Raw genomic sequence first — 144179 nt, 5'->3', positions numbered from 1 at the left:
TATTATGTTGCAATTCCCAGTCCCACTGGTTCAGCCTGAGGGTGACTATATTACATTTCATCACAGTTTCATTTTGTCTCACAGATGAGAAATAGGAATGTTATTGCAGTAATGTAGCATGCATGCGTTAAATCTGATAAAATCAAACACATCGCAAATCAGAGCACTTTAGCATAGTGCCAGGAAAAAAAAAAAAAACACCATCTGTTATCAAATGAACACTGCCTTATTAAAACAGAAAAATCAAACAGGCTGGATTGCAGGGACCTCTGGCATAATAAATTGCCAGGCAAATAGAATGTGATTATTATATTAAAGAGACCTTTACTGGGCTTCAGTTCGTCCTTACCAAGCATAAGCAACTGGTTAATCTCAACACGTGGCCATTGAAAACCAGACTCTTTCTTTTCCAGCTTCAGCCACAAACAAGACATGCATCTTTACAGGCTTCATATTTCATATTTTAAGCTCTGTTGGTCACTGCAAAATTTGTCTTTTCTGTTGCTGTCCTGCCAAAATGGTACATAATAATACAGCAGAGAACATCTGCTGTCCAAACAATGACATCCTTTCTTCAAAAACATAAATACTGTATATAGTAGTAGTTGCCCCTGATATTGTTATAGTACAGTCATCTGATATGTCTTGAATTTGTTTCAGATCTGTTTTTTTCAGATGGTTTGGATCGTATTGAAATTATCAGAGTGGTCCAAAAACCCCCTTGCAGGTGGTGACTTATATCATTCACTACCCTGTATAGCGGTCAATATAAACTAGTGGTCCGTCAATGCAGATGGTCTGTTGCACGGTTTGACTGTAAATATGATCTGAAACTGTTTAAAGGAAACAATAGATTTAGAAAATCTCTGTAAATATACGTTTATAAATATACATAAAATCTAGATATGAGTTTTATAGATCAGTCAGGGCTGGAGATGTATGGTAAGGATCAGCAGCAGTCATGGATCCACTTCCTGTCTGCAAGCCTGCCCTGATAATCTGTCACCATGATGATCAACTGACCTTCTCGCCTCTGGGAGCTCATTGTAAATCCCCCCAAATTGAGAGAGCTAAGGTTACTCCACACTGATCGTAACATGAATGGATTGTGTTAGTCACAGACCGCTTCCAGTTGCTTGAACTGGCTATAATTCGGTTGCCTGACCTCTATATGGCCCTGCACTTATAGTGTTGAATGGGAAAGGTGTAGAATGGCAGTAAGATAATGATCTATGGGAAGAAGCACTTTGGAAGAGACTGCAGAGGTTCAGATGTTGCAGAACACATCCTTATTTCTGTTCACAAACCTGAACGCATAACTCACTTGCTAATGCAGTACCTCTAGCTGCCACCTTGATAAACTTGAATAACGTGTTCATTTAAGGGATATTACTGGCTTTAGTAGATAGCAACGTGGTGACCTAAGTATATTGATTAGCAGTCACCCAACCAAGCACTTACGCCTGCTATTTGATGTAGCCATTATACATACGGTACAAAGGTTGATATAAACATACCCTTATACAGTGCATTTACCATGTTACGTTTGGCAATGGTACTGTCTCAGTGACCAAAACAAATCACACCATCTGCTACAGTAAAGATTGCAAAAGCGCGCAAACATGAATAAAGCCTTTATAGTATGCATACAAACCCAAGGTAGTGGGCTATCTAGGACAAAGTAAATGTCAACACACAGTATTTATCTAGTGTAGAAAAGCTGGCTCTTTTCAAGCTGCATACTGTAATTCTGGAGAAATTATAGCTGTCCTTGAAGCCCAGTAAAACCAGCCCTGCTTCTCTCGGAGAATGAGGTCCTGCCTCCGATCGGCTGCATCAGGCTAGCGACCAATTTACACACCTGCTTTACCAGCGAGAACACGAGCAGAGGTCACGGTGACCAAGGAGAAAACATCAGAGTGCCATAAAACAAAGCAGAGCGAGTGCCGAGCCTGCCCTGGGAAGCAGGCAGTATGTATTAACTCAGCAAGACCTCATGCAAAGAGCACAACTTTATTTTTGCATCACTGCATTGTGTATTTGCCCTTTTTCCAGTTCTAAACCCCCCTCAAGATAAACATACAAAAAAAAATAAAAAAATCAGGTCTGCAATCCAATAATAAATTACAATATTATCCCTGGTAAAATTTTAGCTTGACGACGTCTATAAACTTGGAAGATGTGCATTATCCTAGCAATACGTTTCAAAGGAGTAAAAACAATATTGAGAGAAAAAGGCAAAAAACATTAAAACATAACATGAATGGTAATTATGTTGTCATTTTAAAATGTCTTCTTCAGACAGTCATTAAGTACGTTTTCTGTTTTAAGCAATCTGTTCATAATTACAAACATTTGCATGTAGCAATTACAAACGCAGTTGCTTGTAACTATTTAATTTGTCTGTTCTAATCTTGTCTATAATTAGTGCAAGCACAAGCCGTGCTTGAGAGTAGTGAAGCTCCCAGGCAAAGAAGACAGGCTGGAGCTCTCCATTATAACCAAACACCACAACACAGCTGCATAGAGACATTGCAGTCCTTATACCTCAAAACCAGGGCTACCAGGCTTCCAGAGAAGCGGGGATTGTCTTCAGTCTGCATTGCTTTGCCCCAGTTAGACGCTTTTAAAATCAGCCCGGTTTTACTATTTTGTTTTGGCATTTTTTAAAAGTACAAAACTGTAGCTGTGTGCTCAGCACAGTCATTTATTATCCAAAAATAAAATAAAGAAACTTATGGATTGCTTGCTTCCTAATTCTGATTGTGTGTTTAATAATTAATGTTCTGTTTATCTTATGGCATGTGATTCTGATTGTATTACTGTTACGCATGTTAACTGTTTCAGAGTTCCTACAGCTTCAGTGAATTGAAGAAAAAAGAAATGCCCCACTTTTTCACCCTGGAAATCTGGGAACCCCACTCTAAACCCCCTGGAGGCATGGCCCTCTTCAAGCCCTTTCTCTGTGTTTGTGGTAATGGATTTGCTAATGTAAATTGGAGTGTCAACTAAAGAAGAAAACACAAGTAGTAGTAAGATTAACACAAAGTTAAATACTAGCAGGGTTAATGTCAGTAAAATCGCTGACTGTTTCAGAGGTTTGAATCACTTCATAAGCACTCCTGGTTGAAGTGTGCTTCTCTCAATAAATCCCTGTCCAAAGACATTTGCTTAGTGATTGAGTAAATAATATCCACACAAGCAGCTCATTTTCCTAGTCGCAGGGCACATAATATCTACCACTGGTGGAATCTACCATGCTCTCTCCCTCCTCCTCAGCCAAGAACATCAGAATAACCCTGGATCCTGGTCTCCTACTCTCATAATATAATAATAATAATAATAATAATAATAATAATAATAATAATAATAATAATAATAATATTATATCTGCCACTGTGGACAGATGTGTTTAATCCATACATACCCAAGGCTTTTGCTATTCAGAGCAGTTGCAGAAAGCAAAATGTAGGCCACCACTGGATCCATCGTCAGCGTCCATTTCAAGTGCTCAATTTGAAATCAGCTTCTGGAAATCTGAATGACCTGAGGGCGCCGGTGCCACTTCTCTGGAGGAATTGCAGGTTTTATTTGTTTAATTTTTCTAGGTGTCAAAATGTGGGCCAAAATGGCCTCTTATTCTGTCTTAGCACAGCAGTAAAGAAACCCTGGAACAGTGTGCTGAATGAATGTGTTTAACCTAGAATAAAAATCACAAGAACCAGAAGAACATTCATTTCAAACAGTTATTTGCTGTGGGGTGTGCACAAAGCCGAATCCCTTTGAATTTTACCCTGAGATCAGGTTAAACTGTTGGACCATATGCACAATTATTATTATTATTATTATTATTATTATTATTATTATTATTATTATTATTATTATTATTATTATTATTATCCAATTATCCGTAAAAAATGTACATAAAAATATGCATATATTTTGGTTTATTTCTTATTTGTCAGCAGTTGTTTAATATATACTAAGGGTAACAAATAAAATCCAATTAACACTGTGCTAGTCAGGGTTGATTTCCCTAGGTGTGATCAAAAAATGATGCAGCATTGTGATTGATCTGATTCCATCATGTTGTGTGCAATATCTAAGCGAAGCTGCTGTTGTAATTTGTGAAACACGTAGAAAATGAATACATCGTTCACTAGGCTCAAGCCTTGCTTGGTTTCTCAGAGCAGATAGTGTGCAGGATTTCTCCAGTGCATGCCATTTCTCACAGTTTACTCTGAAATATTTGCAAGGTTTAAACATTACATCTGACCTCCTTCAATCTAGCCAGTCACAGGGCTAACCCGTCACTCCAGGGTGGGGCTCATGAAGCGCAGGGTTTCGATCAGCTGACGCACTCACAGCTGGCTTGCGCTTTGCTCATGGTGGTGTTGTGCTAGTGTTCTTTATGCATATTTGTTTGGAAATTGAACAATGAGACTATCAGGGTTCTAATATTGTGTTGCAGGAAATGGTGATGAGAAATAGTGATGAGCCAGAGCAACATTCAATTACAGAGCAACATTCAATCAGCTTTCCTGCAAGAACCCAATACTCCTCATGCTGACACTAACAGGTGCTAGATATAGAAGGTCATAGGTTACAATTGCATTGGAAACAAGGTCAAAGCTCATGTATGCATAAACAGCAACAATTTATGTGCAGAGTTTCAGAGTTTGATCTGAAATGTATTACTCAGAATTACTGTACTAAAGACGTTTACATTGTTACTAAAAGTCTTACAACATCAACTTTAGACTCGAGAGCTGTATTTTATATATAGGAAACGCTAAAAAAGAAAATCACAGTTTAACAGGACAAATTAAACCCTATAATGGTCCTTCATGACACAAAGGAAATCTTACAGGGTTATTTTTGGCTAGAGTATATTGTGAACAAGACTCCCCAAGCATTACCTAGCAGAACCCCCCCCCCACGCACACACACACACACACACATACACTAAACCCCACCGAACCTGCCCCCTCTCATGTGTGTCTGGTTTAATGGCCATCAGGATTTACTGAGCACCCCAGCACTTACATGCTCACACACAGTATACATTACAATAATACTATGCTGAGGGTTCAATCTCACAGAACCCCACCCCCCCATACTTCGAGTCTTGAATGATTGCTATTAATTCCCTTCAGAGGACACTTGATGGAAGGCTAACAGCATGTTGTATCGTTGGTACACTCGTGACTCAAACTGCATGGACTCAATTACAAATGAAAGATACTTGGTAGCCTGGTTACAAATTGTCTCCGCTGTTTGGATAAGCTTGATGAGTTTAAACTAGGAGCAGCAGCACTGGCATATGTACCCACAGTAATATCCCTTAATATTGCTAAAGAGATCAGCTTTGTTAATGCAATTACAATCCTCTGTAATAATTATAATTGGCGTGGCTGGTGTTGAGGCAGGCACTCACATTCGTGTTGATGCTGTGGTATCACACTGAAAGCCGGGAGGGTACCAGCTTCATTGTTTTTACACATACTGGTACATTAAGCTGTTACAGGAAAGCATAAATCTGCCAGGCACAGGGGTCAATCATTACTGTATTGTGATGAGGGCACTCTCTGTTTAAATAGGCTTCTCAAACCTATCAAATACAGAGCGAGCAGAGGAGAGAAGATAAAAATTATTGATGTCATGAAACAACGAAATGCCCTCAGTAATACATTTTATATTTAAAACCAACAAGCATGTATAGAACATTATTATTATTATTATTATTATTATTATTATTATTATTATTATATTATTATTATTATTATTATTATTATTATCATAAAGCTAAATGCATGTAATAAATAATGTCAAATGTGAAGCATAGCTGTAGTAACATACATGTACCAGTGTATACAATGCATTTGCACGTTTGCTGTTCATTTAGCTTTATTTGGTTGCGGTACAGGTCATGGAAATTTCCATGCTGAATATTTCCTGTTTGTTTCACCTCAAACCAGCAAATGCAATGAAAAGCGGGACACACTGTATCATTACGAAAACAGCAACACAGGAATACAGAGCAGCAGTGAATAGCCAAGAATGGAAACAAAGGCAGTTACATAATAAAAGAAAGCTCTTGTATTAAACCTTAGCAATAGACTCTTCATCCCGTTACCTATTTCAAGAACATGAACCTTCCAGGCTTAGCTTAGCTTCATAAAGCCCCCAAACCCTTGAGTTGGAAGTTATGCATCTATCTGAGTGACTAGCACGGGATTCAACCAGCAATGTCACTCATTCTATTTAATCAATACTGGAGATACAATCCTTGCAGATAACAAAGCAAACGCACAATCAGTTAAAAGGTGGCAGCATATTAAGAGCAAATAGTCATGTTCGCATTTACCATTGTTTAGCTGCAAATAAACATGCCCAGATTGCTAGTTTTAAGGCTTAATGAATAAATCATTCTATGACCCCCCCCCCCCCCCCCCTCCCCCTACACACACACACACACACACACACACACACACACACACACACACACACACACACACACACACACATCTGCTGCTTCCAAAACCATTCTCACAAAGAACATGCACAGAACACCGCTGGAGCGGCGCTGCCAACAGAAATAAAACTCTTCAGATAAGATAAACATCATGTTACTTCATTACCCTTTTAAAACACATGCAAATTAAATCCATTATTCCCCTTTTCACAGATATGAACTTCATTTGGCTTGTTTTCAATGCCTCCTCTTGTCATTACTGACCATCAGCGGCTGAACTGTGTGCCTGTGTTGCACATTTCCCGTCGCTGAATGAAACATTAATACCGCTTGCCACTAATAAATAACGTGTATCACAACTGGGATCTCATAATAATTGCCCAGCTCAGTCTGCTCATCAGACTCCATTAGCTGACAGCAGCATGAATGTGATTAGCATAACAGCTGCCCATGACAACCGCATCTAAATCATTGTAATGCCAGCCAGCTATTTGATCTCCCCACCATGTTAAATTAAAAACCAGCTCTAATCCATTTTATTATTTATTATTATTATTATTATTATTATTATTATTATTATTATTATTATTAGTAGTAGTAGTAGTAGTAGTAGTAGTAGTGGTATGTATTCTTTTAAATAGACATTGTACAAAGTTATTAATTCTCTGAGTTTGTAGTATTTGAAACGAGCAGTGATTGCAAATGCAAGTGTCTTTCACAAACTGTTTTCTATTTAGAACAGAAAAAGGAACAAGTTCATAAGATGTGCTGTTTCCTTGTCTAGACAGTTTAAATGACAGCTGCAGGTGCATCAACATGCCACAGTCCTTTTTTTTTTTTTTTTTACTCATCTTAAAGAGTAATTAGCTTCAAATTAGATGTCTATTTTTTTTTTTTTATCATCCTCTTACTGTTCTTTTAATGTTTGCATAATTTGGTTTTGTGCTGTTGCATGAATTGTTTGAATTGTTTTAATTATATGGCCTGTGTTTGAGTCCCCATGTACTGCACATATAATACAGGTGTCAGAGAGGTCAGAACTAGCTCTATGAGTAATTCATCTCTAAGTACCATTTTGTCAGTCACATTTTACATATTAAACTTCATGCACATGTAATGCTTATATGGGAGCACTTTATAATAACATACCTGTGAACTCTCCCATATTCACCGGGAGACTCCTGTATTTTGGACCTTTCTCCCAGACATCCCCCAGGACAGATTGTCTCCGGTATTTTGGACCCTTCTCCTGGACATCTCCCAGGACAGATTGCCTTCCGTATTTTGCTCAAAAACTCTACTGTTAAACCCCCTTATGTCAGCAAACCTTTAATGTCTGCAAAAGTCACGGCTGGTGTGTGGTTACTGCAATCCTGTGGTAGGCATGCATTCAGTGCGTGAAGCAAGTTCACATAGTTAGCCACGCATCTGCATTCTCTCTTTCACCCCCCACTACAAAAAAAGGTTTGCACACACACACACCCCCACTCCCGTTTTTGTTTGTTCAAAAGTTGACAGGTATGCAATAAACTCAAATAATAAACACTTTAGTACCCCATTTATTAGCTGAGAATATTCATGCACGTTATAAATGTCATTATTAATTCTTTATAAGGTCTAATAACTTCATAATGTGCTTGAATAATCTTAGCTCCCTACGCTGATTTGTCCTTAACAACCTCATTTACAAATGGCTTTATAGGTATTCATACTTTGTGGCAAAGTGGTTAACAGTGTGCAGGTGCAGGTGATCAATAATCAGACAAACAACGATAATCCAGGTGCAATGAAGGTTTAATTGTATAATCCAATGCCTGATGGCTAACAGCAGTAAACAATAACAATGGTAATGAAGCAATTCAGAAGCGTGTATTGCTTATTTATAATCTGCGGGTTTTCCCTGAAATAATAACAGTCCCGTTTCAGTTCACCTAACGTAACACATACACAAACCCAAACACCAGTCCACAGTGCATGCTCTAGTGCTTGTGGTCAATACAGTTCTTTAGTGACAACAAAGTGCAGTGATGTTGATCTGGGTTTAGTGCTGGCCTTTGGCGACAGCTCTGGATCATGTTAGTCGTCCAGATAATAATACAACAGTATATTAATAACACCAAACAAAACACTCAAGTATCACATCATAGGTTCTCCTTTTGGTTGTTCAATTTAACCATTCAAAAAGGAACAGATCACCTCACTACATCCCCTTTATCCCCTTGGTTAATGAGCTCACCTTCTCCATGATTTAGTGTACAGTAGCTCAGTCCCTTTTCAATATGGCCGACTTTCACCTAACCCTGGGAGTGAAATGTCAGGCCATCTAGTCCAGGGTACTCTGTTCCCTTTACTCAGCACCTTCACAGGTCTGAAAGGAGATTTAACATCAAGAATCATTTGATCTCTGTCACAAGCATCTTTTAATCATTAATAAATGGTTAACAAAGTGTTTATTAGTGGAGCTTATAAAGCATTAACATTGGCACTAATAAGGTACTTTATAAATATTTATAACCTGTTTGTTCATAGTTTAAATGCTATGTATTCCTCATCTCTAAATGATTAACAAAGTGTTTATTATTTGACTTTATTTTAACGTGCTACAGTTTCTGTATCAAGCTCCTCTGTTTTGTTGTTCAGTATAACGAACATTTTTCATTTGCTGTTACTCACACTACTGTCAGCCAGCGAGCCCTCGGGTACGGGCGTTCACCATACTGAGAGTTCAGTATTCCAGGGTCCCAAATATTTTTCATGTTTTTGTGAATCTCGTGTGAATAGCGTTTCCCAGTCACATTCTGATTTTAACAACCCTAGTCAATATCATTATATGTGAGTGGAAGCATTATGTTCCAGAGATATCCTGACCCTTTCCTGATCATTTATCATTTTGTCTGTAAGCAATGATAGAGGGGAATAAATCCATAGTGATGTGGAAGATGTGCAAATACTTTCATTATGAAACCATCAAAGAGAACATGTAGACAACATTACCTAAGAGGTATGAATTGTTCATATAATAATATAAATTGACAAATACATTACTTCTGTCTTGTATATAATCGACAACAATGTTCTGTATTCTTTGAAGGGGTGTTTTTAATGATCTCCCAGTATTATGTATAGACTCCTCAACCCATGCAGTGTGGGTTTTTAAAAAATTGTGATATAACATACTGCTGTGGGGTCAGTATGATACATAGAGCACTGTAATACCCACTTCTCTCTTCCTTTATAATGCGAGATCATCACATGTAGAAAATGCCACTATGAACTAAATGAATGGCTGTCACATTGTTTCACAGCTGTTATTTGTGCATTGTGGGCAGCTTACAAAATACTGTAGCAAAAAAAAAAAAAAATCCTGAATACATCACACTCTCCAAAAGTTAGATTGAGCAAGTGTAGACCGCAGGTGCACGGCTCCAGTCCTCAAGGGTGATTTCACACCAAAGTTCACTGGTTAGATTCTTAAGCAATTCATTTTTGATCAAGATTTAACAGATTCAACTCCAGGGAGCGGCCGGCGATGTGCACCTTTCTTAGAACGGTGTTTAGCATCTGGCTGCAGGTTGAATTGTAGCCCTGAATGAACAAACACATGTGCTCTCAGCTGGGACCCCAGAAATAAAATAACAATAGCAGGGTTATGCTTTCTACTTTTATTCTCAATTCCTCTACTCTGTGCTCCAGTTTGGGGTTATCATTTTGTCATGGTAACTATAGCGTTTCATAGGCTTGACTTGTCGTCCCCCCCCTTCACATGATGGGAGACGGTTAGTTCTAACTGAAAAATCCTCCTAGGCGTGTCCCGACACATTTACTTGGGAATAAGGGGTTTGGCATTTGTAAAGCACACAACCATGTCAACAAATGGCCAGGTGTGATATTATTTTCATATGCATGCAAATCACCTGTGACATAAAAAAAAAATATTACTATTGTGCTTGCTTTGTATAAACCTGCTAAACACCTGGTATGTTATTGTACTTGGACTCCAACTGATTATCCTGCCACTGCCCTCACTAAATGATCTGCTCCCAGTGCAAGCGTTCTGTACATTGGTGCAGTGGTGTGAGCCATTTGTTGGAATCCCAAACCTAAACACAGTGTATTGGATCACCTCCTAGAGGCTGATGAAATCATAACACTGACATCAGCATATGACATGGACTTTCCTCTCAACAGCAGAGCTTGCTTTTTAGTTAAATGGTAAGATGTTAGTCTTTTTTTTTTATATATATATAAAAAAATGTTGTCGTTGCCAATTATTTTTTTATTTTCTCCCAATCTCCAGCCGAAGCGCGTGCCGTCAGCTTACTGCTTCTTTACATTCTGCGGATTCACCATGCAGCTGCCCAGGAGCTACAGCATAGGAGGACAACGCATCTCCCGGGCAGCTAACAGGCAAGCCCACAGGCACCCGGCCGGACTACAGGGGTCACTGGTGTGCGGTGAGCCGAGGACACCCTGGCCACTTTGTTGCCATTGCTGTAGTCATGGTCTGCTAATGGTTTTTGGTGGGTCTTTGGGTTAAAATGCTGCTGTTATAATGGTATGATATGTCTCCACCATTTCTGAAAGGATAGCACAATGCATGTGCTTTGGCTTTAACAAAGTTATATAACGAAATACAGTTTTTTTCAGTGCCTGCAGAAGATGGCAGGAAATCCACTTCATTGAGAGTAAATCAAGAGCAGGTTCTATAATCAATCTTTGGTCGCAAATCATAATATTGAGCTGGATTCCATTAACAAGATTAATTCGTCCAGTTTTACATTTCCAATTTTTACATGAACAACATTGATTCCCAATTTAATTATCTGATATAATTTCCTCCCCCTTTTCTACTTTAATTTGAATCCGAAAGTCGTATCAATTTAGCAGAGCTGCAAAGAGCTTGCACAGCAGCCTGTGAATAAATCTTTTACTATTATCCAATGCGCTTTCTTCTGCATTATATTCCAGCTAAGTATTTTAAACAGATCACAATTAATTGGAACGCTAAACTATTCTGTTCAATTAACCTAAGGGGAATATGATAGACTCATTAAGATTTCTTCCAATTTAAACCTTACATACACTTGTTTAGTTGTTTATTGATGTATTTATTTAATGAGTGGATGTTTTCGTTGTTTGTTTCCCTTCTGAGTACAGGGTGTACAAGTTCTGTCAGCTCGAATACAAATAGACAATACGGGATGCTTCAGTACAATTAGAGTCATAAAAATACTCCACATTTTCACTCCACTAGTACTTATGAAAATAATCAGGTGATTGTACCACTCTTTAAATGCTGCTGGTACCTGATGAACAGGACATGTAAATCTGTGATATTTCATTTCTTCCCCTTGTATGTGTTCTGTAGCATTCTTTATTGCTGTTATTACTTATATCATTATTGACCAGGCTCACTTACCAATGCAGCAAAAACTGTCCTTTTCAGACACTGGAGAGACTCCTTAAAAATGCATTTCTGAGGTCATGTGGACTAAAAGCTAACCCACTAGAGTTATGAAGCTGGAATTGACTGACCTCTCTGAAAATGTGATTGTGTGTAAAGATATTTTGTGTGCTAAGAGATGCCACAATTGCAGAGGGGACCAAAAAAGCGGCATCATCTTTGTGGTAATTTCTAGAACTGCTTAGGAGTCTTCAGATGCAGCAGTCCCATCTGTTGAAAAGGGATATTCGTTTTTGTAGACCTGTTTTTTTGTTACACTCTCCCCCACTTTAACCTCGTAGATCAGCTGCAGCCAATCTATGAGATCCGGGTCATGGCACCAGTGTAACAGGGCATAGGCTGGGCACGAACCAGCGACCCCGCACACCACAAATGAGCGTCTCAACCGCAAAAGAGCCGGGCTTGTCTGCATTCGTGGTAATAGAGCTTTAAACCTCATCGCATCTCACTGACAGGGTACAGAATCTGTAATGATAATGCCTCACACATCACTGCCGGTTACACATACTCATAAAGAAAGCCACAGCACCCACACATTTTATGGACTCTAATGCCAAAGTTACTGCATTGTACAAATACTTGTACATCTTTTCTATTTTTTTTAACTAGTTTACATTTTTCAGAGTAATTTAAGTAAGAAATATTCAATGCTATTTCAGATCCCACTTTGAATAACCGTTTTCCCTTAAAAAGCTTTTAATTACGTAAACTGCACTTCGTTAAGGATCTGCATCAAGTCTTTTTTTTTAAGTGTTCTGTGACTGTGGATTAAAATACCTTTTTTATAAACAGCTCTACTGCAAAATGGACAGTGGCCCCTAATGACACTTTTCCAGAACTAAATTACCAGAATATCATTTATAATTTATGAGGTTCTATTATCTCCACACTGCATCGAGTGTGCGATACATTTTACAGTAGCCTTTTACATTTATGTTTAATGAGAACTGTAAGAAATATTGATGTGCCTACTTGCACAGGCAGCAGCAGAAAAGAGGCCATTGTTACTGTATAAAAACCTAACGTTACAGCAGCGAGTCAAACCTGTAATGAACAAAACACTGAAACAAAGGTCATTATTTAAATGTGGTCTTAACTCACAATGCATTCAGCCCGGGAAGAAGGAATTGGCATGCATTAACATACAGATTATCGTTTGAAAGTGAACATATATTTTCTCTTCATAAATAATCGTATGCTTTAAAGCATACTGTATATATGTTTAATAAAACATCTCTCTCTCTCTCTCTCTCTCTCTCTCTCTCTCTCTCTCTCTCTCTCTCTCTCTCTCTCTCTCTCTATCTATATATATATATATATATATATATATATGAATACATACATGTATTAACATATATAAATGTATGAGTATGTAACTGCATATGCATACATGTTCATTATTATACGGATTCACGTTTTATTTGTATACTGAATTTTGAGTAGCACATATAATAAGTAATGCATTCATGACACACACACGGTATACTATATGTCCATATTTGACCCCAGGACACAATCAGATTATGAAAGACAGAGACCTGTGATGAGCATTGGACTCTACTGGGATCGTCCCTGTATTAGTTTGTTCGTTTAGGCAGCACAGTCAGTGTACTGTATGGTATGATAGCAAATGCTTCTTTTAAAGGGAGATTTCAAACCACGCTGAATACTGCAGGTATATACAGGGGGTTCATCTATCACCTGGATTCTGTATCACAGTGCATCTCTGGATCATTTAGACAATAGATGAACGTGGAGCGCTGAGTCAGATAAATGGGGGTTCTGAAATAAAGCGAGAGGAGCTATTACGTTCCCCCTATACGTTATATCTGGACGGTATAAAATTGTTATCGAACCTGACAAGCCAAGCCTGAGCGATTGTGATCTGCTTTAAAGAAACGAGCTGGGGAGGCTGTTCTGAATTTGCAGCCGCTCCATTTAAGAAAAAATGAAATGCATTGTGCAGTAATTAAAATAAAATGAAATGCATTGTGCAGTAATTAAAAAGAATGAAATGCATTGTGCAGTAATTAAAAAAAATGAAATGCATTGTGCAGTAATTAAAAAAAAAATGAAATGCATTGTGCAGTAATTAAAAAAAATGAAATGCATTGTGCAGTAATTAAAAAAAATCAAATGCATGGTGCAGTAATTAAAAAAAAAACTAAAAAAAAAATGTGCCCATTGATAAAAGACGTGTCAAGTTTTATCCCCATCCCCAGAAAAAAAAAAGTTGCTGTTACTGACACAAGCATATCCACTCAAGTCTTAAAGAAAGAGTCAATACAACATGGAAGTCATCCTTCATATCATGGCAGATGTCACTCTGGTTACAATACATAGTTGGCATGGTTTTGTCAGTTTTTTCAATGGACATTGTCAATGGACTCTATTGATTTATCATATTCTATTCCCCAGCCCATTCACTGAGCCTTCTGGTATAAAAATGACAAATGTCTCAAGGCAAGATTGTCCCAACCAAAGCAGCTAAAACAAGTGACTGATGCAGGCTGTGATTGAAAGAGTATAGACAAGCAACAACACGTGTGTCAGTGATACATTTAAATCCTGATCTAAACCTGGTCACAGCACTGCACTATGGTGTCACATTACGCAAGCTGCAGGATCTCAAATAACCAAATAGTATTTAGCATCTGAACATTAGGGAGCGACCAATGCATGTCAATGCCAATGTAGATTTCATTAAAACAAGCTTGTGTGTGCAATGCAGTGTAACCTCACATTACACTGGATTAACTGTCAAAGGTGCTGTTGAAACAGCAAACGTCTGTCATACCAACATATACAACAAGGAAACATCAGCACTGATCCTCTGATGGATGAGTCTTACAGAAGCTTGGAGTTCAGGCATGCTTCAGGTCCATCGTCACAAAACTACAGCCAACCGTTGTGGACATTCCTGAAATCGGGATGCGGCTGCTGCTGCTGGGGGAGATGAGTGTTGTTTTGGGAACTTCCTCCACTGGTTCATAATGAGCATGTTGTTTTGAAAAAGGGGACAACCATCAGAGGATTGCATTGAGGAGGTGTCAGCTCTCTCTCACTCTCTCTCTCTCTCTCTCTCTCTCTCTCTCTCTCTCTCTCTCTCTCTCTCTCTCTCTCTCTCTCTCTCTCTTTTATGCACATTTTTTATGCAACTTTGCAGAGTACTGAAATTGCAAATCCCCCCCCCCCACACACACACACAAACACAAAGATTTGACTAACTTCCCTTTTTTCTGTTGTTGTTTTTTGTACAACATAGCTAGTTCCTAAAACCCTGCAGGTTTAAACATTACAATCAATCAATATTGAGCGAATAAATATTACTGCATTTACAATTACAACACAGAGCCCAGATTCAGATACATTCATTCTTCAATTCCACACATAGATCATTCTGGCACTGCTACATTATTTCAAGTAAAAACTATATACAAATATTTGACTCACCAATTTAGCAAAAAAAAAAAAAAAAAAAAAAACTAGGACTACACTTTCATCATGTTTTCTGTTATTCAATAAGGAATCTGCATTATATTGAAAGAGACTTTAATGCATATTAATTACTCTAGAGGCTCCAGTTCTGCTCATGAGAAAGCTGCAATTAAAATATTTTAATTATCCATGAACTAAGAGTTTGTCTCCTTAAAGACAGCTTGATGCGTATATATTTCCTACTACAGATCTTCTTTACAATCCACTCCATATATATATATATATATATATATATATATATATATATATATATATATATATATATATATATATATCATTTAACCAAAGTGACCATAACAAATTGGTTTACTGGTATTTTTAAGAATATAATAAAAATCGAAATCCGACACAGCTTTACCTGTATTCTGGATCATAATACTATTTATTAAGGCAGGAGTGTGGTTTGTGCAATAATAATAATAATAATAATATCTCTATATCTCTATATCTCTATAGATGTATATTTATTTGGTCCTAGTTATATCTAGTGGTAAACTAAATGTTTAGTTCACAACACATTTGAAAGTAAGCATATCTTTAATTGACACCAGAAGGACCAGCCTGATGTAACTGGGATTGTTTTGCAAGTTTTCCTTTTTCTGCTTGTTTGAAGTAAACAGTAACACTAAAATAAATGTATTAAAAAAAAGTACGGCAGCCCACATTCCCTGAGGATTAATGGGAATTCCATTTAACAACATGTATGCCGGGTGCATCAATCACTACGGATATGACAACTTTGTGAGATAGGAGAAGTGCAAACACACCTGCTGCAGAGCACGTGCTTCTCATGCTGTTACACCTGCCCACTACCACACTCGCAACTGCACTGAAATGGGATTTAGCACTTCTATTATTCACACAGCTTTCTGCTGTCAATATCTGAGAATTAAAAAAAAAAAAACATTTAGAAATACCAGCAGCACAGTCTAAGACTGTCTCCCATTGCAGGGATACTGTAACCAGAACCTTACACAGTGATAGCAATTTTATTTGAAATAAAAGATTGTTTCCTAGTGAACTATTTAGATTAGGATAAGTCAAGCTGGTCCATATACAAAAAATATAACATAGTTGTTGATTTGCAGGTGAGTCTTTTTGATAGTATCAGCTGAATATATGCATTCATAAATAAATTGTAAAGGTTTCGGGCAAAAAGGCAGAAAAATCAGGCATGTGTTGAAATAGCGATGACATTGAGTACTTTTATTTAACAAAAATGAAACAAAACAAATTATTTTTATCAAATAATAACATCTTTTAACTTCTGGCTGCTTTTCGCAACAACCCACTGGAGCTCCTTTTTAAAACAGGACTGTTTCAGTTAAACCAAATTGAATAATTCATTAATTGAACCATCAAACAGGGCTCAACAGAAACCCTTTCCTGGGTTCAGATAATAAACACTTATTACATTTATAAAGTTATAAAGTTAACTCATTTAAATATGGAGATAAGGATAATACTGTGATTAATGTAGTTGGTAGAATAATTATGTGCATTTATACTGTAGAACATGTGAGTGAATGAGGACAAGTACCAGTTATTTACACAAGAACCACAGAAATAAATACCAGTCACCCCATCACATATGTATGCGAACTACTCTAGCTATGTTAAAATCTAATAGTACATTTTACTAAAACATATTCAGCTGCTCCTATCAAAAGGTCATTAAAAAGCCTTTTGTTGTAGACTAGTGATTAGAAATTCATGCTAAAATCCCCCCCTTATTCATTTGCGCATCCTTTTCACAGCCCTCATGCGTTTATTTCCCACCGTTGAAAAGCAGAAGGTACATTATGTTTCAGTAATGATTGTTCCTCAGTGCTTTAACTCAGTCAATAGCTGGGGCCTCTTATTTATAAGCCTTCTCCTGAAACAATGCCTTACTGTGTGTGAACCTCTGAAAGTCATTTGAGGTGGCAATTGAAAGGTATTCAGCACTCAAAGAAGTTTCAAAGACCTTGAGATGCCGGAATAGCATTGACCTCTGAGTTGCCTAAAGGTCATATAGGTGTATTTAAAAGAAAGAAAAAATATCGAGCAGCTGAAACGAGTCACCAATCCTGCAAATGTTTTGTGTTGACCAGAGCATCTAAGGGAAACCAAGCAAACCAATTGAATTGTACACTCTCTATCTGGAACCTGCAATGCAACCACAGCCCTACAGTTCATTCATGCCTGTTAATGTTTGCTTTATCATTGTATAAATCAAGGCATCATATCACCATGAAAGTATATTGTTTGTGTGTGTGTGTGTGTGTGTGTGTGTGTGTGTGTGTGTGTGTGTGTGTGTGTGTGTGTGTGTGTGTGTGTGTATACTGAATTAGTGCAATACAGGCTGAACATATACCATACTGAATTAATGCAATACAGGTTGAACGGGGTAAGCACTGTTTGCTTGGCATGTGAGCCATGCACATTCCTTGTTAAATGCTTTTAAATACAGGAAAGCTTTATAAATCAAAACACTATGGTCTGTGATAGATAGATAGATAGATAGATAGATAGATAGATAGATAGATAGATAGATAGATAGATAGATAGATAGATCTAGTTAATATGTACTATTCTACACATTCAATTAACTAACAGCCTCCAGTTAACTTAAATAAACATTTGGTCAAACCTAATAGAACTATCTAGCGATTATACATATGAAAGCAACAGCCTGGATTCCACATGGCATATGGTATTTATAACAACTAATCCCATATGGGCTCGTACAGGTAACTTTACAGAAATACTGAGCAAAAAAAAAAACAAATACGCGAATTATGGGTCTGTTGTGACAGCCAACAAATATATTTGCAGTTTAAAAAGAATGAAAAAAAGCTGGAACATGATTGTTCTGCTGTTTAAAAATCCACAGCGCCTGCTAGAAAGAGCTAAATGAATTTGCAATCTGTTTATGTGCTAAAATAGTTGGGGCAGCATGTTCCTCCAATAATTCAGCGATACTCAACAGCAGACATGAATTAAAAACAGCCCTGGACTCTGAGATCTGCCTCCAGCTTCTTTCAGCCAGAGCTCCCCAATCCAAAGCAATTACAAACAGCCTTTACGAGTAAGATTTCTATCACACAGATATGGCTAATAGACAAAGACATGTTTTTATTATTCTGGCCCGCATCCCTTAGTCTTCCCTAATTAAAATCTCTGTGTGCCCCAGCAATGAACTGGAAAGCAAATGCGTGTATAAATGCTTGTGATAAATACCCACACTAATTTCAATTAGATCCACACAAAATCCATAATACCGAATACTGTTAACTCCTTTAACTAGCGTCTCATTATAAAATGCACTAGCATTGGAAAATGTGTAAAGTAGTAGAGCGTATGTGAATATTTCTGAACTTCACCTCCCTCTTTAAGGTGTATAGTTTTTTAAATTATCATATCTAGTAGAAAGGCTACACCTTGCCTTATTTTCATGCAGCATTGTAATGGTTTTTTCTATTCCACCAGCATGATATTGCTTCAGGCTCAAAACTCAATTTCTTGGTCTTGAATAGACAGCAATTGCACAGACCTAACTGAATTGAAAAGATACAGTGGCCTTTCCTCTTGAATAAATTGAGGGCTCAGATTTAATGCAGCAACACTCATGAAACACATTCTGATTTCATTTCCAGTGCACAGCATTAACAATGTGAAGGTTGTAAAGATAAAGCAAGCTAAGCAGCTCATTAATGTACAAAACATATGAATAAATGTATCTATCGACATGTGTGTAATACTTCTATGTTAATACCTGAGGATCCTACATAGCACATGTAGCTGTTACTGGGTCCTTTACTGAAATCGACCCCCAGGTAATTCTGGATTTGTTTATCAGCTTTAAATACAAAACATTGCAGCAGAAAAAGAGCTGAACAGCAGAAAAACTATGAGCCACCATTTTGTTAGCGGTCAGAGAAGATGCTTGAATGGAAACTGCTGAAGATCACTCTGTCCAGTACAAAAACAGTACATTTCACATGTGCTTGAATAGAAACTGCTGAAGATCACTCTGTCCAATACAAAAAGAGGACATTTCACATGTGCGTGAATGGAAACTGCTGAAGATCACTCTGTCCAGTACAAAAACAGTACATTTCACATGTGCTTGAATAGAAACTGCTGAAGATCACTCTGTCCACTCTGTCCAGTACAAAAAGAGGACATTTCACATGAATAGAAACTGCTGAAGATCACTCTGTCCAGTACAAAAAGAGGACATTTCACATGTGCTTGAATAGAAACTGCTGAAGATCACTCTGTCCAGTACAAAAAGAGGACATTTCACATGTGCTTGAATAGAAACTGCTGAAGATCACTCTGTCCAGTACAAAAAGAGGACATTTCACATGTGCTTGAATAGAAACTGCTGAAGATCACTCTGTCCAGTACAAAAAGAGGACATTTCACATGTGCGTGAATGGAAACTGCTGAAGATCACTCTGTCCAGTACAAAAAGAGGACATTTCACATGTGCGTGAATGGAAACTGCTGAAGATCACTCTGTCCAGTACAAAAAGAGGACATTTCACATGTGCGTGAATGGAAACGTAATGAAAACTGTTGAAGATCACTCCGTCCAGTACAAAAAGAGTACTTTTACTGTTTTTCAGTTAAGCATTTAAATATTTAAGAATATTTGTTGTATAATAACTCTAGAGAAAATGATCAATTTAGAATGTGACAGCTTTGTTTTTTCTGCTTTAATAAATATTCTTGTTTAAGTGTGAAATATCTTGAAATATATGTTTTTAGAAGGTGAACATGCTGTGAAATAAGCAATTTTTTACCCTGAAAAACAATCTCCCCTAATTATCATAATTACCTTGACAAAAAAAATATACTAGAAAAAAAAAATTGTTCATTTGGTGAACTTTATTTGGTGAGGTTTATCTTTTGAGATTTGGTGGCGTTGCTTTGGTGACAGAGAGATGTGTTTTAGCTACTCAACAATATAGATCTCAAAATGCAACATTAACAGATTAGCCTGAGAAATCTGAATGACTTCAAGTGGCCTGTACCTGCTGACTTGGGAACAATATATTCCGAACTCTAAAAGAGTAGAGAAATGATAACATATGAGCTTCATTCCATACCTTTGCAACTCTGGATGTGTTGAGTTGACTATTGAATATGTACTGCGGCTTCCCTGGTACTGTTATGAAGCAAACATCTTGTACAATACTGCACCGTGCGACAGAGGAACAGGAGCTTTGTATTGCTATGCATCATGTGCAATCCTCTCATCATTCTGGCAGGCAGTGTACGGGTGCAATCAAGGATTCTGTGGTTGAATGTGAGCCCCAGTGACAGATAAACAAGGATTTCTAGTGGCTGCACTTTTCCATGGAGATGCTATGAATCATTCTGTATCTTGTGTTTTCATCCCACAGAAACACAGTCATGTTATTTATTAGTGTGTTTGTTTGTTTAATAACAAACCTTTTGATTAAATACCAATGTTCTTATCCGTCTTTGCTACATTTATTATTCCAAATAAACTATACAAATAGTACACGTCCTCTATTTAAAGTCATCATTTAGTTTTTTGTATAAGCTGAGATTCATCATATCCTGCAAGTGAATGTGTCCATTAATACATTACTATAATGTACATTTTCACCACACACAACTTCCAGGAATCAGTGCAGAGCCTCAGGAAATCGTTGTCACTGGGATTAGAAAAGTCTACAGTAAATTAGCCCACTGTAACATTCCTGTCTGTGCTGGCTCAGCATGGAACCAACATTTACATCTGGCCATTCAAAATCCAGTTTGCAAGCTTTAAAGCAAACATGCGCAATAGAACTGGGTTTTTACTTGTGTTTCTTTAGCTAGACACACTTGTCCAATAGACACACAGTCCGTTTCCTCCACCTAAGCAGTGCTGCCACAGATTTAAGACTGTATCTGATTCATAAGATTAGTAAAATACAGAATTGTCTGTTTTCCAGTCCTGGACAGGGAATACATATAGCTTTCTTATACCCAAAAGATTAGTTGTACTTCAAAGGCACTTTAGATAAACTTTTTAAAGTGATGTGTGATTAAATTAAATGACATATACCAGTAATGCAGACTGCCTTTAAGGCAAACTACTGACTGTTGTCCTCTTTATTTTCATATAAAGAGGTCATTGGTGCCATACATGCTTTATAAGATCCTAGTTCCATATCATGACAAGCAGCCAGCACATGCAATCACATTTCCACCCCTGTCTCATCACGGTTTTTATTCATAACAAATGCACTATTACTGAAGTCGAGTTTTCAATAAGTAGATATCTAGAGATGTTCATGTTTTCTGACCCTTTTTTAAAGCAGTTCCACATGCAAGCTAATGTATGAGCGAACAGGCCCCATGCATTACTCATGTGGTAAAGTTGTAAAGTTTTGTGAATAGTGCCCACTATCCTACTACCACACTATCCCATGCATTTTCAGTGAGTTGTACCTGGCAAAAACACACACACTGCTATTTCATTGATAGACTTCCTCTGTTTGCTCAACACTGGATAGAAAACGTATTTTTTGAGATTTCTTTTCTTGTTTGGTATAAGTGTGCCCTGCATCAGGATCTCCCATTTTGAAGTTTCTGGCTTCTATGAGAATACAGAGGATCAAAGAAAATAAGAAGATAGACAGACAACAACATTCAATACAAAGAAGAGCCTGTTATACAGCAACAGCAAAACAAGGGCTCCTTACACAACCCCATAACCAGGGTCTCTCTTCACTGAGAGTCAACTCATGAGTTATTGAAAGAGTTTGTTTTTATGAATTCAATGTGATAGTCAGAGCACTTCTCTAGACTGTTAACAGCAGCAATGCCAAACTGATGTATAAAAGCAAAGTAAACAGAAAAGTCCACAATTATTAAAGTCATGTCCACAATTACTGCAGTACTGTCCAAAAACACTAGTTTCCGACAGTATAGAACACGTAGCACTGCAGTATACTACAGGCAATTAGGTTTTGGACAGCACTGTAGTGTATTTCTTTAAAATATGGGATTGCTGCATTGAAGGTTCCAGGAAAGTGTGTAACTACTAGATCTTAAACTTATAAAACAGTGAGGCTATGAAGGAATTAGTCAAAGATGAGAGTAAACCTTTTTTTTTCTATTATTCTGATTGTTCTCCATGGGCTCTGCATTGTGCATTGCTGCCCAATGTGAATATCTAGACATGCAGCTGTGCGGTGTGGAATCTGTTCTGCTGGGATTACATTACCAAATGTTTTCTTTTCAGTAAACTATGTAAGCTTCCTTGGGGAGGTAACTACAGGCTTGTTCTACGATCAGCATTAACAATCCCACCTACAAGGATTTTTTTTTTTTGAGTAATATCTATTGTGCCTTATGCCTTACGTCGTCTTATTAATGATGATTGGAGACACTTCATGTAAAGTGTTATCCCACTTTCACCTTGCAAGATTGAAATTGGGTTTGAAACTTGCATATTAAAGCTATCAATATTTGTCTTTTTTTTGTGCTGTTATTTTAATATTTTTTTATTAAAATAACCTTCTGCTTATTGCGCTTATGGGTTGAAGCATCTTATTACCGCAACAAACAACGCTCTTCAGTGCAAAGGTTACTAATTATAACTAAACACAAATGCCGCTTCAATTTCATATGAGAGTACACTCTTTCATAATTCCTAAATATTTAGGCAATCCTTTTTTTTAAAGGAACTATGTTGTATTTCTCAGCCGATAATAGCCTGGTCAGTGGTCTCACCGTTTTAAATATGGATTTTATTGAACAGCATTGATATGAAATAAGCCATAGCAATACAAGTTGTACATTGTAATGAAATACGTATTTGATATCCATTCAATCTGGAAAATTAAGGGGTTGATAATAAATAGCTTTTATTACAGACTGAATCTTGGCATTAGGATCTTATTAAACTATTGCAATCATTTCAACTAAACATGTTTTTGCAAAAGCAAAACCGATAATAATTGTCTGATTCTTGGGTTGTTGACTGCTGTTTCTTATAAAGACTGTGGGCTGCTCTGTTTCGATTTGAACCCTACCTACTTACCATGTGTCCTGGTGCAACTAGTGTGATAACAATGAACTGTACATATTTACACTGAGAAAACATTATTGTGTTAGTGGCTTCCAAACATGTTCATAAGAGCACTGTGCATGTAAACACACAGCACTCCTGTAAACCTCACAGTAAGAAATAGCATGCCTCTATTGCTTTCCTTCTCTATAGTGAGAAGGAAATGTAATTGTATAAAGAGAAATGGGGCTCTTCTGTAAATTCTGTGCGTGCTGCTCGTGGGCCTTATGACAGCGCTGTTGGTATGTGAAGCTATCTGCCAGTTCATTATCAGCAGTAAGCCAACTACATTCTATCTGAAGATCATCCATTCCAAACACTGTACCTTTTTGCAATGTAAACCAATTTTGTTTTTCTATTGCAGATAGTATTAAACAATGCCCTAAGAGTACAAGTTTGTCTAGAAAGGAATGATTTATTACAAAGCAAGGAGTCTTTGCGTCAGTGTGTAGTGCTCTGCAGTGTAAAATAAACTCATTTATATTCCATATTGCCGGGCTCCCGTACTTAATATTCCTGTCAACCTTTTGTCCCGGCATTCTGTTGAATTCGGCAACCACTTTTGAGAAGTGTACACATAATATCAAACACATTGAATCAGGTCATTTAAATGCAAAAAAGAAGGCATATCCAGATTCAAAAAATGCAAGGCTTCTTTGAGCATCTTTTGAAAATGATAAATTTGAACTCAAAGCACAAGAAAGCATGCTGCATTAAGAAGAAGAAGAAGAAGAAGAAGAAGAAGAAGAAGAAGAAGAAGAAGAGTGAGAAATCAACCACATTACCAAGTTTGGAAACCCACCACATTGCCATGTTCATATTCTGCCTAATATGTGGCTGTGCAGTACATGTTGGGTTGGTTTGGCATGAAGGTCTGGATCTAAACCTCTCAAAGGAGGTACAATGCCAGCTATATAGATTTGCTATGGTATAGACCAACTGAATAAACACCATTGAGCCCACAGATAAAGATTGTGTGTTATAAAGAATGTTATGAACAAAATGACTATTAATAACAAAGTAATAATATGTTTTATAACACTGTAGCAAATAATAATTATAATAATAATAATAACATTCGTTGACATTCATTGTTATTATCCCTAATCCCAATCTATAACTGTTAATAGTAAATTAATAACATGTTTTATAAATTCCTGTGTAGGGTTCCATTGTAATTGGAAAAAGTGTGCCTACCAATATTCCTGCATTCACAACAGAAGATAGCAGAGCCTTATAAAACACATGTACCTACACCGCAAGTCAAGCATGATAAGAACCCTTATAAATGCTTTGCAGAATGGCAAGAAGGTGGAATGAGGTTTGCTGCTGGGGTTTGAGAATTTGAGTCTGTTACTAGTTTGATTCCATTAAGGGTAAATTATGACCAGGATAGAATAAATGATCCTACACATTCAATAATGAATGCATACTGATATAAATGATTGAAGCGTACAGAAAGTTTATGAACTGATTTTTGATTGCGTAGGGATTGTGTTGATGTGATGCAAAAAAAATCCCCAAAAATCTGACTGGTCAAGCCATTTAACAGCCAGACATACAATTCTTTTTGCCATGCTGTAAAATCATTGGTTGTGATTAATCTTCTTCTTAATTGGACTAGTGAGATCAGGCTAATTCCTCTTCAGAAACGGCTCGTTTGAAATCCTGTACCAGATGATTTCCTGCTTCCAAATAAACTGCTAATTAAAGCTGGAGCTGAGTAGCTTGAGAATTGGTTTATTTAAATTTAGAAAACAGGATGCAGTTAGGAAAGTAATTAAGAAGTGTCAACAGATTATCCAGTCGCGTTGCTTATCAGTCAATTGTTTTTTAAACAGTGATCTCTATTTAAATGATGCAGTTACGAACCCAAGTCATGAAGAACACAAGCTGTAAATAGGCAGTGGCAGCAGCAGCCACAGGCTACATTGAAACCCAGTTTCAGACAGCCCTTTTTATTCTGGTCTCAGAGGAGTTAAAGGTTGTATTCCTATAGCAGATGGGCATCGGTTAGAACATAAACACATTAAAGTGGTAGGTGCTCAGTCTCTGAATTGTCTGTACTGCACCCTCCTTGGAATATGTAGACACTGCCTGTGGGCTCAGCTGTCTGTAAGTCTGTGTGTTTTAATATTAATATTAATAGGAGGCTACAATCTACAGAGCATGATCCATCTCACTGTGATTGGTAATGAGCGGCCCTGCTTACAATTATAGTTAGAACCTGACAATGAAATGAACCCCAGCGTGTTTATTAAACAAGACCATAGAAATTCCAATTCGGAATCAAATCAAAAGGCAATTGAGAATCAGACTGGCGTAGCAATGAATGAAGGACTTTGGAATCTCATACATACAAATGAAACGCTCATGTAATGCGCAATCATTACTATTATCTTTTTGTGAAACTACTTTTTTTTATAATGTATGTTTTACACCCACAAGGAATATGTTCAATTAGGTTCTCTCATGAGCCAGAATCATTGTTCTTTGATTTAAGGGTTTACCATATGCAAAACCAATTTGAGGATGTTTGTATGCATTAAGCAGGGATTGCATTAAAGAAAAACAGTCCCCAACCCTTACCTAACCACCCACCCACCCACCCACCACACGCACGCACACACGCACACATGCACACACGCACACACGCACACACGCACACACACACACACACACACACACACACACACACACGCACACACACACACACACACACACACACACACACACACACACACACACACACACACACACACACGCACACACACACACACACACACACCCACACACACACACACACACACACACACACACACACACACACACACACACACGCACACACGCACACACACACACACACACACACACACACACACACACACACACACACACACACACACACACACACACACACACACACACACACACACACACACACACACACACACAACACACACACACACACACACACACACACACACACACACACCAGACTGCATGGTTATCATCAAAATGGATCTGTTTAGTGACACAAACAGCATAATAAACACGACTTTGGCTATTTTGCTTGACACAATGGGAAAGTTCTGTTGACACAAACACTTCTGAATGCATGGGAAGCAGTATAGCAGTGCTAGATGCCTCTAATTCGCATTGCTTGTTTCCAAGTCAGTGTTCTCTTTCTTCATGAATAGAGAACCATCCCATTAACATTCAATCACAGCAAACACTGCATTTAAAACAGTGACCTTTCTCATTAGTGAACAGAATTGTTTTGCCTTAAAAAGACATCTTCACCCCCCCTTCCATGAATGAAATATTTCTTTTTTGAACCCTCCCAGGTTTTATTTGTTGCAATGCATGTGAAAGGAGCATGCTTGTGTACAAATACAAATGGACCCCTGAGGATGCAGTCGTGTTGAACTCCAGTGTTGTGTTTCCAAACCCACTTTCTTGAAGGCTGTAGACAGTCCAGGGTTGTATTTTAACTATGGGGGAGAGAAATTGGGGAGGTACGCACTGGTTGGGGAGATTGCAATGAAATCCTGAAGTCACTGCTTTCATGAAACATCTAAGAGAAGCCTAATAAAGCAGGGACTACAACTGAGGAAAAGATCTGCCCTCCTTGGAGACGTTTTTTAATGGAAGAACATCAGAGAGCCTGATCAATACCTGCTCTGATCATCCCTTTGATTAGTCATCCATGCTTCCTTCAAAGGAGAGGGATTTGGCCTGGGTGCCTAAATGCGGATGTATTGACTAGTCCCCCAACACCATACTCAGAAGAACAAGGCTCGTACTGTACTGCCTAATTTTGTGTGTGAATCCCTTGAAAGAAGCATGTTAGGTTAATTTTAAAAAGACAGCACCAGTGGGACAAGGGCTTCACTGTGAGAAAATGCTCTTTTCCCTTCTTAGATGAGAAGTTCTTAATTCCGCATTAATGCTGTGCGTTCCATTGCCGGAGGACGAGCGCCCTGCTGTGTTTTAGCAGAAATAATGTAACATGAAAACAAGAGATGTTCTCTCCATGCAGCTCCTTGTTACAGATCACTAAGGAGTGTGTCAATGCTGGTTGGAAGCGGTCTAGTTCATGTGTTGAGGATGTATTGTTATATAGAGCTTTTGGAACTTGTGAATTACTGACACTTGTTATGCTCCTTGGACGGGGTATGACTAAACCTCAGACTCTGCCAGTCCCAACAGTCTGAGTTTACAGCTTCTGAAACTGACAGTGTTAAAAATCACATGTATCACAATGAATGTCTTGTGTGTTTAAATTGTCTCCTGGAAGCTATCAAAGAACCGCCAACTAGGTTTCCTTTGAAAAAGCATAGCAAATTGTAATAAAGCAAAGTGAAAGCACAGTAAAGCCCAGAAAGTTATGGTAAAGCAAAGGTTATGGCAAAACCATGGTGTGGTAAAGGATTGAGACTGATAATTTCACATTACATATGGAAATGTTGAAATACTGACTGGTTTCTTTCACGTTGTCATTGTGTTTTCATTCCACTGAACCCGAGAACGTCCCTGTCCTGAATGAGATGTAATGGGGAGCAGAAGTGCTTAGATTTGCTGTGCATTTTCTCTGGGAATGATCAATTACAGCAGGAAACAACAATTCCCACAATAGCCCTTTCATCGCTCTTCCCAGCTCAAGAAGAGTTTACTCCACCTGGAGCATTCAGATTTATCTTGCTGATTGTTGCTCAGATTCTGAAAGAAAAGGAATTTAAATTGATGGCAGAGTAAACAGTAACGCCTGCTTTAATCTGTTTGAGATCTTCTCTGAACTTGGTGTTAGTAGAGTCGTAGTATACCTACAGTGTGATGTTAATAATGTATATGGAACAGTCAGGCTGCAGCTCCTAGTTCGGGACTATTTGCACCCGGTTACCATTAGTACAGGCAGGCAGTTTGTCCGGGTCAAGTGGACCCATTCCCTGCGTTACCAGATGATCCTGCTCATTTAAAGATTCTTAAAAATGACGGTAACACTTTGCAAAAATATTTACACATTAAGTACATGGTAACTACGCCTAATAACATTGTAATTAATTGTACGTACACATGTATTTACTAAGTAACTACTATGTAAATGTAAAGTGTTACCAAAATGCCTTTGTGAAGCGTTCCTGAAACACTGCTCATCGGAAACCTCAGAACTACTGTATGAAATGAAGTTGTTCACTAATGAGGTGTCATTACAATCTTAGTGCTATAAGTTGTCACTCTTTGTTAACAGTCGGATTGTCAAAATGTTTAATAACACAAAAATAGATCCTTAAACCAAACTGTGACCTAAAAGATCTAACTAAAACTATATATTTTTTTATTTTTATTTTGCAAAGAAGTTGTAACACCATGCAGCCATGCAATGACTCCAGCATGAGTATCAGGGATAAATACATATATTTTTCTCTCTAATAATTTGCCCATCCCATTTTGAGTTTCTTCAGTATTGCTGTGTTCCTGGAATCAGAGCCAGCCTGGGTAGAAATGCTGCTGTTTTGAAGAAGGCCCTAGAATACTCAAATTTGAGAACAGGCTGCTGTTTCTACTCTTTGAAGAGTGAATTTCAGGAAACAGAAAACTAATGGGTGGTACAATCTCCCTGGAGTGAAACCCTGCCTTGGTATCACATGAAACTGCTCACCCAACGAGAGTGGATCTGCCATGCAGGTCCAGACACACCCGAAACAGAGGGGTCCTCTCTCTCTCTCTCTCTCTCTCTCTCTCTCTCTCTCTCTCTCTCTCTCTCTCTCTCATATAGAAGCAATGGGGTGTTCTAGTACATAAGCAATGGGGTGTTCTCGTACAGAAGCAATAGGGTTCTAGTACATTTGCACACTGCTGTATATATAAGGCCCCTTTAAAGGCAGCCTATATAACGTGAAACGATAATGCCCTTCAATGCCATTCCACTATCAATAATGCATAGTGGTATTATTGTTAATTCTATTAATCTTTCATGACACATATGTGATTCATCATAAAGCAAAGCTGATTTTAATATGCAAAGCTTTCTTTGCAGGGTGGGGGGGGGGGGGGGGGTGGTGGTGGGGGGGGGGGGGGGGGGGGGGGGGGGGTATTCCACAAAACCACAGGACTGAATGTCATTTATTTACAAGGGAAATCTTGTGCACCACTATTGTGAAAAATCACAACATTTGCATTTCTTCAGGTTGATCTCTAACTATATATTAAAATGATTAAACAACTGTGTGGTCAGAAACAAAGGAATTATATTATATTATTATTATTATTATTATTATTATTATGCTGATGCTGTAATCAATAAATAGTGGTTTTGTGCAAGTGAATGAATTAATGTGGTGGTGTTTATTACATTCTGTCAGGAAAATCAATATTCAATGACAGCTGTTTACTTCATGCTTGAAGAATATGCTGCCGACCTGTATTCTCAGTCCTGTGTACTGCTTAATGTCTCTTAAAGCAAAACTCCCCTGGCCCCTGATTACCAGCGCTACTGACACTGCTTTTGACACTGCTATTGACACTGCTATTGGCTATTACCGCTATTGACACTGCTATTGGCACCGCTATTGACACTGCTATTGACACTGCTATTGGCACTGCTATTGACACTGCTATTGACACTGCTATTGACACTGCTATTGACACTGCTATTGGCACTGCTATTGACACTGCTATTGACACTGCTATTGACACTGCTATTGACACTGCTATTGACACTGCTATTGACACTGCTATTGACACTGCTATTGGTACACTGCTATTGACACTGCTATTGACACTGCTATTGACACTGCTATTGGCACTGCTATTGACACTGCTATTGGCTATTACTGCTATTGACACTGCTATTGACACTGCTATTGACACTGCTATTGACACTGCTATTGACACTGCTATTGGCACCGCTATTGACACTGCTATTGACACTGCTATTGACACTGCTATTGGTACTGCTATTGACACTGCTATTGCTATTGACACTGCTATTGACACTGCTATTGACACTGCTATTGACACTGCTATTGGCACTGCTATTGACACTGCTATTGGCTATTGACACTGCTATTGACACTGCTTTTGACACTGCTATTGGCACCGCTATTGACACTGCTACTGCTATTGACACTGCTTTTGACACTGCTATTGGCACCGCTATTGACACTGCTTCTCATATTTTTTTTTAACTGAGATATCTTTGGCTGTGGAAACAATCCTTTAAGGTTTTAAACTGTTCTTCAATTCATTGGTTTGCCTATCTACCTCTGTTCAGAAACCCAACAGGCACATTCTTCTAAAGCGCTTCCATTCCTTGCTCTTTTGGATATCCTCCTGCAGAAAGTGGACTGGTTAACCAGCGGGTTCTTGCTAAGAGCTGAATTGCTATTTATATACAAAATGACAGCATTTGTACAGAATTATAGGGAATGCTTCAGCTGTGGCCAAGCATACATTGAGCCCCGGTCCAATACAGTGCTTCTGCCACCTGCTGACTGCAATCAGCAAAGACAGTTCAGTTCAAAACATTAAATTATTTATTACAATTACAGTATGATTCCAATCCTTATTGTCAGAGTCCTGCAGCAACGTACCACACAAGGCTATTTAACATTATAGCAGGATGTAGGCTTGTGCTTTATTTTTGTTTGTTTGTTTGTTTGTTTGGGTATGGCTATGTTACAGTAATCCACAAGGATTTAGATATGATCCCTATTGAGATTGACTGTGGGATTTGTGATTTTCTGGCAATCTCGGTAATCCAAATACAGCGTTATGTATACACGGATATATATATATATATATATATATATATATATATATATATATATATATATATATTTAGACTAAAATGAAATCTGAATCTAGTCCCCTTGGGCTCCACAATTGGTTGTATGTCCTGAGCACATGAATATTTAAAGACAATGAATATTCACAGCCATGCTTGACCTTAACCTCAACCTGCCTGCCTCCCAAACACTTGTGCCAGGTTTAATAACACAGACCATGTTTATTAAAATGCAAGAGTCTGGGAAATGTGTTTTGAGAAGAAACATGAGGCAGCGACAATATATAGCCGACAGACATGTAGAGCTGAAAGAAGAATGTTTCTATTAAACAGCAACACTGAAAGCAAGTATATGCTGTTGTTCGTAAATCTACAGATCTGAAACCCTCACTGTGAGATCATTAGGCTCCAGCCTTCTGAAATGTTTAAAAATGTGTCGATAGCCAGCAATAAGATGAAGCAGAGAAAAGTGACGACACCATTAAATTCCTGCTGTTGCTGTGTTCACAGTGCCTGCATGTTGATTTGAAATTGACATGCCCCCCCACCCCCATCTTCATGTATTATTGGAAGATTTTGATTAGACTTGAACTGACATTTAAAAAGAAACACTGTGAAAAAAAGAAACACTGTGAAAATGGCATTAGAGGAGAGAGAAAGCCGGAGACACCATTTTCTTACCGACTTTGCCCACGACATGTCTTTGAAGTTTTTACATTTGACCATCTGTATCAGATTTATTCTGTGCGGTTTGACTTTCAGAAACACACTGCATTAGATTTATTACAGCAAAATACCAACCACAATGCCCTTATATTTGAATGCATGTGAGAATTTGTATAAGATGCCACAGAGTCACTTCTTTAAAAGACATTGATATGCTGGCCCACCATGTGAACTCTTAACAAGGAGCTCGTTTGAGCTGTTTCTTAATTAATCCTCAACACAAACTCATTTACCAAACATATGAGGGCTGGTAACTCTCTGGATATTCTGGTTAGAGATTATAGAAACATAAAAATAGATTTTCAATTGACCTGCAAACTATGGTAACATTTTACATGAAGTGTCTCTAATTACTGTGTATTTGCATTGCAATATGCATTGTTACAATGTACTTAACGCATAATATATGTAAGCACACAATTGTATTAGAAAATAACAAACCGTCTCACACATTTCAGAATAATGCCCCCTCCCTTAATTAAAGCTAATCTAGAGCGTGCAGGCTCGGGCAGCTCTGTGGTGAACTTCGTAAGGTTCACTGGCATTTATTTATTGATCTTTCTCAGGAATATTATCTCTATGCCAATCAAGTCACTCTTTATTGTACAGATATGGACTATCCCAGTTCCATAGCAATGCCATCTGGTTTATCATAGTCAACCAGCACCATGAGATTGTACCATGTACGATCAAAAGGTACAGCAGATAGCCATAAGCCTACTACCAGTCATAGGCAATATTATCATCATACTAGAACATGCTAAGGGGAAAACACAATCTATAATTACTATAGAAAATACGATTTTGTCTCTTGCTCCTAATGCAAACCTAAACCAGAGCAGCAATTGCAAAACTGCTGTAAATGCTTTTGCTGATAGATGCATTTATTCCAGATTTTCTTATTTGTGGGTCTCTTTCAGGACATGCTCTTCAAAGAACAAGATCAGCCCTGAATCTCCGCTCCCTGCCCCCATTATTCATTTCACAAACAAGGCTTTAAAGAAAGCGTACACTGTAGCCAAATATAAATATACTGTACAAAGAGACTGCCAGGAATGATCATTCTGGCAAGAAAATCAGTATTCTACTTCAGCCTCCCTAGCTCAGTTTGGCTCAGGGGCAATGCAATAATATGTAGTTGCTGTTGTTATTTTGTATTTATTTTTTGTATTTGCTAGGCTGGCACAAGGCGAGCCCTCCTGCTTGTTGTGCATCGTGTTGCTGCAGCAACATCTCAATTCATCCTGTCAGACAGCTACACAAATAGATGAGGTACAACAACATGCCATTTTCTGTTCTTCAATTACTTTCTAGTGCAATGTCACATGGGGTAGAAGCCAACAAACCATAACTTTACTTGACATTTCCTCTCTCCAGTGACCAGTGATAGATACTCCCTGACAAAGTCTGCATTATCTCCAGGAACAGAGTGGACACTGAAATTGCATTTTTAAAATGTATTTATTTATTTTTGGTTTTGTACTTAAATTGAAATGAACTCTCATCTTGTTAGTAATAAATTCATAACATCAAAACAAAATGTTAGCAATTGCTGGGAGCCTTTGGACATCTCCCAACAACCATATGTTGTATTATTTGTGTTTTAGGTCTTTTTCTTTTGGAATGTTTATCAAACCCAATCAAACACTGTCTGCAGATACAAATATTACTCCACTATAGTAACCATATAGTTACATGACAATGAGTACCCTATTGGAAGAATGATGTTTTTTTTACTACTGAAATTATTTTGTGATGTTCGTGAAACTTTAATCAAACATCATTACGGAAGCCAACAGCTGTCCAGAACAGCTCAATAAATATCCACGTGCACAGAGACACACGTACACGCACAAGCACACACATGCACGCACTTGAAGAGTTATCGCAGTTAACTGTAGTTCCTTGTTAATAATCGTCACAGACTTTAAACTTTGTAGATTTATTAGAAATGATTAAACAAAAGAGCAGTACACTTTGCAGTTCTATTGCAAATACATTATTTGTATTGGTGTTGTCTGAATGGTGGCATATATATTTCAATGCCTCTTGCATTCCCCTATGATAAGCACCAGAGGGAAATCAGGCAAGCCTATTTGCTGGAAAAGTAAACAATTGATGGTTCACCTTTTGTGGAGCGAATGGACAGGCATCCATTTTCCACTGCGGCGCTTACAGTTTCCATCAATAAAACTTCTATAACTCTGCAATTAAAAAGAAGATTATCGCGCAGTCTATTGAGCACAGGTGCTATGAACCTGTAAAGTGTTCTTGTTCAGTTTGGGACTCTGGCGTGCATTATTTACTCAAGACCCTCGAGTGCTGTTTAAAAGATAACAAATGAATTGCGAGGAAACAAACAGCATCTTCTGGTCTCACTGATTGTTGTGCACTTTCATAAGCATGCTGTAGCACATTGATTGCTGTTCTAATTACTTGTACAGAGCCCTGAATTTAGAACATGCTGTACTGTAGATATTATCCGCAATGACTTGTTTAAATTACAGTGCAGATCATTGTACACCATCGTGGCCACAAACTCTTTTCTCACCATCATTCAGCCAAGGGTGGACGAGAACTGTTTATTCTGCTTGAAAAGCGAGACAGTGTTTCATTGCTTTTTATTTTGTCCCCGGTTACAGCCTTTGTTTGCGGTTTGAACTTTACCCAAACTACTTTTATTTTTGGGGTGAAGTACACCAAAGGGAACAAAAATATGACTCAGTTGGCTTCCTACTGGGCCAGACAAAAATAGCCATTCTAAAGAGTAGGAAGAACAAAATGAATGAGGTATTGACTAATGTGGCAGAGCCTGTTTTTAAAATGGTGACAGCAAGAGTTAAAGTAGATTTTACTTTTTATAAATCAGCTCAGCATCAGCTAGAGCTATTTCAGACAATGTGGGCAACTGGGGAGGTGGAAGAAGATCATCATTTAGTCATGTGTTTGTAATTATTGTAATTGAGGGTGAGGTGCTCATTTATTGGTTTGCATTATGTTTGAGGTATTGATATGTGTGGGACATTTGGAGTATTAGAGTGGAGTGTAAAATGACTGTGTGGACAATTGTTTTCTGCATTCTGTAATGTTTTAAACTTAACTTGCTTGAGATTTATTTATTTTGTAGGTATAGTATTGTAAATGCAATTGTTTTTTGATACAATAAAGTTCTATCTATCTATCTATCTATCTATCTATCTATCTATCTATCTATCTATCTATCTATCTATCTATCTATCTGTCTAATCCGAATCTAGCACAAATCTAGTGCACTATAAATATTAGATTGGAATATGACATTCCAATCTAATATATATTGGAATATACATATATATTGGAATGGACATATAATATATAATTCAAAGCAGCCCTAAAGTTAACAGAGGCATGTTCCACATCACAGCAATATTATTTACTGTTTCTGTTTTCTCTCTCACTTGTTCCTTGACTCCTTCGCCATTTGCTGCTCCCTTTGTGTAATGGGATAGGCAGCTCCTGTGTTTCAAATAAACCTCCCCTGACTGATAAGTAATGAAACGCAGTCACCCCTGTCTACGCCGTCATCAAAATTGCTCAAAGCTAACGTGGAAATGAGGCCGCACCCCGGATGTGTAGACCACTAGCACTAACACAGACAGAAAGGACAGGGCAGAGCATGTCACCCAGATCTCATCACAGGGCAAATGCAGTTCGCTTTTGTTTGTTCCATGTTTTTTTCATCAAAATCAAATGCAATCGTGTTTTGCCTTTGTGTAGGTTTGCCCCTTAATCGGCCCATAGGGTACTACACACCGGGAGTTTGTGGGTACCAGTTTCCATGGAAACCATTCTAAAGAAAGATGTTTTCAATTTGATTTCCATCATCTCAATCATATTCCCAATCATATTCTTATCATTCATTCGTTCTTTACATTGCTGTGTCATTCAATCAGCACAGAGGGTAGTACTTTTGCTATCTTTAAAAAAGTTAGAACTTTGTAACCACAGCTATATATATATATATATATATGGAATGTCCAGACAGTAATATATATATATATATATATATATATATATATATATATATATATTTGTCTTATATATATAAATATATATATATATATACTTTCGGACCAACCCCGAACATATATATATATATATATATATATATATATATATATATATATATATATCTGTGATGAGTACAAAGGTTCGTCCCAGAAGATAGTATTTTAAAGACTCCACTGCCCATTTCAATATATATATATGTGTGTGTGTGTGTGTGTGTGTGTGTGTGTGTGTGTGAAACTTAAATATTTAGTTTCTTCTTTTCCAATTGCGCACTTTGCCATGTTCGCTGTGTGTACTTTCTCAAGGGAGCATGTGTTTGACTCAAAACATTGGAGGTATATACTGCCAGTTAATTCAACGCTTGTCTTCTTTCTGTTCCTTAAGGATATTATCTTCAAGTATTGCTCATCCTTGTTAGACAGCTTTTTTGGTCTTCCAGTCCTGGGTTTGTCAATTACAGATGATGTGTCTCTCTACTTGCCGATTATGCTTCAGACACCACATCTTGGAAATCAAGTGATGCAAGTGATTTCACTCAATGTTTTTCCTTCTTTGTGCAAGTCAAGGTTGTTGTAATAGTAGAAAACACTAGTGGAGGCTTTGAGTAAATTATTGATGCACATAATGCATCAGAGTAGAAAAATGCACTCACTACATTTTATAGATATATATATAATATATATATATATATATATATATATATATATATATATATATATATATATATAGCTCTCTGAATGCAGTCTTATAAATGCTCTACATCAGTGAAACAAGGAGCAGAGATAACGTGCTCCAAGAATCTCTGAGGGACTCTGTTCCCTGCCGTTTTCTTAACACCTCCCAGAAGGACACAGGCTGAGAAACGCTTATTCAATTATTGTTTAATGACAGTTGTTAATTGTTTTATTAGTAATTATCCCCTGCACCTGGCTATCATTGTAAATTAGAACCAGGTGCAGGGTATTTAAAGAGAGCAGCCGATCTGTTCTGGGCTGCAGGTATGTGTAGGAGCCTGCCTGTGCTGGAGTGTGTACAGTCGTAATTGTAGAAGAAAGGTAGTGTGAAACATTTTTGAGTTGTCCTGTGAGAAATTGTTTTTTTTTGTTTTTCAACCATTAAACAAGCTTACCTGTCCAGTGATTAGAGAAGGGTCCAGCCTGTGTTAGTTAGTGCTTGAAAAAGAGCTAGGTTTTGTTTTCGTTTTGTTTTTTGTTATTGTTTATTAAAAATAGCACACAAGCGCTTTGAAAAATCAAGTTTTGTGTGTGGCTAGGTCATTAAAGTGCTGAAAAAGAACCTAAAGGACTAAAAGCCTTCACAATATACATATATAACTCCCCCCGTAACCCTGCCTATGATGAAAGTCATGGATACTTTACAGTAAAAACTATTCATGGCCATAATGCTTTCTCTTTATATATCGTGCCTTGGCATCTAGCTTATTGATTGCAGGCTGATCTGTCATCTGATGTGTTTAATGATACAGCACAAGGATAAAAACACACTGATGCGCAAATCTAAACCATTTTGAATGCCACTAGCCTGTAATATTACAACTGATGGCTTATTAAAACAGACAAAACTGTTTCCCACAACTGCAGCGAAATAAATCTATTCAAATACATCTCTCTGCTAGCACTGATAAACCCCACTGTGTATTTAATCTCTGCAGTGTAAAGATGTGGATGGAAGGAGACAGCGCAAGTTCCCTGCTGCAGACAGGCTGTTCACAGAGTTTAACAAAATGTGCTAATGCTTTAATATATATTCACTTTCATATCAAACATTTGGTATTTTACGGAATCCACTTTGTTATGTTTCCAATACAAAATATGACATTATAAGGTCACCTTTACACCGTCTGCAAATGACTGACATTTAAAATACAATTCCCTTCCTTCCCCGTCCCTTTGAATTGTTCACTGCTCAGGATAAACAAATTCACGGGAGCGTGGAATATAGCACCTGGAATGACAAGCTGTTCCTTTGCAGTGATGTCGCCAGAACCAGTAGCTGTAATTACTGTTCTGTCTGTTCATTTCACACACTGGGGTCCATTTTAATAAATACATGTCTCTGAAGTGTCTCTAATGACTGTGTATTACATAGTAAATACATGTGTACTTAATAATAAGTATAATGTTCTTATGCATATTTACAATGTATGTCACGTGTACATCTTTTTGCAAAGATAAAGGTTAGGTTAGTGGGGTTGGGTTATGTTTAGGGTTAGGGTTAGGATTATATCATGCAAATATATTTACACATTAAGTAATAACATTGTAATTATGTGTGAGTACACTTGTATTTACCAAGTAGCTAGATAACCCTTTCCATCCCCTCCCGGCACTCTGTGTGAAGAAGGGTCTCGTACCTTCTGTCCTGAGTCTGTCTCCACTTCATTTCAAACCGGTCCTGGTTTCTGTGCTTCACTAAATATGCATTCAGTATTTTACTTTAATGAGAGTTTTTTTTCTTAGACTTAATGGTTTTTAATCAACCACGTAGTTATTGTATCTGGTGTCAATACAGTGTTTTTTCTTTAAGAGTAACAGTCATAAAAATAAAAAAAGTAGATTTGGCTTTACTTGGGATTCTTGCCATAGTCTGTCTTCAATGAGGCTTGACCGGTGCAGCCTGCCTTTCTGTACTTACTGTAAGTGTTTTCTTTCTCTAGGAAATCTATTACTCACATGGTGTCAGTTTGTGAGTGGTGTGGAAGAGCGCCCAGCATTGCAAAGGAAAGAGGTGGGTCCCAAAATACTAGGGAATACCAGGATTGGAAACTCAGCTGGGTTAACAATCCCAGTCTCCTAATTTAATCTACAAGAAAGGAAAAGAAAACAATGATCACAAACAAAGACAAGTAAAAACAAACAACTCTGAAATTGTACTTGGGTCATAGTTGGGTCAACCAACTACGCTCACTGCTGTACAGAATCCAAATGAATGTCTATGTGAGACAGCTGACTACTGATTAATGCAAACTAAACCTCTCACAACTTCCCACTGCATTTCAGTAGGACAGTAACACATATTAATGTATTAAATAATCTCCAGTCCATGCAGTGTTTTTCACAGAAAATGTGTCTTTAAAATTGAGGCCCCTGAGCTCTTCCCAGAGTTTGAAGGTGGTTACAAAATAATAAATACTCCCCTGTCCTCTGTTTTATTAAATATAATAATAATAATAATAATAATATCTTTAAATAGTGCAGCACTAAGCACTTTACAGAGGTAGGCTGTGAACTGTTTATTATATGCAGGGTCACTTACACGAGGACATTGATTTAATATCTCATCTGCAGGATGGAGCACAAGGAGGTTCAATGACTTGCTCAGGGTCACACTGTGAGTCAGTCAGCGGCAGAGATGTGATTTGAACCAGTGACCTTCTGGTTACAAACCCTGGACTTTAACCACAGGACCACACTGACTCCCGATATGACCTCTCAAAAGTATTTTTTTTTTTCCATTTGTGTGCTGTATCATCCCCCAATGACAGGTAACCATAGTACACTGTAATCGTGTGGCTGGTTAGGTTAACCATGGTTAGGGTTACCACATGAAGGTTTTTTGTAGAGACTCTGAAGTATTTAATGAGTTGTGCTTAGTGCTGAGTGAGTTATAAAGCGAGCAATGTTCCAGAGAGCAGCGGAAAGCTCATCCGATCTGTTGCTGAGATGCTGATCCCTGTCACCATTGTGAAGCCAACACTTCCAATCCCATTAAAACTTCAATGAACTCATCTTTCTCAATGCAACTGCAGATGATTTGGATGGCATGTGTGCATATTAATGTGCTGGCAATGGGGCAGATAAGGCCTTTTTTTTCCTCAGCAGGTGTACAAATCAATTGAGTTACAATTGAATAAAAGAAGCTTTTTCATCATACATCCCAAATTAAAAAGCGATTTGCATTTTTTTTCAACAAAGTGCTTTTCGTTTATCTCCCTTTGCGTGGAAATGATTGATTTTGAAGCGGTTTCCGTTTGTATAATGGGGATATTTTCATCCCATCTGATGAGTCTCCACAATAGGGCTTTGTCAGTAATTCATTTTCTATAGAATACTGTTTTTCAGTAAATAAGGAACGGCACATGCCCGCTTCGGCACTGCAGCAGTCTAATAAAAAAAATAATTCTGGGATTGCCATGTCGTTGTATACTTTACCCTATTGTAAGTCACATATACCTGTCACATATTTTTGTAAAAGCTGGTAAATTATTTATTACATAATGGATGACTAGGACAAAAGAAAATATAATTAAAATTGTACTCCGTTGTGTTGCGCTGCCAACTAATCCACAATATAACAACATCCATTTGAAATGTTTCGGTGCAAATAATAGCTACATTTTCATGTCAACTTTCCACCCTTTCTTTGGACGGGTCCAAATAACCAATCACTTGCTAATTAGATGAGTCGACCGGTGATGGGATTTCCTTGTGGTATTATGAACTGTTTTAGGCCATGTAGAAGGACACCTGGTTAAACCTATCAGAGTGTTTATGTCTTATGAAAACCTTTAAGATATTTATGAATGGTAGCCTATGCTTAACCATTAATGAAATAAGATTAGAATATGAATCAATAAGACTATACAGTGCAGGTTGTTGAGAGGAGATTCATAAGTGTCTGTTATACTATCAGACTGCAGCTGCTAGGGTTTTATGTTCTCTTACTATGATATTTATTGCTATGATTAACGCAATTGTATGGTGTTCATTTTGTTTTTTGGGGTTTTTTTTGATGATGATGATGATGATGATGATGATGCATACTTTCTGTAAAGCACTTTGAGGTACCATGATATGAAAGGCACTCTACAAATACAATAAATAAACAATGAAAAAATAAATAATATAGCATTATAACAGTAACAGCAATGCTTTTTTAAAATGGTTTTACAAGTGCTTTTAACAATAGAGGCTACATTTATAAATACATTACAAAACAGATCTATTAAATATATTACTGTCGGCTTACTACAGGGACTCTGAAAAAATGCCATCACATTTGTTATCATCCTATTCTTCTGAATAATGATCACTGAAGGCATGGGTGTAAGCTGTGGGTTTAGATTTCTACATGTATAAAGGTTGACGCTATGTATCTTAGAATATGTTTGTATTGTAAGAATATAGTCTCCAGGGTTGGGAGGGTGGTGTGTGATTAAGAATTATCCAGCAAGGCTTCACTAAGCTGCCACCCCCTGGCGCTCGAACCCAGGTTTAAAAATATCAGTGTTATGCCTCGGTTCTAGAATACTCTTGTAACCAAGACAACAGGCAGTATCATTTATCACGGAAACAATCTGCTGTATTATTAAACCCAATATGAATTTCGGTAATTAAGATTCTCATTGCTCTAGAGAGAGAGAGGGGGTAGGTTGCAACTCCCCAAGGAATGAAAGCTCATAACATATTTGAATTACCATAACCTAATTTCCTATGTCTGCAGATAGCTTGGTTTAGCACTGTGAACACTGTTAGGTCCTTTGTGGATTCCGAGACTCCGTTACAACATTCCACTAAGTGTGTGTGTGTGTGTGTGTGTGTGTGTGTGTGTGTGGTGTGCGTGTGTGCGTGTGTGCGTGTGTGCGCGCGCGTGTGTGTGTGTGTGTGTGTTGATACTGGAGAAACACATGAGGTTCAATTGAATGGAAACATTACATTTTTACAGATTGATTACTGAAATGATTCTCAAGCATCTGTCTGTCTGTCTCTACCTAAACATGCTCCCTGAGCGCCCTCTGCTGGCTTGCTCCTTGCAGTTGCTCCCTGGTCATTTATGTCACAATAATTGTACATAAATAATAATGCTTTGTTCATACATTATTCCAGGTAGAGTTGATTTAGAAGAAAAGCCAAGCACAAAAAAAATATAAAAATCAATCAAAATAATAATGAATTAACTGTTGGTCTATAAAAGTATAACAATAATAAAGCAGTGGCTGTAGGAATGAATGATAACAGGGAGATAAAGCTGACCAGACTCTGGAAAACTGCTCTCTAAAGTCCTGGTAAATCCAGGTGCGGTATTGTTATTATATTTTAATGAATGAGGGGTGTTATTGCTGTTAAATGTAAACGAATGAAGGGTGTTATTGCTATTATATGCATAGCGCCTTTCATCTTTTTGCTCTGACTAAAAACTGAAAAACAAAAAGCCTGAAACAAATAACAGCTTATAGAAAAACAATTCAAGAAAGACAAAAAGCACTTGATTTGTGACTCTTACATAATATTTAGTTTAATCGCTAAAATGACATCATGTTTGCATAGCATTGCCATCATTAACCAGTCATGATACAAGTTAACTTAATTTGAACAGCCTTTGAATAAATACAAATTGTGTGAATCTTATATACATCACACACACACACACACACACACACACACACACACACACACACACACACACACACATATATATATATATATATATATATATATATATATATATATATATATATATATATATAATATATATATATATATATATATATATATATATATATATATATATATAGCCCTGGATCATGTGTTTAAATATTCCCTTTGACTCAGTTACTCAGTTAGATTATACCAAGCATTCAGTATTCATCAAATATCACAAATGGGATTTCTGCTTTTAATACTCTCATAGGTCTATGCTCCATGAGACACCAAGCAACCTGGGGGACGTTTTCAAGCAGTTTTCACCATGTGAACAGCTTAAGCCACAAATTCTAAATAAGCCTACTAAAAAAAAAAAAAAAAGCCTACTAATGGAAATTTGCTTTAAAAATGTCCGCTAGAGAGAGCATTGTTGTAAAAGTCTCCAAACGTAGCTGAAGTACGTTTTTTATGTCATTCTAACACGTTGTTCTTAAAACTGCCATTGTTGCTTTTATTGTTTTGTTGGTTTTTTGGGTTTTTTTGTCTGTTTTTTTGTTACTTCCATGGGGTTCAAAACAACTTACAACTAGAAAAACAACATATAAGAAAGTCCATCCATCAGCGGCTGGGAAAGAAAGCCCACGTCCACGGCTCCTGTTGCCCATGTTGAAGGTGTATTCCACATGGACTTCCCTGTAGGGCAAATGGCTGCTGCTGAAGTTGTCAGTTTGTTAGTTAGTTTGTCTTGTTTATTCAAGGGAATCAATTATTGGAAAGGTCTTGAACTATAAAAAAAAGAAGAAAAGCCAGGGTATGTTCAATATAAAATAATGCGTTGTACATTAATATGGGTTATATAAAAAAAGAAATGTTCAGAATTACTTCAGGAGCAGTGTGCAGATGAAAAGGAGAAGGTTCAGCTTGTCCTGCTTGTCGTTTTTTCCACCACTGCCTCGTCCTGCTGGCTGGTCACTATCTCAGTGACTTGTTCCTCGCTGGTGTTTTCTCCCTCTGGTGACTCTCCTGGTTTTTTTGAAGCATCCACTGCTGTGGTTTTACTGGTATTGCAACCCATCCTGGTGTCGTTGTCTTGCTGGAACAAGCCTTGCAAAGCTGAAGGTCTTCCAGCAGAAGATGTGATCAGAACCTGGTCCTTGAAGTGAATGAGCTCCACTGGCTTCAATTTGGCTAAATAGCTACACTCCTATACTGTTTGTAGAGAAGAGTCCAAGGTTTCTATGACAACTAATTAGGCCAGGCAAGCTCAAGCCCAATGACAGAATAGCAGCACAGGATTTGCAAGGCTGCAAGCTTTAAAAACAAAGTTTTAGGTTTCAAAGTGCATTAGCATCTTTGTTCTGGCCTGTTGTGTTTCTCATTTGCTAAGCAATAGGAATTGTCCATTTAGTTTTAACTTTTTAATGTACTGAGCCATGGTTACCGGTAAACAGACGTTGTTTGTCAGGCACTAAGTAGCCATAGCAACTAATTTTTCAAAGCTAGGCCTGTAGCTAAATCCAGCTTTTGCAAAAATGAAACCATCAGTTATTTTGTTTATATACTGACAGAAGCAAAAGTAAGGAATTAAAAATTTTAACCAAGTAACTGTTTTAAAACAATATTGTAAAGACGAGGCAGGCAACGGAGCTGCAGTCGATCACAGACGTGCATTTGCAGATCCCACATGGAGACGGATGGACCGTGTGGGTGCATTGAGATAATGGGTGGTGGGACGGGAATGCATGCCTGTGATTGGGGGAGCGCGCACGACCACGTGAAATGGGGGGGGGGGGTGGTAGTATTTAAGCTTGGCAGAGAGAGGGGATGGTTGGAGAGCATGAGTTTTCTAGCTTTAGGAGGAGTTTTGTGATTACCAAGTCAGACACACACAGACGATGTGCTTTGTGTGTGTTACACCCTTTTATTTATCCTGTGTTCATTATTGTTTATTGCATTTGCTTGTTTGTGAAAAATAAACAGTGCCTTTGAGACTAGAGTACCTGCCTGGATTGCTTTCTTTACCTCCATGTTACAATATTATAGTCTTAATAGCTTGTTGGCCACTTTGGTTTCAAGTTGATGTTAATATTTGACATGCTATAGTGACTTTATCGTATGACAATCTCATTGGTAAGTTAAAAAGCAAAGGTTGAAACAAACAACAGTATTTACAGGTGATCAGGCCTGCAAGCAAGTGCTTGTTGATCACAGTCGTTATAGCAACCAAAGCAAAGGCCTACCACACACCTCACAAGCAGGCTTTGTTGAATAATCATCACACTGCTGATGTTGACTGGCTTGTCTTGTTTCCTAGGGTGTCGATGCACAGCACACCCAAGACACATGCAGATCTCAGCATGGCTGAACAAGCTGTTGTGTGTTTACAGTTAAAAATAAACAATCACATTTAAGAAATTTACAGTGGCTGCTTCTCTGCTCTGCATTTACTGATGTACAGATTCAGCTCACACTATAAACTCTTTCAATAATATATGAAATGCCTTTATTTGCCGAGAGCTGCCATGGCAGACCAAGTCACTTTAAAGGCGGTCCTTTCTGTAGCACTTTGAGAGCCCTTCACTGATGCTGATGCGAAACATTACTGTGAGCTACACGTTGCCAATTAGTTTAATGTCTCTGTGTATAAACAAGCACAGACCAAAGAGAAATCTGCTCTACGGTCTTCAGTGATCTAACATCTTTAACGAGTAGGTTCAATCAGCAGATGTATTATCTGTGTTCATTCCCTGTTTTATAGTGCTACTCAATCAGAATTCCAGAACTTCATTTCAAACACATGTGTACTGATCCCCTGTGTTTGATTGGATATCACTGTAGAGCTGGGTAATAATGCAGGGGCTGTGTTTCAGCATTGAATTCTGATTGTTCATAAATTAAGTCCAATCTCTCCCTGGTTCTCAGTCTGCCTTAGCAAAGCACTTTCCAGCAATGGGAAAGCAACATGTTTAACTTACAAAACATATGCACCTGAGCTGTTTCTTGCTAATCTTTTAACATTGAGTCTGAGTTCCCCTTTTTCCACTGGCAAAGAACAGGTGGTGCAAACTTAGTAATGGAGCAAAAAAAACACTGTATAAAACACGCCCTTCACCCACCTGTTAACGTGGTGCTTGATGTTGAAAAATGAGGCGCATGCAGTAATGAAGGAGATTGCTATTGTATTTAACACAAAGCTGCTAGGAAACAGCTATGACTAGCAAGACCCATGCGTAAGAATGGCCCCAGGCATGTCTGCAGCTTGCTGTTGATATAATTGCAGGTTGATCTACCTGTTTCCAGCAGTCACACCAAGCAACACAACATCAGGGATACAGAGTTCATATAATTGAGAGGGAAGATTCTGCACTATACAGAGCACAGCATAGCATCATACAATCCTGGTAAATCACATGTCATATAATAATCAGTAATAAAGCATTGTACAGAAACCTGGTCATCATGATGAAAGGAATACAGATAATGACAAGGAGGGGTTGATAACTTTATTAGCTGTATAGCTTTTCACACAAGGCTTGCCCCTACATGCATTCAAAATTTAAAACGTCTGCAATGTGAATGCTGATGAACACTGTTCTATTATGAGCAATGTGATGAAGTCCACTATGTCTTCTCTGGACATTTCTTGTAAACCAGAAGCAGACATTGGATCATGGGAAGCAAGTCCTTTACTGAAAGAAAGAAAGAAAGAAAGAAAGAAAGAAAGAAAGAAAGAAAGAAAGAAAGAAAGAAAGAAAGAAATTAACAGCAATGGTTCAGGGAAAGCCCAGTGCTCAAAAGCACCTGGAAGTGCTAAAGAAAGGAAATAAAAGCACACCCAGGCAAGTCACTTCATGTATTTGTGTGCTGCTTGGCAGGCCAGATGCTGTGTGCTGTGTGAGCAAATACTCCCGATAGCCTGCTGCTTTCCTGGCAACGCAATCAAACAAGCCCTGAAAGTAAAACTACAATGATTTCACAAGTAATAAAAAACATGCATAACTAATGCGCTCTCAATCATGCTACATCTAGAAACACAACCAAGAAATGGAAGAAGTTAAATGCTAAACGTTTCTATTAGAAGTCTTTTTCACTGTTATCAATGTCTACTTGAAATGTTTACCGTTGAACTTATTAGGCCTAAGTTCTTTTAGTATTTCTAACAATAACAAGGATTTCCATCAAGGATGATCTGAACAGGCTTAGAAACTATTTTCTTTTTTTATAAACTGTTAAAAACTGCAGTAGCTTAACAACACCTGAATAAATGTTGTTCATTATGGGTTAATAACTAGAAAAAAGGATATAATAAAATAAACCCTAATCTAATTTGTTAAACATTATATTTCAATAGCAACATCGTTAAAAGGTGTCATAAAATAACTGATTTTAGCTCAGAAAACAAGGAAACTCCCATCTGAACGGGGAACGATGTACTCTCTTCCTTAAAGTTTTTTTTTTAATATGTATTTTTTTCACAGTTCAGCAAATGTATGGGACTTCAACTGATTAGCAACAAATTGGGTTATCTAAAGTTATACCATTTTGTGGATGAACTACAATTTATGTTGTTCATAGTGATTTCTGCAGTAGTCATACACAGCACTGACAGCATACCACTTTCTGATGTTAAACTGGTAAGCCTATGACAGTCTCACAATGTACCACTTTCTAGTGTTCAACGGCTAAACGTACCACATTCTGACAACATATCACTTTCTGATGTTAAACGGCTAGGTGTACCACATTCTGACAATGCACCACTTCCTGGGCCTACACCAGTAGCAGAACGGTAAAAAAAAAAAAAACATAGACAAGTGTGGTAAAGATAAGTTAAGTATGGTTAAAGCATGGTGAACTAGAAACAACCACAGGAAATGATCCTATGTAGGAATGCAACATAGTTTGCAATGTGTCTCTCTGTTTTATCTATTCATGGCCAAACTGAGCTCTGTGATATTTTTTGTAGCACAGTATTTGTTTGTGTATGAGTGCTATCTGTATTATAAGAACTTCTTCCTGCTATATGAGTGCAATAAACAGTGTTTGAATGTGGTGCTCTGCTTCTTCCAAGAGCTCCAGTTTTATTGTTTCTTGGTTTCACTGTCTGCAGATTGCAGGTTACCAGATTCACAGAAGAGCAAGTCCCAACAACAGTAATGTTTATCTGTATGCCTTTCACCTTTGACGGCCTGTCGCCATAGAAACCAAGACGATTAATGTATATAAAGTGCATTCATGTTTCTGCAAAGCACTGTAAACAACAGATGAAGAGGGCTATGCAAACACATGGGAGTTTCCATGACCATGTACCTTGCAGGCATTCACATCAGGCCTGATAACCAACCCAAGGACCGGATCTGAACTCTGTTGAAGAAACGCTGGTTTTGTCATCAGATGAGAATTCTAATGAGAACCGGTCACGATTTTTAAACTCATTTTTAAAGACATTTTCAAACAGTTTGTATGAATTCTATGGAGTTCGAGAAGCCACCCTGACAAAACTTTGAGAAAAAAAACAAACATATTACAATATAAAATAGATAGATAGGGAACGTAACGTGGTACAATTGCGCACAGTGACCGACAGAGATGTTTTTAGATGGCTGCTTGCATAGAGCCGCATTTGTTTGGGTCACAGTTCATTGCTTTTAAATCAATAACTCTACTGTGCAGATGATGGGAATGTTTGCTTGCTTGTGATGTATTTGCTGTACTGGACAGTGAAGAAATGCACCTTTAACCTGTGGCGTCGCTACTGCCTGCTTGCCGTTTAGTATTTTGTGAAGCACGACTGGGTGCAAGCTTCAGTTCCTGGTGCATTCTATTTTGTTGCCACTAGATGGGGGCAAAGAGTTCATCAGCAGAAAACGAGTAGGCTTTAATTGTGCTTTTACAAGACTCATTCGAATTGCAGTTAAACAAGGTTTCTCAAGACTGGAAACATCTGAAGGAGTTACTCTTCACTAACATTTTAAATACTGCTCAGTGTCTCACATTTAAAACACGCGGTCTCAGGCTTTGTTTTTGTTTTGTTTTTTTATCAAAAATTACAAAAAATAATTATGATGCAAACCTGTTGTATTAATAAATCTGGCTTTACTGCATGAAGGCACTAACTTGTGACCGCATAGACTCAAAAAGCAATGTTTTACATATTGTGTAGGATTCATAAATGGAAAGATTGCTTGTACTGGTTCTCACTAATCTTCACAGCAGATTAATTGGTAGCTAGAAGAACATTTACTGCAGTTTATGTATTGCTTTAGAAAGGCATTATCAGTTAGAATCATCGATCCTGGGAAATTTGAATCAGGGGATAAGGAAATAGATGGCATGTTTAACTGCTGCTGTTTTTTGCATTTGAGGGTGAATTTTTGCCTAATTCAAGGAGCAGGTTTTTCTTGGTTTGAGTGTTCTCCCCCCTCCGGTCATGCCGGCCCCACAGGCAGGACCAAGGCTCGGGAAGTACTTTTTCCGAAGCCTGGCAGGGAAGCTTTTCTGGTGCCGTACCAAGCAAGCCCTGATTGGCCTGCTTGTGCAGAGGAAATGAGGCATCAGATCACTTGTTTTACAGTCAAGTAAACACAGTTTCGGCCAGTGCCCTCTTCAGTGTACTCATTAAAAACTGTATATTGGTGTATTTTTAGATCTGTTACCCCAATCATACTGGTATTAATCTGTATGCTGAAGAAGCCACTAGCCCAATTGTTAATTTACTGGACTTAGTTTCCTAGGTTTTACCTTGAAATGCAGAATTCAATGTTAGGGACGACTAAATAAATAAATAAATAAATAAAAAAGGAAGAGAGCTTGAATTAGAGACACAAGCACAGAGAAGCTCTGGAAATGAATGAACTACCATCTGCAGAAACTACTGGAAACAGAACACCCAAGGACATAGGCTGTGTTCCCACGAAGTTCAGCCGCTCGTCTGCTTTTCCTAAGGGAGGTCATGAAGGCTTTGCACTCAGTGATTATGCAATGCTGAGCGGTAAACCGAGCTTTAACCCTACTGGAGCTGCTTTATCAGGGTACTTCTGCAGCCACAGCCTAGTCTGTTGACTTGCATTCATGCTCCTCTGTCTCGATTGCCTAAGATTAACTCTTTAAAGACGTCTGTTGCTGTTAAACCTGAACAGAGCCCTGAATATAAAGGCACACTTCGGTCAATCAGGATCCGACATTACTGCAATAGACGCACAATATTAACAGGTTGTGCATCCTACTGTAGAAATGTTATCAATGTTTCCTACTGGATAAATACAGCATTAGAGAATTACAAACAAACAACAAAGATGCTGTGCTTTACACGAGGCATTAGAGAATTACAAACAAACAACAAAGATGCTGTACTTTACACGAGGCATTAGAGAATTACAAACAAACAACAAAGATGCTGTACTTTACACGAGGCATTAGAGAATTACAAACAAACAACAAAGATGCTGTGCTTTACACGAGGCATTAGAGAATTACAAACAAACAACAGAGATGCTGTACTTTACACGAGGCATTAGAGAATTACAAACAAACAACAAAGATGCTGTACTTTACACGAGGCATTAGAGAATTACAAACAAACAACAAAGATGCTGTACTTTACACGAGGCATTAGAGAATTACAAACAAACAACAAAGATGCTGTACTTTACACGAGGCATTAGAGAATTACAAACAAACAACAAAGATGATTAGCGTTGCAAACTGATTTGATTACGCCTTTAAATAAGCGTTGCAATGCCAGGGCGATGTTTCCCCTTTTCACTCTCTGCAGCACAATGTCTGTGCAGTTTTGAACTCCAAGAGGGCGCTGCACGCCCACAGCGGGACCTCAGCGGTGTCTTTCTCGACAGCCTCGCATCAGTATCCGGGAGACCAATGCCTCGGAGCCGCCAAAGTAAAACCTCCGCGGATTGGCCTTAACCACGGCGCGGCCATCTTACATCTTCTCCAGTTTTGTCTTTATCCGTGTGAGCCCGTCTCTAGTTCGGCGACTGAGCCGCGGCGTCGGGCTCCGGGGCCGATTGGATCACAGTCCCTGCCGAAGGAGCCCCGAATTGCGGCTCGGCGCGTCCCAAAACCAAGATCTTCCCGGCTGTCCAATCAGAAGGCAAATAACTGATATGCAAATATTATATGTCATCATCACGCTAGCGGTGGTGGAGCCGCTGAGGTAGCCAGCCCTGGTGGAACTGGAAAAACACACACAAAACTTCGCAAATAACTGTTCTTTGGAAATTATTCCTTTTTAATCTCTGTCTCGGGGAAGCCAGTTTTCACAGGTAAGTCGGGACGATTTACATTTAAAAAACACATATTGGGAAGCTGCTGTGCTGTGTGTGTGTGTGTGAGAGAGAGAGAGAGAGCTGTCATAGGAACAAGGAGCCCTGGGCACTGTCTCGGTGAATAGAGCGAGTGGGACTGGAAATCCCATAGTGATGAAAAAACTGCGAAATATACTGAACTGTCACCCAGCATGAGCAATCAGCAGACCCGCATGTCCATCTCCGTCGTGTGGGTGAAGAAGATGTCAGTCGGATTTGTTTTTTATACATGCATAAAGCAAATTAGAAGAACGTAATGGCGAAGCATTGCACACAGTAGCCATAACACAAAAAGGGGAAGGTTAGACCTGTTGGAAATATAGGAGGTTCCGTATACGAAACACTGCGTTGTGTGTGTGTGAGAGAGAGAGGGTGTTCCACAAACTAGTCTGAGTCAGACCCCTTTCTCCCTCTGCCGTTTTCCTCTTGTGTAGCGTCAGCAGACCAAGGAAAGGGCTTGGGGTTGGGTTTTAAAAAAAAAAAAAAAAAAAAGTATATCGCTGTAGAAACACGTGTGCCATTTTTTTTTTTTGATCGCAGAAACAAATTAATCCGCGGTACAGCCTTACACAGCATGAAACCAGCAGCTGCTTGATTTCAACATTTCAGAAGCTATTGGGGTGACCCCGGCGGCTCTAGATTTGTTTTTGCAAACTGGATTTGGCAAAGAACGGTTGAGGGTAACAATAGGAACAGACACCGACACCTACACACACAGGATGACAAGGTCAGTGTTTTTTTTTTTTTTTTTTTTTTTATTTAAGCCTTGATTGAGCTGGAAGGCAATGGAAAAACTGGGAACGATTGTTAAACTTTCGTTTCGGCCTTCCGAAAGGAGGTAGCTAGATAAGTACAGATTCAGTGTAGGGATGAATTACCACGTCGTGCCTATAAAACACACACACACACACACACACACACACACAGAGAAATGTGGGCGTTGTGTGCACCTGCTTAGACAACAGATAAGTGGCTGGAGCTTGACTTATTGATCATTATGGACAGAATGTATCGTCAAGAACGCAGACCAATCGATGCCTGATACTATCCATCTATTACCGTGTAGAAGAAGAGCGATGTGTTTTGTTTTGTCAATAAGTAAGATACAAGCTCAGTTTCGGTGGTGTTCTGGCAATGAATGTTTTTATTATTGGGAAGACAATCCCTTGTGCCAGCCATATAATAAAACATGATGTCATTGTGATGTTCCAGGGATTTAAAACCACTTTAAGTGGTGGTGGTGGTGGTGTGTGTGTTTCATTGTTTTATTATTAAATGTAACATTTGTTACATTGGCTAAATCTTATCAGGGATGAAAGTAAGACTCCTGTTCCACAGCAGTTTCATCCATTCCAAGTTTTAATATGATTAGCCATACTGTATAGGTAACAGCTCAGGTGTGTCTAATTAAACTTGTAGTAAACCCAGGAGTGGATCAAACCACTGTGCAATGGGAGTCTTGTGTTCATCCCTGCTTATCAAGATCAGATTTGTGAAAAGCTCCCAACACACCAGCACAATAATCCCAGGTTTCCTATTAGTCTGATATCAAAAACCTGTCACTACTACGGGATAATACATTTACCAATTTTGGGAGGCACTGATTTGTACTTACTTTTAACTGACAGTATACGGAATTGGTATTATTATTATTATTATTATTATTATTATTATTATTATTATTATTATTTAATTACAAGCACACAGTTTCATGATTGTAACTCATCATCATGACTTGAGCTTTATCAGTGGAAAATGAGATTTTGTTATAGGGAAGATCTCTGCACCTCCATTTCCTCTGGTGCCACTGGCACTGATAGCATCATCTTGCTGTGTGCATTGATCAGCTGTTTGAGAGCACTGCTGTGGTCCCTGGTTTAGTAGAGTGGTATCATACGTGACTGTTTGAAAGCACTTGGGCGCTGACTGACTTGCTGTGGACATGTTGTCAGTTTCATTAAGTGAGCTCTCAAGTCTGACACACACTGTCCGATTCAGCGATTTCCTTTTAAGTGTAGCTGCTTAGTGCTTACTTGCTGTCTGAGACCACGAAAGGTTCTTGCCGCCTCACAAAGATTTGCATTACAAGACAGCTTGAGGTATATTATACCGATAGGCTTTGCAAATGTACTTGTCACATGATTGCCTTTACTAGTTTTAGAAGATGTGTGGTTGGTTTCACAGAGCCTGATTTAGCAGTGATCTTGTTTTGCCGCATGTTCAGTTGAGAAAGGTAGTGTAAGATTAGTCCCAGTCAGGGTGTGTGATACCAGCCCTGCTCATTTTGTGTTTAAGACCTGATCTTCGCTACTCTTCCACTGTAGCAGAGCTCATAGTTACTGAAGGGGGACCAGATTGCCAAAGCTTAGAATAGGTTTAAAAATAGTTTAAAAACCATACCATTTGCATTTGATATTTATTTTTTATGCATGCTTCTTCTTTGAATACAATTCTTTTATCACTACTGTATTACTGTTTTCACATTAAACTAACAAACAGCAACCCTCTGGTCACCCTTCTGACACCAAACCCGAAATGGAACTCTTCAGTGTGCTTTTACCAACCCCGAGACTAAACAGTACTGTACTAAGTAAAGCCAGAACTGAATTTATATATATATATTTTTTTATTGTGGTTGATTAAATCTTGCCTGCCTGTGTACGTGTGAGCGTAGGAAATATCTTGGCGACGTATCTCAAACCTGCACGCCTCTCCAGCAGTGAAAGGAAAGGCACCAGCACTCATAACTGCAGACCAGGAAACTTATCTAATGCATGCCCTTCTTTAATATTCAGTGTCAGACATCCAAACTATTAGCTACCAGTTAGTTACGCTAGGATAGCCTCTGTTAAGTTGCTGAGTAATGTTCAAGTTCTGACTGTATCAGTTGCACTGGAACATTTTTTAAAGTGGGGATGCTGAAAGCCTTTGAACAAAACTGTAACCGCTGTATATAACAGAAGCCATGCAATGCCACGGGGGTGCTTCTGCACCCCCAGCACCCCTAGTTCCAGTGCCTTTGGACTGTGTGTCAAACTCGGGACAGAAAATAAAATGAACTGACGTATTTAATGAAGTTGAGAGCACCGGATCCCTGTTGTAATTCCAGCATCCTGTGGGCAGTTTGATGCAAGTGTTCGGTCACAGTTTGACAACAGTTTGCAGTTTGTTGCCATTTTGTTTTTTTTGCATTCCCAGTCTGCCCATCACTTTATATACGGTTCATGTTACACCTTTTTTATGTTGCATGATATTCACAGACATTGTGCAACAGGTTGACAAACAGGTTTTTTTAGTGTTTTTTTTTTAATTTATTTTATTATTGTCTTACAGGAAACGTTGCCAGAAAGTCAGTTATTTCAGTTTATTTGTTTAACTTTTCATTTCACAAAGACATTTGAATTTAATGCTAATGGCTGTCTACGTGCTGTACTTTTAACATAGAAAACAAAATGAGAGGTTGAGGGTAAACAACATGTTTATTTTCTGGCCTGAGACCAAGAACTGGGAAGGAAGCCACTTCCCACCTTTTCACAGTTTCCCTGGGTCCTAGTGCTCTTCGAGCTACAGTTCTTAGGCCCTGTCCACACTTCATAACCGTGCCTGAGAACCGTACTCAAAACAGTTCTAATTAATCCAGCTCTAAGCGTCCACACTGAAGAAGTGTTTCGTGTTTAGTCGTGCTTAATGCATCCACACACTATTAGACTACTTCGGGTACAGTTCCTGCCAGCGCAATGAACAGTGGAAATGGATATGATATATGCCCCATATTAACATAGGTCCTATTGCTAAAAAGAAATAAAACAAGTATTTTGGAAAAAGTAAATGCAAACACGTACACACACTATCCCACACACAAGTAGGGTGTGAAGTTTTCTGGAAAAAGCTGTTAATTACAAAACAGTCTTTGTTTTTACCGGCTGACCAATTATGTGAATTATTCATTCCCGATCCTACTTTTAACTTGCATCTCTTTTTTGCAGTCGCCTGATTTAACATTGTGCTTTTGTTATTTTCCCCTCTAGTTTAACAGAGATGTCCTGACGGAATTTATTTTAAGCATAAAAATGAATACTTAGTGTGGATTGTACACTGATAGCAAGTCCTTCAGGCTCCTCTTCTGAGTATTTCCCTAAACATACCACAAAGCATGTTGGGATACTGGAGGATACACACAAAATGTAGCGTGGTATTAGAGTGCACTACCTGATGTGATCTGATTAGAACTGGACTCCAGCTACCCCCCTGAGGTGCTCTCGTCTGGTTCTCGAGTACGGTATAAAACGCTGCATAGTGTGGACGCAAACCGTTTAGCACTTTTAAGCCACTTTAAAGGCAACTAATACAGTTTAAAGTCATTGTGTTGACAGGGCCTTAGTCAATCGTGCACTGCCAGAAAACAGCGAGAGAGAAAAAAAACAACAGCTTGGGCAGGCTTTATTTAATTCAAGAATGCATGCTCAGAGTGTTTTGATTCTGTGTCGATCAGATTCTGATTTAAAACATTTTCCATCCAAAGGGCACATTGAGTTGCCTCCGTGGGGATGCTGGGAACCTGTACCTCCGAACCCACGAGACCTTTCCGGCTGCTTTCCCTACGGAACCTTGGAAAGTACTTCTGTTAGCTTCTGTTCCACTAGATCTGCAAGTGCTGTACATGCAAGCACAAGCCTACCAGCAATTGCAAGCCATCTACAAAAAAGAGGAGTAGAACACATCTAAACGAATCAGGGTCATTTTAGTAACAGATCTCAACAGGCAAAGCACAGTAGTGACCAGGTTCACAAAATAAAGCAGGATTTTGTACCGAACAATAATTCTACTGCCCATCAGGCACACTTCTGACAGGACCTAAAATTGCAATTAAAACAAGGGGCTATTGGTAATAAGCCTATATATTTTATTTTGTCGGGTGCAAAAGTCAAATGGATATGTTCCCTTTGAGCAGCGCAGATGTGTGCCTCAGTCTGCAGAGCGTAGGAATTGTTTAAACTCTGTCTGGCACCCTGTTATCTGAGTTTAGTCAGTAACTTCTGTTCACTGAGCTGACTCTTTGGAGAGTGTTCCAGTGTCTTGTTCAGTTTCTGGCAAGATTTCATTATGCTGTCCATTAATCTTCGACTTCCGCATTCTTGCTTTTGACTGTAGATCTAAAAAAAAAAAAAAAAGAAATGCTGTAAAATGAAGAGACTAGGCATCACTGTTCAGAATTGGGAAACCGTGTCTGTCAGCAGTTGAAAGTACAATGTATGTTGGATGGTAATCCTTTGCCCTTTTTTTCTGTAGCTGGGAGACTGTGTTCTAAAGAAGTGAACGAAGCATACAAACAAGTCTGGACCCGGCTTCATTTTTGAGCGCAACGTTTATTTGTGCTGAAATTTGCTACATTGTGTAGATAACTGTATGTTAAACTTGCTGGTTTTTTAACTGGGTGGTCTTTTAGAGAGCTTTTGAAGCCATGCTGCTGTATGATTGTCAGGTGGCGAGTAAAGATCGGTTCACGACGATGGTCTCTAAAGAGGGAACTGGCTTGTGATGTGCAGTCTGCAGTAAAGAGACATGCAGGGAGCTGCTGCCTTACTCTGCGAGACACAAAGACTGACATCACTTCCTGGAGCTGCCTCGTCTGGTGACCATAATCTCAGGCGCAATCATTTAGCAGAGACTTGGTGAATTATTTGGTGAGTTTACTGGCAGTGCTCTGAGAATGGGTTCATCCGTGTGTGCAGACCACAGCTGAGAAAAGACTTCCTTTCCTAATGTGTTTTTATTTTTATGACATGAGAGTAGGTGTTCTTTACTTCATGCTAATATTGGGAATGGCTAGTAGTAGATAGCAGTGGTGGGTGACCAACCAAGACGTAGCTTCACTGTAATATTCAGCTCTTTTCCTCCAGGTAGTGTGGGTTTCCTAGTGGCTCGGTGTTGATGGCTGATGTGTTATGCTGGCTCCAGGGATCAGTCTGTTCTGCAGCCTCCCTGGCACACATGAGAAGAGTATCTGGTGTATTGTTGCATTCAGTGTAAATCTTCATCAACCTTATAACCCCTTTTTCATTTTTTGTTCTGTTTTTTTTTCACATTAAACATACAGTACAATGTAAAAATAGTAAAAAAAAAAAATGTAAAAAATCCTTCTCGGTATCCAGCCACCAAAAAAGAAGATACCAGTGATAAAATGTTGCTAGTGCTAATAAGAAATGAGAACAGAGTTAACATTTTTTTTTTTTTTTAAAAAGTACTCCTTATAAATATAACTGTACAAGAGCAGGGCTTTTGTTTCTTTTCTAGAATGATCTATCTAGGCTTTACACATCACTATTAAGGAGTAACACTATTTTTCTCCCCACCCCCAGGGTCATGTTGAGCTACTGCATGCCATTGCTTTGATTGCCTGTATGAATGGAGCTGTCCTGGATTCTCTGGTGATTCAGTCTTGAGAAACGGGTTGCTTGTACCCTCGGGAGTGGCTGTGCTGAGCCCCGAGCCGACAGGATGACGGATCCCATGATGGACTTTTTCGATGATGCTAATCTGTTCGGAGGGGGATTGGAGGGGCTGGCAGACGACAGCTTTGCACAGACTGACCCGGTTTCTCTGGTGGATGAGCTGGGCCTGGGCGCAGAGTTTGAGCCTCTGCAGGTGGAGCCTCTCGGCCAGGTGAAGCAGCCGGGGAACCCCCCCTCCCAGCCCGGCCTCTGCTTTGAGCAGCAGATGAGTCAGTTCGAGCCCTTGAAAGGTCACCACCACCACCGGCAGCAAGGGGGACAGCCCTTCTCCATCCCCAACGAAAGCACCAACAATGGGCTTCCCCGGCACTCTCAGTACACTGCTTCCCCGCTGCACCAGCCAAGCCAGTCGAACGGATTGTTCCCAGACGTGGTGGATGGAAGCCCGATGTGGGGGAACCAGAACGAAGCTCAATTTCACCAACACCACGGGAACCCCCAGTCTTTGCAAACACAACAACAGCAGCAGCAACACAACAAAAGCTTTGCAGCACATCATGAATTTTCCTTGTTTCAGACCCTCCCCCCACAGCAGCAGCAGCAGCAGCAGCACCGCCCTCCTCACACGCTGCAGCGGCAACAACAACAGCAGCAGCAATTGTCGCGCAACAAAAACAGCCCGTTTAACCCTGGTGGCCAGGAGGCTATGAGCCAGTCTAGCTCCTTTCTGGAAGTTCACAGCTCCTCACCCGTGACCAACGCACACCAGCCAGACAGGCTGTCAAGCCACCCAGCTCCATGTCAGACCCCCCCGGCTGTTTCTGTGCACCACTTCTCCAACCCTGCGGCGAGCGTGTCCCTGTCTTTCCCGGGACAGTCGTCGTCCTCCACCTTGAACCTGCCTGCTTGCTCAGTGAATGCCAGCTCTCTGTTCCCCCCTGCTCAGTATTCCTTCTCAGGCACCTCAAACGGGGGCACGCTGCTGTCTTCCACACCCTGCAGTGGTCACTTGAATAGAGCCTTTCCACTGATGGGAGGGACCAACGGGGGAGCGTCGCTGCAGCCGAGTCGGTACCCACAGGCTGTAAACCCCAGCTGCGAGAACACTTTCCAAGCTATGAATTCGGGGCTGAGAAGCTTTAGTGGCTCTCCGATGTCTACGGAAGACATGGGCTGCTATCCGACCGTGGTCAGCAGGTCCTCCGACACTCTGGGACACGCTATCCCCCCTGCGGAGCGCCCTCTATCCAGCAGCAATGGCTTCCCCACGCTGGAGGAGCACTTGCTCCAGCAAGTGCAGAGTCACAGCGAGGCCTTTCCAGAGCTGGACACGGACGGCCTCTTGGAAGAAGACCTGCTCCCCCAGTTCGAGGCCGCTTTCGGCCCGCAGGGTCACGGTTGTACGCAGGAGGAGATGCAGGACAATTCGGGTTCCAACAACTCCTGGCCAGAGGAAGTTGGCTTGCCAGGGGATTTCCAGCAACAGGTAGGTCACTATCTGTTGGTGGTCCTTAAATCCAGTCATTGTGTGCTTCCAATAGACCAGGTTTTAAACAAGGTCATATCTTATTCGTATATTAGCATATATTTGTTTTCATTTATTTTATTTTTTTATTTTTGCATAATTAATTGTTGTTTTATTTAAGTTGCATTCTACTACTGTATTTGAATAAAAAAAGGTCTACAGACTATTTTAAAGTCCCGGAGACCAGGTGTAAATGCTTAGTTATGTAGTGAACACTAGAAAATGATACAGATTAAACAAAACGCCTGTTAAGCACCTGGTTGAGACTGTCAGTTGGAAACCTAATTCTTTAGGGTAGTTCAGAAGTGGAGTTGAGGCTGCTGTCTGGCTGATTTATTCAGCTGGAAATGCTAGGCTGCCTCGTGGACACTGTGGGCTCGACTGCACAGCTGGGGTCTTTTCAGCCTCATCACATCCTGAATGGGTTCAGTTTGGGTTGTGAGGAAGCTTCGGTAAGATTCTCGCGGCTCATTCTGTAGTTATAGTTGTGTTTGCTGTGCAAGTCGCTGGAAACACAGCCCTTTAAGGCAAACCCTAACCCGTTTGTCCATGTGTTAGAAATGTGCTTGCTTATGATGAGGCGTGAACCTGTTTCAGTTCCTCATGCACTTCCTTGAAGACTAGGAAGCGGTTTCTCTGATGCTTTAGTGAGAGCAAGCATTATTATAAAATTCCTTCAGATGTGTCTTTCACAGTACAGCAAGCTTCGCTTTCCAACTTGAAGTGTGACTGCTAAGAAACGGGCTGCTCTCTGGTACACTAGTTTGCATCTCGGATCCTTCAACGGCAATTAAACATTAGAAATTACATTTTTAAATAGCAGTTGCGAGGAATGTAAGAGGGTTCATGGGTTGAACAGAGATGTCACCAGAACAGCTGGGAGCCTCTGGGAACTATATTTAACCAGGCATTCAATCAAAGCCTCCCTAAAAAAAATTCAAATGCATAAATACAAAATCGTTGATCAAATATCTAGAACTAATTGCATTTAACACATGCAGTCAAAGTAAGTTATTTGGAAAACATGTGCAGGCTACTAGATGTTAGTGATTATTTCAATACACCCGCAACCAGTACAGATTAAGCAAGATAAACAAAAAATACAAAAGTTCATTTTGAAGTACATTGTATAATAATAATAATAATAATAATAATAATAACCATTAATGTTATTTAGGATTCAAACCTAAAAATAAAATTTTTAAAAAAAAAAGCATCAGAATGTTCTACTCACAGTTCATCATCTGATTTAATGCAGCATCAAGTCTGTTCTGCTGCACACAACTCGGCTATCCTATTGCCTTCAGTATTTAAAAACAATTCCAAACGCAGCTCTGTGCTGCAGGTTGATCGCACGTTACACAGTACTCCAAGGAAAATTACTGTCTCAGTGTTCCTGCGTCATTTAGTAAGTCAAACCAAACATTAAATTCTGTAATGGAAGAAATTCAAGCATAAATATTGGTGTACGTTATCGGCTAAAATAACAAACTGCAGATAGCCATGTGTGATTTTTTTTTCTCCTAATATTGGTGCCTTGTAGATAGGCTACACATATACTGTATATATAACTTACTGCAGGTACAAATAATTCTAGTAAAGGTTCAATATTAAATCCATTCCATCCTTGGAATATAGTTTCTGTTTTAAAAGAACCTGCAGGAATTGCCCAGTCTACAGATCTGGTTCAGCCAGCTCTTGAGATGGTGCCTCTCCCTGATTGGTGTTTCCTGTAAGAGACACAAAGATTAACCAGCTCACTGAAATCTACTGGCTCCATCTGGATCAGCTCTTGAGAATCTGATTGCCCAGCCCTGGCCTCCTGTACTCTAGTAGTTTGGAGTTTGTTTGGTGCTCTCTGGCTTGGATATTTCTCTTTGTTTTGTTTTTTAACTAAATAGTAGGGCTGTCAGTTAAGCATCAAAATAGCAATCGATTATATAATCATTCGAGTAAATGTCGATGATTGTACCACCTACATACATTTTTTCTCAGTTCCTCTCCCCGCGACGTGATTATTTTAATATTATTGTTGTTGAGTAAAAGCTTGTACACAACAATTGAATGCAAGGGGTAATTATGCTTTGGTAGCATCAGAAGAAAAAAATAAAACGATAACATTTGCAACAAGCCTAAAGCAAGTTTAACTACAGGAGTGTTACTAAAATGTGTATTCCTATCCGATTACAGAACTGTGGAATGTAATCTATATAAACAAGACGCGAGTTCATGAAAAACATATTTTTTTATTCAGTAACAGCTGCAGTATCATGCATTGCGTCTGTGAAACACAGTGCGGAAATCCCTGCCTAAAAAACATAATAATAATAATAATAATAATAATAATAATAATAATAATAATAATATAATAATAATAATAATAATAATAATAATTGCTTTTAATTGCTTTTAACATCACTGATCATTTTTTTTTTTTATGTTATTGAATAGTTAGATATTCATTATATAACAGTTCATTTTGACACTCCAAAGAAGCACAAACTATATACAGTCAGTTTTCTTCAATGTGCACAATTTATGTACATGTTGTTTGCCAGGAATACAAGCCTGTCGTCCTGCTGTGTATTCAAGGCGGCTTGCTTTTTTGTTTGTTTGTTACATCGCTCGTGGAAATCAGAATAGAAAACGAGTCAATGATATGACAGCAGTTCTGGAAAGATTTAATAAACCAGTCGGTGTGCCTCAAGACACTCTCGCCATGAACTTGAAAAGATTGAATAAACTGTTTGAATTTAAGTTTGATGATAATCAGTTAACAGGTTACAAAATAATCCTGTATCAGTTGTGAACGAATTGCTATCGATGCCAAAAAGGTGCTAGAAGTGAAGTTTCTGTTCCTTTAGGTGGAGCATTTACAATGGGAAAGGTGAAGTGTTCTCTTAGGAAGTGTTCCTCTATGCAGAGACTACTATAGTAGTAATAATAATAATAATAATAATAATAATAATAATAATAATAATAGTAATAGTTGTGGCGTAACTGACAGGCTTTGAGCATTAACAAAATAAGCCAAAGTACTACATACCATACTTCATAACCAATGCTTGAAGAGCAGCAACAGATGCAACATGTAACCACCAGACAGAGCGTCCTGTAAGTGTCCCTTGGAGGCCCGTAGTTGTAGGCTCGGAAGGTCTTCCTAATGAGTACCTCCTATTAGTTAATACCCTCAAGGTCTGCAATCTGGGCTTCAGGCAGGAAGGGGGAAGCTGATTAAGAAATTACTGTAAGCGCACTTGGAAGAGATTGACATGTGGTTCAGACTCCAGGCCTTGTCTTCATGTCCCGAAGGTTGCAGGTATGAGTCCCATCCCAGTCTAGTGGTTTGGGTGTTAGTGTGGATTATGCTGTGTTAAAGAAGAGCGCGGGGAAAGACTGAATACCAGTGAAAGGGACTCTACAAGTTCTCTTCAAATCTTCTTCTCCCCCACTCTATAAACCAAACTAATAGCAGAGGCGTTGGGTGAGTAGGGAGCCCAGAGCATGTCTGACAGTTCCTGTTCAGCTGTACTGACCAGGGAATCCCCATCCCTTTAGCTGTAAACTGAGCCTGATAAGGGGAGATCCCCTTGCCCTCATATTGCATTTTATGATATGGTATTGATTTGACGAGGGTCTTTGTGCCTGTGAGTAAAGGGGCGGGGGAACCCCGTTGTGCAGTGTTTCAAAGACTTTAACAGGTTACAGTGGCGTCCAGTGCATGCTTTAGCCTTTACTATGCATATAATGTCATTTAACTTTTAGGATTGACCTAGTGTTCGTTAACTCACCATCAGATGTCATCCCAGAATGATCAAACATTGCGCCTCTACCTTGTCTTGTGCACAGTAAAAATAATGCAAACAGTCGCTTCTTCTGCATAGTGTCGCTGATGTAACAACAAATGATTTTAATGGCTTGCACTGTGGCTCTAATTTATGTTAATAAGGACGAGGCCCCTTTAAACAAGTCCCATTTATATCAGCAAATGACACATTTACATTCAGAGTAATATTACTTATTAGGTTCCATCATATTTTACAGCCCTGGTGGCATTTCATTCTATCAGTGGCTGCAGGAGAGAGAGAGAGAGAGAGAGAGAGAGAGAGAGAGAGAGAGAGAGAGAGAGAGAGAGAGAGAGAGGAGAGAGAGAGAGAGAGAGAGAGAGAGAGAGAGAGAGAGAGAGAGAGAGAGAGAGAGAGAGAGAGAGAGAGAGAGAGAGAGAGAGAGAGAGAGAGAGAGAGAGAGAGAGAGAGAGAGGAGAGAGAGAGAGAGAGAGAGAGAGAGACCTAGTAATTGGAGAAGGAGTAATGAAAGTCGGTACAGTACAGTAGCTGTGAAGGTAACCCTGCACATTCCGCAGTAGAAGTGTGCTTCACAAGAGAGAACGATTGGATCCAGCCCAGAATTGCCAGTCCTGACACAGCTGAAAACACTAATTTATCTCTGAGACACCTGGAACTGCAAGCAGCAGAGAAATATGATCCCTGCCTCACTTCACTGGTTGTGTGTGTGTGTGTGCTCTGCCCTGCTCTAGCACACCCACCTACCAAACTGACACAGTTGCACAAAACCACTCCTTACCAGGAGCTTGCAGGCTGTTGCCCTGTTTTGTGGAACTCTCAAGGGGAGGCGGGAAGGGTTAAAAGGTAACAGGAAGTCGGTCTAGGAAAAGGGGTGGAGCGAGGTGGAGGGGGGAGATCTTGTATTGGCAACAGCCTGTGAAGAGCTTGGCCGATTCCAGCCAGTGTGAATAATACAGTAGGTCTGAGCGAATTCTTTTGGGTACTTAGGTTTCTTTGCTGGTGTAGTTCAGTGTCTCGGGGGACCTGCTCAATCACCCAGCTGGAATTGCGGGCGGTGGATGTGACGCAATGCCCCCTCGCTGTGTGGTTGAGGCCTACAGTTCAGCTGGTTCACCTTTTGCATACAGGATAAAGTCCTGGAACGGTACAGCCTGTACTTTCCTTTTGATAAAAAAATCTGGCTTTTGCTTAGTTTTTTTTTTTCTTTATTTCTTAGTGACCGGTAGGGCTGCAGAATTGAAAACAACTTAAAGCCTGGATTTCAGATTTATTATAAAGGAAAGCTTTCTTTTTTTATGAATTAAATTAAACAGATGAACTAGATGTTTGGATGCAGTAGACACTGACTTGATTGTTTAGTTACATGTGGGTGGGCTGGCTCTCTGTGTGTGTTGAGTCTTTGCTTTTTGTTTGTTTTTGTGACCTGCACATGTGCTGTGATTGAATTGACAGCCACAGGATCCAGTTGTATGAAAAACCCCCAGATGTACTGCAAGGTCTTAAGTTTTGCAACAGTTAAGCTCATGTACAGCACTGAAAATATCCCACTATAATCTGCTAGTAGCCGACTGTAAGTTGAGCAGTAATTCTGTTGGTTTGGTTGTCCCTTTTGATCAGCGTGTTATTCCCAGTTTAACCCTGCGTCTGCCTTGGCGTGATCTTGTTGGTACAGTGCCTGCTGCATGGTGTTGCTCTTGTGTCTTGGCTCTGGGCTGGTTTTGTGTTTCAGTGTGGGTTGAGAAGGAGAATGGTGCAGGTCTGTTAGCAGAGGGAGGGGCTGGGAATCAGACCCCTGAATTACTGTAAAGGGAAACGCATTGTCTGTAGAACCGTGTAAAACGGGTCATGTCATGCAGTTTGGGTGTGAGATTACACACAACAAAAAACACCCTGCACATGACATGCTGACACTTTTTAAACCATAGACACGTGCACAGCATATGAGGAGGAGCTGCTGGGATTTTAAAAACGAGTAACTGAATTTTATTTTTGTATTTCTTGCACGTGATTTGTAAAGTCAATCAACTGACGCCAATATGTCTTTTTAATTATATATATTTTCATATATAAATGAATCTGTGATAAACAGCACATTTCTAATCTTTAACCAGCGTTTCCTTGGTGATAGCATTACCGTAAACAAGAATAACGGCAGTTAAAAGAAAGCAAACATACCGTCCTGTTGGATCGTCCAAAGTACAAAGGATGAGGTTTGGGTTTGTAAAGCGGATTATTCCCTTGTAACAGAGTTGTAGGTCTGGGATGAACTTTAGTGTACAGCAGCAATACTACTTAGCGTGTGAACATTATGACACATGAGCCCTGGTCATAGACCCCCCCCCCAAGCACAGCTCTGTGTTGGGATTAACCCTTTCTTATGATACTGTACCCCCAACTCCCCAAAATCTAGGCGGAATTTGTGTCTCTGGATGCAGTGCAGTGGAATCACTTTTGTTACCAAAGTTGATGCACTCTTTATAAAACTAGCTTTCATTTTCTGCTGTTCATTCAGCCAATGAAGAGTGCCCCGCTAGGGGCAAGTACACACACACACACACACACACACACACACACACACACACACACACACACACACACACACACACACACACACAGCGCGACCTGCTAATAGAACATTCAACAGGAATTCCGAATGAAGCATTTCTGCCAATGGTTATCCCACTAAACTCTTCAGCTGGTCCTTATCTGTGCTAAAACATTCCTTTTAGACCACAGTGAAAAATAAATAGAATACAGCGCAGGTAGAAAGCTCCCGTGCCGTTGTCTCCAGGGACGATAGCGTGGCTGTCGTTTGCTGTAACTTGGATTTAAGCCAGGCAGGCCGGATGTAGATCAGTGATGTTGGATTGTACTAAGCCAGATTTCGAGGCTGTGTGGCCCAGTGGTTGATGGCTGAGCTTTTTCAGGGCACCGTGGTGGTGCTTTCCTGTTCTCTCTTGCTTTGCAAGAGCTGTATGAAAGGCAGGCTGTGGTGACCACAGGGTGACCCCTTGTACTGTTGTCTCAGACAGCTGTGAGGCAGAATAAACAAAAAAGGGCCTGGCAGTTATGTGACTAGACACTGTGTTGGGCCCACTCCAGTGCAGGCTCAGGGCATTTCACCCTCTAGTGCAGTGTGTCTGGCCTGCTGAGGGTACCGTTCTGCCTTTTTGAAGAAGAAAAATAGTGGAAGAAAAAATTATAGCAACAGTGTTTTGAAAAATGGGTTGAAAGATAGCATGTTGAGTCCTCCTTTCCCAAACACAAATAAAAAAAAAAAAAAGGGGGGTGGGCATTTATTTTTCTGTGCCCAAAAGACGCCCTTGTACAGTCAGTCTCTCTGTAAGTGTGGTCTTTATGAATGAAAGACTTTCTGAAATTACAAGTCAGTCAGCCGACATGATATGGGCTCTTATTTAGAAGAAAATAGGTTGGCAGGATAATTTTTTTCTTTTTTTCATTTTGTATTTATTTATTTTTTCTTAAAGGTTGAACAAGAGCAGTAATTTCCTCCTGCAGCCGCGTCCCGGTGGACTGGTAATTGGGGACGATGAGCTGCAGTAACATTCTGACAGCCTGAAGAGTATTTATAGTAACTGTCATCTGCTGGTTATCTCTAGTCTGCACCTATCAGGGTGGAGTACTCGTGGCATTAGTCAGGCTAATCTGCGCTGGTTATTTGAGCATTGTACAGGACAGTTAAACACGCCAATCTGGGAAATGATGCTGATGACACGGCAGTTTTTTGTTTTTTTTAAGCAGTGTCAGCTATAACATGTCAAAGCTCATCCCGTTAAGGTGTATCTGATAAGTATAGTAGGTACTTTAAAACCTGGCCAGGGTTCTGACTCTGAAGTCCCATGCCAATACCAGCCTGCAAACTCCAGAAAATGCTTATGTACAGCGAACTATACACAATATGTGTTGGATTGTGTTAAACACTTCATAGAGGGGGTGCTTATGAAGGATTTCTCAGCCAGCTGCATTCCCACAGTCGCTGTCCTCACACATCCTTATTGCATTTTGGTCAGGAAGATGTCTTTGACTGTAAGGTAAGGGTTCATGGATGAAGCTGTGCACCCCCACCTCTTCTGTACAGCTTAGCGTCCCGCTGTCATGCTGTGCGCAATACTGGTGGCAATCGACTGCTTCAAACCTCACAACTGACTGCTAGAGTGCAAGCTCACATTGGAATGCAAGTCTGGGTGCTGCAGGCATAAAGCATGAAGCCAAGTTTTCGTGATTATCCAGCTGCAGGAGATTAGTTACAGTATGGCTGCATACAGCAGAATGCAGCTTGTAATTTCCTAAATAATGCTTGTTTTCTTTTCAATCGTGCAAAACTGTGATAATGAACAAGACGATGGCAACTGGAACATATTTCAGTAAAACTCCATATAGAAATTGTTAAAAATGTCATGTCGACTAAATTCACTGGCTTGTAAACTACAGTATGAGCCGTTCTTGAGTTTCTTCAGCAGCTCACTAGCCTCTGAAAAGTAAGAATTGAGTTCTACCTATTCCCGTATGTCATAGCTCCATGATTCCATTTAACACCATTCCATATCAATCAAGCCTGTCGTAAATCCCTTTTCTTTCACTGCACCAGGCTAGTGGGGTGCCAGATTGAGTGCTTCAGTAACGTGAACACTTGTCTCACAGAAACTTGGCAGAGGCTGCTTTTGCTGGTTTCATGCCAGTGACTTTGGAGTGGAAGATTTCACATCCCATTGCAATCCACTGACCCAGTCCCAGACAGCCAACCCCCCCAGACCCCTCCTCATGTCTCAATATGCAGGCACTGGATCCCAGGCCAGGACTGACTGGCTGTTTGTACTGCTGTCTGAAATGATCAGACCTGCGTGTGCCGGCTGCTTAGCCAGTGTGTTTGACAGAAAGATAACTGCATGGGACGAACACAGCACAATACTGTGCCACACCGAAGCCAGCAGCTTTCTGTGTTTGTGTGCAGCGCTGCAGAATAATTGCATGGTTTTTCGGAGGCGACAGGAACATTCTCATGTCAGCCTCAGCATCTGCCTGAAACCCCCTTCTTTAGCTTTTTAAAAATTATTTATTTATATATTTTTTAATTGAATCGCTTAGCAAATTCGAAGTGAAATTGAAATATTAAGCCTAGCCTATACATTTTTAAACATGTAGTTTTTTGGTTCCAGAAGATTTGGAGTCTGTGCCCCAGAGGTTTTGGACATTGTGCTACCTGGTTGTATGTACTATAATTAAATGCTGTAGTCGGAAACACTTGCCCTTTGGAAGCAAGCAGTGAAGGGGTTTTAGATGTGACTTCTGTTATTAAATTCAGTGCAATGTCTTGACCGATTCATTAATTTTCATTAACCACCAGGTTTCAGGGTAGACTTTCTGTAAGGTTGTGGTGCTGAAAGAGTTTCAACAACAAGAGCAGTATAATTTGAAGCACAATTCATGTTGGTTTATCATTAATCTGAGTAAATGATCAGAAAATCGTCTTCAACACATGCATACCAATGAAAACATGTTGCACGTACGGCAGCTATGTTTGTGAGGCAATGCTCGTGAGAGTCAAGGGTAGAGAATGAAATCCTAAAGGCGTCTCTCTCATGATGCATGATGTCCCTGGCAAGCCTGGGAATTCCTTGTGTTTGCCAGCTGGAGAGCAGCACAGAGCGCCTGTCAGAATTATATAAGATCAGTATCTGGGAGTATATTGGGCTTTGCTGAATGATCAGGTTTACCCATATAGACGTTTACCACAGGGTTTTTGTAGTTTTATCATGCTTTTCCCATGGTTATACTCTTCATTTAAGATTGTTTGTCATGTTTATTAATATTAACTGTACCTTGTTGTTCTTTACTTGCCTATGCTTTCACTATACCTTGCTATGCTTTTACTATGGGAAACTTTTATAAGGGTAACTGAGACAGATGGTATAGTTCAGTTATAGATTGCTGTACGGGATTGTTCATATCTGTTCTTTTAAAACTCTTCTTTCTTAACCATTTTCAGTTGGATAACACTGTTGAATTGTATGAAGGTGCTCTTGTGGGCAGTGCAGGGCTGTCTGAAGTCCAGAGTACGTAATCGCCATTGGGAATCAAATGTTAATTTGAGCCTCAGAGTGCATGTCTGCATCCTTAAGACACCCACACAGTATCTCAGTGACTTCATCCTACAGGGTTACTGAAAGCACCGCAGTCATTAGTGTGAGCCACAGATGATTCAGAAAAGATTTCTGAGCTATGAAGGTAGTTGAAAAGAAAGTAGTTTTCATTTAGTCTATTCATTTAGACTATTCAGATTACAACAATATTCTGTTTTAAAAGCTCAGAATGCAATAAATTGCTCTGAAGATTCTGCTTGTTTTGCACTTCAGCATTGACCTCACAATGGTTTTCCAGTGTCATGTTGCAGGATGTGAAAGATTGGTGGTGCGCGTTTGCACCGCACTTGAGGCGTGCCGGTTCGTTGTTCCCAAACAGAAAGCCAGTAAATCTATACTAAAGCGCTTTTATAAAACAGCGAGTGGTAGCTGGAGAGAGAGCTGTAATGCATGGCCTTTAAATGTGCACGCAGCAGCAGAGCTGTGTAGAGCTGCTTTAACTCTTTGCGGTCCTATGTCGGACCAGGTCTGACATTACAATTTTCCCTTTCCAGTCTGAGACGGAAAGCACAGATCTCTAGTCGGTTTTTTTTCCGGAAAAAGCCAAGAAAACTTTTCAATGGCCAAGTGAGACTGATAGGAGCCGAATGAAGCCGAAAAACAAAAAAGGGCATATCTGATAGCCCCATGCACCACAGAGATAACGGGGACATAAACAAAGGAGATAGCTGCTTCTGCATCTAGTGCCCAAAGAATATCCAGACATTTGCAGAGCTTTTTGAGATGTTCTAGTAATAAAGTAATGACTTGGATTGCATTATTGAGGAGTTTGGTGATAAAACGAGTGATCAGGGGAGATATGTGAAAAATACTGGCGATACAGTACTGAGTGTCCTTTTGTGATTCAGTGCTTTTTAAACCTGTTTTACTCTTGGGGGGGGGGGGGGGGGGTTGGGGGTAATATTTTAAACAGCGAGTGTAAAATAATGTGAAAATAAATTGAACCGGACGCACTTGACAAGCGTTGAATAAATGGACCGTTAGGGGTTAAATGTGTTGGAGCAGATCCTGCACAATAGTCTTTCGTCACAAAAGTAATGTTTGTTATCTGACTTCTCTCCTTCGCGCATCCATGAGTAGAAATAATTGTGATTCTGAACTCCGTTGTAGATTTCAACAAATATATTATACAGTAGAGCAGCTGGGTGCTCTATTTTCCTTAAGCACAAATTATAGTAGAATTGATGATCGATACACTTGTTTGAATTAATGTAGGCTTCCCTTATGACATCGCACCTTTTTTCTTAGCCTATCAAAAAATACAGTTACATACTGATGCAAGTTTTAGAGGCCTCCTATCAATCAATAATATCACTGACCACATGAGTCCACTTTCTTTTTTATTAGTTTAAGTGAATGTAACGTCAAAGCATCTTTGGTGTTTTACTCACAAAGTCATAACGTTATACAGTTAAGGGAAGGAAGGAGATTGTCAGTCTTTGAAGATTTCCCCCCCGAAATGTTATCTCTGAGTAAACACAGGGTCCCCTTTAAATTGCCATGTGGTGCACTTTAAAGCTTTTGCCTTACCATCTGCCTTTCCTGCTCCAGCAATCAATATTAAAGCAATTGTATGTAAAGGTGAAGGAAAAACCCTTCTTTAAATATGGCTCTTAATATCAGCTAATCGTTAATAGTTCTGAAACTACCACCTGCGTGTTGCTTGCGTCGAGAGAACAGAACCCTCTTCCAGAATCCGGTGGAACAGATTTGCATCTGAACCACTTTGTTGCAGAGAAGTTTCTGCTGCGGGCCCTGCTGTGCTATGCTGCGCAGCACCAGGCATGTGCAGGCTTTCGCTAGTCTGCTGTTGTGTTCTCTGCTATTTCTGGACGAAATGTCTAGATGCACTGTCTTGAAAGCAACCAAAACAAGCTGGGACAGGGGAGAAGGTAAATACAGAGGCACGCTGACTGCAGTACAGTTCAGCTCAGCAGGGCTGGATTTCTCTGTAGATACAGACGGTATGAAATGCAGTGTACTTTACAGTGCTGTAACGTACAGTACATGGAGGCATTCGCTGACGCTGCAGTATAGGCTTGGGTTAGGCATTGTGTGAGTGCAGTGTTACACTACATTGTTTTCTAACAGTGCACTCACATACATACATGCATACAACAGACTGTTAAAGTTGCAAACCACTGTACTAGTTGGCAGACCCTGTAAGTTTAGTAACAAGTACAAAGTAAGTGGCTAGTTGGTTCATACTAACTGTACAGAATACTAGCGATTCTGGCCAGTTGTGTTGTGCCATTGTGAGTTTAATTTCTGCAGTGTAAACAGTGTTTTAATATTGAGGCACATGGGCACTCTACTGTAGGTCTGTTTCCAAAGGTTCCAATTCCAAGGACAGAGCTGGCCCGACTCTTAAAGGGCCAGTGCTTACAGATGACCGTATTGATGATTGGGATTGTTTAAAAGTGGTTTTCACAGGCAGGTGGTCTGCTCTGTACTGGGGATGTGTACACAGGCGTTCGTCATGTACAGTCACTGCAGAAGTACTGATCTGCAGCAATGTGATTTACTGGAAAGCACACCTTACATTTACTGCTGCATTGACAAAGGCATTTCCTGAAACATTGCTCTTCTTCCCATGGAGTCTGGTGTTGTTTAGAAGTTCTGGAAGGTAACACCATCCCGTAATGCACAGCAAGTCATGGGTGATTGGAATGGTAAAAGTATTTTGCATACTGTACTACTGCAAAAAAATGTTTTTCAATAAGTGGGTTCCAGGCAGGTTTTACTACCAGCTTGATAAGCCACAGTATAAAGATAACAAGCTCAGGTGTGTCTCATTAAACTCTTCCTAAACCAGGAATGGATGGAAATACTGTGCAATGTTCTATTTCCTTTTCTATCTCTTGCATTTTCTAAAAAAAACAACAAAAAAAACAAAAACAAAACAGAAATCATACTTGCAGGATTTACAAAGTGACTCTTTCTCAGTGCAGGAAGAGGGCCAGTACTGTAGATCAGGGAAGTGTGCTGACCTTGCTGGCTCTTTGTCTTGCTCCCTGAAAGCACTAGCTCCTGCCTCTTGCTAGGATCAGCAGCACTACACTGCAACTGTTCAGTCACTAACCCATGTGACCCCTCTCGCCCTCTACAATATGGAGATAGACATGCCTCTCTTTTCTCTTTTTTTTTTTTGGGGGGGTTTTTTTTTTGAAGAACAGTATAACCAGAATATCGCTATGGCATTACTGTACTTTATGCAGAGTAATTAAAAAGAAACCTGCTGTAATTTTTATTATAATTTACATGCAACCCCGTGTTTGGCTCCCCTGTCTTTTTATTACTGCTTTCTGGGAACCCACTGTGAAGCCTTGCATGCAGCACACTACTGTAGATCTTGTGTTAGGTCTTGATTCTATTTGTATTTGTTTTGGCAGCTGTTTGATTCTAGAATTACTGACCTACAGTAGAACAAGTATCTGAAGCTTCTTGATGCTGATGTACTGGTAATGCTCCCACCTTGTCTTTGGATGGCACTGTGTAGTCTGTTTGAGTTAACTGTGCTCTTTACAAAACCACAGAGTTCAGGAGGAAGCAGACCGCCAGATAGGAGAGGGGTCCTGTGAGCGGCTGTACTCATGGCCGGGCCCCCGTCCCTCCTCATATTCATATCAGATGGAGTTTGTCACAATCGGATTTCCTGAGGTTTCTTAATCGCTGTTTCACTGTAGTGAATGGAACTCCGCAGAGAGCAACCTGTTAAATTTGCACAAAAATAAAACATGAGAAGTTAAAATAATTATGCAATTATTCACAACCTTCTTGCATATCTCCTGGCCGCGCAATAATCAGACTTTTTTCAGTATTATTATTGTTTTTATTTATTTATTTATTTTCTAATTGGTTTAAGAACAAAAGCAGAGAATTGTCAGCAGTTTTACAAATGCTGGAGATGCCCACCAAGGCCACTTGTATGTGTGGTTGAATTAGAGTGTATGCGATCTATACCACTCGCCTATGTTGTAAAAAAAAGAAAAACAGACGTCTATAAAGACCTTGCTGAGGTAGTCCATTGAGAGGTTGTTCCATTAAAAGCCAATTTGTCTGTGTGTGTGTGGTCGACGTATCTCACTGGTCTTGTGTACTGTGCAGTTTGATAGCATGCTTTAGATATGGGTTCTTGTGGGGTGCTGCGTTATTTAAAAGAAGGTCTGAAAGACCCAGAAATTGCCCCGCCTTGCTTGGTTTAACTGCAGATGAGTTACTCCCCAGAACCAGGAAAAAAAATAAAACAATGCTCCCTGTTTTTACTGAGAGGAATCCCGCAGTTCCGAGCGCGCGCCAGGCTTCACTACCATACGTCTTGAAAGGAACCCATTGAGAGAAGACTTTAAAGCATGCTACTTTGTATACCTCCAGGGATTTACTTTCATCCATTCATAGAAGTGTGATAGTACAGTCTGTATCTATGCTGTACATGTTAACAATAGGAGTGTTTTAAATTTTGCACATTGCAACAGAGTAAAGTGTTCACTATTACAAAACCTCTTACTAAACCTAGCTGCATTGTCTTCCGACGCTGTAGCTCTGGGTTGGCTGCATGGCGGGCCTGCAGAGTGAAAAGAAGCGGTCTACTGACAGCACACGTTTCGGAGGACAGCGTGTGTTTGTCTTCGCCGCTCCCGAATCAGCGTGGGGGTGGTAGCGGTGAGCTGAGCCTAAAATACAATTGGCTATTTCAAATTGGGAGAAAAACAGGATAAAATCAATTGGCGACTACTAAATAAAAAAATAAATAAATAAATAATGTTTAACAGCTAGGGGTGTGCCGATACATCGATACACATGATACATCGCAATACTTGACAGTACGATTATCGATCCAGTGACTGCTATTGTTTTATTTTGAATTTTTTATATGCATATAAACTTGATATAAAACCATGTTTGTGCATTAATTTGTGTCAACACTGTTAAGATTATTTATTCGTATGTATCCTAGCAGCCTCACATACCAAGTGTAGCTAAGGATGTTACGTCAAGCACACAGGAAGCTGACGGCAGGCGGATTATTAATGTTCTTAAACATCTCATCGAGCTATGGAGGGTGACACCGAAATTCATCCTGCTCCAGCCTGTTTAAAAGTGTGGATTCATTTTGGTTTTAGCTGCGTAAAGCACTCGCCTCAAGTTCTTGATAAGACTCGAGCTGTGTGTAAAATATGCAGTGCTTGAATCAAGTATTCAGGGAACACAACCAATCTGAGTTTTCACTTGAAACGCCATCAGATTGACGGCACACCATCACCACCGCAGTTACACACACAGCTATGGCAAAGGAAGTGTGACCACTCGTTATGCACAGCCTACAATAGAAAACAAAATTATCTGCAATATCCGTGCAAGCTAAAAACACAGTCCACAGTGCATTTTATTCGCAAGGTTTTGCGTCTCTACTGTACTGTGGAAAACGAAGATAAAAAATGATAAATACTTTGGAGCCAAGATACACTGCTTGTCGTTATATTACTGAAAATGCTGTTCCTGATTTATACCAGTGTGTTAAACGACAGATCATACAAGAGCTTTCTAGGGCAGAGAGGGTGGCGCTCACATGTGATAGCCAGACCTACGTGACAATTACCTGTCACCATGTATCCGCAGACTGGTCTCGAGCATCCTCCAGACAAGGGCTTTACTGGAAAGCTGTACCGGTGAGAACATTGCAGATCTGCTAAAATCAGATATCAACAAGAACCCCATAATATTGACCGATAATGCTTCCAATATGGTTCTTGCCGCTTGTGAAGCTAATATCACATTGTGTTTTGCTCGTACTTTGAATTTCACGTCTCAGCGTGCACTGAAAATACCTTCTCTAGCTTGCTTGCTGGGCAGAGTTAAGCGAATTGTAAGAAAAACCTCAATATATAACAGAATTATATTTGTTTGTTTTCAATAACTGTGAAAAATGATAAATTTATGACTTGCAGTGTTTGTATTCATTTTAAAGAAATATATTTTAAAGCGTAAACATAAAACAGCAAAGCAGTGTGTGAAGCTTTTTTGAACATTGTTATTGTTAACACTTGCACAAACAAATGGGACAATAGTTGTGTGTTTTTTTTTTTGTTTCATGCTTAATTTACTGTATCGTGATACGTATCGTATCGTGACCTTTGTATCGTGATACGTATCATATCGTGAATACACTGCCGATACCCAGCCCTATTAACAGCATTTCCAGGCATTTGCGTAAAAATCCAGTCCTTTGAGGGTTAAAAAGTAGAGAGCCTAATGGAATAGTAACTGGCAGCACCATCTGCTGGTCTGCTTCTGCAGAGAGCGAGAGTAAGAGAGGAGGAGGAGGAGGGGGGAGGGAAAGCGAGTCGGGATTTTAACGACATCTCTAATATTCATGCTGATGTATTTTGATGCTTTGTGCTTTTATTTTACTCTGCTTTGTTGGAGGCTGACTGGCTGTGCTGGCTGTTGAAGAGAGAGAGAGAGAGAGAGAGGTAGAGGAGCTGGGAAAAAAAAACAACACCACCAACAACACACAAAACCTTTGAGTGTTCAGAGGAGGAGTAGCTTACCTTACCCTGGGATGTGGAGAATCAATGAGAGGAGAGCGAGAGGGGAGCCTCGCTAGATCACAATGTGTGTTTACGGGCAGCCATACTCCTCCTTGCTGCTGCCGAGCTAAATAGGCCGTTTAGCAATCCTCTCCAAATGATTTCCTCTTGAGCAAAGCCTGGGGGGTGGGTTTGGAGAACACGAGAGAGAGAGAGAGAGAGAGGGAAAAAAAACTGGCAACAAAAAAAAGAGCAAGGCTTTGTTAAGATGACCGAAAAAATGTCTTCAGTGAAGAGGCCAAGAGGAAGGGTAAGTGAACTGCTGAGTGAGTGGGAGGAGGAGGAGGGGTTGTCGGGCTAAGAGGGTAATAGGATTGTATAACGTTCCATGCTACTGGCTGCGCTGCAGAGCTGGCCTCGCATCGCCATCTTGTGCTTGTTGCTGTTTTCTTCAGCCTCAGTAATTTTGTTTAGCTCCCAGGCCGAAAGGTGGCTTGCTGAGTGTGTTTTTTTTTTTTTTTTTTTCTCTCACTCCCTTCTCATTTCCTGACGTTGGCTCCCTTCAGCCTCCCTGTGCTGCAGTGGGTCTCTGTTGATGTGCTGTAACATTACTCACTCAAGCACACACAGGATCTGGCCCTGAGAATGTGTTTGGAAAATCCCAGTGGCTGTTTCCCTGGCTGTTACTGCTCTCTGCAGCTTATTTATGGGTGAGAAAATGGTAATAATCCCGGGCGTTTGTCTGTGAGTGTGAGCGTGAGTGTGTTTTCATTTTGTTTCGTTTCTATTTGATTGTTTCATGCAGTGGAATTTCTCTTTTTTTATTGTTTTTCAAGTTGAAGGCAAATAATTGTGGTGTTTAGTAGTAAGTGCTGTACTTGAAAACGGAGGTAGCAATACACTGGCCGTGTTTCGTTTCACAAGGTAGATTTCTGAATTGGTGGTTTAATTTCCTGTTGAATTATATTTATCACTAATATTTGTTTGATGATGTCAAGTCATGGCGAGTAACATTTTAATAATGTAGACCTGTGCAATACATCTGAAATATATTTCCTTAGTACACTGTGCATTTAAACATATGAGACTTAAATGAATTGTTTTATCTCCCTCTCTAAAAGGTATATAATTATATTAAGCAATGCTAGCTGTGGACACATTTGATCGTGGGATGTTCACATGGCTCACAAGTGCAAACAAGTAAATGCCGATCTTGTGTCCTGTGCAAGGCGATTCTTGAAAGCTCATTTGTCCGGTAGCATGTTGCGTTATTAATTGGCATTTTCCTGATGCATCCCCATTGCAACTGACACTTGCAGTGTAGCAAGAGGCGCTCGTCTGATTGCCGTATCAGTTAGGTGAAAAAATATTGATTACATTCATGATGTTGCATCCCGTCTGATCTCAGCTGTGAAAAAGGTGAATCAGACTTGCTATAGGTTTGCTAAAGCAGAAATAACATTTACACAGTCTGCTCGTATTGTATACAGTGCAGGTGTGTGTGCAGGTACTGTATATCATGGTTAGTGTAATTGTCGTTATCACAGGATTATAAAACCTTTGAGAGGGGGGTAGGGGGACAGTCTATCATATCTGTTATCTGGACCTATAATGTTACAATTCATATTTCCAATACTTGATTTACTGTTGAAGTGTTGAGACAGGCTGTGTGATTGATTGTTTAGTGCTTACCTTGCCTCTCCCAGTAATACTTTACTGTGACACAAGACTCCATTGAGTGTCGGAACTGCCCCAGATAATGAATCAGTACTTCTTTACTATGTGCAGCACTGCTCACCGTAATAATATTTATGAAGACAGCCCCCGGTAACTGCAGCCATTTTACATTTAAATGTTCCCCCAACATACCTACTGTGGTAGGTCTATATACTGTATGATTGAATTTCAACTACAAACAGCAGTTTGAGTGTTTTTTTTTCCGTGCAAATTGTTATTATTATTATAAAGGGAGAGCAGATCATTGCTCACTGCAGTCTTTCACTGACGCAGTCAGTTGCAGACCAGTAGATTACAAAATACATGTTAATGTAGCAAAAAAAAAGATCCTGCGTGGAACCTTTATCAAAGCGTCCCATCGTAAAAATCACAGCAAAGTGTAATAAAGCAATGTGAAAGCATGGTAAAGCATAGGCAAACCTTGGAAAGATGAGACTACAGTATAGTAAAAGCATGAGAACTGCAAACTTACCATGGTAAACTTGCATTAATAAGAGTGGTTATCAGTAACCTGAGGCGACTGTGATAGTACCCCTATCCCGGTTTAAAAATGAAATGTGGGGAAAAAATAACTTTATAGAAAGGATATTCTCATTTGTTGTAGACAACATACAGTAGTTCTATTCTTTTATTGAAAGTTGCCTTTGGAAAGTCAGGTTGGAAACTCATATGCGCCTCCGTAAGGTGAGGTCCATGTGAAATTTCCAGTCTTAAGTGGTAAACAGATTGAGAAACTCTTTCTGAAGTTTCTGTGCGTCTCTCCCTCTGTCTGTTGCAGCCCCCTTCCTCGAAGAACACTAATGGTTCAGGCTCCCAGTCTAAGCTGTACAGCCCCCAGGTGAGGAGCAGCCCAGTTCACTCTGAGAGGAGGCTGAAGAAGGCAGCAGCGGCGACGGCTGTGATGATGGAGGTCCTTGTGGAGGACAAGCAGGAGAAGGCCAACCGCATCATCTCGGAGGCCATCGCCAAGGCAAAGGAGCGCGGGGAGAAGAACATCCCGCGCGTCATGAGCCCCGAGAGCTTCCCCAGCTCCTCCAGCGAGGCCCGGCAGGAGCGCAAGGCGGCACGCCGGCTCAAATCCAAACCCAAACCCAAGGACAAGCTCTCCAAGAAGGCCAAGAGCGGCCCGTCCTCCAAATCCAAGCAGAAGACCAAGATCAGGTGAGTCAGGTGTGTCGGCACTTCTTTGCCAGCGAATGCCCGGTGAAAGCAGAGAACCTTTAGACACTACGAGTAAAGAGGAAAAGATATCTGTAGATGTTAGGAAAGATATGTGTAGATGTTAGGTCTTTTCTGTATTTTACCATTGCAGAAGTTACTGACTCAGACCACTCATGTAAGTCACAAACTCTTCTGATCTGTAGGCTGGGTATTGGTTGCTTATTATATTTAGCTGGCAAACCACCCAGTTACAGTAACCTGTTTGCACTAATAGTCCAGGGATGGAAAGAAGACTCCTATTGTATAGCAGTTTCACCCATTTCCAGGTTTTAATACAAGCTTGATTAGCCACAGCATGTATAGGTAACGAGCTCAGGTGCGTCTTATTAACCTCGGCAGAACCAAGAATGGATAAAAGTCCTATGCAATGTCTTATTTCCATCCCTGCAATTTACCTTGCTCTCGATTTTAGACCCAAATGTTGAAGCAGCTTTCTAATCATACCCCAGATTTTAAAGTTACTTGCGAGTTGGCGAGTCACACACTGACAGCAAGCCCCTGTTGTGTACAATACCACGCCTGCCATTTCAGATGATCAACGTCAGTAATATGCAGCCAATAACAATGGCCAGGAAACCACAAATGGTCTCATTTAAATCTAATGAAATGGTGATCAGGATTGGAGCCGGAGTGGATCCATTAGGAGCTGTGCACTGGTGGCTGGCCGGGTGCTTGAGAGCTGCGGAGGTGCTGCTGCTCAGCCCTGACTCTCCGTGTAGGGCGGGGTACACAATCCAGGCTTTTGCTCCAGGTAAATTAGTTAACTGACCCTCAGCAGGCTCAATTAAATCATGTAGGACCTGCTTTTAACAAAGACCTGGACTGGAATTAATCTAAAGTGAAGCTAGGCAATGCATACAGTATTGCTGCAGCATACTGCAGTTTTTAACATTAGTTTTTTTTGTTTGTTTGCAGAAAGTATCTGTAAAATGAACAATGTTTTATTTTTTAAGTCTTGCTGTCCTTCATATAGCCTGCTGTTCATTGTACATTATGGATTCAAAAGATTGTAGTTGATGAGAACAGGTAAAGCGATCTTGTGATATCCTTGTTTTTTGTTTAAATTAAATGGCTGTTGTGCACCACTTGCTGATAAGGTGCTCAGTGTTGTCAGATGTGCATTGTTTGTTTTGCACCAGATTGTGTCTGAGAGTACCGTTGCTGTTCTGTAGAAGCACAGGCCTGGTTTGTTTAGGATCTGTGTGGATCTGGGGGGTAGTGGGGGTTGGGTGCTGGAGAATTGCTGTCTGATGCAGGATTCCTGAACTGTTTGCAGTGCTTGGAGGGGATGCCAAAGCAGGAAGGGGCGGCTGCTGCTGATTTAGAGGAGAAAACACAATGGTGGATAATATTGTCTGTCTAGTTATGATGAATAATTTTTCTGTGTCTGTGCCTGTAAACGGTGTTAACTAGAACAGGGTTAATTGCTTTTTGTTCAGTGATGCATCTGGGGGGAAAACAAAAAACAAAAAAACATCATAATAATTTAAAATGTGAAAAGCTGTTTTACTGTAATTGTTTTCTTTCAAGTGCAGAAGGTTGTAACACAGATGTGATATTGTGACTACCATTTTTTTGTGGTTAGTTGATAAATGTGTTTGTTTTTCTAAGCCTCTTTCCTGAAAATGCAATAACAGCAGCGTTTGAAAAATGGATTGCATAGAGCTTGTACTCTTAATTTTGAATAATGAATCTGCTGTCCGGGATGACAGATATTTTAATATTCTTGCTGTAATGTACATTAGACACTGCTGAGGCCTGATGACACACTTCATAATCCCATTGCACAACCTCCTGAAGAATGCATTGTGGCTAAACATTCTGAGGGTTTGAGATTTCATTAGCTGAAATGAAAGAAAAGAGGTGTACAGCTGTCAATCAGTGTAATATTATAATAATAATCATTGTTTTTATATAGCGCCTTTCATAGTGGACCACCATCAGAAAGTGCTTTACAAGATACAAGACAAGGGTTTGTGAAGAGTCACTTACAAGAACGTCTCACCCGAAAGACGGAGCACAAGGAGGCTAAATGAGTTGTCACACTGTGGCTGAGGTGGGATTTGAACCGGGTACCTCCTGGTTACAAGCCCGTTTCTTTAAGCACTGGACCACACAGCCTGTGACCTCAGTACATTTGTGAATTGCATTATGGAATAGTGAAGTGTAGAGGGAGCACTGTCATGCCCTAGCAGGACCATACAGTAGGTGGAATTGGAAGTTTAGTGTCATAGATTGGGTGTGAAATACCCCTTCATGTCCTCCGTAGAGGAGGTCCCCAGCAGCAAAGGGGCCAGTGTGAATGAAACAAACATTTATTTTAAATTGTATTACTATATGCCCCAGCTACAGAAACTGAGCTGGACTGCTGGTTTCGCTCAGACGCCGATTAGCACGAGACTTAGACTGACATTTGTTATTCCAAGATCTTAATATGTAAAGAAGAAAGTTTGTCTGTCTATTATGCATTTGGGCCCCACAGGAGCCAGTACAGCCAAACTCTGCACGGCCTCCTCTTTCATCCAGGAGAAGGTCGAGGGCTGTGTCTGGATCCAAAATTTTGACCCCCAGGGTACTTTATTTAGTAACCCCATTGCTGGATCACTACAGCAGCCATGCATCTCAAGTTAAAGAAACGCACAAAACCAAAAAATAAAAAAGAATACACGTTTTTTAAATAATTTTAAAATGGCAAAAACCAAAAAAAATAAAGTTTAAAAAAAATAGAAAGGGGTTTGAGCGCACTGTGCGACACCCAAGACCGGTAACTTATAGGAAACCGCAAGGCTACCGTTCCCCAATTTGTCATGCTTGAAATATTGAAATACTGAATTTCCCTGGGCAACGGCGGGTACTTCAGCCAGTTAGTGATAATTGGGGTCTGCGAAACCAACCGTTTTTTATTTGTTGGGTGATGTGCGATAGTTACTGGGAACTAGTGTGTGTGTGTCTGTCTGTCTGTCTGTGTGTGTGTGTGTGTGTGTCTGTCTGTCTGTGAGTGTTATGGCTCACGTCAGTGAAATATGAATCAAAATGAACCTCTTAACAGCCTCTGTGTTTTGTCTAGTATTAGAGCATTAATGTAGCTGTGGCTTCAACATTCTCAAGAAAGGATTATTTTGTTGAAAGCTTGGTGGTGAGTGAATGACTGCAGATTGGATTATGTTGTGAAGAGAAGTGAAGGTGCAGGAGTTAAAATTGTTGCGGCTTTATATTAAAAGGAGAAAAGAAATATGTAGCTCAGATTATTCATGAAATATTTGTTTGCTGCATCTGTTCTGCTGCAGAGGTATTAACCTTTCCCCTAGATTTATTACTGTACCTTCCTCTCTCTCTCTCTCTCTCTCTCTCTCTCTCTCTCTCTCTCTCTCTCTCCCCCTCCCTCTGTCCTCTCTCTCTCCCTGCCTTTCTGTCCTCTCCCTCCCGTTCTGTTCTCTCTCTCTCTCCCCCCGTTCTGTTCTCTCTCCCCCTTTCTGTCCTCTCTCTCGCGCTCTCCCTCTCCCTCCCTCTCTCTTGCTCCCCCTCTCCCTCCCTTTCTCTCCCATGCGCACACACCTCTTCTGTATGCATGCTTTATGTTCCATTTTTAGAGGAGAGAAGCAGAAAGAAACATTTATCTGTATCCCAGAAATGATGTTTTATTAATGTCAGGCGTTTGGTAGTACATTGTAAAACTGAGTGTTGTTTTGTTTTTTTTTCCATAAAGAATACCGCAATGTTTTCTGTGCGTGATGACTAGCCGCCGATTGCAGTGTTAACTGCAGAAGCTACATGCATTGTGATGTCCTCTGCAGTACATTGATACAGCAGAAATCTTCTCCTTGATCTCCAGTATTTAGACTATAAACCACATTCTTAAAGAAGTGGATATCCCATCTGCACAGGGTATCAGCAGTGAGCCTCCTTGTTCTGGGTGATATATTGTGAACTCTCAAATTCCAGTGCACAGAGTATCAGCAGAGGTTCATGTTGAACCTTGTATCCTGGTAAAAGCCTCGTCTGGTTTTCATTGCAATGTTTCAGTGTAGCATGGTGACAGTGTAGACTGTGATGCATTAGTGTCGTCTGCATCTCATTGTTTTAGATTATACTGCATGCTTTTGGTTTGGTTCCTGTTTTTTCTGATTCATGTTCCCATTGCATTCCAGGAGCAGCTTGTAAAATAACATTCCAGTCTGACTGTCCTCATTGCACAGAGTGTTCTGCGTGACTTGCCCTTATGGCATGTTGAATACTTTATTAAAAAATAAAAGCAAACAAGACTGTGACTGCTTCAAGCTGCTGGATGGAAGTATAACTGCAGAACAGCCCCCCAAACGATCATCAGCCACAGGAGGACAATGCTGTGTGGCAAAGACTTCTTTTAATCTAAAAATGCTCTTACAGGATAACTCCCAGTCACGCTGGCCACCCACAGAGATGACCTTGTCAAGTGAACTCATCTTGGATTGGAAACAGGATCCAGCCTGTAGTTTTGCTAGCGTGTATTGAGTTTTTGCTTGTTCTGTATTTTTAAAATCGTGAATGTGATTTCTAAACGTGAATTTATATGTGTGTGTGTGTGTGTGTGTGTGTGTGTGTGTGTGTGTGTGTGTGTGTGTGTGTGTGTGTATATATATATATAAACAGGTGAACAGTGGTTATCAAGAGAATGCCTTTTTTATATATAATATATATATTTATAAGGGCATTAACATTGATTTTAGCATAGCACTGCCCCTCCCCCTTGTGTTGCTCCCTTTGCCTCTGTCAGGACTCACCAAACCCCCCCCTGTCTTTTAGCTCCCCCTACTCGAAGAGGGACAGCAGCAGCAGCAGCAGCAAGCTTCCCCACTGCCGCAGCCTGTCGGTGAGCGGCGCTGGTACGATGACCCCCAAGCCTACAGTATTGAGACCCATAAACTCAACGAGCTCCCTGCACAAGTAAGCATCAACGTACAGGAGTGAGGCACAGCGCCGACTGGGGTCCCTGTGTTGAATGTTCATTTATTGATGTGAAATTTCCAATGTGTCCCAACAGTACATACTGTAAATAATGCAGCACTGCCTCTCTTTTATATATCAATATGTCTGCAGAATTCATTTTTGTTTAGTATTTGCAGCGTGTCTGGATAAATCGCCATAGCCTGCTATGAAGGCTCCTCAATTAAGTGTCCTGTTGTACTCTTGCAAGTCTCATTTACACTGTAGTTCCACTTTGACAAAAGACGAGGTCGCAGATATTGGTGGGAGCATGCATGAACCAGAGATGTCAGTTCAATTGCATTCTTGATGTTGAGTCAAAACGATCATGTTTGACATGCATTCATTCTGTACATTTTTTTTGTGTGATTTTTGTGGGGGTTTTTTGCAAGCAAAGGGCTCCAATTCTGTTTGTTTTACAAACGTGGATAACTTGCTGTAGACTTGCAGTGTAGGGGCACTCTCGTGGATGTGACTTCCTGCATGAGGAAGGTATACTGTGGCAGACTGTGATCAAGATCATAGGAAACAATGTCCCTTCCTCAAAACAGCAATGACACAGCCCTAAAAATATCCTGAAATAACTGATATAAATAAGTTCAATTAAGGACTTTTCCCTTTTAAAGCCGCCATGCAGCTATTTTCTGGCTCTTCACTGCAAGGCATGGAAACTGCAACAAGAACGGCATGCAGCCAGAGAATAACGAGATGTGATTCCAGTGTGGCCTGCTTGAAAAGAAAGCGTGCAAATGAGACAGTGTGATGAGTTGAGGGGGAGATTCACAATCAAAACAATGTGCTGGCGCTCTTCCAGAAGTCTGACTGGTTCAATCCGGCTCCAATAAAGAGAGGCGCCCTGGATAGATAGCTGTGATGTCAGCACTCTCAGTACTGGAGCTTGCTGCTCACGCACACGCTCGCACTCCACAGCTGCCTCGTGTGTCAGATTGCAAACCTGTCACATCAGCTGCTTAATAAAGGCTACAAAGTCTGTCTGCTGGTATGTCATGCAAGACATTGTTCCTTTTATACTCTGTAGCGCTTTTCATGTCGAACATCCCAGGACGCTTTATAGTAGAAACTAAAACCAATAACGCCATTGGCCAATCAATCCAGCACAAAAATAAGCCAACGCAAACAAATATGTTTTTAAATTTAATTTTGAAGGATTAGACTGTGCCAGCATTCCTGGTGTTCCTTGGGAGGGGAGCTCCAAAGGCAATGACCATAACAAAATCAAAGGCCCTTGCTCCAATCTGATTGTTAGACGGTTTCTAGGAACTTCCAAATGCATTCACTCATCTCAAGGTGCGGCTGTGTGGCAAGAATGTTTCTGGCAAGTGCTCAATTGTAGCTCGGTACAGTCAGTATAACAGAGGCGTATTCTGTACTGTAGTGTGGAGTTCATGAGGGAGGGCAGGCTGAACTTTTGTCTGCTTGCCAGGGGAAGATTTACAGCAGGAAGCTCTCTAGTTTGCAGGCTGGGATATCCCGTCATGCAGATCAGAGACCAGGGCTTGAAGTGCTTTTAACTGAGAGAGAGAGATCGTGCAGTGAGATCAGGACCTCCCTGCTTGTTGGCACAGCGTTCCCAAGAATGCAAGCCAGCTCCCAGACTCCAGTGTGAGCCTTACTAGACGAGTAGCATGTCATTTCCAAGTGAAACCCTGTCAAGTGTCAGCATGTCTCACTGATTCAAGGTGCAGGAGGAGCTTTGCTTTCTTACTCAGTATTGTTCATCACAGAGCCAGCTGCGATTGCTATGAGAGTCGACTTTCAGGGGACAGACCAGTTAGAAATCACTGTTAGCAGAGCATATGGTGTTCCGAGTTTGGTTTCTACTCGTTATTCATAATTTGCTCTGTGTGCTACAGTACTGTAGATGCACTGTGCACCTAGACTGTCTCATAAGAAGTTTAAAAAACAACGTGTTGCATAAAAGGCTTAAGAGAATGTGTGTGTGTGTGTGTGTGTGTGTGTGTGTGTGTGTGTGTGTGTGTGTGTGTGTGTATATATAGTATATATAGATATATATAGATAATATATATATATATAGATAATAAATATATATATATAAATTAAATACTGACATGTCACAAAAGAGCAATGTCAAAGATAAACTGAAGTCTTGTCACTTAGTGACTTGCCAGAACGGTCTGTACACATATGATTTGATAAATGTCAGTTATGGTCGTCTCGGTGTACATAAAAAAACCAACAAACACTGGATTGGTGCTTAACAGCGAATTAATAGCTTTTAAAAAAAAAAAAAAACAAACAAACAAACAAAAAAATGTGTGTATATATATATATATATATGTGTGTGTGTGTGTGTGTGTGTGTGTGTGTGTGTATATATATATATATATATATATATATATATATATATATATATATATATATATATATATATATATATATATATATATATATATATATATATATATATATATATATATATATATATATATATATGTGTGTGTGTGTGTGTGTGTGTGTGTGTGTGTGTGTGTGTGTGTGTATATATATATATATATATATATATATATATATATATATAAACAAAAACAAAATTCTTCTTTTCTAACCCCTCAAAGACATTGCTGCAGGCACTTCCCACTCTGACCTGAATTGTTTATCTTTCAGTTGCAGTTGTGCATGCGTGTCTCTTGTTTCTCTTTTGGTTATAGTTTTGCATGCATATCTCTTCTCCCACCTTCTACATTGCTCTGCAGTGCCGGCTGATTGATGTTCTGGCTCTTGTTGTGGTTTTAGTGATATCATTGAGAACTTGCACAGTCCAGACAAGCAAACCATGGAGCCAGCTTCAAGCAGACACACACTGGCCCGTGTGGAGGTTGTTCTAGAAGAGTGATATTAATGGGGAGTGGGTGGGTGCTGAATCAGGGGATTGAGCAGAGAGGATCCTTCTCGGATTGTACAGCTTGTTTTACATCATGCACCACTACACAGTTACAGTAGACACCGAATGGTGGTGGGCATGCTTTCAGTAAATATCCCACATTTAATCCGGCATAATCTTGGCTTGTATTCTGACCATGCATTTTTTTCTTTCTTTTGTTACCTTTTTTTTTTTTTTTTTTTTTTGATTAATTTTATTACATTTATTTCTTTCTACAGAAAAATTGTTATCAAATTTGGTAAGAAGAAGAGGAAGAGCGAGTCCTCGGATGAAGCGTCGGACAGCGAGCCGACCCCGCGGCGCTTCTCAAAGGACTCGGTGAGGGAGCGCTTAGATACCTGCATTTCTGTACTCTTGACTTGCTGTAGTACGTCCAGCAGTAACATGCTTTTTGGTTCAGTATTTGCTCTAGTAAAACTGTGATCATTCATTTGTTATGCAGAAGAGACGATCTAATCGGCAAGTGAAAAGAAAAAAATATGCAGAAGAGGGAGAGTGCAAGATATCAGATGAGGAGAAGAAAGTGACGTTGAAAGTGAAGAGGACCGGCCCTGCACCCCGCAAGGACCACGCTCTGCAGCTGTTCGTGGTGAGAAACATCACCTTCCCTTCTGGGCTCTGAGCCTCGCCGGCTTTGCAAAGCTGTCCATGCAGTATTTATAAATGCAATTGGTCCATGCAGCAGGAACATGTGCTGTTCTTGGGGGAAGACATCATCTGGTTTATTTTGGTACAGTGCTGTGGAATACCTCTGTGCCTGTAAGGAACCGAGCAAAAATGGTGGTAGCACAGAGATAGTCCTAATGGAGGCAGATCTTCAGATGGGCTCCCAATTGAAAGAGACTGCTGGGGAGAGGGAAGGCTCTAATGGTGTGCATCGGGGGAGTGTGCTTGATTGCTGCTTTAACTGAATTTATAAATGGATTAATTTCTAAAGTGATTGTTCCATGTTCTTTAGGAGAACCCCAGTGAAGAAGATGCAGCGGTCGTTGATAAAATCATGTCTTCGAGGAGAGTGAAAAAAGAGGTAAGAAGCACTTAGAATGAATGCATGAAAAAAACTAAATCAAATGACTGTAGCTTTTTAATAATTTAGCGTAGCAGCGAGACCTGTGTGTCAGCTTGGTTCAGACTTGGGCGCTGGTATGATTACCCACCCGAGTCCTGTTCTGCCTGTGAATTGATGGATTGAGAGAGTGGTGGTTGATCTGTAGTATTAAGAGCACTGTATATCTTCAGACTGAGGGCTTGAAGGATGTCTACAATAATCATACTGCTCTATTTCAGGTCACGCCAGGAGTGATGGCTGAAGTTGAAGAGTTCTATGTAAAATACAAAAACTAGTAAGAATTCTGTTTGGTTTATTTATTTTTTTTTTTAATTGATGAGCTGGTCTATTTCATTGATAAGAGTGAAACAAAATGGTTTCATCTGCAGAGATTTGGGGGAGGTTTGTCTTTTGGGAATGTTACGGCATGTGTACATGGTAGGGGTAACGGTCTTATAGAGAAATCCATTTTTTTGTTGCTGTTATTTAAGCATAACTTTAAAAAAAAACTGTTTTCCCTCTGTATTCTTATAATTTAACCTCCTGTTTGTCTTTCTGTATTCCAGCTCCTATTTGCATTGTGAATGGGCCACAGAACAACAGCTCTTAAAGGACAAGAGGATTCATCTGAAGATTAAACGATTCAAGATTAAACAAATGCAGAGGGCCCACTTCTTTGCTGATGTAAGCCATGTAACAGAGCTGTGTGTTCCCATTAATCAGCCACATCTCCACACCGCACACAGCTCATTGTCCTTCCTTTCCATTGTAGATGGAGGAGGATCCCTTCAACCCAGACTACGTTGAGGTAGATAGAGTGCTAGACGTCTCCTACTGTAAGGACAAGGACACAGGCGAGGTAAGGACTTTATCTCCTGTCTTTTTGTGCATGCTAGGATTCTGCATTTAATATAAAATGTGTCCGCTCAGGATGATCAACCGCTGCTTCTTGGTAAGTAACCCAACCCCAATTTCTCACTGAGAAACCAGAAGACCCATTATGACAGATTCTGATCACTGATTATTGCAGAGCCCTGGACAGCACAGTCTCCAAGTCCTGCAGATATTCTGTTTTGTAGGTCAGGTTCTCCTGCAGGGCTCTCACGGATTGCATGCTTTATTGTGCTTGAAAGAAGGTACGTGTTGAAAGGGCTGTGCTGCTATTTTGGACCCAGACCTCCATGCAGTTCACTTATATGCACAGTCATACTGTACTTTGTGAAAAGGTAGATGTGTAAATGAATTGAAAGCCAGTATTTCAGTGAGTGACCTACCTAGTGAATTCTCCTGATTCACTGTGAAGTTGGCATTGAACAAACGGTTCCCTCTTAAGTTCTCTTACCGTAAAATAATAAATCTGCAGCATTTTGGTGGTGATGATAAAAATGTAATTTGTGTTTTTATTTATTGTCTCATGCAGCCTTTGATTTATTACCTGGTGAAGTGGAGCTCGCTGCCTTATGAAGACAGCACTTGGGAGCTGAAGGAAGACGTTGACCAGTCTAAAATCGAGGAGTTTGAACGACTGCAGGCAGCCAGAGCAGACCCTCGAAGAAGGGTAGGATCCCTCTCTCCACACACTCTCCACACTGGTCTCTCTATACAAAGCCAGCGATGCTTGTGTGTGTTTTTCGTGATTACGCATACAACCTCAAACCCAGCTGTATTTTATAAGTTTCAGCCTGTGTGGTCCTGCTGATTTTTAATTTTATATTTTTTTTAAATCTGTGTAATTAATGTAATCTGTTTTAACTTATGTTGTTTCCAATATGTTCCTGTCCTGCTTTGTTTGTGCTTGTGTTTAATACCTAATTTATCGCTATGTATATCAATGAGTAAGGTTGTATATTTTTCGGGTCTTTATGCCTCTGTGTTAATGCTCTGTAAACAGGAGCGACCTCCAGCCAACATGTGGAAGAAAAGAGAGGAATCCAGGGAGTATCAAAACGGAAACCAGCTCAGGGACTACCAGCTTGAAGGAGTGAACTGGCTTCTCTTCAACTGGTACAACAGGTGGGTGTCAGTCCCAAATCCAGCCAGGGTCGCGATCGATTCCCTCTTAAATTCCAATTCCTTTTTTAAATCCACTCCAATTCCAAGGACTGATTAAAAGGGAATGTGAATTGGAATTGGGAATTGATTTTAAAAAAGGAATTGGAATTGAAACAATTGCATAACAAGGGTAGATTCAACCGGTGTCATGGTAGAATACTGTGAATCTGCACTTATACTGCAAGAACATGAGGGCAGATAAAGGGGGAAAGCTATTTATTTTTTATTTGTATTTTTATCCATCCCCGCCAATCCCCACCCCCCACTCAAAGACGAAACTGTATTCTTGCTGACGAAATGGGCCTCGGCAAGACCATCCAGTCCATCACATTCCTTGAAGAAATCTACCTGACGGGAATCCGGGGGCCCTTCCTGATCATCGCCCCCCTGTCCACCATCGCAAACTGGGAGCGGGAGTTCAGGACCTGGACCCACCTCAACGTTATCGTCTACCACGGCAGCATGATCAGCCGGCAGATGCTGCAGCAGTACGAGATGTACTGCAGGGATTCCCAGGTACCAGCCTTGTACCGAGTACTGAGTAGAGATCCCTCCAAATCCATTGCGATCCATTGCTATTCCAAATAGAAGAGTGCTCCTAGACACAAACTTAAAGACAAAGCCTGCCTTCTACAGGATTGTTGGACAGGAGCAGACAGACTTCATTGTACAGCTTGAGTATGAGGAGAACCCAGCTCAGCTCTCCTCACTCAAATAGCCATGGGGATGATTGTTGTTATCATCAGCAGTAGTAATACTAGCAGCAATAATAATACTTTATTTAGCATTTGTTTTCAGTGTCTGTTATTAAGTAATAGCTCAGGGTGAGGATCCTGATCTCTGGTTCACTCCCGTCGTTCTTCCTTCTCTGTTTTCATCTCCAGGGCCGTGTGGTTCGTGGAGCGTACAAGTTCCAGGCCATCATCACCACGTTCGAGATGATCCTCGGGGGCTCCCCGGAGCTGAACGCCATCGAGTGGCGCTGCGTGATCATCGACGAGGCTCACAGGCTGAAGAACAAGAACTGCAAATTACTGGAGGGGTTCAAGCTCATGAATCTGGTATGAGAAGGCTATTAACAGTGTGTGTTTAAATCGCTGTCATATTGACTTGTGGGACTGCGATATCAAAGAGATCAAAATGTATTTGATAGATTTCGTTTCATGAGAAACTTGATAGTTTTTTGTTTTTTTTTATGATCAAAGGAAATGTGTCCCAAGAACCTAGAGAGACATTCTTAGTAGGACTGAAGTCATTGTATTTTGTGTCTTGCTCTTGTACTGTAATTCTTGATATGTATTTTTTGTAACTGTAAGTCGCTCTGGGTAAGGGTGCCTGCTAAGAAATAAATAATAATAATAATAATAATAATAATAATAATAATAATAATAATAAATAATAATTCTGTAGAGTATATTTTTCTGCCCTGTCTTCAATGTGGAAATAAGTTTAGTTTCCTATTCTTATATCAGTGGGTGATAGTGTGAAGGGTCTGTTCATACTGAAGAGGATGAGTGTGTGCTGATTTTGACTAAATTAGACAGTAACCTTGCAGAGGTGTGAGTGACACTCGTTACAGCAGGTCATGTACTTGAGGGAAAATTAAGATTAGAACATTTTCTGGAAGTTTATCAGCACACACATCACTTCTAGATGAAACGTTTGTTGTAATTTAACTTGTTACGTTTTTTTTAGATTTTCTAAACTGAGTGTTTTAATGGTTCTGGATGAAAGCCACATCTTCACACGGTGTACCTTTCCCTTCCCTGCCCTCCCCTGCCCTGCCCTGATCCAGGAGCACAAGGTGCTGCTAACAGGAACCCCGCTGCAGAACACAGTGGAGGAGCTCTTCAGCTTGCTGCACTTCCTCGAGCCATCCCACTTCCCCTCCGAATCCACCTTCATGCAGGAATTCGGAGACCTCAAGACCGAGGAACAGGTACTGCAGGAATCTGCTGCCGAGCAGTTCTGGGTGGTTAGACTCTCTCTTCTATACTATGCTTCCCTTGTCCGCTGAGCAGACTCCTGGAGAATGCTCCTGCAAGACACAGGAACTGCGTTTAACGCACCCCAGCATGCAGCTGCACACTGGCAGAGCCAAGTGTTTGCGGATCTTGTAAGAAGATTTTTGAGAGGAAATTCTATAAAAAAGGGAGTCTGGTAACAAGCGGCCCTTTTTTCATTGTTTTGTATGTTTGTAGAGTGATTTTTATGTTGATAAATGTATACAATCAGGGAGTTGCTTACAGTGTGCTTCACATTTGCTATGCAAGTAACCCAGATATTGTTACTGTAATTAATCACAGCTGGGGATACAGCAGTGGCATAGCGCTTTAGAGATCCGTTTATTAAAAGTCAGTGTGTAGAGGCTGTCAGTCTGCCTGATATTATGTGAATGTCACAGTTATATTATTAAATGCATCTAGAGAACTGCTTATTGATTGAACCTGAATCTTTTAATCAACATATTATACCTGCATTAACACACTTCGTAAGCTTTATGATTTTGAAAGGTTCTCCACATGATGAATGGTTTTTGCCTGATACATTGATACCGTTTCATGCAGACATTATAAATGCGTAGAGCTCATTCTTTAGTTATTGTTGCTCGTTCGTGCTTTTTAACTCTCAATATACAGTTATTACTTTTGTCTAGTAATTAAGTGAAGCATCTCATCAATGCAGGATTATTTTATTTAGTTTGTATTTAGTGTTGACTGGGAGATGCAGCTGTTTGTAGAGAGCCTCATAATGTCATGAATGATATTGCTGTGAGAACACTGTATATTTCTGTCTGGTTGTTTGTTTGAACTCAGTCAGAGAGGTGGCAGGATTCCCATGCTGCAGAGTTCAAACGGGACCCTGGCCAGCACAGAACATCCCGTACATAGCCTGGAGACACTGTGCAGATTCGGATCTGCTGCCTGGAGACTTCTCCTTGATCTGAGAACAGTCTTGCATTCCGAAGTTGTCATTTTTGCATGTGTACAGGGATGTGTAAAACCAGGAGTGGATCAGTTGGGCTCCCTGGTGTGCATTCATGTCTGTGTTCCAAGGTGTTTTGTGAGGACATCACCCATGCCTCTTCAGTCCTGCACTGCTGTTACATATATTTCTCACGAGTACCTGTCATTTCATGTTCCCGTAGCAGTCTGCAAGCTCCAGACACCTTGGCGTTGGTGCCTTCTGGGACTTGCTGTCTTTCTTACTGCCAAGCGTGGGAATTGCTTTCCAAGAGCTTGCTTTTCTTTTATCTCTCATCGTGCTTCTCCCATCTGCAGGTCCAGAAGCTCCAGGCCATCCTGAAGCCCATGATGCTGCGGCGACTAAAGGAGGACGTGGAGAAGAAGCTGGCTCCCAAGCAGGAGACCATCATCGAGGTGGAGCTCACCAACATCCAGAAGAAGTACTACCGAGCCATCCTGGAGAAGAACTTCTCCTTCTTGTCGAAAGGCGTGGGCCAGGCCAACGTCCCAAACCTGTTGAACACCATGATGGAGCTGAGGAAGTGCTGCAACCACCCCTACCTTATCAAAGGTACCGGCTTCAGCACGGAGCATGGCAGCTCAACCTGGGAGTGCCGGGGGGCAGCTGCGTGAACACTGTAGTAATTCAGTTTACGTGTAACGCTTAGGGATCTGTTTTCCTTTAACCCAAGTAGGTACAAAGGACATGTGAGTCGCACAAATAAAATGATGCTAGCTTTCTTATTTTCACAGTGAAGTGAATAAAACAGGGTTTAAACTTTACTGAGGTTGGATCTGGTCACCACATTGTCAGTTTCCTCCCTTGTGATACTTGAGTTATTCTCAAATATATTTTAAGAAGAAACCATTTGAGCAACAAGCGCTCGATTCGTTGTGTAACTTAAGGGGTTTAACACAGTATTGACTTCAAAGTGTAGAGCTGTTTTGTGCAGCACCCTTTAACTCCAGGAACACTGTAGGGAAGAACTAAGTTGAAATTTTACTGAAGGTCTTAAGATGCAACTAGCCCCAGCAGACGGCCTTTACCTACAGCTATGACCAAAAGTATAGCCTCACCCTATAGCATTAACAAATTTTGCTGCTTAAAGTCGAATGAAACCTGTTGAATAATGTTACTTTAACATATTGAATTACATACCACTTTGTAGTTTTCCATGTACTTTTAACATAAAACTGTCAAATTTAAACATGTGACGTTTCGAAATGTAACACTATTGTGGCTTCGGTCAACTTTTTGCGATACCACTTTGTAGTTTTCTTTGATTTACATGAGAGAGAGATATATTTTTTTTATTTTAATGATGATTCAGTCCTAAAATTTTAGGTGATTCTAAATTTTTGTCCATAGCAGTATATTGATCAGATTCTGTACTTCTCTATATTTTCATCACAAAACAACACATTAATTTGATGTTAACTGTGATTGTGGGTGCTTCATACACCAGTGATGTACCAGCGTTCAGCACTAAGAGGCAAAGCATTCCCAGTGCTGACTCACGAGCCTTTCAGGGCACGGTTTCATATCACAGAAACAGGTCTGATGACTAAAGCCTGCAATTGAATTGTCGAGATGCAGATCCCAGACGATAGAGAAGCTGTGCCCTGCATTGCCGTCAATCACTCTGTGCTCTGAGTCAGTTAGTGTCACGCACAGCCCAGGGAGGGGCTGGGCTTCCAGAGCGTTGACATCAAATAAATAAACAGCTGACTCGCAGTTACGCTCTAAAGATATGTATGTTTAAGGGGCTCCGAAGACTCATTTATAATCACTTAGGGGCTATTTTGAGCCTTATGAGCAGGGCTTTCTACCAGGAGTTTGTAGTGCAGAATGAGAAGTGCAAGGTACCAGTCTTTAGCAATGCTTTAACATTACTCCTTTTCAAACACCCTATAATAAGGCATTAAAATGTGTTATCATTACTATAGTTTTTAGGATTTGTTAAGGTCTCCAATTTAAATGCTTTCGCACTATTCTGTGATCCGCAGGGGCGGAGGAGAAAATCCTGGAAGATTTCCGTGAGACATACAGCCCGGCTTCCCTGAACTTCCACCTGCAGGCAATGATCCAGTCCGCAGGGAAGCTGGTCCTCATCGACAAGCTGCTTCCCAAGATGAAGGCCGGAGGGCACAAGGTGCTCATCTTCTCCCAGATGGTGCGCTGCCTGGACATCCTGGAGGACTACCTCATCCAGAGGAGGTAAAGAGCCGCGCGGCTGCTCTCCGCAGAATCCAAGCGATCCCTGATTGAGTTTACCATAGCAAAAGCAGAGCAAAGTGTACTAAATCATGGTAAAGCATAGGTAAGCATTTTAACCACAGAGAGGTGTGGTAAAGCACATTAAGAAACATGGTAAATGCATAGTATAAACATGGGACAAGCATGGGAAAACTGGAAAATTTACCATGCAGATTTACAGTGGTAAGCTTTTTTTAAGGGCTTGCTAGAGGCTGCAGCAAGAGTATCAGAGTGCCTAAGGCAGTTGAGTTTTTAATGCTAATAAGGCAGAGGTGGTTCTTCCAAGTACAATGCATGGCACTGTTTAATTGGATGTTTAAATCAATGTGTTTAAGTCAAAAACAGGGCCGTTGCCTGCTGCTGCTGAAGCTGTATTGTGCTGCTGCTGAAGCTGTATTGTGCTGCTGCTGCGGAAGCTGTATTGTGCTGCTGCTGCTGAAGCTGTATTGTGCTGCTGCTGCTGAAGCTGTATTGTGCTGCTGCTGCTGAAGCTGTATTGTGCTGCTGCTGCTGAAGCTGTATTGTGCTGCTGCTGCTGAAGCTGTATTGTGCTGCTGCTGCTGAAGCTGTATTGTGCTGCTGCTGCTGAAGCTGTATTGTGCTGCTGCTGCTGAAGCTGTATTGTGCTGCTGCTGCTGAAGCTGTATTGTGCTGCTGCTGCTGAAGCTGTATTGTGCTGCTGCTGCTGAAGCTGTATTGTGCTGCTGCTGAAGCTGTATTGTGCTGCTGCTGCTGAAGCTGTATTGTGCTGCTGCTGCTGAAGCTGTATTGTGCTGCTGCTGCTGAAGCTGTATTGTGCTGCTGCTGCTGAAGCTGTATTGTGCTGCTGCTGCTGAAGCTGTATTGTGCTGCTGCTGCTGAAGCTGTATTGTGCTGCTGCTGCTGAAGCTGTATTGTGCTGCTGCTGCTGAAGCTGTATTGTGCTGCTGCTGCTGAAGCTGTATTGTGCTGGCTGCTGCTGAAGCTGTATTGTGCTGGTGCTGCTGAAGCTGTATTGTGCTGGTGCTGCTGAAGCTGTATTGTGCTGCTGCTGCTGAAGCTGTATTGTGCTGCTGCTGCTGAAGCTGTATTGTGCTGCTGCTGCTGAAGCTGTATTGTGCTGCTGCTGCTGAAGCTGTATTGTGCTGCTGCTGCTGAAGCTGTATTGTGCTGCTGCTGCTGAAGCTGTATTGTGCTGCTGCTGAAGCTGTATTGTGCTGCTGCTGCTGAAGCTGTATTGTGCTGCTGCTGCTGAAGCTGTATTGTGCTGCTGCTGCTGAAGCTGTATTGTGCTGCTGCTGCTGAAGCTGTATTGCTGCTGCTGCTGAAGCTGTATTGTGCTGCTGCTGCTGAAGCTGTATTGTGCTGCTGCTGCGGAAGCTGTATTGTGCTGCTGCTGCTGAAGCTGTATTGTGCTGCTGCTGAAGCTGTATTGTGCTGCTGCTGCGGAAGCTGTATTGTGCTGCTGCTGAAGCTGTATTGTGCTGCTGCTGAAGCTGTATTGTGCTGCTGCTGCTGAAGCTGTATTGTGCTGCTGCTGAAGCTGTATTGTGCTGCTGCTGCTGAAGCTGTATTGTGCTGCTGCTGCGGAAGCTGTATTGTGCTGCTGTGAAGCTGTATTGTGCTGCTGCTGCGGAAGCTGTATTGTGCTGCTGCTGAAGCTGTATTGTGCTGCTGCTGCTGAAGCTGTATTGTGCTGCTGCTGAAGCTGTTTTGTGCTGCTGCTGCGGAAGCTGTATTGTGCTGCTGCTGAAGCTGTTTTGTGCTGCTGCTGTTCTGCAGGTACCTGTACGAGCGGATCGACGGCAGGGTGCGGGGGAACCTGAGGCAGGCAGCTATCGATCGATTCAGCAAGCCCGACTCGGACCGCTTTGTGTTCCTGCTGTGCACCAGGGCTGGCGGGCTGGGGATCAACCTGACTGCAGCCGATACCTGCATCATCTTCGACTCGGACTGGAACCCCCAGAACGACCTGCAGGTGAGAGCAGCTTGGGGGTTTATACTGTACACCTGTGGAGCTGCCCAGAGGCAGGGCTCTGTTCTTCAGTGTCTGTCAAATTACAGTAGACTCTCCTAATCCGAATTTGTGATTTTGTTCACCATAATCTCTACCATTCCAAAAGACGTACTGCTTAGCCCTCGCTTTTATTTATTGAATTATTCATTTATTTTAATCAAAAATCAATAGCAACCATTTCATTACAAAATGCAGAAATAGCTGTACATGCCATATTGGGTTTTTTAAAATAAATTGTTGCTTTAACATACATGTTTGGTTTAACATACATGTTGGTCATTTTAAAAACACACCAGCACTATTCATTTTTATTTGGATGCTTCGTATGGTTTGTAGACTCCCTGAAGTATTGCCATGGAAATAATAGATCCCACTAAACATCATATCCGTATCGATATAGATATGTATACCTGTCTCCAGATCACTTTGTCTTGAGGTTTAGGACGAGTGGATGCAAGTCTCTCCCTGTCTTGTTGCAGGCTCAAGCACGCTGTCACAGGATTGGTCAGGACAAGGCGGTGAAGGTGTACAGGCTGATCACCCGCAATTCCTATGAGAGGGAGATGTTCGACAGAGCCAGCCTGAAACTGGGCTTGGACAAGGCTGTGCTGCAGAGCATGAGTGGGAGAGAGAACAGCGCAGGGGGGGTAAGTGTGTGCACAGTGTCCTAGAAATACTAAAACAGACTAGAAATACAATTAAATTGTTCCCCTGGCTCTTTCAGTGGATTTGAGATGCTGTTCTGCATGTTGGTGTGAGTTCCACAGACCTGCTTGGTATTATAGTGCTGCTGCCTATAGTGCTGGAAAGTGTATTCATGTACCATAAAACTTAAAATAATTGCCAGGTCTCAAATAATCGCCTGTGTCCAATACACGCCGGCCTGCTGGCAAATACTGTAAATAAATGGCAGGTCTCTGTCATTGCCGTTGAAGCTGAGGAGGAGCGTGAGAGTAATGAACTGCTAATAAGTGACAGCGGTGAAAGCGACTCTCAGGATTAATAAATAATAATAATAGAAAACGCAATTTAAGGTAGTCCTACATGCAATGCATATTTGTTTAATGCAGTTATTACGTTATTCAAAGTTTTGATCATTTTAAGCGTGCTGAAAATAGGCCAGATACAAACCGCTTGGTGTATTTTAACGTGTTTTGCTGTATTAACAATGTGCAAGTTTGAGATTAAACAAAAAAATTGAGAATGATATTTATTGCTTGTATTCTTCATTTTTAGAAACATTTTAGAAGTTCTTCTTTTTCTTCTTCTTCATCTTAACAATGATAGATCTAATTCAATTTTTACATACAAATTTATACTTCTGCTTGTTCATTTTCCAATGTTTTGTAATCTTGTTAACTAGTGCATATAAAAAGACCGTAATAATACTTTTGCTTTATTCTTAATGGGGTGCAATACAATGTAATTTTGTTATGAAACAAAACTGTTACTTAGTTCCCACTGACACACAACCTTCTAACAAAGTTGCTGGAATGTTTAATTTGAGTTACGGTGTTGCTACAAGGTTATGTGTTAGCGGCTTCTCAATGGCTGTATGAAGCATGTGAAGCTAGTGATCTAATATAAACGCCGGTCTCCAACATGCACCGGGTCTGCTGGCAGATATTGTAAATAAATGGCGGAGGTGTTTAATTGAAGTTTTGTGTGTGTGTGTGTGCTAATGGCATCATGTTCTGTGTATGTGTGTGTGTGTACTGGTGGCATCTTGTTATGTGTATTTGTGTGTGTGCTGGTGGCATCTTGTTCTGTGTATGTGTGTGTGTGCTGATGGCATCCTGTTATGTGTATTTGTGTGTGTGCTGGTGGCATCTTGTTATGTTTATGTGTGTGTGTGCTGATGGCATCCTGTTATGTGTATTTGTGTGTGTGCTGATGGCATCCTGTTATGTTTATGTGTGTGTGCTGGTGGCATCCTGTTATGTTTATGTGTGTGTGTGCTGATGGCATCCTGTTATGTGTATTCGTGTGTGTGCTGGTGGCATCCTGTTATGTGTATTCGTGTGTGTGCTGGTGGCATCCTGTTATGTGTATTTGTGTGTGTGCTGGTGGCATCTTGTTATGTGTATGTGTGTGTGTGCTGATGGCATTCTGTTATGTGTGTGTGTGCTGATGGCATTCTGTTATGTTTGTGTCTTCCAGCAGATGCAGCAGCTCTCCAAGAAGGAGATTGAGGACTTGCTGCGGAGAGGGGCCTATGGGGCCATCATGGACGAGGAGGACGAAGGGTCCAAATTCTGCGAGGAAGACATCGACCAGATCCTGCAGCGGCGAACCAAAACCATCACCATAGAGTCGGAGGGGAGGGGCTCCACTTTTGCAAAAGTAAATTGCTTTTTCTTTTTACATATATTCTGTTTGCATTCTAAACTTGTGTGATGCATTTTAACTTGAGACTTGCAAAAACTAAGCATGTTTAGTATTCCATTGTTGTTGATCTAAATTTCAGCTACAGTTCTTAATAAACCTGTAAGCCTTTTAAGAACCATGTTAGTCTATTAGGCGCATAAAATATACTCATGCTCTTCAGCTAGACAGACAAAGTGGCTAAAGTCAGTGGTCTTGGATTTAACTGGAAGTCAAAAGAATAGGGAGGGGAAGCATAACAAAGGCTCATTTTAAATTCCATTTGAAAGCATTTGCCAGTCCATGTGGTTTGCTGGGAGTTTTGCTGTCCTGTGTTTTTTCTGCACCACAGTGTTACGCCTGTCCTCCTAAACTGAATCAATGTTGTTTCAGGCCAGTTTCGTGGCGTCCGGGAACAGGACAGACATCTCTCTGGATGATCCAAACTTCTGGGACAAGTGGGCTAAGAAAGCAGAGATTGATATGGAGGCCCTGAATGACAGAGTAAGTAGGGCATTAGAACTTTTTGTATGGAGAATCTCTGCGTGTGTGTCTTCAATGGAAACAGACAGAAGACAGCGGGTTCAAAGAAAGGTGCTGAAGGTGAAGATAGTTATGTATTACCCCAGTAATGCCTCAGTAATAACCTGTGAGAAGACATCTGTAGATTTAAAAAAAAGGCTTATTAATTTTTCTCAGCATGTTCTGAAGCTGCAGCTTTGCAAGTTTGCTGGCTGGCATGTTTTCATTGTGATCCGTGTTTATTTGTAGAAGTGGTCTTATTCTCAGGTGGTGCTCGGTGTCGCCTCGAGCTCCTGAGATGAAAGTTTGAAGTATGTTCAGGTAACATGCTTTAGTTAAATGTAAGGTCAGACAGACTGATTTTAACGGCAGGGGCGTCGTTGACAGCTGTAAAAAAAAAAAAAAAAAAAACCAGCACAGCGTTGCTAACAGTCGAAATCCATTATCCTGCTTGCCGAAACATGAGAGAGCCGCTCAGCTAGTTAGAACTGAACCAGACCCTGTGTTGAGAAGGTGTTAAATGCAGCGCTCCCTCCATATCTCACCATTCCATAATTTACTCATTTGGTTAATATGTTTACAAGTTGTAAACGTATTTCCTTTTATAAGGTAAATTCACTGTCACAAAAAAATGTCTTGTTTTTTTACCTTTTTTTTTTTTTTTTTTTTTTTTTTTTTTTTTTTTTTACTTGCAAGTCTCTTAAGGAAATCTGCTACATAATTATGAGCTTGCTGTCCTCAGTTCTAGTCAAGTTAAATGTCAACACTAAACAAATAGAATAGACAGCAGCTACCAGGTAGCATACAAAAGATCTACTCCCCATCAGCCTCTCTTGAAATGAGTTTGCATTTTGATTTAAGCCCTTCCTTTAGTAGAATGTATGCCCAATAGTGGCCCCCTGCTGGGAGAGCCAGGAATTGAGTAACACCAGCAGTGGTGCTCCTGCTCACGTTAACCAGTGAATCGGCTCGTTAAATTGGCATCTTTGCTCCTTTGCCATTCGCAGAACAGCCTGGTGATCGACACCCCGAGAGTGAGGAAGCAGACCCGACCCTTCAGCGCCACGAAAGAGGAGCTGGCGCAGTTATCGGAGGGGGAGAGCGAGGGCGACGACAAGCCCAAACTGCGCCGGCCGCACGACCGCCTCAGCGGCTACGGCAGGACCGAGTGCTTCCGGGTCGAGAAGAACCTGCTGGTTTATGGGTGAGCGTGCGTCATGGGGGTGCAGGGCAGAGGGGGCGCTTTGGAGGTATTGTGTGCAAGTCGTGCTGAACTGTGTGTGGCATTTGAGGTGCAAACCGCTGTCCACTGAGGATCATCAAACCTAGCTGGCTTGATAAGAGCCCAGGCATGGCTGTCTGGCTTATTGCCCACCTGTAGTGAAACACAGCATCTGCAATGAAGTTGGTCTAACTTTTGCAGAGAAGTCCTTGACCTCCAGCAGGAGAAGGGGGAAGCGACTGTAAGATTCTGGAAGCTGCCTCTGCTTCTTTGCTGTGAGCTGCTCAGTGACTGCAAGGTTGTTTTTTTTTTCTTTCTGATCTTGCTGTCACAAAACAGAGGAGCCATTCTCCTTGGGGACAGCGTAGCATTGAAAAGCCTGGCAGTTGCTGCAGGCTCCACAGCTGTCCCTGGATCGGGAGCAGGAGCAGGCAGTGAGTCACCTTCTCTGCGCTTACCACCGCATGTGGAGGGGGTTGGGTTTTGTTCTGTTTTTTTTTTTTCCTAAGCAAACTGAGGACCCTTAAGGCCATTGCACTTCAGATACATTTTTAAAGCACAACAAATCTAATCGAACCGAAATCAAGGCATCACTCTCTTTCATTCCTGGTGTGAACTGCACATGTATGTTCCACTAATAGAAGTTGTAGTTAAATTCTGTGTAAAGAACCTTAGCTGGTGTGCGATGCCCTTCAAGCTTGAAAAGGAAAAAACGAAGTAAATAAACTCAACGAGAAACAGTAATTCTGTATGTGAATATTGTAGCTCAAGGTAGCCTTATTCCAAGATGGAAAGTGACAGCAACCAGGCCGTCTGTGGACTGAGTTTTGAGGTCACCTAAGGTAATCACTAGCTACTGCTAGAGCCAGAAGGCTGCTGCCTACTGACCCTAGCACTTGCATTGAGGATATCAGACTGGATATCAGGCAATTAGCTTGGGGTGTGATTTATGAAGGTTCTTGAACTGTCAGCCTGCAGCAGAACTGGATAGCAGCCAGTGAAGCTTTTGAATGAACAGTGAAGGTGTAACTTCCAAAGCCACGAGGGATGACCAGTTTGGTCTGCTATTCCCATTATTATTCCTGCTGGGGATATTAGCGACTGTATGTGGTTCTAGAGAACAGCTTATCCAATTGATAACTAGGTTAGGGCATTCTTTATGTTGAGCATAATTGTGTACGCTCACGTCACATTTTATATTTTTTTACGTACATCTGCTGCATGTAAGTCAGTTTCTCTATCTGTGGGATGTACAATAGGGATGGATGTCTGTTCCTAAGAGACTTGTTTTAATCGCAGCCATGCCTGTATGTCCCGAGCACTGGGTGTTGTTATTATTAAAGCACGCGGTCTCACCGGCTGGATGTGTGTGTGTTTCTGTGTGTCTGTGGGGCAGGTGGGGCCGCTGGAGAGACATCCTGCAGCACAGCCGCTTCAAGAGGCAGCTGAACGAGCACGACGTGGAGGTCATCTGCCGGGCGCTGCTGTCCTACTGCCTGCTGCACTACCGAGGCGACGACAAGATCAAGAGCTTCATGTGGGATCTGATCGCTCCCAGCGAGGACGGCCACACCAGGGAGCTGCAGAACCACCTCGGTGAGACATGAGCGCCATCCTGCAGATTTCATCAACCGTTTTTACTATGAGTCTAATGAGACACACCTGAGCTTGCTACCTGTGCACTCGTAGTAAAAGCTGTAATGGGTGAATATGCTATGCAGAATAAGTCTTATTTCCATTCCTTTATTATCCATAGTGCTGGGACAAATATCAGAATATTCAAATGAATATTTTTTTACATGTATTCGGATATAAAAATCAGATGTTTGTATTCGCTACAAAGACAAAAAATACTTTACACTTATTTACCGTCTCACCAGAATTTGCGCAACAGTTTAAAAAATGGCAAATAAAAAATTGCTCCTTGTGACGTGTAAGATGAATGTATATTAAAATTCAGGATCAGCACAGCAGCTCTTGAGTCTCTATTTAAAAGTTTTATACAGCAAAAAGTAAATAAACCAGATTATGTGGGCGCACACACAGTGATCTCTATGGAAAGCCATCCGGGACAAAAATGCTTTGTGTTGCTTGCGAGCTAGTCAGAGTCTCCTGGGACAGAAAGAAAAAAAAAAAGCAAGCGTGTTATTCTGGAATGTCTCGCTTAAACAGTACTCAACTTCCTGAAAAAGTTGTGTAGTGATTTTTGTGTCGATTGTATATACTACATATGTTTTGTTATGACCTTCTGTTATGTGGAGTGTAATAAACGAGAACCAAAACGGTGAGTTTTAAAGTTAAATTTCACTTTTTGTTTGCTTGTTCAGCTACAAAAAGGCTCAAGTACACCTCATATTATTACTTTATGGTCACTTTCCTGTAAAGAAACGGCTATGGCAAGGAATGAAAAAAAATGTAGAAGAAAAATATTAAAATGCTGTGACAATGTTATGTACCATTTATTTTGGGAATAAACAAAACAACATTTAACTTGAGCTGCTGTCTGGCATCCCTTGCTTTGTAGTTAATTCACCGGGATAAAGTAAATCCTACACAGCTTATTCTTTACTCCTGGGACAGGCTATGCTGTCTCTGCCTGCGTTCAGAGTAATATAATGGCTTTTATTACTTTTTGAAAAAACGAATATCCGAATGAATATTTAAACTATGAGCGAAATATTTCAAACATGAAAATCCTGCGTTCGTTCCAGTGCTAATTATCCATATCTCCAAACATTCAATAATGCTAAATTTAGATATACTAAGAGAAACCTGATAAATTTAGTTGCTAACCCTTAATAAAGAATGTGTTTGGTTGTTTATTTTTCTTTCATAAACATAGCCCCCACTGGAATAAAAAGAGCTTTAGTCTTATGATGCGAGTTTTGATAAATGAATAAAAGAAATCACTAAAATTTGACAACGCTAGTTATATACCATTGGCATCCCAAACTTTTTAACAGTTTTATTTCCCTTCATGAAAAACCAGCTCCTTGATAAATGTTGCCCATAGTGTCCTGTTTCAGGCAGCTGCCTAGCTCAGTCCAAAGTGGCTGACACAGGCAAGCAGCCCCCTGCACATGTGTTTCTGGCCCTACATTTAGAGAGCTCTTTGTAGAATGCCATATACAGAAGAACTTGAAAATCGCTATGTAGTCTCTATTTGAAACTACTGTACAGTAATGAATTATAGTTGGTAGACACCTGTACATCAGAACTCACGGATAGCACTTGAGTGTCAACCAAATGAGTTATATGTGTTGAAATAAAATGATATTTCAATAATAATTTCAGTTATTTGAGTAGCTGTCAGCGTGCTTGGCTTTTCACATTGACATTGATTTGTGTTGGCATCAATGCAAACCCATTGTAAAACTCTGGCTGCTTGAGTGTTGCTGCTGTAGCGCGCAGTATGAGATCTGGTTTTGTGTGTGTCTCCATTCTTCGTGACAATAACGTCCTGCCCTGCCCCTGCCCCTGCCCCGCCCAGGGCTCTCTGCTCCAGTTCCCAGGGGCCGAAAAGGGAAGAAGATGAAGACTCAGCCCAGCACTTTTGACATCCAGAAAGCAGAGTGGCTGCGCAAACAAGACCCAGAACACCTGCTGCAGGACGAGGGCTATAAGAAGCACATCAAACACCACTGCAACAAGTGAGCCTTTCACAGCTTTCTAACGCTTTCAACACAATTCTCTGCGAAGCCCGAGGCCAGGGACGCTGAGTGTTCACATGGCTCTGCTCAGGGCAGTGTGGGGGCGCTGCTCAGGGCAGTGTGGGGGCGCTGCTCAGGGCAGTGTGGGCTCTGCTCAGGGCAGTGTGTGTGCTGCTTTTGAAATGGCACACGGCGTTTAACGCTCGGCCGTGTCTTCCAGGGTGCTGCTTCGGGTGAGAATGCTGTATTACCTGAAGCAGGAGGTAATAGGAGACCATTTCCAGAAGGTGATTGACGGGGCTGATTCCAGGTAAATATCTCTAATCACTCACCTGTTTATTTATAGTCAACGCTTGGTAGAGGTTTTACGTAATCATGAAGTGCACTGGGAAATGCTTGTGTGTCGTCTGCTGGTAAAGCGGTTTGCTGTGTAGACCAAGTTACCTACTGACCCGAGCGTTTTTCTGTAATACTGTGTACCAGGGAGAGTCGAGCGAAGGGTGTGGTATTTATCTCTGATAATTGTGTGCTGTATAAGCTGAAATGTTTCTGATAAGAGCCTGGCTGGTTGGATATGTTTCTGGGGTGGTGAAGTACTGTATTTTATCATCACATTGTGCATGTTCAATAAGGGGACTGGGGGGGGGGTGATAGAGCATCTTTATAAGGAACTTAACTACATAGTCTTTGTCCTTTCTTTTTTTTAAACGGACCACTTTAGAAGAAGGTAGTTCTAGTAAAAGCTGTGCATATTATTTTACACAGATTGCTGCTTTTCCACCTGCTTCCAAGTTAGGGAAGTCCAGGAAGGATCTATAAATAGAGTCCCAGTATTAAATTTGGTAATGCTTTCAGAATGCATGGTAAATGATCCTTCACAGTAATGCAGCATGCCTTCAGTAACTAGTGCTGCAAGCAAGACAGTGATACTGAGACACAGAGAGAGGGAGAGAGACTGCATGACTGAGCCCCATGGAGTAAGATCTTTCATTTCTCTCTGACAAACTCCAAGATAAGAATTGTTAGGCTGATACTAAGCAAGGCTTCATGTTAAAGATTTGAATTCTTTTTTATTAATTTGTTGAACAGCCTGTTTTCTGAATTAATTTGCAAGCTCTGGAAAGTGCTGGATCTTGAGAAGAACTATTTTAATTGAGAGGAATCCAAAATGTGTGACACTTCTCGGGTTTAGAAAGAACTGTGAGTCAGGATGACCTAAATGAAACTATGACTGGACAGCTGAGAGATCTGCAGACGGTTCAGTGCACTATACACATTGTGTAGCTTCCAATAACTGACTGTTAATTTAATGCATGAAGCCCTAATGTGTTCACTGACAGAATAAACATGTTTTGTTTATTTTAGCATTTTCTTTTTTTCATTGTTTCTTCCAGCGAGATTGACATGTGGGTTCCAGAACCGGACCACTCAGAACTCCCTGCTAACTGGTGGGATGCGGATGCCGACAAGAATCTCCTGCTTGGCGTCTTTAAGCATGGTGAGTGCAAAAGCATGTGCTTTTTGAAAACAGGCTGTAACCTCATTCCGATAAACTGTTTGGCGTTTACAAGACACAGGGCAATTGGTTGCAGAGCATCTTGTTGTTCTGCCATGTTGCACATGGGACCATCACACCTTGTTTTTGCGAAACCTAGTTTGTAACTAATAGAAGATCGTTGTACAATATAAGTCTGCTCTGTCTCATAGCTGGTTCTGTAAGATAAAGGGGGATACAGCAGTAGTTATCCCAGAACAGTCTTTTCTAAGAGAGTTGAGCTCTCCTGCACACACCACACCCCGTAGAGATTTGTCTTGCGTGCTGCAGACCGCGTTTCTCGTGTTGTAAGAGTCCTGTGCTCTGCTCTTTTCCTTGCAGGTTATGAAAAGTATAGCACAATAAGAGGAGACCCGGCCCTGAGCTTTTTGGAGCGAGTGGGCAAGCCTGACGAGAAGGCAATCGCCGCAGAGCAGAGGGCCAACGACTACATGGATGGGTAGGTGTAAAAGCCACCAGCATTACATTCTTATCAGACACAAGGGATGCAGTAGGAGTTTATTTTGGGTTTCGTAGTAACGTGTGATGCCTCAAAGCGGTCCTATTTTTATAATAACATTGTAAACTCAGACTCCCACACATGTACTGACAAGCTTGGTTAAGAAAGGCTCTTAGGTTCCGTTAAAGAGATGTGTGTGTTGCTATGTTTAGTTTGTTTCTTATTTTAGTTTGTTTTTTTCATTAACGCCTCTATACGTTTCTGAGATTTTCTATTCTTATTTTTCCAGTGACGGTGACGACCCCGAATACAAACCGGCTCCAGCCCTGCTAAAGGATGAGATGGAGGTAGCGTGCGCCGAGCTCGGGGTGCAGTCGCAGCGTGCGCCGAGCTCGGGGTGCAGTCGCAGCGTGCTCCGAGCTCGGGGTGCAGTCGCAGCGTGCGCCGAGCTTGGGGTGCAGTGTGACTGCGGGGAAGAGAACACAAACAGTAGCACCATTCTGTGTTTTTACAACCTGTCCTTTGAACTAGGCTTTTGTTTAATAATGTAATTAAAAATAACTAAATAAATCAAACTGTTTATTGATATTGTATTGAATTTCCTCCTGTGCCTTTAACCACAGGGCTTCTCAAACTGCTGGTGGCTGCTGGTTTTCAAACTGAGCTTTTAATTACTTAACTAGACCCTTAATTGAACTGATAGTTTGCTTACTTAGACCTTTTTGCTTGTTTTCAGCTCTTAAACAGTTCAAGTTACTTATCAGATGTTATAGCTAACTTGAAATATGCAACTGTTCAAGAGCTGAAATCAAGTAAAAAAATCTGTTTAAGCAAATTGTCAGTTCAATTAAGGGTCTAGTTAAGTAATTGAGAGCTCAGTTGGAATGAAAACCAGCAGCCACAGGGATTCCCCAGGACCGAATTTGAGAAGCCCTGCTTTAAGGGATATTGCAGCAAGCCCTCCCCCTTGAGATATGTGTATGTAACTGCAGCTGTATCCTGAAGTCCAGTTGTCCTGTTTTAGGATGATGCCTCGTCCCCTGGAGAGCTGATCATTGCAGACGGTAACGGAGGTAAGCGTATCATTTAATTATTTAGCAAGGCAGCTACAGCCATAAATCACTAATATACTGCGGTGTGAACAGGAGGAGTTTGTAGTTGCTGACATAAATTCACCAACTCCTGCATTTTTTGGTTTTGTGACAGACGGGCAGATGATGATGATGATGGAAGGCGACACAGTGTACTGGCCCCCTCCCTCTGCCTTAACCACTCGCCTGCGTCGACTCATCACAGCCTACCAGCGCAACACCAAGAACAGGCAGCTCCGCCAAATCCAGCAGGTGCGCCCAGTGCAGCCCAGCGCCCTGCCCCCTGCGCACCTGGAGCCCATCAACCCCAAGATAGCAGCAAAGATAGAGCGACAGCAAAGGTAGGCAGAGAAACCTCCCCAACCTCCCTGGATTACTGGCACACAGGAGTAAAACCGTGCAGTGGGTTAGGGTTAATGGCCCGTTCCACATACCGTGTGTTACAGCAACATCAAGGACTGGAAATCACTCCTTATGAGCGTTTGAACATTTTAATCAAGAACATTTTCCTTTAGGAAGCTTTTGGCTAAATAACTTTAAACAATGTGTGTTACAGCAAGTTTTCAGCCTATATTACAATGCAGGAGGGAGTTCTGCAAACTGTAACACACATAACATGGGATGGGCCTTATTGGGTATTTCAGACATAAGAACATAAGAAAGTTTACAAACGAGAGGAGGCCATTCGGCCCATCTTGCTCGTTTGGTTGTTAGTAGCTTATTGATCCCAGAATCTCATCAAGCAGCTTCTTGAAGGATCCCAGGGTGTCAGCTTTGTCTTCACGTAAACACATTGTCTTCATGTAAACATACTGTCTTCACGTGTACATAGGCAGTGCCAGGTCTGTCCCTGCTGGTGTCCACGGAGGTTCACACACCACATTATCGATGTACAGATGGTGGACAATCTGTATATATTTTTTGTTGTGTATACAGCTTTGAAAGAGCTTTTATTTGAATAAAATAATCTTGTCCTTCTAGGTGGACCAGACGAGAAGAGGCAGATTTCTACAGAGTGGTATCCACGTTCGGAGTGGTGTTCGACCCAGAGCAGGACCGCTTCGACTGGACCAAGTTCCGTGCCATGGCCAGGCTTCACAAAAAGACGGACGAGAGCTTGCAGAAGTACCTGTGTGCTTTCTCAGCCATGTGCCGGAGGGTCTGCCGGCTTCCCCCCAAGGAAGGAGGTAAATCACCCTGTTTGTTCATTAACGATAGCTTTAAGTTACAAAGGAAAAATGTTACTGGCACCACCTAATGGCTGACTGTCCTTTTGACACCTACACTCCTTGTTTTGTTTTCTTTTATATTTTTATTTTCAGAAACACTTCTACCCGAAACATTTGTCTTCAACATTGAGAGAAAACTTCTAGTCGAAATCTTTGTCATTTTGAATTTATTCATTTTTAGCATTTTTAAATTTAGCATTATTGAGTGTCTAAAAGTTATGGATTCAAAACAAAAAACTTAATTCATCAGAATTATAAAAAAAACCTAAAGCTTTTCAGATGTTGATACTTTTTAATTTTGTTCTATTCTGTTTCCCCTCTGAAGAACCTGTGGACCCATCCATCTCTATCCAGGCGATCACGGAAGAGCGAGCCTCGCGCACACTGTACCGCATCGAGCTCCTGCGCAAGGTCAGGGAGCAGGTGCTGCGGCACCCCCAGCTCTACGAGCGGCTGCAGCTGTGCCACCCCAGCCAGGACCTGCCGGTGTGGTGGGAAACGGGCACCCACGACCGGGACCTTCTGATCGGCGCAGCCAAGCATGGGGTCAGCCGCACGGACTACCACATCCTCCGAGACCCCGAGCTGAGCTTCATGATGGCCCAGAGAAACTACAGCCAGAACAAAGGGTTGCAGTCTAGGACCCCCACACCCCTCCTGCAGCAACAGCAGCAGCATCAGATGGGCCTGGCTGGGTCTCCCCTCACCCCGCAGCCTAGGTTACAGGACCCCAAGGCAGGTCAGCCAGAGGACTCCAGACCAAAAGGGGAAAGGACTGATCGGCTCAAAGAGGAGCCACACACGTCCGAGGAGGAAGGGTTTGGGTTAGCAGGGGAATCCAAGGTCAAACTGGAGCCCTGGAGCCCGCAGGGAAGCGCCTGTATGTCCCTGGGTGCGCTGGACTTCAAGGAAGAGGGAGAGAGGCGCATGGTGGCAGCCAGAACTGAACCCCTAACTCCCAGCTCCGTAGTGAAGAAGCAGAAGCGCAGCAGCAAGAGGGGGCGAGGCGGGGGGTCCGACTCGGACTCTGATGGCTCGTCCTCCTCCTCGCGCTCCTCCTCTTCCTCTTCGTCTTCCTCGTGCTCTCGGTCTGGCTCCAGCTCCTCCTCCTCTTCCTCCTCCTCCTCCTGCTCATCAGGATCCTCCTCTTCGTCATCCTCCTCCTCTTCCTCCTCGGAAGACAGCGACAGCGACTCCGAGGACAGGAAGGAGAACGGTATGTGACGACGCAATCTGGAGAATTTAGCAAAGCATGGTATCAGCAAGATAAGTTAAAAATATAGCCAGGTAGTCTGTGTGTCAATATAATGTTATTCGAAAGGCCAGCATACAAGACAAACAGTTGGACACTAAATTCAGTAGTTACGGCCAGCTTGGTATAATTATGATGCTTTGAAGATGAAAATTACCGCCATTTGACTCTTCAGCTGTTAAACAGGACCTAAGATGGTGTGGACCACTGAGTTACTGATTCATTTAAATGCTGAGAGTCAAGCTAAGGCTTGTGGTGTTTTTACTCTTTTAATGTGTCTTCCCTGTCCAATGGATCTCCAGCTGAAGTCACCCCTGTAGTGAAAGGTTTCGATGAAGACAGCGTGGCGTCGCTCAGCACTACCCACGACGAGACTCAGGACAGCTTCCTCACTGATAACGGGGCACCCAGCTCTGCCCACGTCTTTCAGGGCGGGTACATGCTCGCTGCCTCCTACTGGCCTAAGGTAACATTGCACTGGTTCAGTTCTGTACTGCTTGTTCCCAGTATGCTCAAGTTTTAATGCCTTTTAATCCTGAAGTTTAAATGTTTAGGACAGTGGTGGACAGTGGTGGCCCTTCCATTCCTGGTCTTCGTTCCAACCCTGGTTTAAATTGTTTAATTGAACCAATGAAACTTCCATCCAGACCTTTAAAGTAGTTAACCTGTTAAACCTGGAGTGGAGTAACCCTCCAGGAGCGTGATTGGACACACCTGCTGTAGGAAATGAAATCTCAACACAGAGTATCTTACGGTATTGCTGATCCTTGCCCTCCCCAGGATCGGGGGATGATCAATCGCCTGGACAGTATTTGCCAGGCAGTGCTGAAAGGGAAATGGCCTACAGTCAGGAAGAGCTACGAAGGCACTGCCGTGGCCTCCTTTTACACCACCAAGCTCCTGGACAGCCCAGGCGCGGACGCAGGGCTCCAGGGGCTCCCAGCTCCCCGGGATGAGCTGGCTCTGTCGTCTCAGATGTCAAAGGTGAAGAAGCATGTTCGAGAAAAGGAGTTTACAGTGAAAATCAATGACGTATGTTTATTTTTTTTATTCCTTTTAGGACCTGAATGCAAATTGCAGTGTGAGGCATGTTGTTTTATTTTCTGCAAATGGCTGCATTTTTCTGTTTGTTTGTTTTTCACACTACTTCCTTCTTGCCTTGGGATACTGTTTGGATTAGTAGTTTTAAATTATTCACACTTTTTGGAAATACGTTTTTCTTTTTCCTCTGAATTCTTTAAAATTTTGGCTGATTTAAAGATGCTTTCCTAATTGTTTTTTGTTTGATCTCTTAACATTTTATGAACATTTTATGATTTTATTTTACTTGTTGCTTTTTTGTGTATTAAGAAATCAGCATGCCCTTGCTCCTCATTGCAACAATGCAATCTGTCTAAAAGCACTAGCAAATATACTGTAGAAGTAAAAAAAGAATTAGAAATGCACAGTGAAAATGAGTAACATAGCAGTGTGCTCTATCATAGGAAATGCACATTGGGTCAGATAATATATTTATTTATTTATTCACTTCTGTGTTCATTTATTTAAGAATGCTCCTAATGATATAAAATAAAGTATAATAAAAAAACGAGCTAGGATAAAAAAAAAAAAAATAACACTACAACACAAAGGCATCGTTATGTAAAGGGGTTGGCTGGAATGAGAGAGCTGGGGTACGATGCTGTTTTCATGAGCGGCTCTTTCTAGTAACCTCGCTCTTGCACCAGCAGGAAGGTGGCTTGAAGCTGACTTTCCAGAAGCAGGCCCCCCCCCAGAAGAGGCCCTTGGACAGCGAGGAGGGCTCCCTGGGGCAGCAGCAGTACCTGGCTCGCCTGCGGGAGCTGCAGAGCGCCTCGGACACCAGCCTGGCCGACTTTTCCAAGTCTCTGCCCGCTCCAGGTACATCTGCTATCAAAGGGTCCGGGCTTGAGACTCGCACCAACCCTGCTGCATGCCCCAGTCTGGGCTTCCAGAACCCCCCTCGTTTGGGTACTTTACTGAAGTCTGCTCTAAGTAAACTGGTCACACTAATTGCACCCGGGTCTGGAGTAATACAAGGAGAAACTATTTATTTAACATCAAACTCCTGGCTCTTGATTGTTTACATAATATTTGAAGGCTCTGAACTCCAGGACTAGGTGCAGGGCTACTGTGAGTTTGAAGCCCTGAAGGGTGGTTGTTTCATTCCAACTACTGAATCAGGCGTTCCAGAGCCTTGTTTCAGCCTTCGTTTAATTGTTTAATTAGGCCTCAGTGTTCAGTGTAGTGATTTAAGGACCTGGCTGGAACTGACCGTATGAGCCACAAGTGAGGATTCATTATGGGTCACAGCGTCACTGAGATGAGCTTTTCTTCCACAAGTGAGAGAAGATCCTGATAACGAACTAGTGGCAGAGACTCAAGTTAGTTAAACAGACCTTTACTGAAGAGTGGAGGGAAATGTGATCAATAACTGTGACCCATACACATCCACTATAAATACCGTATGTGTATACATATATTTTCCGCACAAATGCATGTTTGCTATGCGGTGCTAAACTTGCTCTTTGTTTTGCATTTACAGTGGCAACAGCAGCAGCAGCAGCAGCAGCAGCCTCTAGCCATATGAGACCTAATGGAGTACTGGATGGACAGCCTGCTGTGAAGAAGAGGAGAGGCAGGCGGAAGAACGTAGAAGGCATGGACCTGCTCTTCCTGACCAAGAACAAGCCAGCTCCCAACCATGTACGACTCCACTCCTCCAGCCCTGTTCACTCTGTCCCAGCTTCAGGGGCACATTCACAAAGCGTTTACCCCAGTCCCAAGTCTGCACCAGCTTTCCAAAACAGTTTAAACTTTCAATAAATAACATGGGTGGGGGTGTTTTTAAGAGCTCTTGAATGCACCTGGAGTTGCTTTACAGCAGTTGCTAGTTCTGTAACATTACCGGTCAAAGCATATCAGCACGTTGCAGATTTTGTAGAGTAATTCAAGAACAATGTGTGGAAGTTGTGGTGTACCAGTAGTTGATAAACCTGTTCCCCCTGTAAAGAATGTGTTGGATCACCCTGTTCCTGTACCGCAAAGGAAAGGTCTGTCAGTTGGAAGATTTTATGGCGTTTTAGCTGTTTTTCTGTGTGTGCATGAGCAGTGTTCATACATGGTGTGATGGTTTCTTTCACAGCTCAGCCCAGGCAGTGGCAATTGCCCTAAGGACAGCTCCTGTGTGAACCCAGCACTGGCACTCGGTCAGCCTCCAGGAACGCTGGACACAGAGAGCAGAGTCCCGGTGATTAACCTGAAGGATGGGACACGGCTCGCTGGGGACGATGCACCCAAGAAGAAGGATCTGGAGAAGTGGCTGAAGGGCCACCCAGGATATGTAGCAGACGTGGGAGCATTCATTCCTGTGAGTTGGATATATATATATATATATATATATATATATCTTTTTTCATATTTAAACTATAAATGCGCTGTCTGCCTCTTTTCTGTATATTGTGGTTTCATGTTTTGTTTTGGGTTTCTTTTTTTCAGGGACTTGGTAAAATGACATTTCAAGACGGCAGACCCAAACAGAAGAGGCATCGGTGTAGAAATCCCAACAAGATTGATGTGAACAGCCTGACTGGAGAGGAAAGGGTGCAGGTCATCAACCGGAGGAATGCACGAAAGGTAGAGTCAGCAGAGCCAGTGTCACTCAGACAGTTTACATGAGGGAGCTGCATACTGAAGCCTTCAAAATGTGACTGGAAGGCAGCGCATATCTAAAACTAAAAATGAAGCTTGGTTTGCATGAGTGTATGCATTGTATTTTTTCTGTGCTAACGGGAGATTGTTGTGTTTTTGCTCTGTAGGTGGGAGGGGCATTTGCTCCTGCTCTGAAGAACTTGTGCAGATTCCTGCAAGAGAACCGGGAGTATGGAGTACCCCCTGAATGGGCGGAGGTAGTGAAGCATTCCGTAAGTATCATGAATATATATTCCGTAAGTTTCATTGATTATTCAGTGTCTGGTCTAGTCCACAGTACACAAAAAGTCCTTAATAAAAAAAATAGTATGTGATGGGCTGTATTCTTGAATTCCCCTTTTTATCAAGCCAAGTTTTCAGAACTTCCTTCAGCAAGAATACATTGCTGCCATTTTTTCTGCATGTGTAACAAGCATGCTTCACATGTATTTACAGTATAATTGTAAATCTAAAAAAATACTCACTTCTAAATCTTTTGTAGTCATTTTTGTATTACTTTAGTATAAATACATGTTAATTTGGATTCATATGTTGTTTTTTTCTGACTTCATGTGAACGAAAAGACACACGTTTGCCCGTTTTTCCATTGGAAATAGTGATATTTTGAAATATCATTGTCCTGGTCACAAAAGCAAAGTTTGTGGGGAATAATAGCCATTTTCTATACTTTTGAGGCATAAGCAATTAGGAAATAACTACCCAGGAACAAAAAAAAAAAAATGTTGTTACACGGTGTTACCAGACACCACAAAAAAGCACAGAAAACCTTTATTTTTTAATTTTAACAGGGGTTGTGTGTGTGTGTGTGTGTGTGTGTGTGTGTGTGTGTGTATGTGTGTGTGTATATGATGGTTTTGGGTTAATATGTAAACCCTTTCTGGATTGAGCGCTTTCACAATGAGTACTATTGTCTTTTCAAAGACCTGCCCAAATCTCAGCTATAGAGCTGGGAGTTACTGATTTGACATCATTTGTATTCTTGATAATTCTTTGCTCTCCAATTTAGATGACCTCAATTTGTAAAACAAAAATAATCCCAAGTTTTAATAGTGTAACCCAAACCTGTTAAATGCAAAACACACAAACCCAGCTACCAGCCAAGGATGGTGCAGTGCCGGTGCTAACACTTTGAAATGCCTTTGTTCCAGGGCTTCCTTCCAGAGAGCATGTTCGACCGCATTCTCACGGGACCCGTGGTTCGCCAGGAGGCGAGCAGGCGAGGCCGGCGACCGAAGAGCGATGTTTCCAACGCGGTCGCTGGGAGCAGTGGCCCTGCGATGCCTGTCAGCCCTCTGCTGACCAACGGCCTGCTCTCAGGGATGGACCTGTCCAGCCTGCAGGCCCTGCAGCAGAACCTCCAGAGCCTTCAGTCCTTGCAGCTGACCGCCGGTCTGATGGGCCTGCCAGCCGGAGACGCCAACAACCTGGCCGCCATGTTTCCCATGATGCTGTCCAGCATGGCAGGGCTGCCCAACCTGCTGGGCATGAGCGGCCTGCTGGGCACGTGCCCCGAGGCGCCTGGCTCCGAGGACAGGAAGGGAAGCAGCGCCGACCCCTATACAGCGGAAGCCAAGGGCGACAGGACAGAAGGTTCCCTGGCTGGCTCGGGAGAAGCCTCCGTGACCAACTCTCCTTCGACCTCCACTGCTGCGCCACTAAGTGCTTCTGCTGTAGCCTCAGCAGCTGCAGCCTCAAACCACCCGCTGGCTCTTAACCCCTTGTTACTATCCAGTATGCTTTATCCAGGGATGCTACTCACACCAGGCCTTAATCTTCCTGTTCCACCAGTGTCTCAGTCTAATCTTTTCGACATGCAGCAGAGTGCAAACAGTGACTCAAGCGCCGTGAAGGCCTCCGAAGGAGCAGCGCAGGAAACCCCGGACGAACCACAGGAAGAGGAGAGCGGAGAGAGCGAGCGGGGGCTCGGCGGTGTGGACCCCCAGAGGGACAACAGCACAGAAGAGGGTTCCGAGAAAGGGGCTTCTTCGTCGTCGTCAGAGTCTGGAAGTTCATCGTCTTCATCGGATGATTCGGACTCGAGCGATGAAGACTGAGCCGGTGTGTGTGTGTGTGTGTTTGTGTGTGTATATATATAAATATATATACCTTGCACTTAAAATGTGTGTTTTTTTTTTTCTTTCTTTGTACATAGCAACAAAAAAGTGTTAAAAAAAAAAAAAAAAGAGAACCATACCGAGAGGAGCTGAAATGAAAGTACAATATTGTTTTGAAAGACAATTTGCATGTAAAACTTTATTAGATTTCTGAATTTGTGAACTTGTTATTACACAAAGGTGTACAATTGCAACAAAAGAAAAAAAGGCATTATAATTTTTTGTTGGGGTTTAATTTTATTAAAGAGTGCGCTTGGGACGAGCTGTACATTTAATATATTTGGAGTGAAAAAAAACAACTTTATATATATTTTGATTTATTTTGTAAATAGCCTCCTTGACACTTCTAATTTTACTGATCAAACTTTGGAAAGCGCAGCAATAACTCAGGCAGCTATTGAATGTCACAGAAACTGTAGAATCTCTGTGCTCCTCGCTGTCATTTCTTCAGATCCTCAATGAAGGCTAGCATTTCTGATCGGAGGCTTTTGCTTTGGGACTCGCCCCTGTTCTTTTAGTGGCTTGGTTTTCTTTTTGCTGCAGGATTTTCACACTGACTGCAGTCTCAGGTCTGGTCATGGACTGAGCAGTACAAACTGCGGGTCAAGATTAATAGGTGACAAGAGAGTGCATTAATGGTTTTTTTTATTGTTGTGTTTTTTTTTTTTTTTTTTTTTCCTAAAAAAATGTTCTTTAGTAAATACAAAAACAGTAAACTTACTGAACTGAATCCAGGATATTTTACTGGATCAGAAAACAGTTATGCATATTTGAGTGTTTCTTAAGAAATTGAATCTGAATTGCACTTTTAACCTCTATCAATGATTAAACAGTCCGTATTATTTATTTCTGTGCCAGCAATGCAAATTTACATTAGAGAACTAACTGCTATGTACAGATCCTGGTCAGATCTGAAATCAAGCCCTGCAGTCGGGGGAGGGGAGGGGAGGGGAGGGGAGGGAAGCCCCTAGTGAACTGGAGCGATCCCCAAAGATCCCTGCCTCGACCAGGAAGGGGGCTCAGGATGCTGTCTAGTGTTGTAGTGCACTGCTGCTGATATTTCAAATTCAGGTACAATAAAAAAAAACATGTTTCCCAGTTAGCCAGTTTAATCTGGCTATGATACCTCAGCTGAGCTACATTATAAAGTGTACAGTAGTTTCCTTCATTGTTTGCAATTCAAAGGTTTAAAGAAAAAAGGAATAGTGTACAGTGTGGTGATCATCTAGCAGAGTGCTTTTTGCTTCCAATGTTTTTCATTTTGAGTTGTCTGTTCTGTGGAGGGGCTCCTCCTCCTCCTTCCTTCTAAATTACCCAAGAGGGAGCAAGGGCCTGCAAGCTGTCATGCTGATATCTGATTGGCTGCAGTTAGTTCTGTTCCAGAAAAGGTCTCCTGATCTACGCTGGACACTACAGGAAAGCTTTTGAAAAGTAGAGAAGATGAGTCACTGATATCAGTGCTGGAAGCTGTGGCGAATGCAGAAGTGACGCTTGATTTAGTATGCCAAACAATTTTCGTTGTTTTTGTTTTTTTTTTTTTTTTTTTTTTACACAGATTTAGCTAAAGTTAGCAAAGTTCGGGACAAATGCAGCGCAGAGCAAAAGCAGGTACAGTGACTGTGCTGTTAGCTTAGAGATTTAAAAGATGATGATGATGATGGTGAGCTGGTACATTTAAAATTGATTATCTGTTTGAGAGAATAGCAATGTCATTGTTTGCTTTAGTATTACATATAGAAAATAACTGACCCAGGTTAAAGCATGGCTCGCATTCAAAAGGCAGTATTGTGTATACTGTATTCTGTGTGTGCCTCTGAGGTTGTGGAGAGTGCACAGTATATGTGCAGGAAATCTACACTGTTACCTTGCCAATTGTAAGACAGGCCCACCTTCATTATAAAACTGTATCATGTGATCTTCAGTGTCCATAAAACACCAGTTGCATTCCGCCTCCCTCTCCTCCAAGTGACTGTGGAAAGTCTGCTGTATTTCAGTTTGGTGTAACGACACTAAAGCAAACCAAAATGTATTGATCCAGCTTCTGAAATGTGTGTAGTCATTCTCTTCTGAATATCAAGGTAATTCATTCACAATTTCAATAACAATCAGATTTTGTAAGGTAAAACAATGCAGAAGCTTTAGTGTAATGATGACAAGTTGAAGTCTGCCATTGGGTGGTGCTGAGTGGAGGAGGCGGTCTTGTTGTTGTCAGCAGCTTCTCCCCTCGTACTGTGTGTGTGTACTGGTAGATTGAATTTGCAGTTGGTTCAAAGCTTGTCTGGTGCAGTTTTAGTTAAAGGATAAAAATAAGGCTTTGAATTCGTAGCAGTTTGAGCCATTCCAGGCAGCCTTGTGAGCTCAATTACACACACACTGGACTTCACTCCTGAAGTGTGATTAATACCTTCGGCTCGTAGCAAAACTAGGAATGGACTTGGAACAGCTACGCAATGGGAGTCATCCACAGAAAAGAGCAATAACAAAGAATGAGTGAACAAAGTGTGGAACTGGACAAGTGGCAGCAATTAAGTAAGAGGAAAAGGCTGTTTTTAAAAAGGGGAATCTGATAGTGGAAGCCAAGTCTAGACAGCCTCAGAACTGGCCATGTGCAGCGCTGTGCTCCCTTCTCCTGGGGGCCTGTGGTACACTGACCTTCTTAGGGAGCTTCATATCAAAGGAATGAATCTTAATAAAGTTGTGTATCATATTAAAAAAAAAAAAAAAAAAAAAAAAAAAAAAAAAAGTATTAGAAGTTTGCTGAATTTGAGATCCACAGAATATAAATTATTGATCTGATGTTATGAGTGTGAGCAGCCTGTAATTGTATGAGTTTGTTCTAATTTGTTCACGACCACAAAGAGGTCATATTCAAGACAGAGGCTTATGGTTATTATTTTTTTTTAATCCATTATAATAACAAAAAAATACTTCTTGCCAAAACGTCTGCTAAATTGCTTTAAGTGACTTCTTCACTTATTAAGTTAATTAGAAGTTAACGATACTCTATGGACAAAGGGACCCCCTCACTGAGAATGGTATTTCTCTACATTAATTGACGTTCTGCAGGAAAGCACATTGTAAAAGTATATCTACTGTAACAGGCTCGAGTCCACTTGTGGGGAGGACAAAAAAAAAACAAGTGTTGATAAATTGGTATTTGTATTTCTGCCTCTTTCTGCATCGTCTGAAATGCTGTGGGCACTGTACGAAAGCAGCCTGGCTTTATCCTAATCTGGACCTTGGGGAGTCTGACATCTGCAAGAAAAACAAAAACTCAAAAAACTGCCCGTTAACTCTATGATGATGTCCCTGGGTGGCTGAAATCTTATTTATTAGTAAATTATGCAATCAAATGAGGATATTATATTCTGAATATGAAAATAGCTTTCTTATTTATTTTTTTTAGTCAGACTACAGCAACAAACTGCAAGTGCTGCATTGTATAATATTAAGATTTCAAAAGTCCCCAATAGTGGAATACCATCAATTAAAACACAGAATTGAAAGTGTAGCAAAACAACAGAAAATATACACTAATAAATGACAAAGTTCATCATTCAAATGGAAATACTTTATGTAAAATAGTCGCTGAAGAAAATTAGCTTTTCTTGCCTTGTATTTGTATCTCTTGTTCCAAGCTTGAAAACTTGAAAAGTCACTCAGAAGTCCAGTTTTCCTTCGGACAGTTGCAATATTTGCAAGTTGTGGTCTGTGTAGTCAAAATAATGCTTTCTGTAGTTGAGGAAAAACGTCTTACAAAAAAAAAAACAAGTCATTTGTAATTTATTGAATTACTTTCTATGAAGTTCTATAGAGCAAATGGAAGTTTAATTATTTTTATTAAACATATTCTTTTGACTATCCATGAAGTCTGTCTGTTTCCATTGAGTTTATTCATATTTAACATGTTGAATACAAGGACAAACATACATATGTGTTCTTTTTAAAGTGTTTTCTTACACCCTGCATCTGACGATTACATCCAGAATTAATCATCACATTCTTATGTTTCAAATCAAGGGCTTCCTGCAATGAGACACTGAGTAGAATTCTGGAATTCCATTCAATTGAAAGATCAGTGATTGGAATTAAAGAATGCAAGGGGCTACATTAATGGAGTTCTGGGAACTGAGAGCTCTCTAACTGGCAAGCCATTCGGTCCACCAGTTCCCAGACACAGGCACATCCTTGTGAGATGTGCTGGAGCCCAGGTGACAATGGCCAATGAAAGGGCATTTTGAAGTGGTTTTTCACCCACCCTTTTGTGGACTGCTGCTAATTACCTGCAGTCTCTCCCTTCCTGCTAGGACCACCTTTGGAAATCGTGTGTCTCTTACGGTAAGTAAAGCATGCATGTAAAATACTGCTGAATCCCAGGGTCACAAAAGCCCTGATTGGATTATCCAAGGCAGGACAGACGCGTTCATCACAGGACAGCAGAAAGCAGACCCAAGCCGACGCAAGGCCTGCTCTGGAGTGCGTTTACACTACGTAACAAAACTGTCCTAAGAGCGAGGCAGCTTCAAAGCATGACTAAAAGAGGCTAGTGTAACGGGGTTATTCGCAGTCAGCTAAATAAAGCAAACTAAAACAACAACAGAAGAAGATGGAAATCCCAGCAATGTCCAGCACTGGCAGATTTCTTGTGATCAGATGGTTTGTGGTTCAGCAGATGCTTTAGTGAGTATGTGTTCTGAGTCCCGACTCTTAGCTGGCCACAAGCAGGTAGTGGAATTCTGAACAGGACTGCCACTGTTAAACTGCTGACTTAAAAAAAAAAAACTGCCACCAAAAGACACAGACTTGCAAAGCATGTACTAACATTTACACAAGGTGCATGTAAGCACTGCAGATATTGAATGTTTGCAGCAGAGAGAGAATTCAAGAATAACACAAGGTCAAGCACTTGTACTGTAAATTAACTACAGTATGCTAATACCAGAGCACTGAAATGGGCTAACAATGTTTTGTTTTTTTAAACACACAAACAAAAACGCAAATATATATATATATATATAGAGAGAGAGAGAGAGAGAGAGAGAGAGAGAGAGAGAGAGAGAGAGAGAGCTGTAAATCTCTTAGGCCGAGACGGACGGAAACACAGCTGTACAAAAAATGACTGACCTATTTTGCAAAAGGAAGTTTATGCCGAGCCTGTGCAGAGTGACGCCCTCAGCTTCCATTCGCAGCTGCAACGTGCAGGGGACGGGCTTCTGTGAGAAACCTGATGCTAGAGTCTTATTTACGAAGAGCTCTTGCGCTGAATTTCTGACGCAGCCGTGGCACTTTGCCTTGACCGGTTCGCGTTTCCAACGCAGGGGTTGCGACACCGATGGAGCGGCTGTCAGTCAAAGGACGTTTAAATGGCAGCACTGTAAAACTGAGCAATGCATACTGTGCTGTAAATTCAAAACCGATACAGTGTTCATTTCTCCTACTGATTTAGTCGCTCCTGCGTTAGGCTTTAGTGGCTATAAACCATTGCACTGCAGCAGACTTGTTAAAGTGTGATATTATTCGTTAGAGTTGTTTTTAAGCATACGCGATATTAAAAAAAAAAAAAAAAAAAAAATGACGGACGAGGAGGAAGAGTCGTTACAGAGAACCAAACGCAGGTTTGAGGATTTCTGCAGAAACCTAAACATGGACGAGGCCGCTAGCAGCGAAGCCTGGGTCAGCTACGAAAGCATAAGCAGGAACTATACCCTGGAGGTGAGAATTAACGCTGTAAAATATTAGCGTGCAAAGGCGCAATATCTCTCTGTACATTACTGGCACTGCACAAACCTCGCAAGAGGCAGTGCAGCAGAAATAAACAGAATCCCGTTCAATAAATACATCCACTGATTGAACACATACACGGTTTGTTTTTAATTGTGACTGCGCAAGCACTAAGAGTTAATTACAACGAGCTTGCTCATTTAGTACGCAGTTATAATACGGTACTATCTCTGGATCAACCTCAAAGGCGTACTGATTTAGCACCAATTGCAACGAAAGAAGATAAGGTTGGGGGTTAGTTATTCCCCAGTTTTAGTACGGAGCTCGGTTTAAAAGTAATTGAAGGCTCAAAATCTGAGTGATTGGTTCCAGACTTTTAGGAGTGTTACAAGATTGTTTTATTTATTTTTAATTTTTTTTAGGAAACCTAACATCTTAAGAATTATTGTTTATTAATTTACTTAAAAAAAAAAAGCTGAATTGCATAACAGTATGTGCCTATTTTCTTAACCCAGATTCACAGGTATAATCTAATTTTCCTAAAACAACATTAATGAAGCTGCGTTAACGGATAACGTGTACTCGTATTTAATTCACGCACAAAGCAGATGCATGGGTTTACAGGACCAAAGGTATAAAATAAAATAGGCCTCCGTTAAGTTGAATAAGTTAATAAGGATGAAACTGGTTTTGTTTCAGAAGTTTTGATGCGTGTTTTTAGTTTTTATTTTCATTTTATATAATGTTTGGTTATGAATACATTTTTGGTTATGAATACAGTTGTCAATACATTTTGTGAATTTTCAGTTGCAATTAGTATGATACCAAGTGTGTAGTCCACAGAAATTGCTGGACTAACTTAGCAGCAGTTACTTGGGTTCGTTGCAGTTGATTTCATTTTTAATATGCAGCTGCCAGACCACGCAGAGCTGCTTAGTTCGTTGTAATTGGTGTTAACTTGCGTACTGGTTTAGTACCGTCCTCCGTATTAACCACGCAGTCACCCCGGCAGAGCGCGCCTTTCAGTTCGTTGCTATTGACCCCAAGTAATTATTATTATTATTGTAAAAAAAAAAAAAGTGTTGTGCACAAAATCTACAGATTGAGTGCTGAATTTAGTTTGAAACGTGAGTGCATTTGAGATGTTGTTGTTTTTTTATTTACAGTTTACAGGATCACACGTGTTTTTTTTTGTTTGTTTGTTTATTTTTTTTATGAAGACTTAACGCGTTCGCCACAGGTTAGGACGTTTACTTCTTTGTATTGACGCTAAAGCGTGTCCAATCCTGCATGAAAACATACTGTTCAGTATACCCCTAATGTAATGTATCACGTAGGCCTTGCGATATGTACACATAAAGATTGGTTAGTCGATACATATTTAACCCATTATAATAGTCATTATTATTATTATTGTTATTATTATTATTTATTATTATTATTATTATTATTATTATTATTATTATTATTTTATTTACTTATTTATTAGCAGATTATACCAAAGTAATGGTTGCAAAATATTATTCGTGTCACCATTGTAAAACCATTGCTGTTAAAAGTTTATGAAACACAAATAAGGTTTGAATCGACATACAAAGGAAGACATTAAACTTCACTGTATATTCTTAGTGCTTCCCCTAGCACTTTTCTTTCTAGTATGTGTATTGTATTTAGTGAAACGCCCTGCTTATTGTTCATCTTCCCTGTTTTTAGAATGTGAAACAATAACCCAAGAGAATAACGAAAGCTCTCTCTGGGTGTGGTGGTTTGTTAAGAAACAGGCCGACCTTACCTAATATTGCCGGGGGGACCTTCACTCAACATGCTTGTATAGATGTGTGCAGCATTTGTGCTAAGAACTTTAACAGCGGGGTTTCACAGGGAAAATATCATATAGGAAAATTAAATCAGTTTTTATTTTGCAGTGGTACAAGCCTATGTAAATGTGATTGAGTCAGCGCTCCAGCATTTCATTTCAAAACTAAATCTCCCAACAAATAGAACGTTTCTTGGTCTCTGATATTTTTTCTTTCCAATACCTGGCTCTTAGTAAATGAGAAGAACTGTCTGAACGGATTTCTAAAACCAAGACCTTGTTAAAAAACCAAAAATAATGCACATCCCAGACACAAAGCTTGCATTGTGTATATGCTTTTTAACTCCTTATTCAAGAGTGGGGAACCTGGCTAGGGCATTCTTTAGCAAAAGTTTCTGGGATTATCAGAATCAGTGCATTTAAAGAGATAGGTGTCTGTCTTTACATACGAACATGTACATGTTTACCTGTATCTAGAGAGCCTCTCTAGTCAGTCCAAGTGCTACACCACACTTCCATGTTGCCATGTGCATGCAGAGGGTTCAGGAGGTCACATGGGTTTCTTGTTCATGATGCTGGCAGCTCTGATTCTGTGTTACTAACACACTTTGTTTATTTTTCTCTGCCGTTGCAGGGTAATGAGCTGCACTGGCTGGCGTGTGCCTTGTATGTTGCATGCAGAAAGGCAGTCCCGACTGTAAGCAAGGGCACGGTTGAAGGGAACTATGTGTCCTTAACGAGAATCCTACGCTTCTCTGAACAGAGGTAAATGTCAACCGGGAGATTCATTTTGCAATTATGCTTTGATGTGTTTTGTTGAAGTGCAAAGTCATGCACCATTTATTTCTATTTGTTTTATTAAAGTAATGATGTTATAAAACTAGTAAAACACAGCTTCGATGCACTTAGCTTTTAGGTTGTTTAATTCAAGTTTTGTATTCGGACACCCACTGTTCTATAAGGAAGAAAACTAAGAAAATGTGCAATTTCCACTGGATGAGTTGCATGATATTGGGGACTTTTTAATGTGAATCTACCTTCTTTAAAGGCAGCACCAGTTGATTTCATCATGTCTCTTCTCTCCTATCTTCAGCTTGATTGAGTTTTTCAGTAAGATGAGGAAATGGGAAGACATGGCGGGCCTGTCCCAGGAATTCCGCGAGCGCACTGTGAAGCTGGAGCGAGACTTCACTGTGTCTGCAGCCCTTTTCAAGAAGTACCTCCCCATATTCCACGACCTGTTCCGAGATTCCCAGGAGGATCCGCCCAGACAGCAGCGGAGCCGGAAACAAAGGTCCGGTCTGAGCTGCTGCAGTCTGCAAGCTGGGTGACACTGCTGTCTTTACAGTCATTAAAGACGGGTCGAATGACCTGGAACTTCCAACTGCATGTTCTTTTCTTCTCTTATTATCGTTTTTCTATTCATGGGTTTTCAAAATATTATAATTTTAAATTAACAAAATACAAACTATGTTCTCAAAGTCCAATGATATATATGTATATATGTGTGTCCTTTTAACATGTTTGAAATCATGGTGGTCTGACCTCAATACACCTCTCCAGCTCTAATTACCAGAGTACCTTAACAGAGTGTATCAAAAGTTAATAAAACACAGCGTTTGAGTTACTGTGATATAAAGGGTAATGAGATACAAACCACAATGATATATATATATATATATATATATATATATATATATATATATATATATATATATATATATATATATATTAGTTTAAGAAAAATATAATTGAAGGCACGCAAAAATAAGTGTTCTGAATGTGAGATGGAACAAGTTGAAAAGCAGTGTTTGTGCTGTACTGAGACTTGCTTGTGTCTGTTAATGAAACCCTGGAAGCAGCTCTCATTGTATTTCTGTGTTCCACAGACGTCAGCCCTGCACAGTGCCTGAACTTTTTAACTTTTGTTGGACCCTGTTTGTACATGCTAAAGGTAAGCGAGTTGCTTAGCGTTTCTGATTTGCCTAATAAGATAACAACATTAAGAACATATTAAGATTGCGGTTTGTTGAGCACGATGCGTAACATTCAGGATCTAAAGCTGGAAAAGTATTTGTTCTCCCAATGGAACTGTTTGATTTAGGGTTACATATACTTTCTTCTTCATCCACTATATTGCACCGTGAATGTTCCTGGAGGGCTGTTTATTTCAGTCATCCTCATTCGTGGAATAGCTCCAGTATGCTATGAGCTATTGAAAGAATAACAGTTTCCTGACGATGTGTTCATAGTCGCTGTTCTGGCTCGTTAACAACAGACTGGAACAGATTTATGAATATCACGCTCTTGTTTATTCATGATATATAAAACAGCATTTCAAGTGAATGCAGCTAACAAAATAACTCCTTAAGTTGCACCTGTCATGCACTGTCAATTCAGCTTAAAAAAAAAAACAAAAAAAAGAAAAACATGTTAAAGCAAACTTGCATTGTCATTTTAAACACTGCATCTGGTAGTACACTAGGACGAAGGCTCTCAGTTACATGCATTGTCATTTTAAACACTGCATCTGGTAGTACACTAGGACGAAGGCTCTCAGTTACATGCATTGTCATTTTAAACACTGCATCTGGTAGTACACTAGGACGAAGGCTCTCAGTTACATGCATTGCCATTTTAAACACTGCATCTGGTAGTACACTAGGACGAAGGCTCTCAGTTACATGCATTGTCATTTTAAACACTGCATCTGGTAGTACTGTGGGAAGAAGGCTGTCAGTTTGCGAATGGAAGTGCAGCACAGGGGAGATTTATGGAATCATTGTGCTGGCTAGAAGCTACTTTGAAAGAAGCTGGCAGCAGATGAAGTGAAGCCCTGCGTAGGGTTCCTCAGTAACGAGTGTTTGCAGGAGTGCTATCCCCTCAGCATGGGCACTGGGATTAGGATGTCATGGCATTGTTGCTTTTGGATTGGAAAGTGCAGCTGAAGGCTTGATTGCTGTTTGCCAGGAGTCTGTTTTAGCAGCAGCAGCTGACTCCAGTGGAGAGGTTCAGGGCTCGGGCAGTGTTTTCCAGGAGGTTCACATATAGCAGTACTGTAGCCAGCAGTGATTGTGTGCGCTGGGGCTTGCACAGGCTTGCATCTTTTCAGCTAGAGACGAGAGTTGAGAGAGTTAGTGGAATAAATTGTTAATGGTGTTGGGCACTTTCCCACAAAACTGCCTGGTGTGTTGCATGGGTAAGAAGACACTGGAAACCCAGGACTGGGGCAAAGAAACTCCTTCACTGCTGTTAACTGTGAGGTAAGGCTGGCCATGAGCTCCCTGTATTTAATGAGTGGCAATAATTCTCTCCCTCTCTCTCTCGCTTGTGTATAGCACTTCTAATAAACCCTTCATTAATGCAACGGCTTACTATCTGCTAGATGTATTTGTCTTCAGAGTAAATACTGTTGTTTATTTTCTTCTTAAACATACACAATTTCTCTACAAAATTAATCCTATAATGAAAGTTCTTCTTAAAATTCACTTTCATACACTGATAAGGTTTAGGGCTAGATTCATGTAGCACAAACTGAATACAGTAGGTATTATTGTACAGCTCCATAATAATTACCAAATCAAGTTGTTTGTCAATACATGAATACAATACAGTGAGAACATCCCAGGTTATGCTCTCATCTCAAACGGTGACATATTTAAAACTGTTTAAAACACCCTTGTGACAGAACCCCCCCCCCCCCCCCCCCTCCCCCTTTGGTTCCTGCCTCTGTGGCTGTGCTTGCTGAGGGTTCCTATCAGACTCCGTCTCTTATCATAGCAACCAGACATACAAGTCTAGGCTTGCCTGTCAGCGAGGTGCTTGCACGCCTCCAGGCCAGTAGATGCAGCTTCCTCTGTTGTTGCACTGACCCATGGGGCTCCTGTGAGAACACTACAAGCTCCCTGCTTTTTGTTGCTCCCTTAGATCACAACAGTGAGTAAAAATCATATTATTTTTTATTCTGCTTGTGGTTGCTACTTCCTAGAAAGGAGATAGGCTCTTCATTCATAGACAGGAAAAAAAAAAAAAAAAAAACATTTTTTAAAATGTAATTTTAGGACTTGTTTGCATAATTCAATTTTCTGTTCTTTTTAGTTGCTTGCATCGATTAAAATAAATAAATATTTTTTTTAATTTTTATGCATATTTTTCTACATTAACTTTTGAGACCATACAGTACATTCTTGCTCATACATTCTTGCAAGTTTTTTGTTGTTAAATTTAATCAATAAATATAAAAACCTGTACAAAACAATATTGAAATTCAGCAGCTTGTGTAGAATGAAACACTTCATAAATGACCTGCCTCTTGTGAGTAGCCATTCTGGCTACGTTATCTTAACAGTTTATATGGGATGCGAACTGAGTCTGCTGAGGTTTTAAACAGTGAATTGCCGTGGGACTGGAGAATGAAGGATTATACTGGAGACAAAGTGACCTGTTGTGCATGTTTGTTGTACTGTTTTCTATTCAGCTGATTTTTTAAAAATGTTTGTAATAGTTTGTGGTTGGAGTTTGAGTGCAGATGGTACACTTGAGCAGGAAGCTTTTAAAACTGGCTTTCCTAGAGAATAATATATGCACTTTCAATATGCGCTGTCACGCACACATCCTGCCTGTGTGCATGCATGTGTGTGTGAGCATGTGAAAGGCATTGCTTGTTTGTCTGGGAGATTCAGTATTCATCTTGGCGTTTGTTTTCGTGACTGGAAGAGCTTAGTCAGCATCACACACTGCCTGTATCATGTCGGTCCACATTAACCACATGAGCAGCAGCAGGATATTTTGGTCACATGTCTTTTAAGATGACCAGTGAGAGCAGTAGGACCACAGAGCTAGAATCTTGCTTTTGATTCTGTTGATGTTGTGACTGTTCTGTGACGAGTCAGTTGCTTTCCTTGTGCACTCTAGAAGCAAGGCTTGGGTTAGTGAAAGCTTGTATTGAGCATCTTGATAATGCTTTCTGAAAGTGTTTAGAGGTATAGCTGGACAGTTCAGTCAGCCAGCAGCATCTGTGCGGAGTCCTTTACTTATCTGAAGAGTTTGAAAACTAATTCTGCAATTCCGGACTGAAAGTTCCAGATTCCAGTTCACTAGCTCTAGACATTCTAAATGAGTTCTAGAATGTGTTCTCCTCCTCTGTTCCAGGGAATTTCCCTATGATCAGTGATGACCTGGTGAACTCCTACCATCTCCTGCTGTGTGCACTGGACTTGGTGTACGGGACCACTCTGCTCTGCACCAATCGGAAGGATCTGCTGAATCCCAGCTTTAAAGGTGAGCACATTATTATTTCACAGAGTTTTACTTCTGATGTGACCCTGAGTGCTGATTAATGTATACAGTGCAGTATGCATGCACAGAGTGCAGATAATGTGTTCTATTCAGTTGATCTAAAATCATTTCAAATGAGTTTTGGATTTGTATTGTTGCTGTTAGTTTTTTGCAGGTGTACTATAGTAAGTTGCATAAGGGTTAACAACTCTGCACTTAAGTTTTTAAGATGAAATGAGTCTGGCTGCAAAGGTACACAGTTTCCGTGGAAGTCTTGCTACGCTGCCAGCTTCAGGAGGTGGGGATTGAAAGACCCATACACAGCGACCAGTAGATCTGGCAAGCCTTCTGATTAATATCTCCTGCTCAAACCTCACAGTGTCTGATCGCCAGGTCACCAGTCAGTGAGGAAGAAGACAGTCTGTAAACTGGCTTGATAACGAAGACATCTGTGAATAATTAGTAGAGAGGGAGAGAGGGAGGGAGGGAGGGGGAGGAAGTTTCCACTGAGTCAGCAGTGTAAACTGCAGTCGTTTTCAAGCAGTGGTTCCAAGCACTCCAGAAGGATATGTGCGTTACTGTGCAGTGTACAGGACGTGTTCCTGCTATCACACTCTGCCAGAGAAAGTGAGGATTGTCAGGTGAGACTTTCTTCTAAACTGTTAGTGACTGCAGGAGTGTGCAGTTTGTGCTGGAAATATATTGTTCAGTATTAGTTTTAGGAAAGTTTAGGAGTCCTCTTTCCTATAGTGCTGGAGCGCTGTGCAGTGTTCAGTGGAGCTCTCTCTCCTATAGTGCTGGAGCGCTGTGCAGTGTTCAGTGGAGCTCTCTTTCCTATAGTGCTGGAGCGCTGTGCAGTGTTCAGTGGAGCTCTCTTTCCTATAGTGCTGGAGCGCTGTGCAGTGTTCAGTGGAGCTCTCTCTCCTATAGTGCTGGAGCGCTGTGCAGTGTTCAGTGGAGCTCTCTTTCCTATAGTGCTGGAGCGCTGTGCAGTGTTCAGTGGAGCTCTCTTTCCTATAGTGCTGGAGCGCTGTGCAGTGTTCAGTGGAGCTCTCTTTCCTATAGTGCTGGAGCGCTGTGCAGTGTTCAGTGGAGCTCTCTTTCCTATAGTGCTGGAGCGCTGTGCAGTGTTCAGTGGAGCTCTCTTTCCTATAGTGCTGGAGCGCTGTGCAGTGTTCAGTGGAGCTCTCTCTCCTATAGTGCTGGAGCGCTGTGCAGTGTTCAGTGGAGCTCTCTTTCCTATAGTGCTGGAGCGCTGTGCAGTGTTCAGTGGAGCTCTCTTTCCTATAGTGCTGGAGCGCTGTGCAGTGTTCAGTGGAGCTCTCTTTCCTATAGTGCTGGAGCGCTGTGCAGTGTTCAGTGGAGCTCTCTTTCCTATAGTGCTGGAGCGCTGTGCAGTGTTCAGTGGAGCTCTCTTTCCTATAGTGCTGGAGCGCTGTGCAGTGTTCAGTGGAGCTCTCTTTCCTATAGTGCTGGAGCGCTGTGCAGTGTTCAGTGGAGCTCTCTTTCCTATAGTGCTGGAGCGCTGTGCAGTGTTCAGTGGAGCTCTCTTTCCTATAGTGCTGGAGCGCTGTGCAGTGTTCAGTGGAGCTCTCTTTCCTATAGTGCTGGAGCGCTGTGCAGTGTTCAGTGGAGCTCTCTTTCCTATAGTGCTGGAGCGCTGTGCAGTGTTCAGTGGAGCTCTCTTTCCTATAGTGCTGGAGCGCTGTGCAGTGTTCAGTGGAGCTCTCTTTCCTATAGTGCTGGAGCGCTGTGCAGTGTTCAGTGGAGCTCTCTTTCCTATAGTGCTGGAGCGCTGTGCAGTGTTCAGTGGAGCTCTCTTTCCTATAGTGCTGGAGCGCTGTGCAGTGTTCAGTGGAGCTCTCTTTCCTATAGTGCTGGAGCGCTGTGCAGTGTTCAGTGGAGCTCTCTTTCCTATAGTGCTGGAGCGCTGTGCAGTGTTCAGTGGAGCTCTCTTTCCTATAGTGCTGGAGCGCTGTGCAGTGTTCAGTGGAGCTCTCTTTCCTATAGTGCTGGAGCGCTGTGCAGTGTTCAGTGGAGCTCTCTTTCCTATAGTGCTGGAGCGCTGTGCAGTGTTCAGTGGAGCTCTCTTTCCTATAGTGCTGGAGCGCTGTGCAGTGTTCAGTGGAGCTCTCTTTCCTATAGTGCTGGAGCGCTGTGCAGTGTTCAGTGGAGCTCTCTTTCCTATAGTGCTGGAGCGCTGTGCAGTGTTCAGTGGAGCTCTCTTTCCTATAGTGCTGGAGCGCTGTGCAGTGTTCAGTGGAGCTTTCTTTCCTATAGTGCTGGAGCGCTGTGCAGTGTTCAGTGGAGCTCTCTTTCCTATAGTGCTGGAGCGCTGTGCAGTGTTCAGTGGAGCTCTCTTTCCTATAGTGCTGGAGCGCTGTGCAGTGTTCAGTGGAGCTCTCTTTCCTATAGTGCTGGAGCGCTGTGCAGTGTTCAGTGGAGCTCTCTTTCCTATAGTGCTGGAGCGCTGTGCAGTGTTCAGTGGAGCTCTCTTTCCTATAGTGCTGGAGCGCTGTGCAGTGTTCAGTGGAGCTCTCTTTCCTATAGTGCTGGAGCGCTGTGCAGTGTTCAGTGGAGCTCTCTTTCCTATAGTGCTGGAGCGCTGTGCAGTGTTCAGTGGAGCTCTCTCTCCTATAGTGCTGGAGCGCTGTGCAGTGTTCAGTGGAGCTCTCTTTCCTATAGTGCTGGAGCGCTGTGCAGTGTTCAGTGGAGCTCTCTCTCCTATGTGCTGGAGCGCTGTGCAGTGTTCAGTGGAGCTCTCTCTCCTATGCCTGCAGTGTTGAGTGCAGTGCAGCATCGCTGTTCCCTTTGTTTTAGGTCTCCCTGAAGACTCTCACAGTAAGGACTGTAAGGCTCCCTCAGAAGCTGTGTGCATCATTGAGCAGCTGTGCAGCCTGCATGACGGCCTGGTGTTGGAGGCTAAAGGGATTAAAGAGCACTTCTGGAAACCTTTCATCAAAAAACTGTTTTATAAAAAGGTATGGCTGCTCTGCTTCTGATTTCAATTGTAATGATTGTAATTGTTGATACTGATTGATATGTGATCACTGGTTTAAGTACATTGATACATACTATAGTAAGTCAGATGGCTCCGGTTTTCATGGTTTATTATCTATTGGAGATCACTGCTTATTTGAGTTCCCACCACAAAGACATCAACATTAAACCAATTTGCAAGCATCTATAGGTAGTGTATACCACAGTGTGTGGCACGTAGTGGACTCAGAGATTGAGTGGTGCAGAATTTAGACCAGTCACATCAGCTCCTTATCCACAGTACGGTGTACACAAAGCTGTAGACAGACTGAGACGTGGTTCTATCTTCAGTATTTAAATATATCCAGGGCTGTTAACATGGGACCACAGTACTGTCCCTATTATAATAATAAGATGCAGTAACTGGTTTTTATACAGGTGTTTAGACGAATAACATGTCTAATACGTGTCTTCTGTCTCAACCTATAGATTTTAAAGGGAAAGGAAGAAAATCTTTCAGGGTTCTTAGATCCAGGAAACTTTGGAGATAGTTTGTGAGTATATTACAGATAAAAAAGAAACAAAGACTGTGTGAGAGCACTAAGAGTGAAGCGTTTGTTGTTGTGTGCTTCTGTTTTTTTTTTATATATATATTTATAAAATATATTGTCTACTATGTAGAAAGTGTAACCCTTACCATAGTGATTGCTATTCAGCGTCACCTGCAAACACTCTACATTGCTTTCCTATTTGCAGACCACAGCCAGTGTCTGGAAATGACAAACAAACAAATAGAATATGTTGACCTTGCTTTATATCAACAGAGACTTGCAAAGTTTAAAACAGGACTTAAAAATGCAGCAACTGAACAGCAAATGAACCTTACACTAGAATTGCTCTTGGAAAAGGGCCATCAATCACAAGTTGTTGGCTCCACAGAAATGATCTGCTCATGTGGAAAAGTGCAGGTGAAGGATAGTGGCAGGAAAGCTTTGTGGTCAGTAGGGTTTCCAGGGTGCTGGCTGAACAAGATGCACAGCACACTAGAAAAGACCTTTAGAAAACAGGAGCCATTAGAAAGCTGGATCGGATACAGGCTGAACCAGCAAGGCCATGCCAGGGAGGAGAGTGGAAAGTGGGGATGTTGCTGTCTGAGAGAAGAGGAACGAGGCAAGCTGTACATTTCTCTTTAATAATAAAATGAGGACTGAAAAATTTATGTTGAATGCAGAAAATAAAAATCTTTTGAATAGACTTGCATGTGGAGAAAAAATACAATATTTGAGCCCAGTCCCCCAAGGAGAACAACATAGCATGCTAGTGAATTAGCCCACTGTGTCATCTTACTTCTGTGAAAGAGTGCTTTTTCATTAATATTAAAGTAAATTAACAAATTCTTTGAAATTGGAAGGAACTAATTGAATTTGAACCCTATTTGAATTATTATTTGTATGTTTAAGACCACTGTGAGACTGTCCCATTTTGTAAAATTGAGTCTTATCAAAAGTCTTTGAAAATTAAAGGAAAACACGTCTCTAACGTGAGGTTTGAAATCACCAAGCTGGGAATCCCATGTTCTACCAACAGAACTGGCTCACCTGCTGCGAGGAACACGTTGTAACATTGTGATGTAAACCTGGGAATAAGTTGTGATTCTCAACTTGGTTTCATTTGTGATCCATGATTCTCAACACCAGAAGTGCGCTATCCCTGAAAAGGGAAATTAATCTAATATGCAAAGTTAGACAACTACACTGTTACAAGCAGCCAGGTGGTGCGGTGGGCTAATTCATTAGCATGTTACACTGGTCTTTCTTGTGGGACTGGGTTCAAATTGTTTTTTTTTCCCTTTACTTTCAAAGACTTGGATAATTTCCTCTATAAGCAATGAAAAAGCAAGTTCCATGGAAGTGAGTTGGCACAGTGGGCTAATTCACTAACTTGCTGTGCTGTTTGCCTTAAGGCATTGGATTCAAATTCTAGTGATTTTTTCCTTTATTTTCAAAGAATTGGTTAATTGACCTTTATATAGTCAGTGTGACACACAGCTTTCCTGTGTTTCTGCTAGTGGTGCAGTGTGCTAATCCCATAGCCTTCTCTCCCTGAAGATGAGGGTTCAAATCCAGCCCCTGGAGGTGAGTTCCTGAGGTAAGCAATGATGTTGGTTGTGTTTCCACAGATTGATGAGATTAGAAAGGGGTGGGGGGTCTGCCCCCCTGGCAGGGAGGAGAGTGGAACATGGGTGTGCTGCCTGACTGAAGAATAGTCTTATTAATTCTTTTAAAGACTCTCATTGCGTGCCTTCAGTGTTCCTGCTCTTTAATATAATGTTATTGAGTACCTTTTTCATTGTGCTATGTAAGATGCATAACAATCTTTTTAAAAAGTAGGGTTTGCTTCTTCTCTCAGGCAGCAACACACCCAGTTCCACTCTCCTCCTTGCTGGGGGGACAGACACCCCTCCCCTTTCTATCCTCTCCTACCCAGGTCTTCCCCTACTCCATCTGTGGAAACACAACCAGCATCATTACTTACCTCATGAACTCATCGCTTGTTGGTGAGTTTCAGCTGTGTTTCACACTGACTATATAAGGTCAATTCTTTGAAAATAAAGGAAAGAATCAGTTGGATTTGAACCCAGTCCTACAGAGACTAGCACATCATGCTAGTGAATTAGCCCACCACATGGCACCACATGAGTGTTTAGCATTGCATATAAGATCTTATATCAACCTTGTTATACAAGTTAGAAAAAATCAAGATGACAAATTAGTGAAGTTAGTTATAAGTTAGAGCTGGAGTAGGGGGTCTCCATCAGCTCTGGAGCTGAGCTGAGCTGGCAAAGCCAGAGCAGGGCTAGCTCTACACTCTTTCATCATCCTGCTGTGAACTGTGCTGTCACACCCCGTGTGCCTGTATGCAAAACAAAACGGATTCTCCTCAAATGCGATTCTTGTGTTCAAATAGAAGAAAAAAAAAGAATACTGAAGTTAATGTATTTGGAAAGGCTCTAATCTCATCGCAGTAACCCAAACAAAGGTAAAGTAGACAAAACAAATGGATCAACAGCAGAACAGTCATACAGGCTGGCTGTGTTAAATCCCCTTACACAAAAATGCTAACAGTTGATACAATTAAACATTCATAAGAACAGGAAGATACATTTCCAGGCAAGTTTGTTTTAAAAGTTCAGTGGAACACCTGTAAATAAAAAAAAGAAATAAAAAAGGTAATTGAAAGCTTCGTAACCTGTGTGTGTGTTTCCTGTGCCACAGCAAAGCTCTAAACCGGGCCTACGAGGAGTATGTGTTGTCAGTGGGGAGTTTAGATGAGAGGATATTCCTGGGAGAAGATGCCAATGAGGAGATAGGAACCCCGGGCACGTACAAATACTCCACCTTGGACATGGACCCCACGGAGCGCGCTCAGGGCAGACACGGCCTCCAGCCAAATCTCCACAAGGTGAGGAGGCAGGGTCACGGTGTCAGAGTCTCACAAAACAGTTGAATTCATTCATTTATTGGCTACTGATGTGCTTTTTAATGTGATTGCGTCTGCCTTTGCTGTAGAGCATCACCTTAGAAATATTTCCACCAAGCCCTGCTTTATTTTCAAACGGCAGGCTTCATGTAGCCTTTGTTTCTCAAGTGGGGGATTTGTGAAGCAGTAGATTTGCATATTTTTCTTTCTGTTGTGATCGGGTATTACGTAAACAGCAGGGAATGAGAAAGCCTTGCCTTGTGGGAGAGTCTGAATTAGTCCTTGTTTTCGTCAAGTCCAAGGCCCTCCGAGTCTCAACACCACTTACTGGCCGCCGATACATAAAGGAGAGCAACGTTTCCCAAACTCCGGTTTCCACGGCAACGCAGAGCGTGGGCCGCCTGCACAGCATCCTGACAGGACTGAAACAGGGGCCCAGTGAAACCCTCCTGCAGACTCTCAGGTGAGGCCGAGCGCGGCCGTTACATGTTCAGTGAGAACCACAGTCTTCGAGAATTCACACCATCATTAATACACCCAGAACGCCTTTTAAAGAGTCCTGTTTACTACCACTGGCTTTATAACATTAAACTGCTGTTCAGTAATGCCTGGTTAAAGAGAGTAAGAAAGAGTGAGCAGGTTTATATCTCTTTTGATAGTTTTTTTAAAAATTTTATTTCAATGTGCAGTGTACCCAAATGTACCTCTTGTGTTGACAGAACATGTTCAAGAGACCCCTCTCAGTCCATCACTGTCAGACTAAAGGAAATGTTTGAAGTATTCTGCCAACATTATAGAACATCTAGTGAGGAGTATTCAGGTCTTTCAAAAGGTCAGTAGCATGATTCGCGTTATTTTTACAGCAATTTTAAAACTGCACATGAAATACATTGCATTAAAATTTTTGTGATAAAACGTGCATCAGGTTTATATATTTTCTGTATGCCTTTGTATTAGTTTGTTATTTTTGTATTTGTTTTAGATATTGCTGTGAAACGCTTCCGCCTGGCAGAAGTGCTTTACTATAGAATCCTGGAAGGGGTCATTAATCAAGAAAAGAAGAGGCTAGGGGACACAGACCTGTCTGTAAGTATAGAGTGTAGGGATTGTTAACCCTTTCTGAATAAAGTGTTTTAAAAGGTTTTACAAAAAAACAGACACATGCACGTGCTGCTAACTGTCATACTTTTCTTTGATCTCGTGGATGCTTCCTTTAAATGGCATCTCGGGCCCAAAGCAGCTGCACAGGACTGTAATACAGCAGCCCTTATGAGTTCTCCACATCGCTAACACACGTTACTGCTAATTTACTACCTGCTTAGTAACGCGTCTATCAAGCTAGCAAGTGCACCCTACCGGATTGTGCCTGACTTGATGTCTCCACGACGATGTGAATTGCAGGGGATCCTGGAACAGGACGTATTCCACAGGTCCCTCTTCGCCTGCTGCCTTGAGATTGTCATCTTCTCATACCGCCCCCCGGGAGACTTCCCCTGGGTCATTGAAATCTTCGACCTGCCGCCATATCACTTCTATAAGGTAACTGGAGCAACCTGGACAAGAACTGTACTGCAGCACCAGCATTTACAACTTCAAATCCCCACTGTGATGATGGTCATTATCATCATTGTTATTATTATAAATAAATAAATGTAACTCCCACCCCACAACCGTTGTGATCACAGTGTGTGAGTCCCTGCAAAGTAAAGTGTTGCAGAGATCTTGAATTACCTGTAATAAGTGTACACTGTGATTGCCCGTGCTGATCCGCTCCCTTAGTGTGTGTGTTTGCTTGGCAGGTGATTGAGGTCCTGATCCGCACGGAGGACGGGCTCGTCAGAGAGGTGGTGAAGCACCTGAACCAGGTGGAGGAGCAGGTCCTGGAGAGCATGGCCTGGAGACAGGATTCCCCTCTGTGGGAGAGCGTGCGCGGGGTCAAGAACAGAGTGCCAGCCTGTGAGGAGGTCAGCGTCTCTCCTGCAACACACACCAACACATACACCTATACACATGCACCTGATTACACAGTGCCAAGACATTGTCTCTTTTGAAACACACGCCCTCAGACACCAACACCAATGCACACACATACACACAAGCAGTGCAAGCCGTTCTAGAAGACACCTTTTATGTATTGATTCATTTCTAGTTTAACAGCTGCAGCAACTCTGTCAAAAAGATTCCAGAACTACCACTAAATTAAGACGTCGCATCCCCACTGTAGCAGAATTGCACACTGCATGCATCCCAGTAACTGTGTCCATGTTCTTCAGGTGATGCCATCCCAGCATTTTGAGAGTCCTGAGGGACCTGGTACCACCAGCACCCCTCTGACCCCCAGCAGGGTGAACGAGATCCGTGCCGACTGTGCTGGGAAGGGTACGTACTTATGGACAATAGATTAAACCTGGCTTTTATTTTAGATTAAAAAAATTATAATAAGTAATTTGTATATATGTATGTACATTTAAATACGAGTATTCCATGCATCTGCATTTTATTATAAAATAAATAAATAGATACATTTCTGATGCCAACTGATAGTCATATTTTGAAATCTGTTAATCATTCGTTATTGGTTTTCTAAGCAGCCGCCTCCCCGTCTCCCACGAGTCTGCAGGAGCGCTACAGCTCCCCCGCAGCAGGGACCGCCAGGAGAAAGCTGTTTGTGGACACTGACAGTAATCCTGAATCTGGAGGCCCAATGAGAGTCTCTCAGCCACCCCTAGTGAACACAGTGCCAGTGCAGAGCAGGGCAGGCGACACCATCTCCATCACTCAAGTACCTGGGCAGACAGTGGTCACCATGGCGACAGCTACCGTCACTGCCAACAATGGGCAGACTGTAACAATACCCGTACAAGGTAACGAACAGGAACTACATTTTCCGCACCATGCACCGTGTTATTTCATAAAGAAACAAAACACACACACAAAAAAAAAATACCCTAAACAGCTAATGTCATTGCAGGTATAGCTAACGAGAATGGAGGAATCACCTTTATTCCTGTCCAAGTGAGTGTGAGCGCTCAGACCCTGGCCAGCACTCTCAACACGCAGCAGATCACAGGCTCCACCCTGCAGGTGGCCGGACCGGTGGTCCTCTCTACAGGACAGCAGCAGAAGAAAAGCCAACAGAGCCCGGCCAGCACCAAGCCCAGGATAACCGGCTCCCTGTCGCTCTTCTTCAGGAAGGTACTGCCTTCACACTTTCATTTTCAAATCTCATATTACACCGTGTAACAATTTTTTTTTTTTTTGGTTCCTGGGTAGTAAGTGTTATTTCCTAATTGCTTATGCCTCAAAAGTATAGAAAATGGCTATTATTCCCCACAAACTTTGCTTTTGTGACCAGGACAGTGATATTTCAAAATATCACTATTTCCAATGGGAAAACAGGCAAAGGTGTGTCTTTTCGTTCACATAAAGTCAGAAAAAACAACATATGAATCCAAATTAACATGTATTTATACTAAAGTAATACAAAAATGACTACAAAAGATTTAGAAGTGAGTAGTTTTTTGAGTTTTACGATTATACTGTATTTACGGCATTTGAGGCATAAGCAATTAGGAAATAACACTTACTACCCAGGAACAAAAATTGTGTTACATAGTGTTATTATTCTTTTTAGCAAATGCAATTTGGTTCGTTGGCAGTACTACCCTGTGAATACAAACACAACTTGAAGTAAATCAGTCTAAATACCACCCCTGAGATCATTGAAGTGTGTGTATCGAGGTTATGAAAAAGCCAACAACTCATCCTCAGAAAGGAAGGGATATAAAGGACACTGGCGTTCAGATCTGCCACCCTTTTTGATCCATTCAATAGACCCCACTGACGGGGTTGGTGTCCTGAAACTAGCTTTTAGAAATTAATACGTAATGATTCTATTTCCCATACTGTCGTACAATTACACTTACTGTCAGCTGCTAGGAGTTTAAGCAAATGCAGGTCGCACTAATGCATTTAAGTGCTGGTTCATATTTTCTACCAATTATTTCTCAATCTTTAGAGAAACAATTCCATGTTGTAGTTTATTATTTGTTTTCTTTCTAAACAGGTTTACCATTTGGCAAGCGTGCGCCTGAGGGACCTGTGTGTGAAGCTGGATATTTCAGACAGTCTGAGGAGAAAGATCTGGACGTGCTTCGAGTTCTCCCTCGTCCACTGTACCGAGCTCATGGTGGACCGCCATTTGGACCAACTGCTTATGTGTGCTATATACGTCATGACGAAGGTATATATATATAGATCACACATGAGAAATCACAATCAAATACCAGTTCATCTTATCTCTGTGTTTTTTTAATGTTTAGTTGTAGTTATTTTCAACAGCCTTGTATAGCGAGAAGAGAAACCCTACACATGAAGTATTAACTTACACAGTAAAGACGCAGCTGTATAATCTGACTTCTGCGCTGGCCATCACCATGTCGTTAATGATCGATTCATTACTGTCTCTGCAGGTGACAAAGGAGGACAAGTCGTTTCAGAATATCATGAAGTGCTACAGGACTCAGCCTCAGGCCAACAGCAGCGTGAGTGTCTCTCCTGTTGTCTCTTCTGTGTACAAACTGGCACGACCGAGGGAACAAGAAACACTAGGAGTGACAAGAGGCCGTGCGGCCCCTTGAGCATTCATTTATTTTTACCAGCAACCCTCCAGCATTGCAGGAGACCCCTAAAGACCCCTGCTTTGGCTTCTTTGGTTTTGCTAAAGGGTTGAACAGCGTTCTCAAGCGGAGCAGTCTTAAGGAATGATTTGGTCATGGAGTGAGAGGAGAGATATCTAAACTCTGCCAGCCAGCGTTCGCTTTCCTGCAGTCCTGCTCTTGAGTCGACCCTCTGCTGCCCATATCAAATCACTTCTCACAGTCGCCGTTGAAACATTTACAGTTTCATTCTCTCTGCGATGGGTATCCGATATGGGAAAGTTTTAAGTCTATGACGCAGAACAAAATGTTGGCTTTGTGTAAAGCTTTTTTTTATGTGTTTTTTCCCCACCCTGTTTAAGATTTGAGATATAATATGTTCAGTTGAATGCCTAAGAAAGCAATGAAAGGCTGAACTTCTCTTGGGTACTGTTTAAAAAAAAAAAAGGGGGAGCTTAACTAAACTAAGTAACAAAACTGGAAATAAAAAAACAGCGTTTAAGTAATAACAACGTTATTTATTACAAATTTTGTAACATTATTAGGAACTTTTCTCCATTAAGAAAATGGTGCAAAGTGTCATGGATTGCCCTGATTTTTTAAGGAATTGCAGGATAATTTATCACTTGATAGCTTTACAGAACAAGAGACAAGGTCATAGCCACTGCTCTGGCTAACAGTAAATAGCAACATAATGTAATTCAAATGCAGATTGAATTCTAACTGCATTTTTTATTTTATTATTTTTTTTTTTAAGCAAATTATTAGCTTGTTTCCACCTATCGTCTCACAAAAGCAATGTTCCCTCTGCCACCGACACTACTGCCCTTGCAGTTTTTTTTTTTGGTTCCACATCACTGGAGCCTATGGTAGGAAACCTGGCTAAACAGTTTTTGTACTCCGCTGGCTGTGCGCAGACATTCCTTTCAAGCTTCACTGGGAGTTTCCACCACACTTAATGAAGTGCAAGCGTGACTTATCCATAGCTTTGCTGATACGTCAGCTTGCCTTTTTATTTCTTATTTGTTAGCTTTTTCTAACTGATTTGTGAAAACTGCCCTAATGTGTAAAACAGTATCTTCACAATGCAAAATACTTTCTGTTTACTACTGGTTTTCGTGCTAGTAAAATACCTTTGCTTAGAACTTAAGTACAATGTCCTATTTTGCGTTTGGGCTTCAAACAGGACAAGTTATGGACCAGGAACCATATTGTATGGCTAGCAAATAATTTGGTTCAAAAAGGTGTTTTAACCCAGCAGGACCATCTTGGACCCACGTTTTACGCTTGGATATGAAGTGTAACATGGCACTGCAGAGCAGAGGAGGAATGATGCTGTGCTACGACTCTGTCCTGTTTGTTGCTGCAGGTATACAGAAGCGTGTTGATAAAAGGACGAAGGAGACGGAACTCTGGGAGCAGCGATGGCAGCGTCCGTCAGAACTCCCCCAGCGAGGCCAGCAAGGACAAAAGTAAGTGCTGTAAAACGGGACTCTGAATATTTAGATTGAGCAGACAAGCTTTCAGGACAATCAAGAGGGTCAGTTTCACTTGTGACATGCTGCAGCAGATCACACGCAGCTCAACAGGAAACAAACATTTGAACAGATCACACGCAGCTCAACAAGAAACAAACATTTTAACAGATCCCCCAGCTGTGCTTGAATAGTGTGTGTTTGTCCTCCTGTTTTGCAGCCAGTAGAGACTCGAGCCCCGTCCTCATGCGCTCCAGCAGCACGCTGCCCGTCCCCCAGCCCAGCAGTGCCCCCCCCACGCCCACCCGCCTCACCGGAGCCAACAGCGACATAGAGGAGGAGGAGCGAGGAGACCTCATCCAGTTCTACAATAGCATCTACATCAAAGAGATCCGCGAGTTCGCGCTGCGGTACTCCCCCAGTGGCAACATGGCAGCTGGGGTAAAAATCACTATTGAAAAAGACATTTGGAATTTCCCCTCTTTAAAAGAGAAACTTGCACTGTTTTTCTTTTTATGCATAATGTATGTTTTTTGTTTTGATTTCATACCACCCTTCAAATGAGCAAATACAGGAATATATAGGAATAACTTAAATTCTTCAAATGACAATCGTAAAAAGTAATAAAAAAGAAAACTTCTGTAACTGTTTTAACACTTTTGGACATTAGCTACAGAGCCCCTAGGTTACCATGAGTTTCCCTGCTGTGCAGACCAGTGGCTTTATTACCACTCTGTAATTCAATGATTTATGCAATGAGTGTTCAAATCCTCCGCCGGCCGGGCACATTGTGGTTATTAACCTTCCTTGCTTCTTGTTTGTGTGCAACAGCAGGCGGAAGTACCTCCCTTGTCTCCCTACCCCTCTCTGCGCACCGGCTCCCCTCGGCGAGTCCTCCTGTCCCAGCACCACTCCGTCTACATCTCTCCTCACAAGAACGGAGGCAGCCTGTCTCCCAGGGACAAGATATTCTACTACTTCAGCAGCAGCCCCTCCAAGGTGTGCAGCCAGGGTGTAGAGCTTCTGGAGATTACAGGACAGGCTACTTTGTAATTTTTTGGAGCTACCTGTTGTTTTAAATTTTTCTTTAACTATATTGTTATGCTAACTTTCTCTAATTTTCTGAGTGTAACGCATCAAATTCCATAAATACGGCCTGTGTTGTGATTGTTTCAAAGGAAAGTGTACGTGGTACTTAATGTTTTGTAAATGAGGGCTTCCAATACAGTGGCTATTTCAATTGATGCTTCAAACATAATAGGTAAAAAATATGAAGCAACATTAAACTGCATTTGCTTAAACTCCGTAGCAGTTGATAGTAATTTATACGTCATGTGCAGTATGGGAAACTCCAACCCCTATTAGCAGTACTCTTTGACTACCTAAGGGTAAGGTAGACCAAAAATCAGTGCTAGTTGTAGTCTGGGAAACCAGGGGTTAATGCTCACAGCTGTTTATTTTTCCACCCCCCTACACAGAGGCTGCGAGAGATCAACAGCATGATTAAAACAGGGGAGACCCCGACCAAGAAACGAGGCATTTCATTAGAGGACAGCAGGGAGTCTCCGGCGAAGAGGGTGTGCCAGGAGAACCACACTGCCTTGTTCCGTAGGCTGCAGGACGTGGCCAATGACCGAGGCTCGCAGTAACGAGGTACAGAGTGTATCGCTGCCTCCAGGTTTGTGTGTCTGTATAGAGACATGCATGAGAAAACGCAATGGCACCTGCTAGCTCTAGTTTGCATTGCTGTCAGGAGCTGTGAAAAGCAATCCAGATTTGAATTTCTCTCTGGTAAAATTGATATTCCCATTGCAGTACTAGCAGAGTTGTAGTAATCAGCCAGCAGGTGGTGCTTTGCTCAAACTAAAATATTTCCACCACCTTTGTGATTGTAGTTATTTTTATTTGGCCTGCAGTACTGGCAAAGCTATGCGTCATCACTGAGGGCATTTTAGTAAAGTAATAACATTTTAGTACGCTATTTTGTTTATTTATATACAATATCTGAAAGTAAATGCATTCATTTTCCAGACTACATATAACCAGGTTTAATATAGTGAAGAGACAAAATCTTGCAAGCAAGTGAGATGTTTCACTTTTACAACAGGGCTACTGTTAAATGGATATTTTTCTACATATCGAAAATTAACACAATTTGGGAAACTAAGAAAAATGCATACGGTTGCCTTAATATTTTTCTAGGTGTGTAGATTTGTAAGTGTGCTATATGGCTACATTTGTTGTTGTTGTTGTTATAAAAACCATGTAATGTATAGCATATAAGCAATATTAAAATAACTAAAAAAGTAATGTATAAGATTAAGTTATATAGTAGAAAACAGCACCTTGTTAACAGGGCGAAGGATGGTATGATAAATATAAACTGTATATTAGAAATTATACCAAGCCTCAAGATGCTGATCATGCTTCCACTTATTTTTCCACAGTAAAAAAGTTCCCATGCTGAGTAAGTTGAGGAAGGTGTTCGTGGGGGATTTATGACCCACGGCGTGTGTACATTGCAGGGCATAATACTTTACATACAGTCCATTAAAAGCACATTACTGAACCCAAGACTTACAATCACAGGCACCAAAATTCAAAGTGAGCTAGATATGCAGACTTTAGCATTAACAAAATCTGTGACTTAGTGCACAGGACAAGCTTAAAAAAAAAAAGTTACAGTAGATCTACATTTGCAATATTTTGTCTTTAAGATGCACTTTGATGTAATGTTGGTCCTGGATGTCAACTTTTGCAGCCAAAGTAACACAGATTCACACTGAAAAAAGGTTTTTGAAAATTACACTTGGAAAGATTCATTTCTCTCTAGGCTTTATAGCCATTAAAGATTTGTCTGTTTTTGTTATAAAGTCCAATTCAATACCCCTCCCCCCCCCAAAAATGTATATATCATATGTAAATAATTAATTTATAGTAATTGCTGTATAATTAATATTTTGTAAAATGCCTTTGTCAATTATACCTGTTGTATGTTTGTGTGAAACAGGATTTGAGATGCATGCTACATTTTGCCATTCATACTGAAAATAGAAACATTGGTTATAAAATGGTTGCAGCTTTCTGCTTTTTCTACTTAGTACTGTACTGTGTAAAAAAGGAAACCTTTTCACAATAAACAAATTAAAAAAATAAAGGGAACCTTTATTATGATCTTCCT

At 41.0% G+C, this 144179-nt stretch overlaps 2 protein-coding genes across 17 annotated transcripts; both read left to right on the top strand.

Moving 5' to 3' along the window:
• Positions 1-49751: 49751 nt before the first annotated feature.
• On the top strand, positions 49752-119453 carry LOC121325579 (chromodomain-helicase-DNA-binding protein 9-like). Of its 13 annotated transcripts, XM_041268310.1 has the most exons (41): positions 49753-50747; positions 51330-51516; positions 57149-58727; positions 77779-78161; positions 83004-83144; positions 86325-86424; positions 86549-86695; positions 87065-87133; positions 87394-87449; positions 87721-87838; positions 87927-88013; positions 88575-88712; positions 89046-89167; positions 89479-89722; positions 90091-90267; positions 91002-91145; positions 92488-92743; positions 94180-94390; positions 96191-96386; positions 96905-97072; positions 98586-98768; positions 99183-99293; positions 100319-100515; positions 101930-102129; positions 104024-104183; positions 104404-104493; positions 105578-105681; positions 106060-106177; positions 106467-106524; positions 107202-107250; positions 107384-107609; positions 108250-108455; positions 108823-109713; positions 110052-110215; positions 110530-110781; positions 111477-111648; positions 112313-112473; positions 112913-113137; positions 113266-113403; positions 113586-113690; positions 114627-119453. In XM_041268310.1, exons 3-41 carry the CDS (start codon positions 57288-57290, stop codon positions 115530-115532), a joined length of 8913 nt encoding a protein of 2970 aa, XP_041124244.1. In that variant the 5' UTR covers positions 49753-50747; positions 51330-51516; positions 57149-57287; the 3' UTR covers positions 115533-119453. The 13 variants fall into 13 exon arrangements, with proteins under 13 accessions (XP_041124251.1, XP_041124245.1, XP_041124244.1 ...); XM_041268317.1 differs by lacking the exon at positions 51330-51516 and having other exon boundaries at positions 49752-50747; positions 98589-98768; positions 110530-110733; positions 111480-111648; XM_041268311.1 differs by lacking the exon at positions 51330-51516 and having other exon boundaries at positions 49752-50747; positions 98589-98768.
• A 1411-nt stretch (positions 119454-120864) lies between these two features.
• On the top strand, positions 120865-143839 carry LOC121325214 (retinoblastoma-like protein 2). 4 transcript variants are annotated; one of them, XM_041267585.1, is made up of 22 exons: positions 120865-121304; positions 123764-123894; positions 124223-124423; positions 125019-125083; positions 128281-128409; positions 131227-131387; positions 131875-131939; positions 134661-134847; positions 135162-135328; positions 135585-135697; positions 135848-135951; positions 136267-136404; positions 136665-136829; positions 137139-137244; positions 137454-137729; positions 137837-138060; positions 138932-139108; positions 139338-139409; positions 140893-140995; positions 141219-141439; positions 141833-141997; positions 142477-143839. In XM_041267585.1, exons 1-22 carry the CDS (start codon positions 121164-121166, stop codon positions 142645-142647), a joined length of 3282 nt encoding a protein of 1093 aa, XP_041123519.1. In that variant the 5' UTR covers positions 120865-121163; the 3' UTR covers positions 142648-143839. The 4 variants fall into 4 exon arrangements, with proteins under 4 accessions (XP_041123519.1, XP_041123520.1, XP_041123518.1 ...); XM_041267586.1 differs by having other exon boundaries at positions 120868-121304; positions 137457-137729; positions 141830-141997; XM_041267584.1 differs by having other exon boundaries at positions 120868-121304; positions 141830-141997.
• The last annotated feature ends 340 nt before the right edge of the window (positions 143840-144179 follow it).

The sequence above is a fragment of the Polyodon spathula genome, chromosome 13 (genome assembly GCF_017654505.1).
Source record: "Polyodon spathula isolate WHYD16114869_AA chromosome 13, ASM1765450v1, whole genome shotgun sequence".
Classification (NCBI taxonomy): domain Eukaryota; kingdom Metazoa; phylum Chordata; class Actinopteri; order Acipenseriformes; family Polyodontidae; genus Polyodon; species Polyodon spathula.
The sequence above is the reverse complement of the archived record's forward strand: the minus strand, read 5'-3'. Positions and strand labels throughout refer to the sequence as shown.

Bases quoted from the DNA above. Each gene is read 5' to 3' on its own strand.
- LOC121325579 (XM_041268309.1), top strand. From the start codon at position 57,288: ATGACGGATCCCATGATGGACTTTTTCGATGATGCTAATCTGTTCGGA. The intron at 78,162-83,003 runs GTGAGTCAGGTG...CCTGTCTTTTAG, and splicing joins AAGCAGAAGACCAAGATCAG to CTCCCCCTACTCGAAGAGGG. The intron at 90,268-91,001 runs GTATGAGAAGGC...GCCCTGATCCAG, and splicing joins GGTTCAAGCTCATGAATCTG to GAGCACAAGGTGCTGCTAAC.
- LOC121325214 (XM_041267584.1), top strand. From the start codon at position 121,164: ATGACGGACGAGGAGGAAGAGTCGTTACAGAGAACCAAACGCAGGTTT. The intron at 140,996-141,218 runs GTAAGTGCTGTA...CCTGTTTTGCAG, and splicing joins CGAGGCCAGCAAGGACAAAA to CCAGTAGAGACTCGAGCCCC. The intron at 141,998-142,476 runs GTGTGCAGCCAG...CCCCCTACACAG, and splicing joins TCAGCAGCAGCCCCTCCAAG to AGGCTGCGAGAGATCAACAG.